General features: G+C 43.4%; 8 protein-coding genes across 9 annotated transcripts; 2 read left to right on the top strand and 6 right to left on the bottom strand.

Annotated features, from left to right (window-relative positions):
- Window positions 1-13,668: 13,668 nt before the first annotated feature.
- LOC116336343 (tripartite motif-containing protein 16-like) lies at window positions 13,669-16,431 on the bottom strand. The gene has a single exon (XM_031760191.2). It carries the CDS (start codon window positions 16,409-16,411, stop codon window positions 14,738-14,740), a length of 1,674 nt encoding a protein of 557 aa, XP_031616051.2. The 5' UTR covers window positions 16,412-16,431; the 3' UTR covers window positions 13,669-14,737.
- Window positions 16,432-31,131: 14,700 nt separating this feature from the next.
- On the bottom strand, window positions 31,132-33,658 carry LOC120438948 (tripartite motif-containing protein 16-like). The gene has a single exon (XM_039609550.1). It carries the CDS (start codon window positions 33,621-33,623, stop codon window positions 31,947-31,949), a length of 1,677 nt encoding a protein of 558 aa, XP_039465484.1. The 5' UTR covers window positions 33,624-33,658; the 3' UTR covers window positions 31,132-31,946.
- An 8,988-nt stretch (window positions 33,659-42,646) lies between these two features.
- On the top strand, window positions 42,647-43,087 carry LOC120438224 (vegetative cell wall protein gp1-like; the record flags this gene model as incomplete). The annotated part of the gene is made up of 1 exon (XM_039608659.1): window positions 42,647-43,087. A coding segment is annotated over one exon (441 nt), but the record flags the coding sequence as incomplete, so codon positions are not given.
- Window positions 43,088-49,653: 6,566 nt separating this feature from the next.
- LOC116333526 (tripartite motif-containing protein 16-like) lies at window positions 49,654-52,070 on the bottom strand. The gene has a single exon (XM_039609421.1). The coding sequence runs from the start codon at window positions 51,969-51,971 to the stop codon at window positions 50,376-50,378; it is 1,596 nt and encodes a 531-aa protein (XP_039465355.1). The 5' UTR covers window positions 51,972-52,070; the 3' UTR covers window positions 49,654-50,375.
- A 447-nt stretch (window positions 52,071-52,517) lies between these two features.
- anapc10 (anaphase promoting complex subunit 10) lies at window positions 52,518-56,509 on the bottom strand. The gene is made up of 6 exons (XM_031756776.2): window positions 56,359-56,509; window positions 55,708-55,823; window positions 55,370-55,460; window positions 55,074-55,194; window positions 54,897-54,950; window positions 52,518-53,023 (listed from the first exon to the last, which is right to left on the bottom strand). Exons 2-6 carry the CDS (start codon window positions 55,820-55,822, stop codon window positions 52,844-52,846), a joined length of 561 nt encoding a protein of 186 aa, XP_031612636.1. The 5' UTR covers window position 55,823; window positions 56,359-56,509; the 3' UTR covers window positions 52,518-52,843.
- A 20-nt stretch (window positions 56,510-56,529) lies between these two features.
- On the top strand, window positions 56,530-68,458 carry abce1 (ATP-binding cassette, sub-family E (OABP), member 1). The gene is made up of 19 exons (XM_031756775.2): window positions 56,530-56,680; window positions 57,761-57,902; window positions 57,986-58,071; window positions 58,192-58,289; window positions 59,881-59,998; window positions 60,640-60,777; window positions 60,866-60,935; window positions 61,332-61,428; window positions 61,551-61,640; window positions 61,714-61,835; window positions 61,962-62,086; window positions 63,424-63,520; window positions 63,960-64,019; window positions 64,092-64,150; window positions 64,431-64,541; window positions 64,982-65,124; window positions 65,576-65,698; window positions 65,782-65,893; window positions 68,061-68,458. Exons 2-19 carry the CDS (start codon window positions 57,800-57,802, stop codon window positions 68,106-68,108), a joined length of 1,800 nt encoding a protein of 599 aa, XP_031612635.1. The 5' UTR covers window positions 56,530-56,680; window positions 57,761-57,799; the 3' UTR covers window positions 68,109-68,458.
- Window positions 68,459-69,858: 1,400 nt separating this feature from the next.
- On the bottom strand, window positions 69,859-92,513 carry otud4 (OTU deubiquitinase 4). Its single transcript, XM_031756773.2, has 21 exons — window positions 92,108-92,513; window positions 91,631-91,714; window positions 88,322-88,372; window positions 88,192-88,238; window positions 86,211-86,283; window positions 85,855-85,936; window positions 83,782-83,944; window positions 83,393-83,444; window positions 83,215-83,311; window positions 80,988-81,052; window positions 80,784-80,884; window positions 80,599-80,699; window positions 80,354-80,519; window positions 79,972-80,104; window positions 78,639-78,710; window positions 75,864-76,542; window positions 74,390-75,061; window positions 73,769-73,809; window positions 72,680-73,346; window positions 72,496-72,572; window positions 69,859-71,955 (listed from the first exon to the last, which is right to left on the bottom strand). Exons 1-21 carry the CDS (start codon window positions 92,246-92,248, stop codon window positions 71,530-71,532), a joined length of 3,990 nt encoding a protein of 1,329 aa, XP_031612633.2. The 5' UTR covers window positions 92,249-92,513; the 3' UTR covers window positions 69,859-71,529.
- An 8,553-nt stretch (window positions 92,514-101,066) lies between these two features.
- On the bottom strand, window positions 101,067-120,245 carry LOC116333529 (zinc finger protein 827-like). 2 transcript variants are annotated; one of them, XM_031756777.2, is made up of 9 exons: window positions 119,998-120,245; window positions 117,935-118,404; window positions 114,253-114,438; window positions 111,902-112,582; window positions 110,781-110,841; window positions 110,618-110,691; window positions 106,339-106,393; window positions 103,309-103,494; window positions 101,067-102,673 (listed from the first exon to the last, which is right to left on the bottom strand). In XM_031756777.2, exons 2-9 carry the CDS (start codon window positions 118,131-118,133, stop codon window positions 101,992-101,994), a joined length of 2,124 nt encoding a protein of 707 aa, XP_031612637.2. In that variant the 5' UTR covers window positions 118,134-118,404; window positions 119,998-120,245; the 3' UTR covers window positions 101,067-101,991. The 2 variants fall into 2 exon arrangements, with proteins under 2 accessions (XP_031612637.2, XP_039464297.1); XM_039608363.1 differs by lacking the exon at window positions 119,998-120,245 and adding an exon at window positions 119,382-119,519 and having other exon boundaries at window positions 117,935-118,755.
- Between the last annotated feature and the right edge of the window lie 1,932 nt (window positions 120,246-122,177).

Here is a 122,177-nt window from a genome sequence, read left to right as displayed (position 1 = left end):
CAAGATGACATGACTGGCTGGGAAAACACAGAAGGTGGACAAACAAAGAAACTCAAATACAGGCAGAGACACACAACTAAGATCACTGAAAACCAAATAAAACCCCAAAACATGAACAATAATCAAGGAACATAATTACTAAGTGAAACACCAATACTGGGTCCCAGACACAGTGCCGTGACAGAGCTCCACTCTCCGAACAATAAACAAAACAATGTCCAACCCAACCCGGGCTGGTGGTGGGCAGTCCAGGAAGGAGGGCTCGAACAAAAACAGTCCAAAACAGAAGAGCTCAGGGGGACGACCCAGAGGTTGATTGCACAGGAGTGGAAAACTGAGCAAATCAGGAGGTCAACCTTAAGGCCGACGGCACAATAGTCCATAAAAGGGCAGTTCAGGCGGCCAATCCAGAGGTCGACAACACATAGGTCCAGGCAAGAGCAGGTCCGGATGAAAAGCGGTGGCAGTGAAGAAATGGATCTGGAGGCCGACCACGCGGGAAACAGTGGTGGCAGCACAGTTCAGGCCCATTGACTATCAAGGACTATAAAATAATTTGTGTGCCTTCTTATTTGGTGCAGAACACCTGATTGTTCTATGAATAGTTTTAAATGGTTATAAAGCCCTTGGTTGCATTTTTATGTAGATAATTGCATTTAACTTTGTTGTTTGCAAAACCTGTGCATAATTTTTTCAAATGTACAATTTCTATTTGCATTTCAAGTTATGAAAATGATTCACTAAACATGTTTCTGTTTTCTACAGTAAAAAATATAACTTTTTTCCACTCTGATTTAATGTTTTCTATTTGAATTTAGATGAGTTGTGCTAATACAGTATGTCAAAATGAAAAAATAACTATAAATTCAGACATGTGAGGTTGTTCTCAAAAGAATGATACCAAACGAGGCAAGGTGAACTGTTTTTAAAGGTGAAATATTGGGGTGAAATCAAAACCGATCAGGACCAGATGACCCTCGACCTCACGTCCCAAAAAAGGCATGTGAACGAGCAAAGAATCAGAATCAGAATACTTTAAAAATACTTCAAAGATGATTTGTAGTGAGAGACAAGTCAAGCGAGACAGGTCAAACACAGCTGATGCCATGATAAGTCTGAATGGACAAAATTGAAAGGTACAGAGGTGCAAGAAGCCGCAGATAGGAATGATACCAGGACTCTTTACTGCATCATCTGTGAACTGACAGGAGCTCAAAGTGGACATACTGTCCCTGTATGCGAGCAACCGAGCAAGACAAAACAGTGGGCCAAACATTTCAGCGGCACAGTGAATTATCCTGAACAAGACGAACTGCATGATGTGGGCGACTTGGAGCCAGTGGTAGACTTCACCATCAACATCGACCCGAACGCTGTCAGTGAAGTGAGGAAAGCGATGCACCTGCTCAAAAGAGGCAAAGCAGCTGGGCTGGATGAGATATCCCTTAGGCTATTGAAACATGGTGAACCCGCGCTAGAGACCACCCTCACAAACTACTCAATACCTGCTGAACATCGTCACAAGTGCCCAGTAATTGGATGACAGGCATCATCATTAAGCACCCGAAAAAGAAGTGATCTAGGTGACTGTAACAACTGGCGAGGAATCACACTGCTTTCATTTCCACAAAAAATTATTCAGTCTACTCCTCCTGAACCAAACAGTAGACAGTCAATGAAATCCTGCTTGAGGAGCAGGCCAGATTTTGAAGTGGGCGATCTTGGTGGAGCAAATCTTTAGTCTGCACAACATCATCAAACAGATGCACATTAACAGTTGGAATACCAACAGAAGTTCTTGGTCAACTTCATTGATTTCAAGAAGGTGTTTGATAGTGTACATTGACACTGGGGGCTTTGGGCTATCCTGCGGCACTATGGTATACCTCGGCTGTTTGTTGATGTATTCTGAAGTCTCTACCCTCAATCCCACTGTTGTGTAAAAATTGAAGATAGCTTCACTAAATGTACTACTCCTGCTTGCAATTGATTTCACCATCCAGGGATCAGTTGATCAAATGCTTCCTCCATCCTGTCATTACACCAAATTATTGTGCAAATGTTGTTTAAGTGCCATAAAGAAGTTGTTTTTCAATTAAACCCATGGATGGAATTGTGTCTCAGGGCTCTTTGGATGACTGAAATCAATCTCAGACACCCTATGATCTAGGGCTGCCACGATTAGTCGACTCGTCACTATTACGTTGACTATCAAAATCGTCGGCAACTAATTTAATAATCAACGCGTCATTTGAAGCTTTGTAGGATCCCAAAAGACGCAGGAATAAGTAGTAGGATTTAAGGGATTTAACAGACTGAAACAGAAGATGGCAGCACTGCATGTACAAGGATGCCAGCTGCTTCTTTCTGGGTCACAAAATAAACGTATAACAACGTATAATAAACGTATTCTCATGCAAGAATGTAGCTGTGTAAACTTCAAATATCTGCTCAGTTTATCAAGACACCACATATTTTCAAAAGCGCCCCGACGTTTTCGGAGACGTCTGTTACCCACCAGCTTGATAGCTAGCCGGGGTTCAAGGCTCACTACAGCCAGTGAGAACACTGGACTCCGGACAAATCATCTTCAAACCCACCGCTGTTTTTCACTACTCAGGTTAAACATGATATATAAGTCACTTAGATAACTTAAAAATGTCATTGTTTGGCTTTTTTAGTGTTTTATGTGTTCCTGAGTAAATTGGTTTGTCTGAGAATAAAGTTATAGTTTTACACAACTGAATAAACGTCAAGCAGACAACTGATTATCAGAAGTGTGAGATGCTCGAGACTAAACTCCGGTGTCCTGTTTTATTTTAGATAGCAAGGAGTTTATTAAACTTCACTTAAACAATCTGCACATTTCATTAAAATTTAATAAACTATCATCTTGTCTTTATTTTTAGTTAGCACATACCTTAAACACTTAAAGCTGTAAGCTAATGATAGTTAAATAAGAGCAGATGCATGCTGGTGCAATAAGCTGTACGTTTTACGTCCAATGGATGCATGATCTGATTAGTCGACTAATCGCAAAAATAATCAGTGACTAGTCGACTATCAAAATAATCATTTGTGGCAGCCCTACTATGTTCATTAGTTTGCCAGGTGAGCCCAATTAAAGAAAAAACTACTAAATGATTATGTATCACATTAATTCAATTCAATTTGTATTTATATAGTGCCAAATCACAACAAAAGTCGCCTCAAGGCACTTTATATTGCACAGTAGATTGAACAATAATTGACACAGAGAAAAATCCAACAATCATATGAACCCCGTTTGAGCAAGCACTTTGGCGACAGTGTGAAGGAAAAACTCCCTTTTAACAGGAAGAAACCTCCGGCAGAACCAGGCTCAGGGACGGGCGGCCATCTGCTGCGACTGGTTGGGGTGAGAGAAGGAAAACAGGATAAAGACATGCTGTGGAAGAGAGACAGATATGATTCGATGCAGAGAGGTCTATTAACACATAGTGAGTGAGAAATGTGACTGGAAAGGAAAAACTCACTGCATCATGGGAATCCCCGGCAGCCTACACCTATTGCAGCATAACTAAGGGAGGATTCAGGATCATGAACTATATGCTTTAGCAAAAAGGAAAGTTTTAAGCCTAATCTTAAAAGAAGAGACAGTGTGTGTCTCCCAAATCCAAACTGGAAGCTGGTTCCACAGAAGAGGGGCCTGAAAACTGAAGGCTCTCCCTCCCATGGTTTGGAGGAAGTAATTATTGAAGTTAACCCTCTGGGGTCCAGGGTATAAATGGTAATTGGCCTGTACTTGTATAGCTCTTTCCTCAGGACCCCAGAGCGCTTTACACATCAAGTCATCCACCCATTCACACACTGGTGATGGCAAGCTACATTGTAGCCACAGCCACCCTGGGGCGCACTAACCACCACCAGTAGGCAACGGGTGAAGTGTCTTGCCCAAGGACACAACGACCTAGACTGTACAAGCCAGGGCTCCAACTGGCAACTTTCCGATTACAAAGCGAACTCTCAACTCTTTAGCCACGATCGCCCGTATGATTGGCTGTTTTTGACTACTTTTGATTTTACCTCTATATTTCACCTTTAAAATATGTTTATCTTGCCTTGTTTGGTATCATTATTTTCAGCAACTCAAATATTGGGAATTTGAGTTATTTTTTCATTTTGGCATACTATATTAGCTCCATTGATCTAAATTCAGACAAAAAAATTCAAAATCCGACTAGAAAAAAGTTATATTTTCTACGGTAAAACCCACAAACATGTTTAACAAATCATTTTCATAACTTGAAATGCAAATAGAAATTGTACATTTTAAAAATTATGCACAAGTTTTGCAAACAACAAAGTTTTATGGTACTATTTACCTAAAAATGCAGCCAAGGCCTAAGTCATTTTTTATATAACCATTTAAATCTATTTACAGAACAATCAGGCGTGCTGCATCAAATAAGAAGGCACACAAATTATTTGTGCCAGTCCAAAAAATTGTTTGTGTTCAGCATAAGACAGAGGAGAATATCACAGGCCTAAACCTTGCAGGTCTGACAAAAGGAGGTGTATCAGTCCTGTTTTCCATGTGGAGACAGTGTTTACACTGGAATCTGCCTTTGGTGGCTTTTTTGGAGCAAATGTGACATTCAGCAGTATAACTGACACACAATACAAAACAATTACTACACAATAGGGCTGCACGATTTTGCATAAAATGAGAATCACGATTTTTTTGCTTAGAATTGAGATCACGATTCTCTCACGATTTTCTCTTCCAATATAAATATTTATTGCACTTATTAACTGCACATCAACTTCGTAACAGTTGAGACTGAACATAAAAACAATAAATAAACATAAAAACAATAAATGCCTCACATTTTGTGGTTGCCGCAAAATGTTGTACTGCTTGAAATTCCGTCTCCACCGTTGCTCGACACTGCGTGTATAGAGCAGGTAGTGCAACAACAGAAAAATAGTTGCGGGACGGCACTGTGTAGCGTTTGTCTAGGGTGTTGATCATTTTCCTAAATCCCTCGTTTTGCACAGTGTTGATGGGAGCCATATCTTTGGTCAGGTGATAAGTAATAGCCTCCGTAATTTCTTTGTGCCTGCGGGAGTTTTACGGGTATGGGGAAGCGCTGTATAAGGTTCCCGTTATAGATGTTTGGGTGGTTGACCGGGACGGATTTTCTCCTGTCACTTTCTCGTCATCCCTGACGTGGGGCGTTTATCAATATGCGTACTTGTGCGTACTTGCGTTCTCGTGTACTCGTGATACGTCATCAGTCGGAGACCAAGTACTGTTCCAATTGGCACGCATCAAGCCGAGAACACGAAAAAAGTCCCGGATGTGTTCTCGATCCGCCCGCTTTATCGAGCATGCATCGGTGTGGACTTGGGACAGCTATATGTCCCAGAATGCATTTCGTCCAAAACTCAACAGCGGACTCCCGGCACATCGTTTTCACCCCCCCCCCCCCCGCTCGCGGACTTCTCACTACTCAGGTTAAACAAACCCCAGCAGCTGTCTATAGTATTGAGTGTCCACTAGAATAGAAATAAAAGCGTTCTAACATCTCACCTGCTTGTTTTTATTAAGGTATGTACACGTATGTACATGTACACTATTTTTATTATTAGAGGTTTCACTAGTACGGTTAAAAATGATATATAAGTCACTTAGATCACTTCTAAATGTTAATGTTTGTTTTATTTCAGTGTTTTATTTGTTCCTGAGTAAACTGGTTTGGCTGTGATTAAAGTTAAGCTTGATAACATGTTACTCACAGTTACATTAAGAGGGGACGGCAGTAAAAACTCCGGACCTGTGACATCATCACGTACGCTGGTGTTCCGACTGTACAAATCACGAGTCCGTGCTCGCGTTCTCGGCGGGTACGTACTCCCGTGCGTTCTCGGCGAGTACGTACTCACCGAGAACGCGAGTACGTACTCGCGTACTTGGGCATTGATAAACGGCCGTGTTCTCCGTTGTTTTTTCCCTGCCAATTTGAGCATCACGGCACAGCTTCTGTATCACGTGGTATAAGGCTCCGCCCTTGTCATTTGTTGAGCAGGAAGAGTGAGCGCTTGTTTTCATGCAGATTACGTCCCGGATCAAAATGCGGTACAATCGTCGTCGTCTTTTTTTTTTCTTTTTCTTTTAAATCGTTGTCATTTGGAAATGAGATCGCACATAAGTATGAATTGAGATCGCGATTTTCTAACGATTAATGGTGCAGCCCTACTACACAACACACTAACTTTAGCCTTCAAACAAGCTAAACGTCACTAATGTCTCACATATGAAAACTCACTCCCTCTCTTTCTGTCACTCACCCGCTTTCCGTCACGGGTGTCACTCCTAAAACTTCCCCTTGCCCCTAAACAACGAAGTGTCACATGTTGCCATATCATTTTTTTGATTGGCCAACATGGTAAACTCTAACACCAATAGGGAAGAGGTGTTTTTTCCTTTACTTTTTTCACTCGCAAGCGGAGAGTGTAGCTGTGTCCCAAAACGTCGGCTGCATCCTTCGGAGGACCCGGGTTTCGCGGTATACGTGAGCCGGGTCCTCCGCAGACCAAGAAGGCCGGAAGTGCGAGGTTCTGAAATGGGACGGTCTAGCCTTCAGATTTGCGTCACCGCTGTCTTGGTGGAGTTTAATAAACTCGGCCGTCTGCTCCTTGCTATCTAAAATATAACAGGCATAAATTCTCAACCGTCTCACAGTTCTGTTTAATTAGTTTTCTGTTTGACGTTTATTCAGCTGTGTGAAAATCCCAGAGGAACCCACCTGATGGATTAATAAAGTTTTATTTAATCTAATAATCTAATAACTTTGATCTCAGCCAAACCGATTTACTCAGGAACAAATAAAACACCGAAAAAGACAAACAATTACATTTTTATGTTATCCAAGTGACTTATATATCATGTTTAACCTGAGTAGCGAAAGAGCGAGGGTCTGAAAACGATGAAGCCGGGAGTCCGCTGCTCTCGCCGGCTGGAGTGACCATTGAACCCCCCAGCTTGCTATCGAGCGGGTGGGTAACAGACGTCTCCGAAAACGTCGGCACACTTTTGCAAATATACGATGTCTTGATAAACCAAGCAGATATTTGTAATTTACACAGCTACTTTCTCGTCTGAAAATATGTTAAAAGTTTATTTTGCGACCCAGAAAGATTAATAAGACGAATTTTAAAACTTAGTAGCGGCCGCCATTGTTGGCAGCTGAAATTTGGCTGGGCCGCGCTATGAATTCTGGGATACGGTGGGCCAGGAAGGACACACCCGACCCATCCTTCAAATTCGGGGAAATGAAGGACGCATTTGTTGGCCGCATTTGAAGGAGTCGACGAATTGGGACAGCCTTTGTCGTCTGGCTGTGATGTAATCGGCATTCAAATTCAGCCTCCGGAGGATGCAGCCGACGTTTTGGGACACAGCTTGTTTGTTAGTGCTATCCATAGAAAACGCTGTTTTTACCATTCTTCACGCTGTAAACACTACTGTTTTGTTCTTAACTCTTACCTCTGGTTTTATTTGGCCCATCGACACAATTCAAAAACTGGTGTATAGTTTGAAGTCTGCACTTTCGACCAATGTTCCCTCTAAGCTGCGCACGTGCGCAATTGCGCACTGCTGGCACAGTCTCTGCGCACAGAAAATCTGCGTTGCGCACAAAAAATAAAATCTTGAAATTAAAATTAATACTTTAACAATTCTGTTTTGTGACTGGCTGCTCCCGTATGGGATTAGAACGATGGCACCTTATCCCATAGTCCAGCCAATAATGCGATTCACATTCGTATATAGCTAATCAACGTGGTTGACAGGCTGTGACAGCGTCCTGATGTGCCGACACCGGTGTTTTAGCTAGCAAAGCTAGTGAAGCCACATTAATGACAACGTGTACAAACATTGGAGACGTGAGCAGGACAGACGGAACAATTGATGGGAAAAGTGTGGACTTTATACCAGTTTTTAAATTGTGTTGATAGGCCACATAAAACCAGAGTTGTGATTAAAAAAAATGCAATGTTTGTTTTTCTTCCTGAATACTATCGTGTTTTATATTTACTGCGGCAAGAAACGGTAAAAACGGCATTTTATAAGAAAAAAGATTCAAAAGCACTCTCCGCCTGTGAGCAAAAACCAAACCCCCCGCTCCCCCTTTCCTATTCGTCCAAAAAAGTACCATCTCGACCAATCAAAAAATAATATGGCAACTTGGCATCTAGTTGTTAAGAAACGGGTGGAAGTTTTAGGAGTGACGGCGGTGCTTTGAGATGTGAGAGATTTGCGACGTTTAGCGCAAATCTTGTGTAGTTAGTGTGTTGTGTAGTCAATAGTTTTGTTGTGTGTGTCAGAACAATGAGACGACTGCTGAATGTTACAGGTGTTACAGGAGTGATACATCTCCTGTTGTCAGGCCTGCAGGTATCAGGCTGTTGTTCTCCTTTATCTCATAGTGGACAGAAATTATTTTTTGGAGTGGCGCAAATAATTTGTGTGGCATCAGCTTTGATGCAGAACAGCTGATTGTTCTGTAAATAGTTTGAAATGTTTATTTAAAAAACGCCTTGGCTGCATTAAAAAAAAAAATAGCTGCAAAAACTTAATTGCCCAGCATTGGTCATTATATACTATATTTTGCAGACAGAGTTACAGGACTCTCTCCCAGACCACAGAATCATAATACAAGTCAGAGCTTTATAAAAAAAAAAGAAAAAAAAGAAAGAAAGTTGTGTTTTCGAAATTGGAGTTCAAGTTATTTTTACTTCCAACAGTCTTAACATACTACACAGGCCAATGACTAGATTTTTTTTTACATTTTCATTGTAAGTGGGCTAAAGTAGTTAAAGTACTCTAACATAAATGTAAATGCTGTAATTTGATTTGATTTTAATAAACCATGTAACTTGGATGGATTCGATGCTGGCGTGACCACAGTGCACACGTCTAATGTCGCTCACAGTGGTCCAAGGGATCGCTCAGGGAGTTTGTGTGTTCGCTCAGACACATGAAAAATTAGAGGGAACATTGCTTTCGACCCAAGCTGAAATGGAGACTCTGAGTCGCTGCATCTTGTAGCTGTGTCGTCTTAAATTGGTCATGTGATTTTGACGCACTGGTGTGTCCGTCGACCCCAGAGGGTTAACTCAGAAGAGTCTAACTGAATATCAATGGTACTAAAAGTAGCTGTAGATAATATTACATCTGTGGGATGATTATTGGTATTTTTTTCTCTAATGATAAGAATTTTGTTTGTGAAGAAGTTCATGAAGTCATTACTAGTTAACGTTAAAGGGATTGTTGGCTCAGTAGAGCTCTGACTTTTTGTCAGCCTGGCTACAGTGCTGAAGAGAAACCTGGGGTTGTTCTTATTTTCTTCAATCAGTGATGAATAGTAAGATGTTCTGGCTTTGTGGAGGGCTTTCTTATAAAGCAGCAAACTATTTCTCCAGGCTAAATGATGATCCTCTAAATTTGTGACACGCCATTTCCTCTCCACCTTACGAGTAATCTGCTTTAGGCTACGGGTTTAAGAATTATACCACGGAGTCAGGTACTTCGGATTTGAGGCCTTAGTTTTCACAGGAGCTACAGTATCCAGAGTCATACGTAGTGAGGAGGTAAAATTATTAACAAGATAATCGACCTCTGTTGGAGTAGCGTTCAGATAGCTGCTCTGCTCTACGTTGGTACAGGGCATTGAAGATGATAACAGTGGGTGGATTATATTCTTAAACTTAGTTACAGCGCTTTCAGAAAGACATCTACTTTGATAAAGTCTACTCTCCACTGCTGTGTAATCAATTATTGTGTTATGATCCAATGTTGTCAGTGTTTGTTTTATGTGTGTCTCCTCCCACCAGAGGATGGCTGTGGGTTTTGTCCCCTTTTTCTCTTAGCAGGTGGACACCTGGGCGTGCCTGCTGAGTAGTTGGATGGAGTTTCTTCCTGTCCTCGGATTGGATAATTGGTTGATCACCTCCAGTATTTAACTACCGGATGACAGCCACCTGGACCCCCTCTCTACTAGCCTCCACCATCCAACAAAGAGCATGTGTTTTTGAGTCGTTATTTTATAGAGTGTCTTTTTTAAATCAGTTTCTATGCCATATGTTAAAACAAGATCTAGAGTGTGATTAAAGTGGTGGGTGGGTTCTTTTACATTTTGAGAGAAGCCAATTGAGTCTAATAACAGATTAAATGCCATGTTGATGCTGTCATTTTTAGCATCTACATGGATGTTAAAATCACCCAGAATAATTATTTTATCTTAGCTGAGAACTAAATCAGATAAAAAGCCTGAGAAATCAGAGAGAAACTCTGTGTAAGGCCCAGGTGGACGATAGATGATAACAATTAAGACTGGTTTCTGAGTTTTACAGCTGGGGTGGACGAGGCTAAGCATCAGGCTTTCAAATGAATTAAAAGTCTGTCTTGGTCTTGCGTTAATTAATAGGCTGGTGTGAAAAATTGCTGCCACACCGCCCCCTCGGCCTGTGCTTCGAGGTTTCTGGTAGTTAGAATGACTCGGGGGTGTTGATTCATTTAAACTAACATAATCATCCGGCTGCAACCAGGTTTCTGTAAGGCAGAGTAAATCGATTTGTTGATCAATTATTAAGTCATGTACTAACAGAGACTTGGAGGAGAGAGACCTAATATTTAATAATCCACATTTCATTGTTTTACTCTTTGGTTCAGATGTGGATACTGTATTGTTATTTCTTTGTGATTTATTTATCTTTGTTTATGTTTAAGTTGTTTGTTGCTTGTTTTTAGTTTGTTTTTTGTCTGTTTGGGAGCTGACACAGTCTCTATGGAGATGAGTTTTTGGGGCGGTAGCAGGAGGCGTGCAAGACTGCAACTCTGCTTCCTGGTCCCAACTCTGGATAGTCATATTTTAGGGGGTTTAATAAACTTGTCCATATTTCTAGAAATGAGAACTGCTCCGAGCCGGGGCTCGAACCGGCAACCTTCCGATTACAAGATGAACACACAACTCTTGAGCCACGATTGAGAGGAGACCATGCGGCTAAACATGTCACTCCTGGTCTGATTGGGGAAGGGACCAGAGAAAACTACAGAGTCTGACATTCTTTTGGCAAAGTTACACACCGATTCAATATTGATTTTAGTGACCTCCGATTAGCGTAACCGGGTGTCATTACTGCCGACGTGAATTATGATAAAGATGGATTCAAGACATAAGCTTCAAAGGTGTTTGGTGGGGGGGGGAGTCACAACAACAGTCTTGTTATCTAAGGAGAATTTTTGTTATTCCCATCAGCTTTTGCCTTGAGCCGATCAGGTGATCATTGATTAGTTTCATTATTGAAGTAGCAACAGGAGAGGGAGGGGGAGAGAATGAGGGTAGAAGAGGCAGCTGCATCGTAAAGACACTCCAGCTTTGTGTCTTTTTTCATTCTAGCTGAAGTACGGGACAAACTGTGTTCCTTTTCAGCTCAATACGTAATATTTTCTCTGAATACAGGACGTGTCTTTTTTTTATGGTATGGTTGGCAACTCTACTAACCTTATGAATAAAATAAAGTTCACAATCAGTAACATCATAACACCCATCCAGCAATATATAAACCCCATCATGCTAGCTAATACGCAGTACGAGTTCTTGTAACTGACTGTAAAAAGTCAGCACAATGAAAATAAACTCCACCTAAACTTAGTTTATATCTGACCCAGATAGACTGCAGGTCATAGCTTCTTACCTGAAGTTCAGTTCACCTGACACTCGGACCGGCGACCGCCTCAGGTCTCTCCTCCTCCTGCCTACCCTTCCCTCATCCACCTGCTGGCCTCTGTGGAAGCTCCGCCATAGCCACCACAAAACAACTGAGTTATTTTTACACACCGGCCAGCATCTGACCAATTCACCACCTTTCATTGTTTATACTGTCACCAAAAAAACATCGGCCCACAAAAACAAACCATCACCATCGGTCTCAAGCTTGGCAGGTATGGTATATTATAATTACCGGGATTGGAAAACTGGTATCAGGAGAATATGTGATTTGGAATTAGGCATAGCACAACTGTGACAGTGGTCATACAGTTTATCAGGTGAAAGGCTGTTTGATAACGATGGTAGGAAAAGAGTTAGACCTGTACTGGAGAGACAATAGGAGGGATTTTGAACTGGTCACACTATGGTGGTCTTACCTGAATCAATAAAAATCATCAGTAAACACAATCAGGAAGGACTCTCAGATAAGAGTTTATTTAAAAAGGAGCTTCAGAAGAGTTTATTTACTATGTTAGTGCAGGCAGCTAGAAACAATAGATGGGGGCTAATGAGAACACACACACACACACACACACACACATATATATATATATTAGAGATGGACCGATCCGATATTACGTATCGGTATCGGTCCGATACTGACGTAAATTACTGGATCGGATATCGGTGAGAAATTAAAAATGTAATCCGATACATTAAATATAAAAAAAAAACACCTCACAAAACTTGCAACACGGCGTAACTCGGCTCACAACCGTAGCACGTCGGAGCAGTGTGCATCACGTGATAGAGCGGCTGTGTGTATTTGTAGCCTCGCTACCAAACCAGCATTTCATCTCCGAGGAAGTTATCCCAGAGAGAAGTAAAGCAAGTGTGTAAGTTCATCTCTGAATGTTTGTAAAGCGTTCCCATGTTAAGCTTAACAACCGATATATGGAGCGACTGCCTCTCTCTCTCTCTCTCCCTCACCTTCCTGCGGTTACTTCAATCGTGAAACTGCTTAATGATCAGCTGATCGGCTTTTCTGTCGCGAGTCCCTCTCTCTTCTTTGTTTTTGGCCCACTTTGCACCAGAAAGAGGAAACCAGCGGCGGAACAACAGCAGCACCTTTAACCTTGATAAGCTATTGTTAGAATTTATTTAATATTACTTTCTACACCAGGATCCTTTTCTACGTAGCTGACGGCTGGTAACTGTGCAGGGGCGGATCTAGCAAAGTGTAGCCAGGGGGCCGATAGGGGCATTAACAGGAAAAGGGGCACAAAGACATACTTTTCTTTCTTATTCTCATTTAAAATGTCTAGCTTTTAATAAATAATTATCTGAATCTTACACCCAAAGTTTTAATCTGATGTAAAATGTATAGAAGTCCATTACTGTATATAGTAACTGTTAAGTCTAATATACCCTAGTAAGCTATAGTACTTTTTCCTTTGGGAAGATACCATCTGTGCAGTCTGCAATTCTGTTGAAGAAAGATGTTGAATCTATTTAATTATTCTTGAAAAATAATTTAATTCTGTGTATTTTTTTCACCCTGCATCAAATTAAAGTTGATTACATCGATTAAGCATCATGACGTGGAGGGTGGGGGGTGGTTCCCTATTTTTTTTTGCTGGGAGTTTGCAACCCTATTAGTTAGGTTGCTTAATATTTCTGCTAAGTACTCTTTAAAATACCAGAATAGGGAGGATGGAGTAGGTTTAAGTTTATTAGATTGATCAGTGTTGCTGAACTATAAAATATTTTGGGTGCAGTGTATTTTTTACATACAGGTATAACAGAATAGCTTTAGTGTTATTGTTTATTTAAACTTGAGTATGAACTTATACAAAATGCAGCAAGATATTAAAAAAACAGTTTTATTGATTAAAAAACACACTATATCGGATTCATATCGGTATCGGCAGATATCCAAATTTATGATATCGGTATCGGACATAAAAAAGTGGTATCGTGCCATCTCTAATATATATATATATATACATACATATATCTTATTTCCATGTTGTTAGGCTGCTCAGTAGAAAAGTCCACAAAAATATAGTAGATAACAGCTCAACACTATAATGCACACACAATGGAAAAGTGAAAAAAAAGCACCCAGTGACGGGTTCTGTATCAACATCATGCAACCAAACAGACAATATACACATCTTTAACTTAAAAAACGAAATTAAAACACATCGATAATGATCGACACATAAAAATGATTCTTTAACCAAAGCAGAGAGAGAAACAGAATCGGGAATCTAAAAAGCCTGAAGCAACAACGACAAATGAACAGCAATATGAAAGAAACCACAATCAATATACTGAGTCATCTGCACGAGTCAGAACAGGTTTGTGTGTGTTTGTTTCTCTGAGTTTATAGTTGAACATACGCAAAGCAGTCAGTTTGTACATTTGATCCCATGAAAAGTGTGTTCATTGGGAGACTTTAGAGACAGGCTCTGAGCTGATCACTCAATCAGATGGTGTAAAATGTAACTCAGTTTGTAACATGATCTGAGTTTAATGTTTTTTAGTTTACTAAAACAAAAAAGGGTGAGGTTCATTTAATAACATTATGATCTTCTGCAGAGTACAAATACTCTTAGTTTGAGCAGACTTTACTTCCTTGTATCACTTTGACATCATTCCACAATGTCTGTCAATTTCAAGAAGAGAGGAAACAACAGAACAACGGGCTCTGAGTGACAATGTTTGTGATTGTGTCCCTCGTTTCCACTGGAGCTAAGATCTATGGGCACTGTTGATATTGTTAAAATGAAACTTAAAAAACTGCCTGTGCTGGTTTGGTTTTATATAGTTTATGCTATTTTAATTTGGTCTAGACCTAATTCTGTATTGTAAAGCACTTTGTGAATTTTGTTCTTGAAAACCATGAGACAAATAAACCTTACCAAGAAACTGAAAAGTAAAACGGGCATTTTAACGAATTGTCCCAATTGTTCTGACTATTTCAGTTTAATGAACTCTGCAGTGTCTCCGTGATCAAAAAGACAAAGTCCAGCATAGAGCGGCTGAGTGAATGTGGTCTGGACTCTGTGGAGGAGAGTCATGGTTTCAGAGACACTGTAGAAAGACAGAATACCTGCTCTGTGATCCAGGTACACTCCTACTCTGGAGGACCGAGGACCTGAGAGGACAGTTTGGACTTTGTTGTGCCAAAATGTATAACTGTTTGTGTCACAACAAAATGACCAAGATTTGGCATTTAATCCAAATATACATTCATTGAGGCCGCCGTCTCTGCTGATATTCCTGTATGCGACTGCTACATCAACTCCTCTCCCTCTCCACTCCACCTCCCAGTAACAACGTCCAGTCAGACTCTCTCTACTCAGGACCCTCTCCCATTCAGAAAATCTGTCTGGATGATCAGAATAAGACTGCTGTTGTTTCATAAATGTTGCTTTTCTGTTCCCCTCAGATAATAAAAGCTGTCTGTTTGCTGTGTTTGGATCCAGTGTGATTTCATGTGAATATTTTAAGAATCCAGCTCTGGTCTTTGGCTCTGGTGGTGACAGTAAAACATCCTCTTCAGTGACTGTCAGTGAGATGTTTGTCCATTCCCATCTCAGAATGTCCTGTAGTTTATCTCTGGTCTCTGACACAGCTGCTGTCACATCCTCAAAGTACCTCAGAGGACGAATATTGATGCTGGATGAGTGTGTAGACTCACTGAGTGCTGACAGTGAGGGGTAGTTGTGTAGAAACTGGTTGTGATCCTCTGTGTGTGAGAGCTGCTCCAGCTCGCCGTCTTTCCTCTTCAGCTCAGCGATCTCCTGCTCCAGCTTCTCCTGAAGCTCTTTGACTCGACTCACTTCAGTTTCCTGCTGGGATCTGACCTGCTGCTTCACATCAGAGCTTCTTTTCGGGATGAGACGGATCAGCTCAGTGAACATCTTCTCACTGTCCTCCACTGCTTTATCAGCAGAGCCATTGATGGCCTCCACCTCCTGCTGAAGCAGCTTCACATCTTTCTCTCGCTCCTGGATTCTCTGCTGGATGTTTAGTCGTCTCACCTCGAGCTCCTTCTGCTTCTCAGTCCTTTCTGCTGCAGCTGGGACTGTTTCATGGCCTTTATGTTCATCCATTGTGCAGAGATAACAGATACTCTGCTGATCAGTACGACAGAAAATCTTCATCACCTCATCATGACGAGAGCAGATGTTCTCCTGGAGCTTCTTGGAGGGGGCCACCAGCTTGTGTCTCTTTAATAGCTCGACATCATAGTGAGGTTGGAGGTGTTTCTCACAGTAAGAGGCCAGACAGACTAAACAAGACTTGATGGCTTTCAGCTTCAACCCAGTGCAGACATCACAGGCCACATCTTCAGGTCCAGCATAGCAGTGATCAGCTGGAGCAGCTTGGAGTCCAGTCTTCTTCAGCTGCTCCACTAAATCTGCTAACATGATGTTTTTCTCCAGGACAGGCCTCGGTGTGAAAGTCTTCCTGCACTGAGGGCAGCTGTGGATTCCCTTCCTGTCCTCTTCATCAAAGTGGGTTTTAATACAATTCATGCAGTAGCTGTGTCCACAGGGAATAGTCACCGGATCCTTCAGTAGATCCAAACAGATGGAACATGAGAAGGCGTCCAAGTCCAGCTTAATCCTTTTTTGTTCCATTTCTCCTCTCAGTAACTATAGCTGAGTTTTCTTAGAGAGAATTGAAACTAGTCTGAACTGAAAAAAAAGCTTTTACACGTTTCTACATGTTGGTTACACCCATCTTTTAAACTGCAGATCTGAAGGGGAGGGAACAACGCAATGTGTGGACAGAGAGGAGTTGCAGTGTTTCAAGGCAAGATGCTAATAGATGGAGTGTTTCAACATTTTGTTTTTCTCATCCTGACATCCAGCTACCATGCACTGATTACCTTTGATTATTACTGATTATTGTTTCCAGCTGACCTCCTTTTCATTAGACATTGAAACAGATCACAAACATTGAATATAGGCAAATAGTTGGTATAAATTATGCAATAATTCTATAGTGTAACATTTCCTGCTAAACAATAAAGAAATACGTAGATTAATATGGAGGGGGAGGATGAGGATGGTAATGTATCATTCCATTTTTCTTCTTTTTTTTTTTTTTTTTTTTTTTTAACTGGGGGAAAGAAAGGGGAGAAAGAAAGAGGGAAAGAAAAACAGCGGGGAAGAGGGACGGGGAAAAAGGGCAAAAAACCAAAAACCAACAAAATAAGCAGACAAAAAAATACATATATTGATCATCTGGTTCACCTGTTGAGAAAGAAAGAGAAAGCAAGCAGAAGAAAACGAGGGTAATAAACAACATCACAATGATCTATGGGAATATGACAGTAAATACTAAATGTTAGACATTATTGTGCAGCACGTAAGATCGACAGCGCACAGTGTGCTTTGAGGTAAGAGCCAAAAAGGGTGTAGTTTGTGTGTGATCACCTGTGTGTACACCTGTGAGCATGAACAGCTTGTTTTTTTAAAAGGTTCCTTCATGTAATGATCTGCTAGAGGGTGTGGGGGCCACTGCCCCGTCCTCCAGGGCATGAAGCAGGTATGGAGGAGATCAAAACTCCAGACATCCAGAGGCCCCCAGAACACAAGAGACCAAGGAAGACCAACAGAGGGGCAGCCGCGTCACTATCCCAGAAAGAGCTGAGGAGAGTCCCAGATGAGGGGTCACTCAGCAGCCGCGAGCAGAAGCCGGGGGTTGCAGTGGCGTGCCCATGAGCTCCGCCGGCAGCCAGCTGTGCCTGAGTGACCGAGCCCGGGCCGAGAGGCCGAGGCACCCGCCTCCGGCGTGGCCCGAGCGAGCCCCAGGCTCCAGGCCCCGATAAGCAGCCGCCAAGGAGTGAGCCGGTGTGTACCTGGGCGCCCACCCCCGGACACAGAGAACCACCAACGCACCGATGTCTGAGGGCGTCCACCACCGGCAGGGGAAGTGGTGGGGGGAGATAGGCCTCCAAACCTTGGAGGGCCTGAGATGTCCCCAGAGAGGTGGCGTCTGATACCCAACCTGACATATAGACACAGACATACAGGCACACACAGATACAAACATCCATTCCCACCCTCATGCTCTCATAGGCAATTATTCCACACTCAACCAACGCGAGACAGACATAAAGAGACGCTGTACACACAATCACTCTCCCCAAGCGTACTCTAAGAACCGGGTCCGGTACCCTTGCCCCTGGAGGGGAAACTGCACCCAGACCCAGGTGGTGTTACCCTTTTCCCTGCGGTGGGGAGAAGCAGACCGCCCGACTCCGCAGCAGCAGGGAGGCCCCACATTCCAGACCCCAGTCGGACGGCCAACTCCTCCTCCTAGCCCCCGCTCCAGCAGGCCGCAGAGAACGGGGGTGTGTGAAGACTCAAACCTCCCTCCACCCGCTTATATGTAGTGTTGATGTATGTGTGTTCTAAGGTGCATTTAAAACCCAGGAGGGCATGGAGCTACCTGCCAGAGCAGCAAGTAGGCGCATAGCCCCTCCTGCTAGCCCTCAATGTCTCACGTGTATTTAAAATTGAGAGGTGGGCAACGGCGCCAGGGGTGAGGTGTACACCCTGATGGTAATTTGGATTCTGTGTGGCGTGCCCACCCCAAGATCCTATATGTATGTGTAATGAGAGTGTGAGTAATGTGAATATCTAAGTTGTGGGATAAAATTGAGGCAGAGGCAGCCAGAAGGGGACAGAGGGGGGATGCCTCCCTGCACCCTGGTGACACACCCCACCCCAAGGCCCTGCATGTGTGGGTGACTGTGGTGGAGCGAGAAGAGGAGGCAGCTGGAGATGGGGAGGGAAGGAAGGTATGGGCAAGTGACCCCTCCCTGGGGCCAGCTCCCCCGCTGACCCCAGTAGGCACCCCCATACTCTGCAACCCGCCAGGGAAAGGGGGGCCCAGGCCCATCCGGACCGGGGCCCAGTGCAGCAGCGCCGCCCAGCCCCACAGAGCCCGGGACAGTCCACCCGACCCCACCACAGAGAAAACTACACCCACCCCATCATCCACTCATCTTCCAGACTACACAAGACAATAGACGCCCAGGCTGAGAGCTTCCTCCACCTCTCCTGTATCTCCCCCTCCTGCAGAGAGAGTTCCCGAAGAGAGGAAAGCTCCTGCAAGATGTGACAACCTCCCCCACCAGTTGAAGAGCCCCCCAGGTGGCTCGATGCACCGGCGGCACCCTGCGCCAGGGCTGGGCCCCCATACACCCACCCGCCCACAACCCCGGCAACACACCAACCAGGACCCAGGCCCCTGAGGCCCGGCCAGGGCCCCAGCCCAGAGACGGAACGCCCCCAGAACCTCACGCCCATCCCGGACCCACCCAGGGGCAGCCAGGCTACCAGGTCAGTAACCCACGTCCGTCAGCACAGACCCTCCCCTAGCCCCACTGCACGCAGCCACGAGGAACCGTCACCCAAGAGCCAACAGAGCCCTTAATTGGCCATGACCGCTACCCCGGGTTGAGCCCCCCAAGGAAGATGCTCCTGGGGAACCCCCCGATGCCCTAAGCCTCTCCCTACCCCCACACCTATCACAACAGTGAAGGTGGGACCAAACTATGGCCCCCCACCCCCACTAGGTGATGGAGCTGATCAAAGGAGCCCAGAGCAATTGATCTGATGTGGTGGCAGAGGCTGTATCAAGACTAATGTAATCTAATAGATAATTTCTATATTGGTTAAAATTAAGATTATTTTTATTTTTCCAGTTCATGAGGACTGTTTTCTTGGCTATGCATAGTGCAGTGAAAACCATATGGGCTATATTCTTTTCCGTAGTGACATTATCTAAGCTGCCCAACAAACACACTAAAGGCGAAGTTGGAATGTTACATTTCAGACACTTTGATAAGTCTTCACATATCTCGCGCCAAAACTTCTGAACTGGTGGACAGAACCAAAGAGCGTGGATATAATTGTCCGGTGAATTGGTTTGGCAGTGTGAGCAGTTGTTGGTAGACGTAAAGCCCATCTTGAACATCCGATGACCTGTATAGTGCATTTTTCTTCTACACGAAATCAATCAATTCAGTATCATTTATGTAAACCACTTAAATACAGTCCCGATCAAACATTTCTGATGAATTTATTAAATGAATGAAATGCGACAGTATGGAATAAAAGTCATAATATATTAAATGAAAAGCTCAATATGGTGCCATTTTGTGTTTTAAATGTGTAATATTATTTCAATTTAATTTTTAATTCAATTTTGTTTATACAGCGTCAAATCACAATAACAGTCAACCTTACAACATGCATAGAAAAACCCAACAATCATATGATAACTATTAGCAACCCCTTTTTGCAACAGTGGGAGGGAAAACTCCCTTTAACAAGAAGAAACCTTTATCAGAACCAGAGATATTGGTAAAGAATAAAGTTATGTTGAAACCAAGCACACCATTGTTTTTCTTTTGACATTACCAATAAGTTTGATGTGTCACATGGCCCTCTCCCTATTGAAAAAACAAAAGTTGTATCCAAGATGGCCGACTTCTAAATGGCCACCATGGTCACCACCCATCTTGAGGAGTTTGCCCCCTCACATATACTAATGTGCCACAAACAGGACTTTAATATCACCAGCCATTCCCATTTTATTATGGTGTATCCATATAAATGGCCCACCCTATATAATCTTCATATGCTTCATCCGAAGCACACTTTCCGTGTACTCTACCTAATTTATAGCCAAAGTATTCACTCACTGTCTCTGCCTCTTTTTTAACTAGCTTATCTTAGCTTGTAGCCAACTCGTTAGCACCATGGCTACTTCACCTGTCCCTCCTGCACTTTCTTGCTCATTGTGTCCGATGTTTAGTTTAGCCTGGAGCAATAGTTTGCTGCTTTATAGGAAAGCCCTCCGCAAAGCCAGAACATCTTACTATTCGTCATTGATTGAAAAAAATAAGAACAACCTCAGGTTTCTCTTCAGCACTGTAGCCAGGCTGACAAAAAGTCAGAGCTCTACTGAGCCAAAGATCCCTTTAATGTTAACTAGTAATGACTTCATGAACTTCTTCATGAAGTCATTACTCTAGCAGTGATCAGCTGGAGCAGCTTGGAGTCCAGTCTTCTTCAGCTGCTCCACTAAAGCTGCTAACATGATGTTTTTCTCCAGGACAGGCCTCGGTGTGAAAGTCTTCCTGCACTGAGGGCAGCTGTGGATTCCCTTCCTGTCCTCTTCATCCCAGAAACTTTTAATACAGTTCATACAGTAGCTGTGTCCACAGGTTGTAGACACAGCTACTGTGTCTACAACAGTAGACACAGTAGTTGGAATGGTAATCTGAACCAGGTCAGAGAGATGTGAAGGCGGGAGTTGATGCATAGCTTTGAATGTATACAAAAGTATCTTGAAATCTATATTTGAAATATTGTATTGTGTGGTATTTAACCGGAAGTCACTGAAGCTGCTGCAGAGCAGCGGTGATATGGTGCATAGAAGGGGTCCTGGTGATAATACGGGCAGCAGAGATCAGAGAAAATTGGAAGAGAACCATGAATTTAGTTAGGCTAAACAGAGGGTGAGGGAGGACGGGGGGAGAGCAGAATCAGGTATAGTAGACAGATAAGTCTGAGTGTCATCAGCATACCAGTGAAACTGAATATTGTATTTACGGGTAATGTGTCCAAGCGGAAGAAGGTAGATAATGAAAAGAAGGGGCCCCAGGACAGATCCCTGGGACACGCCAGCGACCAGAGGAAAGGGCTGAGAAGTAAAGGAATTGAGTCAAATAAACTGAGTGTGATCAGACAAGTCTGATTTAAACCAGGCAAGTGGGATATGGGAGAGACCGATTAAGTGAGAAATAGTATCAAAAGCAGCATTCAGATCAAGATGAATTAGAATGGAGAGTAAACCAGTAATCTTAGATAAATAGTTTTGTGAACAAAAACCACCAGGTCATTCAGTGTTCCCTTAGTGCTAAGGTATAAGAGATGTTGGTGTATCTCCAAGAAGTTGATTCTGTTCATCTGGACGTAGCGTTTTGTGGGAGAAATGCTTTGTCACTCATCCAAGTGACTTCTTCAGTCTCAGCTGATCGCAGGTTTCCCCAATCTTATAAACAGTACATTTGCATAATGCTAGAAATGGCCCACTGAAGGAACAATGGACAGGGAGGTCAGTTCCTTAATCTTAATTATGCAAATTCTCATGACCACTGACCAAAACCCACTGACCAAAGACCACTGATCAATGGCCATGAGTACCATTCACAGAGAGTTGAGGAATGGCTGCAATCACAGCATTGTAAGATGGTGAAAGATGTACCCTTAGGCCCCCTCCTCGATTCAGAGATGGTCTTTCCCTTTTCACGTAAACGGCCTCCTTGACTCCATGCTCAAACCAGCGTTCCTCCCTGTCCAGGATGTGTACATGTAGAATAGCATATGTAAGCAAGTATATTTCTCCTTTTTTATCAAGAAGCAAAGACAAAAAGGAAAAGAAAAAAGAAACAGGGCAGGGTTTGGTGGTTGAATCATCCGTCCCCACCAATGCCAAAACCAAATCTATGCTCTTGCTATGGAGATTTGGTTTGATTGATACATTCCTTATAATGCAAAACATGGTTATTAAACATTTCCTTGTGGGTAGTGAGACCAGTTTTCTTATGGAGACATTCAGGCCGTCGACCTTTTGCTTTCAGGCACCTAAGTTCAGATGTAAATCAGGGTGCTGAGTGGGAAAATGATACAGATCTGGTTTTTAGTATAGCAACAGGGTGAGCAGTTTATTAAAATGCAAATAACCCGATAAGGCAGTAGAAAGGGTATCAGGGTTAATTTTGTTAATATTCCTGAAAGAGATGGAGCAATGGTTTTTGATTATAGAAAATGTCATTTTGATATTGAAAGAGAGAAGCAAATGGTTAGAAATTGGTAGTTCATCAGCTTTGCAGTTGGAAGGAGCAGGTCAAGAGCAGCAAACTAGGTCCAAGGTATGGCCCTTAGTAGGGCTGGACCATATCATACCATTCACGGTAATACCGGTGTAATTTTGGGCAACGATAGGAAAATGAAATATCGCGATAGAATATGGGTAAAACGTGCATGCGCAGTGCCTTTGTTTACATACGCAGATGGCGGCGACGCAGAATGAGAAGAGTGAAAGCAGATCGTTGAATGAAACGGATGAACCAGAATTGGTCTTTAAAAATGCTACAACTTCAGTGGTGTGTTATAATCCCGTGTGCCTTATGTATGAATTCTTTTTGTGTTACTGACCTCGAAACGATTTTATGTGGTACACGGCCCTCGACTTTGCTAAGCTGCGAACTGCACCACTTGATGGATTGTCGGAGCATTACGGTCATCGTAGGCAGGCGCTTCGCGGAGTATTACGTACTGTGCTTCAACATAATATTACTGTGTTGTGTGTGTATAACGTCTTTTTAAGTTTTGTGGATATTGTGGATTTGTTTTGTTTTTTGCACTAATAAAGTTGAGGAGTTGTAAAGTATTTTCTCTAGTGCCAATTATATCGTCAGTTATATCATTATCGCAAATTTTCAAATGTACATCGTGATAAATATTTTTGGTCATATTGCCCTGCTCTAGCCCTTAGTATCAGTAGGAAAGTTTATATGTTGTTTAAAACCAAAACTATCAAGGTAGGATGGGAAGTCTTTGGTGATAGGATGATCACTGTTATACATATGAATATTAAAGTCTCCCAGAAGTATGATATTAGGGGAAACAGTAGCTATGTGAGTCAGCAGATCAACAAAGTCCCTTATGAAGACACGCTTATGAAGAGACTTTGGAGGGCGGTAAATAACAGTTGAAACAGGTCCTGAGAGTTGACAAACATTGGATTTAAAGGGACTGTAGACAGGTACAGACAACGGCGTGACTTTCCAGTTCTTACGACAGATTACAGCGAGACCTCCACCACAAGGTTGGCAGGTGTAAACAAACCCCAGGGGAGTGGAGTCGTTGAGCTGCGAAAAATCATTGAGCCGTTGCCATGTCTCAGTCAAACAGAAGGAGTCAAACTTATGGTCAGTGAGGAGATCCTGAACGAGATGACCCTTGTTCATAAGTGAGTGGATGTTAAAGAGGTCTGACATCCGCTGAGTAGCAGCAGCAAGTCGCGCCAGCGTTCACTCAACCAGAAAACAAGGGTTGTCTCCCCCCCCCCCCTCCTTGGTCTCAGAAATAGTTCATAACTTCCTTTCAACTCATTTATGTCACCTTCATGTTTCCCTCTCACCACATATCCAAACAGATATAATGAGCAGCAGCTTTTACAGCTGTGGCTCCAGCAAAAATCAGCTAATACTAGAAAGTAATATTAAATAAATTCTAACAACAGCTTATGAAACTTACCATAAAAACGAAAAATCACCATCGTCCCACCAGGTATTTAAGTGGTGGGCCAATGGCCAGTACAGCTATGGAAACGAGGAAACGTGTGGACGGAGAGGAGGTGCTGTGTTTCAGTGAGCAGAAGGACGATTATTAGGTCTGCCTTATCCTTTAAGTCACCATTAGGTAACCATGTAAAGACTTCAGCAAATCTGGAGAGAAGTACTGCCTTACAGGCAAAATCTTTTGTCCACAACCCGCAAGTTAAATAATATAGCTTTTATATAATATTTGCAGAGCTGCTTTTATCAAAGCTCTCCAACAAATAATGCTGCTATGGATAATGTGTCTGTGATGCATGTTAATAAAAGTTATTGATGAAAGCAAGGCTGGATGTTAGGACACCTGTTCCTGTTCAGATACTGACAGCTCTTTTTGTCTGTCCCATTTGGTTCTTTAGCCGTCAGAATAGTTGTCTGACGACCAACAAGGATACCCAATGGATTTATTTTGCCAAATGGATCATCATGGCATTGCCGTATTGGTCCATTTGATCGACCTTTGTTTTTATTATTTATTTTATTTTATTTTAGTTGTTACAGACGGGACAGACATGAGTGGGGGATAGGAAAAGGAGAAAGAAAGAGAGGAAGGAAAAGAAAAACAGAAGGTAAGAGGGACAGTGAGAAAGGGAAAAAAATCTCCTGGATCACCTGTTTAGAGAGAAAGTATAGAAAACAAGCAAAAAAACAAAGCAACATACTAAACACAACACCATCGCATTAATCTAGCTAAGTGTAAACAGCAGTAAATACTAAATATTGAATGTTATTGTGTAGCACGCAGGACAGACAGCGCACAATGTGCTTTGAAGTAGCAGCCAAGAAAGGTGTAGTTTAAGTCTACGAACAGTAAACACCCGTGTGCACACCTGTGTGGATCAGCGCGCTTGTAGTCAAATGGTTTCCCCATGTAATGGTCTGCTAGAGGGTATAGAGGGCCATAGCTCCGTCCCCCAGGGCATGGCGCAGGCATGGAGGAGATCCAGGCCCCAGACATCCAGAGGCCCAGAGTGCGAGAGCCCAAGGAGTACCACCGGAGGGGCATCCGTGCCACCCTCATGGGAAGGGCTGAGGAGAGCCCCAGACAAGGGGTCACTCAGTAGCCACCGAGCAGAAGCCAGAGGGGGCTGCACTGGCGTGCCCGCCAGCTCTGCCGGCAGCCAGCTCTGCCAGAGTGACCCTGAGGGCATCAGTCACCGGCAGGGAGTGTGGTAAGGAGAGATAGGCCTCCACACTTTGGAGGGCCTGGGAGTTCCCAGAGAGGTGGAGTCTAAGACCCGACCTGACATATAGACACAGGCAAACAGGCACACACAGACACAAACATGCATTCCCACCCTTATGCACACATATACAAACACTCAGCACTCACCGAACGTAAGGATTGATATAAATGGACATGTACACACAATCACACTCCCCTAACATACTCTATACCCCAGGTCCAGGTACCCTTGCCCCCAGATGGGGAAACGGCACCCAGACCCAACAGATGTTACCCTTTCCCCCGGGGTGGAGGCAAGCAGACCACCCCAGTCAGCAGCAGGGAGGCCAATCGGACAGCCAACACCTCTTCCCAGCCCCCCCACCCCGATGGCTAGTAGAGAATAGGAGTGTGTGAAGACCCCATATCTCCCTCCTCCCGCTCATGTGTAGTGTTGCTGTGTGTTGCTCTAAAGTGCATTTAAAACAAGGGAGGGCATGGTGGTGCTGTCAGAGAGCAGCAGGTGTTAGCAGCCCCACAGGACCCTGTGTCTCCAGGGTGCAGGGGAGGCACCCTGGAGACACACCCGTACCCCAAGGCCCTACCTGTGTGGGTGGGTGTGGTGGAGCGGGGAGAGGGGAGAGGGAGGCAGCCGGGGATGGGGAGGAAAAGAAGGGAGGGGAAGATGCCCCTCCCTAGGGCCAGCTCCCCCGCTGACCCCAGTAGGCACCCCCGTCCTCTGGTACCCACCAAGGCAGGGGAGCCCAGGCCCATCCAGACCGGGGCCTACGGCAGCAGCACCGCCAAGCCCCACAGGACCTGGGGCAGCCCACCCTACCCCACCGCAGAGGAAGCTGTACCCACCCCAACATTCAATCATCTCCCAGACTACACAAGACAACAGACACCCAGGTTAGGTTTATTCTCCACCTCTCCTATGTCTCTCCCCCACCTGCAGAGTGGACTCCTGCAAGGATGGAACAACCTCCCTGCCAGTTGAAGAGCCCCCCCAGTTAGGCCAATGCACCAGAGGCACCCTGCGCCAGGGCTGAGCCCCCATGCACCCACCCGCCCACAACCCCGGCGACACATCGACGAGGACCGAAGCCCCCAAAGCCCAGCCAAAGCCCCAGCATGGAGGCGAAGCACCCCCGAACCCGAACGCCTGTCCCGGATCCACCCAGGGGCAGCCAGGCCACCAGGCCAGTAACCTACATCCGCCAGCACAGACCATCCTCCAGCCCCGCTGCACCCAGCCACGAGGAGAACACCCTCTAAAAGCGACCAGAGCCACTAACCAGGTTATGAACACAACCCCCTGGTTAAGCCCTCCAGGGATAACGTCTCTAGGGGTCTACCAGGCGCCCTAAGCCAACCTCCACATCAACCACAATAGCTAAGGTGGGACCAAACCACGACCCCCCCCCCCCCGCTAGGTGATGGAGCCGATCAAAGGAGCCCAGAGGGATTGATCTAATGTGGTGGCAGAGGCTGTATCGAGACTAATGTGATCTATTACATGGTTTCTATATTGGCAAGAATTAAGATTATTTTTATTTTTCCAGTTCATGAGGACCGTTTTCTTATGATGCATAGGGCAGTAAAAACCATGTGGACTGTATTAGATTCTGTAGTGACATCATCCAATTTTCCCAACAAGCATACTAAAGGGGAGGTTGGAATTTTACATTTCAGACACTTTGATAAGTCTTCACATATCTCGCGCCAAAACTTCTGCACTGGTGGACAGAACCAAAGAGCGTGGTTGTAATTGTCTGGTGTATTGCCTTGACAGTGTGAGCAGTTGTTGGAAGATGTAAAGCCCATCTTGAACATCCGATGACCTGTATAGTGCACTCTATGTAGTATTTTGTATTGTATTAATTGCAGACAGGGATTTTTAATCAATTTAAAGGTTTTTAAGCATACCTGAGACCAGAAGTTTTGGTCTAAGCTGACTGATAAATCTGCTTCCCACTTTGCAATAGGAAGGGATATTGATTCATCTATTTTAGAAAGTGTTTTGTATATTTTAGATAATAATTTGGGGGATTTAAGAGTAAGAAAATGTACCGCACTTGGTGGTGTTTGTAATTCAACTTGACTGAGGTTAAATTTCTTTTTCACTATGGATTTAATTTGTTGATATTCTAAAAATTTTCTTTTTTTGTTAATCCCATATTGTGTAACTAGTCTTTTAAAATGGAATAAATTCTGTTCCCTCTAATATATGTTCTAAGTATTTAATTCCTTTACCACTCCATTCTGGAAAATTAATCACATTATTGTTTTGTAAAATGTCAGGGTTATTCCAGATAGGTGTACGTTTGCATGGGATTAATGAAGACCCTGTTATTTTTAGAAACTCCCACCATGCTGTCAGAGAAAAGCTGATGTTGATGCTTTTAAAGCATTCATGTCTTTTGATGTTTGAGCTGATAAATGGTAGGTCTGAAATCTCTAGATCATTGCATAGCGCCTTTTCAACATCTAGCCAGGGCTCATCTAAGAAGGTATGTTTTAACCATTCTGAGATGAACTGAAGCCTGTTGGCTAAGAAGTATTGTTGAAAATTAGGCAGATCTAATCCTCCTTTATCCTTGGTTCTTTGTAGCGTTTTTAAGCTGATACGCGGGGGTTTATCTTTCCAAAGGAATTTAGAACTATATGAATCCAGAGATCTGAACCAATCTTGTGATGGTTTGTTAAGGATCATTAAAAATAAGTAATTTATTTTTGGCAAGACCATTATTTTTATAGTGGCAACCCTTCCCATGAGTGATATGGGTAGAGATTTCCATCTAGACAGATCGCCTTCTACTTTCTTTAGAAGTGGGATATGGTTTAATTTACTTAAGTCTGAAAGCTTAGGAGAAACATTAATACCCAAATATTTAATATTTCCAGATTGTAGTGGGGCAGAAGAAGAATTATGGAAGGAGCAATTAATGGGAAGAGCTGTAGATTTTGGCAAGTTAATTGAATAATCTGAAACTCTTGAAAACCAGTTTATTAGAGTAATTACCTCAGAAAGGTTGGTTTGTGAGTTTTGCAGAAAAAGCAACACATCATCTGCATAGAGACTGATTTTATGTTCTACGTTCTTACATTTTATGCCCTTAATTGTAGTAGCCTGTCTAAATGCTGCTGCTAGTGGTTCGATAAAAATTGCAAAAAGTGAAGGGGAGAGTGGGCATCCCTGCCTGGTGCCCCTCAGGAGACAGAAGTTGGAGGATGTCTGGTCATTTGTTCTGATATGAGCTGTTGGGGAATTGTATAATATTCTTATCCAGTTTATGAAAGAGTTTCCAAAACCAAATTTGTGTAAAGTTGCAAATAAAAAGTTCCAGTTAACTCTGTCAAATGCTTTTTCTGCATCTAGAGATAATATTATGGTTTCAATGTTTTTACTGCATGAGTAGTCTATTAAATTAAGTAATCTACGAGTGTTTGTTGATGAGTGCCTACCTTTTATGAAACCAGTTTGGTCAGGATGAATTAAAAGGGGGGTTATTTTGTCTAATCTCTTTGAGAGAGCTTTGGAGATTATTTTGAGGTCTACATTTATAAGAGATATTGGACGATAGCTTGAGGGAAATAAAGGGTCCTTGCCTGGTTTTAGCAGGAGACTAATGTTGGCAGAATTCATATTTGGTGGTAGTCTGCGATTTTCCTTGATTTCCTGCAACATTCCGTGGAATACTGGTGCCAAAATTGTCCAGAATTCTACAAAGAATTCTGCAGGGAAGCCGTCTGGACCTGGAGCCTTATTATTGGGCATACTTATCAGGGCTTCCTGGAGTTCACGTGGCATCAGTGGTGAATCCAGTGCCATTGCTTGACTGTCTAGTAATTTTGGAAGAGTTACGTTGTCAAGAAACTGATCAATTTCATTTTTACACGGGTTTATTTGTGGTGAATATAAAGTTTCATAGAAATCCCTAAAAATGTTGTTTATTCTTCCAGGGTCATATACTGTGTTCCTGACTGTGTTCCTGACAGCTCTGAGGTGACTGCTTTTGTACATTCATAACAAAAATAAGAATAATGCACAAAAACCTGACAAGTTAAGATGAAAAACACTCATTTGTTTTGGTCCATATGTAGCATCTGCAAGATGGCTTGCAAAGAGATGGTGGCTCTCTAGGCCATCAGCACAAAAGCTGCTCAGTTTTTGTGTGTATAGAAATGTTTTGATAAGTACTGCTGTAATTAATTAATACTGCCAGAACTGCAGTAAAAGCAAGATGAAAACAGTCAGGGTGAAGTTAATTTTCACTGAAGCAAATCGCCATAGAAAATAGATGAAAATGCATTCAGCACCATAAAGGTTAATGCATGCACACACAATGACAGCTCTCTCACACAAAGAAATTTTGCAAATGATATTAAAGCTGCAGTAAATTTAAGAAAATTCTCAACCTTTTAAAAGAATTTCCAATATTAAGAAATTTGGTGGCAGTACAGTTACAGGAATCATTCAAGTTAACGACACCTGTACCAAACTGAGCCTGTCAAACTCGACAGATGAAAGCAGGTTGGAAAGCTTGTGTAGGACATCATTCGAGGATTCAGGAGGCCAGTAGATACTAACACACCAGCCTGGATTTTCACAAATTTTATTTTAGAGAATAAAAAATCAAACAGGGAGTAACACCTGTTTAAATTACATTTAAAACAACTGCTATTCCCCACCACAGCCTGAGGACCCCTGGGCATTCAAGAATTTATAATCAGCAGCCCTATGGTTTGAGCCAAGTGTCCGTAACACAGAAGATTTCTAATTTCTTGTAATTACAGGGATTGGAAAACTGTGGTATTGGGATATGATTTGGAATTAGGCATAGCATGGATGTGACAACAAATGCATTGCATGGTAGGAAAACAGTTAGACCTGTACTGGAGAGACAATAGGTGGGATTTTGAACTGGTCCCACTATGGTGGTCTTACATAAATGAGTAAAATCATCAGTAAACACAATCAGGAAGGACTCTCAGATAAGAGTTTATTTAAAAAGAAGCTTCAGAAGAGTTTAATTACTATGTTAGTGCAGGCAGCTAGAAACAATAGATGGGGGCTAATGAGAACACAGAGTGGAGGTCAGAGCTGCTGAGTAGTTGCTGGTTTGAGTCCCTCAGGTTGAGGAACTTAGTGTTCACCCTCTATAACCTCTGTATACCTTATTTCCATGTTGTTAGGCTGCTCAGTAGAAAAGTCCACAAAAACATAGTAGATAACAGGTCAACACTATAATGCACACACAATGGAAAAGTGAAGAAAAGCACCCAGTGACGGGTTCTGTATCAACATCATGCAACCAGACAGACAATATGCAAATCAGGGGAAATTAAAACACGTCGATACTGAAAAATGATTCTTTAACCAAAGCAGAGAGAGAAACAGAGAATCGGGAATCTAAAAAGCCTGAAGCAACAACGACAAATGAACAGCAATATGAAAGAAACCACTGTTCTGACTATCCATGAGTCAGAACAGGTGTGTGTGTGTGTGTGTGTGTTTCTCTGAGTTTATAGTTGAACACAGCAGTCAGTTTCTTCGTTTGATCCCATGAAAAGTGTGTTCATTGAGAGACTTCAGAGAGAGGCTCTAAGCTGATCATTCGGTTAGATGTTAGAAAATGTACTCGTGTTTTCTGAGCTGAATTTTCATCCAGTGGCTGAAAAAAAGAAATGAAATGAAAATGAAATGAAAAGTAGCTTAGCAACAGGCTTCTGTGACTGGAAGTCATGTGTAGCAGACAAAATCCTCCACAAACAAATTTTTATTTCAGCGTAAATCAAAAAAAAACATCAAGAGGACCTTTTTAATACAAGCCTCATATCACATTAAAGTTGTTCCATAACACGCTGTCCAGGGCTGTAATTTACCCCAAATTACCGTAAAGCGTACATATTCATGGTACTCATTTACAGCCACACCTGACTTAATTAAATCCTTATAACTGAACATTAAAACACACTTCAGAAAAAAGTCTGTTATACCACACATGATGTAAAAATACAAGAGTAATGAGTTACATAACCACACCAACATCGATAAAATACACAAAAATACACAAAATTAAATAAAAATTTTCTCAAAGAAAATGCATCCGTTCAGAATATGTAATGTAACAAACTCCACAAAGCAGGATTTACATTTAATAACATTATGATCTTCTGCAGAGTACAAATACGCTCTGGTTAGGCAGAATTTACTTTCTGGTGTCACTTTGACGTCATTCTACAATGTCTGACAATTTCATTTAGTACAATAAGAAATGTAAGAAAGGAAACAACCATGAGCTCTAAGTGACAATGAGTGGTACTGTGTACCTCGCTTCTACTAGAGCTAAAATCTGTGGACACTGTTGATATTGTTAAAAAGAAACTTAAAAATTCCCTTTCCTGGTTTGGTTTTATATAGTTTCATCTGTTTATGCTATTTTAATTTGGTCTTTACCTATTTCTGTATTGTAAAGCACTTTGTGAATTTTGTTCTTGACATGAGATAAATAAATCTTACCAAGAAACTGGAAAGTCAGACACATATTTTAACCAATTGTCCAATACTGACTTCTGACTATTTCACTTTAATGAACGCTGCAGTGTCTCCATGATCTAAAAGCCGAACTCCAGCATAGAGCGGCTGAGTGAATGTGGTCTGGACTCTGTGGAGGAGAGTCATGGTTTCAGAGACGCTGTAGAAAGACAGAATACCTGCTCTGTGATCCAGGTACACTCCTACTCTGGAGGACTGAGGACCTGAGAGGTCAGTGTGGACATTGTTGTGCCAAAGAACATAGCTGTTTGTCTCACAACATAATGACCAAGATTTGTCATTTCCACCAAATGCACACTCATATGAGCTCCCTGCTCTGCTGATATTCCTGTATGCGACTGCTACATCAACTCCTCTCCCTCTCCACTCCACCTCCCAGTAACAACGTCCAGTCAGACTCTCTCTACTCAGGACCCTCTCCCCTTCAGAAAATCTGTCCTGATGATCAGAATAAGACTGTTTTTGTTTCATAAATGTTGCTTTTTTGTTCCTCTCCGATAATAACAGACGTCTGTGTGCTGTGTTTGGATCCAGTGTAATTTGACGTGAATATTTTAAGAATCCAGCTCTGGTCTTTGGCTCTGGTGGTGACAGTAAAACATCCACTTCAGTGACTGTCAGTGAGATGTTTGTCCATTCCTCTCTCAGAATGTCCTGTAGTTTATCTCTGGTCTCTGACACAGCTGCTGTCACATCCTCAAAGTACCTCAGAGGACGAATATTGATGCTGGATGAGTGTGTAGACTCACTGAGTGCTGACAGTGAGGGGTAGTTGTGTAGAAACTGGTTGTGATCCTCTGTGTGTGAGAGCTGCTCCAGCTCGCCGTCTTTCCTCTTCAGCTCAGCGATCTCCTGCTCCAGCTTCTCCTGAAGCTCTTTGACTCGACTCACTTCAGTTTCCTGCTGGGATCTGACCTGCTGCTTCACATCAGAGCTTCTTTTCTGGATGAGACGGATCAGCTCAGTGAACATCTTCTCACTGTCCTCCACTGCTTTATCAGCAGAGCCATTGATGGCCTCCACCTCCTGTTGAAGCAGCTTCACATCTTTCTCTCGCTCCTGGATTCTCTGCTGGATGTTTAGTCGTCTCACCTCGAGCTCCTTCTGCTTCTCAGTCCTTTCTGCTGCAGCTGGGACTGTTTCATGGCCTTTATGTTCATCCATTGTGCAGAGATAACAGACACTCTGCTGATCAGTACGACAGAAAATCTTCATCACCTCATCATGACGAGAGCAGATGTTCTCCTGGAGCTTCTTGGAGGGGGCCACCAGCTTGTGTTTCTGTAATGGAGCTGCATCATAGTGAGGTTGGAGGTGTTTCTCACAGTAAGAGGCCGGACAAGATAAACAGGACTTGATGGCTTTCAGCTTCCTCCCAGTGCAGACATCACAGGCCACATCTTCAGGTCCAGCATAGCAGTGATCAGCTGGAGCAGCTTGGAGTCCAGTCTTCTTCAGCTGCTCCACTAAAGCTGCCAACATGATGTTTTTCTCCAGGACAGGCCTCGGTATGAAGGTTTTGTGGCATTGAGGGCAGCTGTGAATTTTCTTCTTCTCATCCTCTTTATTAAAGTGGGTTTCGATACAGTTCATGCAGTAGCTGTGTCCACAGGGAATAGTCACCGGATCCTTCAGTAAATCCAAGCAGATTGAACATGAGAAGGCGTCCAAGTCCAGCTTAATCCTTTTTTGTTCCATTTCACCTCTCAGTAACTATGGCTGTGTGACTTTTTCTTAGCGAGAAATGAAAGTCGTCTGAACGGGAAAAAAAGCTTTCACACGTCACCACATGTTGGTTACACCCATCTTAAAATGGCAGGTGTGTGTGTGTGTGTGTGTGTTGGGGGGGTGGGTGCAATGAAGCGTGTGGACTGAGAGGAGGTGCTGTGTTTCAAGACAGGAAGCTAAAAATGTATTGAATTAAAATGTTGAATGACACCTCAATTATTTGGATTGAAACTCAAAATATATAAATGAAAAGCTCATTATGGCGCCATTATGTGTTTTAAATGTGTAATATTAATTAAATGTAATTTTTAATTCAATTTTGTTTATATAGTGCCAAATCACATCAACAGTCGCCTCAAGGGACTTTATGTTGTAAGGGCCTACAATAATACAGAGAAAAATCCAACAAGCATGTGACCCCCTTTGAGCAAGCACTTTGGCGACGGTGGGAAAAACTCACTTTTAAAATGAAGAAACCTCTAGCTAAACCAGACAGGTGGCCATCTGCCTCGGTCGGTTGGGGGTGAGTTGAGGAAGACAGGACAAACTTCACGCTGTAAAAGAAAGCCGGAGATTAATAATAACAAATAGCTAAATGCAGAGAGTTGTATAAACACAATGAGTGAAAAAGGTGACTAAAGGAGAAACACTCTACCTACTGAGCTAACACTGCCCCCCCCTCTTTTTTTTAATGTTACCCTTTGACTAAAGGAGTCAATAGATCTGAACCCTCAGGGTCACCTGATCTAGCCCTAAGTATATGCTTTAGCAAAACAGAACGTTTTAAGCCTAATCTTATAAGTAGAGATAGTGTCTGTCTCCTGAATCCAAACTGGAAGCTGGTTCCACAGAAGAGGGGCCTCATTCTACTTTTAAATACTCTAGGAACAACAAGTAGGCCTGCAGTGCGAGAGTGAAGTGCTCTAATAGGGTGACATGGTACTACAAGGTCATTAAGATAAGATGGGGCCTGATTATTTAAGACCTTGTATGTGAGGAGCAGGATTTTGAATTCAATTCAGGATTCAATGAAGGGAAGCAAACACTGCAAGTATAAAAAACTGTAACTCAACACCTGGAGCTAAACCAACAACTAGATTACAGCAACATTCGCAATAAAACATGGTAACATTTGTTCCATCTACCAACCAGTGAAACCATAGAACTACCAACAGCTATATATGGTAACTATGTCAACCGAAGAAACTGCAGCATCTTGACAACTTCTTCATCTCAACTTCTTCAGCTAAGCAAACAAGGTAAACTACAGCAACATCTGCAGTAAGACATGGCAAATTCTAATACTGAGCTACTGACCGAGACAAGAGCATCAGCTGCTAGTAAATTTGGCAACATCTTCAACTAAATTAGTGTCAACCACACATCACCAAAGCAATGCAACCACTTCAACTAAGCAAACGTCCAGCTACAGTATCACCTATAACACAAGGACACTAATCTAAGTAAATGAATGAATGAAACTTCAGCAACATTCACTATATGGCATGACAACTTCTGCAACTAAATAAATGACTATAAAATAGCAACATCCGCTACAAGTGTTGAGCCTGCAACTACCACTACAACTACAACAATGTCCGCTATAAGACATGGCAACTACTATAATAAAATCAAAGCCTAAAACTACAGCAACACCTATTACTGGGCATGGGAAGTTTTGCAACCAAATTTCCATTTGAAACCAAAATGGCATCTGGTAGAAGATAAAGAAAGAACTGAAACCACAACATCTGCAGAAAAGCATGAAACATTCGGTAACAAACCAGTGAAGGAGACTGTAGCGACATCTGCTATTAATCATGGCAACTTCTGCAACTCAGCTACTCCAACTATAACAACATTTGCTATAAGACACAACAACTACTACAACTAAATTATAGAGTAAAATTGCAGCCATGCCAGCAGCAAAGAGTGACAACTACTGTAGCTAAATGTCACGATCAGTGTGGCAGACCGTGGGAAGTGGAGAATGAGGACCCAGATGCAGGACTCTGAATAATGAGCAGTGCGTTTATTTACAGTGATGTAAACAGTTCACACAAACCCCCGTGCTCTCCCCTGACTCCCATGCTGTGTCTTCTTCCCAATTTCCTCGTGCTCTGCGCTCCTGTGTGTCAGCACTCCCAGTGCTTGCTGCTCTTAGGCTTCCCACACTCCTCCTGGGGGGGAACAATAGATCCAGCCATCAAGACACACAGCCCCTGCGGGCATACACTAACTTTTACTTGCTCTCAAGACACTGACATGGAGTCTCACGCAATCATCCCGCGTCGGTGGAGGCTTCACCACACCATTAAGTAGCTCCCTCCTCCGACGCTGATCCGCTGCAGGTGCGTGGCATCCTCCTCGGGCGTGACCAGCCATCCTCAGGCCTGACTGTGCCTGTAGCCCAGCGTCCTGGCTACAGCCACACACACACACACACCTCCCTATACATACACATGGAGAAAAAAAAAACAGACAGCAGAACAGTGCACACACATCTTCACAAAATATAAAAAGGTCCACAACTGCTCAAGGACCCTGGGTTGCTCAAGCCCAGGTCCCTGACACTAAACAAACCTAATGTCATGGTCCTGGGTCATTTTGACCCAGTGTTCTTAGTTTTCTTGTGTTTTGCATTTTGTTCATTATTTTCTCCATGGTTCCTAGGTTATTAAGTTAGTTTATTTGATTTACCCTCGTGTATTTACCCCCCGTGTCCCCTTCCTTGTATCTATGAGTTTTATGACACCTAAAACCACAGCGACATGTGCAATGAAGCCAAATTTTACAATTAATAATTTCAATTACAGTAACATCTCCTACTACTGTTGACACTGCAACTACAACCAAACAAATCTATCTATGATTAGACATGGCAACTACTGTAAACATAAAAGTCCTGAATATAACAGTCGTCTGTTGGAAACGTTCGTACAAGCATGCAATGAAAGTCTCTCCTCCAACTCCTTAGCCAGATGGGAAATGCACAAATGAGGGATTATCCCCAACAAGGTATTTTTATTTGTTTGTTTTTGCTAAACACATCAATAATGGCCAACAAATCAAATGTGTGTGTAGTATTTGTGTTAAATGCTTATGAATTTTGCCAAACTCCTTTAACAAAAAAAAAATTGCATTTCAATCTCCTGCCTATGTGTTTGTGTGCTTGTGCGCTGCGTGGTGACATAGACACGTGCATGTGTGCTCCAGTCACAGCTCCTTTCAGCATGGCCGGAGGTAAGTCACTGTCACGTTGCTCTCAGCAAATGAAAGTTTCCTAAGGCCATAAGCTGTAATCTGAATATGACTGAAATGCCACGTTTTGGCGTTTGATGTCAAACTCGTTCGGTGTAAGTCTTGTAAAGGGCTGAGTTCGCTAATCAAAGTTTTTAATGAGGGTACAGCAGCAACGCTCACATGCTAAGTTAGCCTGGTCGCTAGTGGCAGGTGAAAGAAATCACTGCTGTGTTTTGTTAACAGCATTTACTGTGTTTTTTGTTTTTTTTTCAGGAGAGGCGTGCTAGCATGCGCGCAATGTTATTAATTTTTTCCTTTTTAGTTTTTTTTTGAGAGCTTAAGTTGATATTTTAAAATATTTCATTGTATTTGATTAATTATAGTATTATAGTAGTATTATAGTAAAAGGAGCTGCAATGCACAGCTCCTTTTAGCATGGCCGGAGGAGAGGTGTCCTAGCAAGGGCGCAACGCACACAGATCACAGCTCTGTATTTCTATATGTTGTAGATTGCAGAAGTTGCTGCAATTTACAGTAAACAGCCCAGAGAGACAGCGTTGTCTCCTGCCTCCAGAACACAACGCATCGACAGACGCAGCACACACAAACGGGTTACATTTGCTTAACCAAAGCAGAGAAAGAGAATCAAGATATGTCCAAAAGCGGCTAAACAGGAAGGACACAGATATATACTCTTCTGCATGAGTCAGATCAAGTTTTAGTATGCGTGTGTGTTGGTTTCACTTGTTGCTCTGAGTTCATGGTTGAACACCTTTGCACTCTCTGACAAAAACATAGGTTTCTTCCCCTGCGTAAACACTGAGAGACTTTGGAGGCGGGCTGTAGGCTACTCACCCAATCACATGTCAGAAAACGTACTCGTGCTTTATGTGCTGCTTTTTCCAAATATACCAAGTCTAGTCTAGCTGTAGTTCACTGCTGTGTGTGAATGTGTAGGTTAAAAAAAAAAACTGAAACAACTTGTTATTTAAGTTTGAAAAAAAAAAATTAAAAAAAACTTTTCTACAACTCTCATATCTCAGAAACCTCCTCAAAGATGATACAACCTGCATGTCATGACTCCTTGTCAGACGTGTGGACTCAAGTCATTCATTTTATGCCTTCAGACTTGACTTGAAAAAATTTTCTAAGACTTGTCAATCAATCAATCAATCAATCAATCTTTATTTATAAAGCACTTTTCATACAAAAAAAAAACTGTAGCACAAAGTGCTTTACATGGTTAAAAGCAGCCCACCCCACCCCACCCTCCCACTCACTCCCCACACTCTCATTAACATAAACGGTCATGGATACACACATTCCCCCCCCCACACACACACACACACACGCACACACACACACACACTTAAAGAGTAAAATTGGGCTGGGTACGCATTAGCCAAGTGAGGAAACACTATCACAGGGAGCTGTCTGCACCGGGAGCCGGTCACAGACCGCAGCCTCCAGGCTGGGCACACAGCAGGAGGGAGACAAGGAAGCCCCCCAGCCAGGCTGAGAGGATCCACAGAGCCCTAGCAGCCACGGTCGATCACAGCCCCGGTGCAGAGAGCCCCCTCCGAGGAAACACTGGAGATATGACCTAATAAGAATATAAACAGGATAAAAAGATAAAATAAATAAGAGTGGGATACAATATAAATATAAGTATAAACAGAGTAAGAAGATAAAAAATGAATAAGAATAAAATCAATAAATATTAGGTAAAAACTAAATTAATAATATAAATAGAATAACAGGATAGAATAAATAAGCATAAAATAAATAAACGTTAGTTAAAAGCTAAATTAAAAAGGTGGGTCTTGAGCCTGTTTTTAAAAACATGAACGTTCTCTGCGGCCCTGAGCTCCTCCGGCAGGCTGTTCCACAGTCGAGGACCATACCACTGAAAAGCTGCCTCTCCGTGAGTATGTGTCCTGACTTTAGGGACAATCAAAAGGCCAGTACCAGAGGACCTCAGGGTCCGCGAGGGTTCATATGGTAAAAGCAGATCTGAAAGATAAGAAGGCCCAAGACCATTAAGACATTTAAAAACCAATAAAAGAACTTTAAAATCGATCCTGAAACACACGGGGAGCCAATGCAGCTATTGTAAAACCGATGTAATGTGGGCCCGCCCTCTGGTCTTCGTCAGCACACGAACTGCAGAGTTTTGTAAAAGTTGTAAAGGTGAAATATTCTTTTTGGGGATCAAAGGCTGCGCTTAGATCCAGTAGCACCAGGACTGAGAGCTTTTGGGAGTCCCAGTTACATCTAAGATCATTTAAAACCTTTAGGAGAGCAGTCTCTGTGCTGTGGTTCACCCTGAATCCAGACTGAAATATCTCTAGGATCTGTTTATGTCATGATCCTGGGTCCTTTTGACCCAGCGTTTTGTGTTTTCTATTATTGTGATTTTGGTTCTGTCCTTCCTCTGTGTAGTGTTTATTCAGTTCTGCCCATGTGTTCCTGTGTTTAGTCCGCGTTTCTTAGTCTGTGTCCTTGCTTGTGTAGTTCCTGTTTTATTGTGAAGGTCTGTGTCTGACGTCAGTGTGTTCAGTTTACTTTTCCCCTGTCTCGTCAGGTCGGATTACTCCCAGCTGTGCCCTCCTTTTGTGTCTCATTCCCTCGTTATCCTTCTGTGTATTTAAACCTCGTGTCTGCCTCTGTTAGTTGCTGTTTCGTCTGTGTTGGTTCCCCTAGATGTCCCTCGTCTCTCCATATGTGTTTCCTCGGACCTCCTGCATCTTCGTTTCTGGTTTGCTTTGTTAGTTTTCCCCAGTTTAGGTTACCGGTTAGTGTCACTTGCCATTCCTGTTTATTTGCCTTTCTGTTAATAAATTCTTACTTGCACTTGAGCTGCTGCTGCCCGGTCCTAATTAACTCCCACACGGCTTGCACCTGCAAACCGTGACAGCACGAAACAGCCAACATGGACCCAGCAGCTTGCGACCCTTCGGAGGAGCTGAAGGATGACATCATTTTCTCCGTTGAGAACCTTCTCAGCCTGTGGTTGGAACATCCCCCGGAGGAGCTTCGTCGCGCTGTGGAAACTCGCCTACAGCGGCTCTTCTCTGGTCTTCCGTGGCTGTTTGGCTCGCTCTCTCCGACCATTCAGGCCTTCCTTCAGCGCACACCTCACCTGCTCTCTGCCACTCCTGCCTCGCCGCCCGACTCGCCGAATGTGATCTTGCCTGGCCCGTCGGAGCCGTCGGCGGGGAGGAAATGTCGATCGCGCCGCCGGCGCGCCACCCCACAGCCGGACATCCGGACTTTTAATTCGCCGGTTGTGGAGAGTGAGGGCTCTTTTTCGGACTATGTGACTGTTCATTCTGGGGCTGTCTTCTGTGCGGCAGATGATTTTGAGAACAGCTCATCGCCTGCTCAGCAGCCGCTCTCTGCTCAGTTTCCTGGTGTCACTCCACCGCTGCTTTCAGAAGCCAGGCCCTGCAGGAGGAGCAAGCAGCGGCGAAGGAAGGATTATGTGGTGGAGGACACTGGGCTTACTCCGCTACAATCCTTTGCTTTGTTTTTGGGACTTCCACGTTCGGAGCTACACAAACTTCCCACCTCCTCGTCCCAGCCTCGCTCCGCCACGGCTGCCCAGCCTCCAGTGGCTCACTTAGCTGCCCAGCCTCCAGTGGCTCACTTAGCTGCCCAGCCTCCAGTGGCTCACTTAGCTGCCCAGCCTCCAGTGGCTCACTTAGCTGCCCAGCCTCCAGTGGCTCACTTAGCTGCCCAGCCTCCAGTGGCTCACTTAGCTGCCCAGCCTCCAGTGGCTCACTTAGCTGCCCAGCCTCCAGTGGCTCACTTAGCTGCCCAGCCTCCAGTGGCTCACTTAGCTGCCCAGCCTCCAGTGGCTCACTTAGCTGCCCAGCCTCCAGTGGCTCACTTAGCTGCCCAGCCTCCAGTGGCTCACTTAGCTGCCCAGCCTCCAGTGGCTCACTTAGCTGCCCAGCCTCCAGTGGCTCACGTAGCTGCCCAGCCTCCAGTAGCCCAGCTCCCAGGGTCATCTGCTCACTCACACTCAGTTCAGTTTCCAGTGCCCCCAGCGTCACCTGCTCACTCACACTCAGTTCAGTTTCCAGTGCCCCCAGCGTCACCTGTAGTTCAGTTTCCAGTGCCCCCAGCGTCACCTGTAGTTCAGTCTCCCGTGCCCCCAGCGTCACCTGTAGTTCAGTCTCCCGTGCCCCCAGCGTCACCTGTAGTTCAGTCTCCAGTGCCCCAGCGTCACCTGTAGTTCAGTCTCCCGTGCCCCAGCGTCACCTGTAGTTCAGTTTCCCGTGCCCCAGCGTCACCGGTAGTTCAGTCTCCAGTGCCCCAGCGTCACCTGTAGTTCAGTCTCCAGTGCCCCAGCGTCACCTGTAGTTCAGTCTCCAGTGCTCTCAGCTTCACCCTCAGTCCAGGCCCCAGTGCCGCCTGTAGTCCAGGCCCCAGTGCCGCCTGTAGTCCAGGCCCCAGTGCCGCCTGTAGTCCAGGCCCCAGTGCCGCCTGTAGTCCAGGCCCCAGTGCCGCCTGTAGTCCAGGCCCCAGTGCCGCCTGTGCCCCCCGTAGCTCAGGCCCCTGTGCCCCCCGTAGCTCCAGTCTCACACTCTCGCTTTAGGCAGGGAGAAGGTCTTAGTTCCACCCAGGGAGATTCTTGCTCTTTAGCTGCTTCAGGCGAAGTTATGCACTCCAGGGCTTCCCCAGAAGCTAGGTTTCACCCCCCAGCTATTACTGGACCCCTGAAGATTAAGCAGCCCTCAGAGAACTCCTCCATGTTAGTGTTGCCTGGGCAAAGCCAGTGCTCCATGCAGTGCCAGCTGCCTTTATGTCGGCTAGTGGACTCTTTGCCTCGTGTCTCCGCTGGAGGGTCCGAAGGACCGCTCCGGCCATCGTCTCGTGTCTCCGCTGGAGGGTCCGAGGGACCGCTCCGGCCTTCGTCTCTAGTCTCCGCTGGAGGGTCCGAGGGACCGCTCCGGCCTTCGTCTCTAGTCTCCGCTGGAGGGTCCGAGGGACCGCTCCGGCCTTCGTCTCTAGTCTCCGCTGGAGGGTCCGAGGGACCGCTCCGGCCTTCGTCTCTAGTCTCCGCTGGAGGGTCCGAGGGACCGCTCCGGCCTTCGTCTCTAGTCTCCGCTGGAGGGTCCGAGGGACCGCTCCGGCCTTCGTCTCTAGTCTCCGCTGGAGGGTCCGAGGGACCGCTCCGGCCTTCGTCTCGTGTCTCCGCTGGAGGGTCCGAGGGACCGCTCCGGCCTTCGTCTCTAGTCTCCGCTGGAGGGTCCGAGGGACCGCTCCGGCCTTCGTCATCAGTCTTCCCTGGAGGATCCAAGGGACCCGTCCAGCCTGCAGCGCCTCCGGCTTCCACGCCGCCTGCTGCAGCGCCTCCGGCTTCCACGCCGCCTGCTGCAGCGCCTCCGGCTTCCACGCCGCCTGCTGCAGCGCCTCCGGCTTCCACGCCGCCTGCTGCAGCGCCTCCGGCTTCCACGCCGCCTGCTGCAGCGCCTCCCCCCACGCCGCCTGCTGCAGCGCCTCCGTCCCCACGCCGCCTGCTGCAGCGCCTCCGTCCCAGCTTCCACGCCGCCTGCTGCAGCGCCTCCGTCCCGGCTTCCACGCCGCCTGCTGCAGCGCCTCCGTCCCGGCTTCCGCCGCCTGCTGCAGCGCCTCCGTCCCGGCTTCCACGCCGCCTGCTGCAGCGCCTCCGTCCCAGCTTCCGCCGCCTGCTGCAGCGCCTCCGTCCCGGCTTCCACGCCGCCTGCTGCAGCGCCTCCCCCCCGGCTTCCACGCCGCCAGCTGCAGCGCCTCCGTCCCCGGCTTCCACGCCGCCGCCAGCTGCAGCCTCTGCGTCCACGCCAGCTGCAGCGCCTCCGTCTCCGGCTTCCACGCCGCCGCCAGCTGCAGCCTCTGCGTCCACGCCAGCTGCAGCGCCTCCGTCTCCGGCTTCCACGCCGCCGCCAGCTGCAGCGCCTCCGTCTCCGGCTTCCACGCCGCCGCCAGCTGCAGCGCCTCCGTCTCCGGCTTCCACGCCGCCGCCAGCTGCAGCGCCTCCGTCTCCGGCTTCCACGCCGCCGCCAGCTGCAGCGCCTCCGTCTCCGGCTTCCACGCCGCCGCCAGCTGCAGCTTCACCATCCACGCCAGCGGCAGCCTCACCATCTACGCCGCCAGCTGCAGCGCCTTCGTCTCCGGCTTCCTCGCCGTCACCTGCGGCCTCTTCGTCTCCGGCTTCCTCGCCGTCACCTGCGGCCTCATCGTCTCCGGCTTCCTCGCCGTCACCTGCGGCCTCATCTGCCACGCCTGCAGCACCCTCCGAGTCTTCAGCGTCGCCTGGTCCAGCCTCCGAGTCTTCAGCGTCGCCTGGTCCAGCCTCCGAGTCTTCAGCGTCGCCTGGTCCAGCCTCCGAGTCTTCAGCGTCGCCTGGTCCAGCCTCCGAGTCTTCAGCGTCGCCTGGTCCAGCCTCCGAGTCTTCAGCGTCGCCTGGTCCAGCCTCCGAGTCTTCAGCGTCGCCTGGTCCAGCCTCCGAGTCTTCAGCGTCGCCTGGTCCAGCCTCCGAGTCTTCAGCGTCGCCTGGTCCTACCCTGTCGGGGTCTGCAGCTGACTGGCCACTTTCCAGGCCACTGGCCAGGCGACATCGCCGTCGTGGGCGGCCCCCGGACCGCCTTCGCCTGAGTCGCCGCCATTGCCTCCCTCACGGCCGGCCCCCTGAACTGTGCCCGCGTCGGCGCCGCTGCCGTCCTCACGGCCGGCCCCCTGAACTGTCCGGGCTCCTGGGTTGTCGGCCCCCGGGCCGGCCCCCTGACCTGGGTCCACATCGCCACCGTGGCCTTCCGCACGGTCGGCCCCCGGAACTGTTGGGACTTCTGTGCGGTCGGCCCCCTGGCCGGCCCCCTGAACTCTTCTGTTTTGGACTCTGTTTTTTGGGGCTCCAGTGTGCGTTTTTTGTTGTTGTTTTTTGGTGGTGGCTCGTGTTGTGGTTTTTGTCCCTCTTGTGCACTGGTTTTGTTTTGCCCCGAGCCCTCCGTCCTGGGCCCCCACCGCCCGCCCTGGTCGGGTTTTCTGTTTTGCTGGCTGTTTTTGTTTTCTTGTTGGGCTGTCTGGGGCCAGCCTTTGAGGGTACTGTCATGATCCTGGGTCCTTTTGACCCAGCGTTTTGTGTTTTCTATTATTGTGATTTTGGTTCTGTCCTTCCTCTGTGTAGTGTTTATTCAGTTCTGCCCATGTGTTCCTGTGTTTAGTCCGCGTTTCTTAGTCTGTGTCCTTGCTTGTGTAGTTCCTGTTTTATTGTGAAGGTCTGTGTCTGACGTCAGTGTGTTCAGTTTACTTTTCCCCTGTCTCGTCAGGTCGGATTACTCCCAGCTGTGCCCTCCTTTTGTGTCTCATTCCCTCGTTATCCTTCTGTGTATTTAAACCTCGTGTCTGCCTCTGTTAGTTGCTGTTTCGTCTGTGTTGGTTCCCCTAGATGTCCCTGCGTCTCTCCATATGTGTTTCCTCGGACCTCCCTGCATCTTCGTTTCTGGTTTGCTTTGTTAGTTTTCCCCAGTTTAGGTTACCGGTTAGTGTCACTTGCCATTCCTGTTTATTTGCCTTTCTGTTAATAAATTCTTACTTGCACTTGAGCTGCTGCTGCCCGGTCCTAATTAACTCCCACACGGCTTGCACCTGCAAACCGTGACAGTTTATCATTCAGAAAATCATTAATCTGAGTAAAAACAAGTTTTTCTAAAATTTTACTTAAAAATGGTAAGTTGGATACAGGTCTGTAGTTATTAAAATCATTACAATCCAAATTGCTCTTCTTCAGAAGGGGCCTCACCACCGCCGTTTTAAAGGCAGCAGGGAAGACACCCAATTGAAGAGAGCAATTCATCATGTATAAAAGCTCAGCTTCAAAAAATCCATAAAGTGTTTTAAAAAGTGAAGAGGGGATTGGATCTAAAAGACATGTGGTGGGTCTCACTGTGGAGAAAACTTTCCTAAGGTTCTCAGCATTAACAGGACAAAGCTGTCCAGTGTCTCCTCAGGTACAATCGAGCCCTCAGATGTGTTTAAAATCATAACACGAGAAGATAAAATATCACATCTGATGGTGTTGATTTTTCCCTTGAAGTGCTCTGCAAACTGCTCGCAGAGTGAGTCTGTGGGGGCTCTTTGGGAGCTGTTAAAATCAGGGTTAAATAAGTGATCTATGGTGGAGAAGAGGACCTTGGGATTATTTTTGTTATTACTGATTATTTTGGTGAAGTATGAATTTCTTGAATTCCTTAGTGTATTATTGTAAATTTTAAGTTGCTCGCAAAGTATTTGATGGTTGATTGCATTTTTATTTTTCCTCCATCTCCTTTCTGCTGCCCTGCAATTTCTTTTGAGTTTTTTGACTTCTTCGTTTCTCCAGGGTGATACACGTTTTACGTTAATCTTTTTGGTGGTGAGTGGAGCAACGGAGTCAAGGCTTTTCTTTAGTTTGAGGTTAAAATGATTAAAAATAAAATCACAGGGTGCAGGCAGAATCACAGGGGGGCATTCGTCTAAAACCCTGGTAAAATTTACAGCCACTTCAGAGGTTAGATAGCGCCTCCTCACAGTTCGCACCGAGGTCTCCCGCTGAATAAAACTGGTGATGTTAAAAAACACACAGTAGTGGTCAGAGACAGCCAAGTCAACAACAGAGGACACACTGGTGGACAGCCCATGGGTGATGACCAGGTCCAGAGTGTGTCCTCTGTTGTGAGTCGGCTGCGTGACGTGTTGGGTAAAATCCATACAATGAAGAATGTTTAAGAATTCTTTTGATGTAGGGTCAGAAGGATTGTATATGTGCAGGTTAAAATCACCGGTTAAAATGATCATGTTATATTTTGAGTGTATGTTTGTTAAAAATTCTGAGAATTCCTTGATAAAAGCAGCACTGTCTTTAGGTGGTCTATAAATTGTGACAGATAAAACTGGAGGGCTGCTAAAAACAATAGCGTGGAATTCGAAAGTGGTAAAATGATCAAATAAAATTTGTTTGGTGGTGAGTGTGTTGTTAGTTAAAGATGCAGTCCCACCACCTCTCTTACCACTTCTAATAGAAAAAGAGAAATTAAAATTTGGTGGGGAGGCCTCAGTGAGAACAACTGGTGCATCCGAACCCAGCCATGTTTCAGTTAAAAATAAACAATCAAGTTTATTATCTAAAATTAAATCATTAATAATAAAAGACTTATTCAACAGACAGCGGACATTTAAAAGTGCCATACTAATTGAGACTGGTGGATTTTTGACAGTAGAGTTCAATGAATGCTGGGATTTTTGAAGAGGCCGGAGGTTATTAATGTTTTTGGAGTTACTGGATTTATGATAATTGTGTTGCTCTCTGTTTGTGATTATGAGGGGTATTGTGTTGACTGTGGGAGAGAGAGGTCCGAGTCCAGAGTTTTGTGTATTACTGTTAAAAGTGGAACAAATGTAGGAGCTGGGACCAGGGGGACATCAGTCAGTGGCGGACAGATCAGCGGGTAGTGTCGGTTTGGGGTAATGACAGGGCCATGTGCAGGAGTGCTGTACGCCAAATACCAAATTGGCGGACAGCAAACGGCGTCCCCAGGCGTTGAGGTGGAGTCCGTCTGCCCCAAAAAAGATGTCTCCTCTCCCAGAACGCATCAAAATTGTTAATAAAACCCACACCGTGGGAGCACGACTTGGACTTTTACACCAGTGACTTGGGACTTGAATTGAACTTGAACCTGTTTACTTGAAAAGACTTGATATTTTACCCCAAATCTAAAATTGAACACGCATATTATATGAAAGGTGTGCACCATTAATTAATACCACACTCCATAAATATCTGTGCATGAGCTGTAGCACAGCCCATCATATTAACCAGATTTGTTTTTAAAAATAAAAAAAACCCCCAAAAAACGCTCAAGCCAAAAGTGCTCCCAAAAGTAATTTCTTTTTATGTCGTAGTTTATGTATCCGAAATGCAATATGCAAGAATGCAAAATGCTTTATGCAAAACATGCATAATGCATTTTGTGCTGTGAATGAGATGGTGGACATCTTGAAGCCTTTCGGAGAAGCAACAGATTTGACACAAGGTGAGAAAATAGTCACAGTCAGTGCTGTTGTTCCATCTGTGCTGACCCTCAATCACCACCATGAGAAACCGAACCCTCAAGTCTGTTTCCTGAATGGTCTGGTCAGGAGTCTCCAAGCATCTTTAAACAAAAGGTTTGTGTGGTGACTAGAGCAGAAGATGGGATATATATATATATATATATATATATATATATATATATATATATATATATATATATATATATATATATATATATATATATATATATATATATATATATATATATATATATATATATATATATATATATATATATATATATATATATGTATGTATGTATGTATGTATGTATAGATATATATATATATATATATATATATATATATTATCCTGGAATGCCTAGAAATATATAGGATCAACAGGACCCTGAGAGCCTTCATCAGGAACTCAATGGGGATGTGGCGGACAACATTGGAGGCCAACCTCAAGCCCATAGCACAAGTCACCATCAGGTGTGGGATCTACCAAGGAGATGTTTTTTCCCCATTGGTGTTCTTCATAGTCTGAACCCCATCAGTGAGATCATTGACAAGACTGGCTACGGATACCGACTACGAAACGGAGCGGTTGTCAGCCACCTCCTGTACATGGATGACATCAAGCTGTATGCCAAGAGTGAACGAGACATCGATTCACTGATACACACAACCAGGATATACAGCAGTGACATCGGGATGTCATTCGGGCTGGAGAAGTGTAGTTGGATGATAACAAAGAGAGGAAGGGTCGTCAGAACTGAGGGGATCGAACTACCAGAGGGCAACATTGCAGTCATAGAGGACAGTTACAAGTACCTGGGGATCCCGCAGGCAAATGGAAACCAGGAAGAGGCAGCTAGGAAAGCTGCAACCACCAAGTAGCTGCAGAGGGTCAGGCAAGTCCTGAGGAGTCAGCTGAACGGTAAGAACAAGATCCGGGCTATCAACACCTACGCCCTGCCCGTGATCAGGTACCCTGCTGGGGTAATAGGCTGGCCAAAGGAGGAGATAGAAGCCACTGACATAAAGACAAGAAAGCTCCTTACCATGCATGGAGGGTTTCACCCCAAGTCCAGCACCCTGAGGCTGTACGCTAAGCAGAAGGAAGGAGGCCGGGGACTAGTGAGTGTCAGCACCACAGTCCAGGATGAGACAAGAAACATCCACGAATACATCACGAAGATTGCCCCAACTGACAGCGTGCTCAGTGAATACCTCAGGCAGCAGAAACCCAAGAAAGAGGAGGAACCATCATGGAAGGACAGGCCCCTGCATGGTATGTACCACCGGCAGATAAAGGAGGTGGCTGATAAAGAAGAAATCCTACCAGTGGCTGGACAAAGCTGGACTGAAAGACAGCACAGAGGCACTAATCATGGCAGCACAAGAACAAGCTCTGAGTACAAGATCCATAGAGGCTGGGGTCTATCACACCAGGCAAGACCCCAGGTGCAGGCTGTGTAAAGATGCCCCAGAGACAATCCAGCACATAACAGCAGGGTGCAAGATGCTAGCAGGCAAGACATACATGTAACGCCATAACCGAGTGGCCGACATAGTGTACAGGAACATCTGTGCCGAGTATAACCTGGAAGTAGCCCAACGGGCTATATGATAACCCGACGGGCGGGGCTGAGATAGATTTTAGTCGCCCTACTAGAGATATCGCTAGCTGCGGGACGTCGGGCTAGCGATTTTGTGAGCCCTGAACACCTACAGGAAAGCATGGATAATTCTGTAACGAATGAAGGAGGCTGCAGCGATATCTGCTATTAGTCATGGCAATGTCTGCAAGTCTGCTACTCCAAGTACTACAACATCTGCTATATGACACAAGAACTACTGCAACTAAATTTAGAACTAAAACTACAGCCACACCAGCAGCAAAGAGTGACTGTAACTAAACTAAACAAGCCTAAAACCACAGCAACTTCTGCAACTAACTTAATAATTTCAAATATAGTAACATCTGCTACTACTATTGACACTGGAACTACAACCAAACAAATCTATCTATGATAAGATACAGCAACTACTGTAACCATAAAAGTCCTGGATATAACAGTTGTGTGGCGAAAAAAAAAATCATACAAGCACGCAGTGACAGTCTCTCCTTCAACTTCTGCAGCCAGAGGAAATTTGTAAATGAGGGACAATCTCCAACAACAAATTTTTGTTTGTTTGTTTTTGCTAAACACGTCACTCATGACCAACGAATCAAACCTGTTTGCTTAACCAAAGCAGAGAAAGAGAATCAGGGTACGTCCAAAAGCAGCTAAACAGGAAGGACACAGAAAGATACTGAATCATCTGCATGAGTCAGATCAGGGTTTAGAGTGTATGTGTGTGTGTGTGTGTGTGTGTGTGTGTGTGTGTTTCACTTGTTGTGCTGAGTTCATGGTTGAACACCTTTGTACTCTCTGACAAACACATCAGTTTTCTCATCTGCGTAATCACTGGGAGACTTTGGAGGCGGGCTGTAGGCTGCTCACCCGATCACATGTCAGAAACACTACATTGGGGCTTCTGCTGGTTTTTCCAACATGTTCTCATCCCAAAACGTAACATACTACGCTATGAGACAAATTGTTGGTATGTTACGCTTTCGGCCACTCAACACGTCACTATATTATGCGTTCGGAAACAGGAGAGAACATGAGAACCGTTTGGACTGAATCTACACATGTACATTTATTTTACTTTTTTTTTTTTTTATCATGAATCGGTTTGGAAAACACTTGCGGTTAAGGTTAGGGATAAGAACACAGAAAACAGACCAGCAGAATATCTGAGTTATAGCCACACCTGATATATAAAAAAAAGAAATACCAGTAATGAGTTACATACGCCACAGCAGCAGATGATTCGAATCAAGATTTTCTTTTTAATATTTCTTCAAATAACCAAATAACTCCTCTGTGTTAAAACACAAAAATCAAGAACAACAAAAAGAAAGAAAATCAGCACGTATCAGTTCAAACATGTAACAAACTTCACACAGGAGGGTTTCCATTAAGCAAGTCTTCAGACTGAGTCTCTATAAAATCCACATCTTCTCTAGTAGAATACGTGTGACTTTGTGTGCTGGAAGGACTGAAATTAAAAGTCTTATTCAGAGTGTAACATTTCATCTGTGAGCTTAAACAATACTATTCATAATAAAACAATTATATTTATAATACTAGTGTCTTCTTGATATAAAAACTGAAGTTCATTAATGTTTGTTCATTTTTATTAGATTTTATGATCTTCTCCATACAAGCTAATTCGAAATTGTTTTCGGTCTAGCAGAATTTACTTTCTGATGCCACTATGACCTCTTTTCAAAATCTCCATCACTGTTGACAACAATGATGGAGACCAAAGAAACCGGAACTAGCTGTCCCTCAGTGACTTCTGTCTATTTCAGTTTAATATCTCTGCAGTGTCTCCATGATCAATAAAAAGACAAAGTCCAGCATAGAGCGGCTGAGTGAATGTGGTCTGGACTCTGTGGAGGAGAGTCATGGTTTCAGAGACGCTGTAGAAAGACAGAATACCTGCTCTGTGATCCAGGTACACTCCTACTCTGGAGGACCGAGGACCTGAGAGGGCAGTGTGGACTTTGTTGTGCAAAAATTTGCAACTTTTTCTGTCACAGCTCAATAACCAAGACTTGTCATTAAAGCCAAATCCACATTCATCTGACTCTCCTGCTCTGCTGATATTCTTGTATGCGACTGCTGCATCAACTCCACCACCTCTCCACTCCACCTCCCAGTAACAACGTCCAGTCAGACTCTCTCTACTCAGGACTTGATAATAATCAGTGAATCTGTCTGGATGATTAGAGTAAGTCTGTTTTTGTCTCATTAATGTCACTTTTCTGTTCCCTTCAGATAATAACAATTCTCTGTGCACTGTGTTTGGATCCAGTGTGATTTCACATGAATATTTTAAGAATCCAGCTCTGGTCTTTGGCTCTGTTGGTGACAGTAAAACATCCTCTTCAGTGACTGTCAGAGAGATGTTTGTCCATTCCTCTCTCAGAATGTCCTGTAGTTTATCTCTGGTCTCTGACACAGCTGCTGTCACATCCTCAAAGTACCTCAGAGGACGAATATTGATGCTGGATGAGTGTGTAGACTCACTGAGTGCTGACAGTGAGGGGTAGTTGTGTAGAAACTGGTTGTGATCCTCTGTGTGTGAGAGCTGCTCCAGCTCGCCGTCTTTCCTCTTCAGCTCAGCGATCTCCTGCTCCAGCTTCTCCTGAAGCTCTTTGACTCGACTCACTTCAGTTTCCTGCTGGGATCTGACCTGCTGCTTCACATCAGAGCTTCTTTTCTGGATGAGACGGATCAGCTCAGTGAACATCTTCTCACTGTCCTCCACTGCTTTATCAGCAGAGCCATTGATGGCCTCCACCTCCTGTTGAAGCAGCTTCACATCTTTCTCTCGCTCCTGGATTCTCTGCTGGATGTTTAGTCGTCTCACCTCGAGCTCCTTCTGCTTCTCAGTCCTTTCTGCTGCAGCTGGGACTGTTTCATGGCCTTTATGAAGAGAGCAGATGTTGTCCTGGAGCTTCTTGGAGGGGGCCACCAGCTTGTGTTTCTTTAATGGAGCTGCATCATAGTGAGGTTGGAGGTGTTTCTCACAGTAAGAGGCTGGACAAGATAAACAGGACTTGATGGCTTTCAGCTTCCTCCCAGTGCAGACATCACAGGCCACATCTTCAGGTCCAGCATAGCAGTGATCAGCTGGAGCAGCTTGGAGTCCAGTCTTCTTCAGTAACTCCATCAACTCTGCTAACATGGTGTTTTTCTCCAGGACAGGCCTCAGTGTGAAAGTCTTCCTGCACTGAGGGCAGCTGTGGATTCCCTTCTTGTCCTCTTCATCAAAGTGGGTTTCGATACAGTTCATGCAGTAGCTGTGTCCACAGGGAATAGTCACAGTATCCTTCAGTAGATCCAAACAGATCCAACAAGAGAACATTTCTCGATCCAGCTGATCTTTCTGCGCCATTTCTCCTTCTCAGTAAGAGTGACTCTGTGAGTTTCTGTTACATAGTGGTGAAACTATTCCAGAAAATATGTGGACAGACTGGAGCTGCTGTGCTTCAGGTAGAAGAGGGAGGAGTTAACAGACTTTAACTTTTACCAGGAAGAACAGTTTGAAGTAGACACTGTTTAGTAACTTTAAACAACATAGGTCTGTTCGTAGTTTGCATTTTTATCCGTTACCTCCTAATCAGTTAAAAATCTGTAAATACATAATCAGCAAATGCAAACAACACTTGCAAATAAATATATATTCAGCACCCAATGAGACCACAGCAATATGTACAACAACTGCAACTCCTGCAAATGAGTCAGCCTCTGAAACTGCAGGAATTATAAAACTGTATCTACAGTAATGGCTAAAACTAAACATGGCAAGTATCTCAACGTATTACCGTTTTCAAACCTCATTTTCTTCAAGTAAAGCAACAACATCTGCGACTAAACCAAGAAGCATAAGACTGAGCACAGCTACAGCATAAAGTTTGTTTTCTACAAGAACACAGTCACATTCTGGATTTTTGAAACATTTATTTTTACCTTTTTATTAACAATCCACATCAGGAAACAATGTGTAGGCACAAAAGTTGTTTTTTTTTTTTTATTATACTGCGAGAGACAAAAAGGTTAAATTTAGGAACCAAATTCATATCAAAGCATTCACTCTGTGTGGAAACTCATTGCTAAAGCATGTAAACCAACACTGACTGGCTCAATGACTCTGACTGAACATCTTTAAATATTCAACATTGGCAGCTTCACTGGTGTTCCTCTCATTGATAATTATCTGCAGCAGCTCCAGATATAAGTCTGTCAGGTTCCTGGGTCACGTCCAGATCACCTGATGGTCCGGTACATCATAAAGTCGACCGTGGTGCATCGTGGGAACTTGCCGATCGAGCTCTCCTCCACAGGCGTGTAAACTTTGATCTGCCTCATGTGCGTGTCTCTCCCGTTCTGGTGGTTGGCCAGCACGGCGATCTGGATCATGAACGTGCTGATGGGCTCGTTTGTGCGCTGAAAAATACACACACACGCACGCACGCACGCACGCACACACAGAGTGACCGAGCATCAAGCCACTTCTTTAAAGACACTTATAATCTGCCAATTTTAACTACAACTTTCACCACCGGGAGGCAGCGTTTTACCAGCAGGTGCTGTTCTGTTTAAGTTCAATGTTTCTGTTTTAGGTGCTCCCATAGAGAAGAATGTGCTGCTTAAATAAACATTACAACAGCGGTCCCCAACCTTTTTTGTGCCACGGACCGGTTTATGTCCAGCAATATTTTCACGGACTGGCCTTTAAGGTGTCGCGGATAAATACAACAACAACAACAACAAAAAAAAAAGCAGTACCAGTACCCCCCCCAAAAAAGAAGATTTATTCATAACACATGGGAAAAGACCCAGGGAAACCGATGAAAACCGATAGAAACGTTGAAAACCATAAATTTCACACCTGAGTCTCAACTCTCATGGCCCAGTACCAGTCCGTGGCCCAGGGGTTGGCGACTGCTACATTCATTAGACTGACTCACTGCTCCATCTTGTGGTACAAACTGGTATTACATAACAACGACACATACTTTTCTTTTACATTCTGTTAATGTCGTAGTGACATTTTAAACATTTTTAACCGTATTTAAACACATGAATTTACAAAAACCTATCTCTAGCTCCCCTGAGATTAAAAAACAAAACAAAAAAACCCCCAAAACACTCAAGTATATGTTCACTGTCCAATCATAAGAGCTGTAGTTTACTGCACTTGGTGGCATGTAAAGACCCCCACAAGTCTTAGGTGGAGAAGCGCTGCCTTATTTTTCTCCATTACATCTATTATGCAGGAACAGTGCTTCACAAATTTATCAGACCACTGCCCAGTGTAAGGTTTATGCCACCCTAAATGAACAGTATTTTTAATTATCAAATTTACTTTTTATGTTTCTGTAATGGTTAAGTCACCAATGTGTACAAGCAGAAGCACCCAGTGCTCATAAAATGATCATTTTTAATGCTAACAAATAATTTTTGCTGTTATCCATGAATTTTTTAATTTACTGTTTTACTAAAAACAAAGAATAAAAGTGTAAAGCACAATATTATTTTTGAATCAAGATTCCAAATTACATTTATTTGCTTGCATTTATTAACATAAAAACTTTGTTATAGTGGTCGAATGTTATGTCTGAGTGCCGGCTCACGTTTTGTTTGTTTGTTTGTTTACACATTTTTACTGAACTTCTTTGTTCTCTTGATTTTAAGATAACTCTTATTGTCATTGCACATTCACACTTAGTACAAAAGTACAATGAAATTGGAAAACTGTCCCCTGTCAGCACTAAACACAACACAATAAACTTTAAAGTGGATAAAAAGTGCAAAGAAGGTATGAATAATAAATTACAGCCTACTTCTACAACCTGCACCTCCCTTGAATGCCAACTACACATCGGCTCAGCACAGACAATGAAGGCAGTGATTAAATGGTTCAGTACTGTTGTTTCCTTCTATAGAAACACTGAAATCTGTACACTTCCTAATCAGTAGGTGTAGTAGTTAACTGCACAGCGACTTTAGTTCCCTGACTTTGGCCATTATGGGAAAAAGTGCAAAATAAGGGCACAAATGTCTCTCTCCGTCTTTCAGTCACTGTGGCTGGGTGTCAGTATTTGCATCTACACGTTTATACAGACGGCAAGCCTGCAAATGTTCCACAGTGAGTAAATGACTGGATTCTGTCCCCTGATCGAAGGCTTTACATTCAGTTACACCCTGTCGACCAGAGACAATCAGAAATGCAAACAGAGACCACAGAACAGGATGTTACAGAGTCCTGTTTTGGTAAAATGCAGCATTTAAAGGTTGGAAAAAAATTAATTCTTACCGGATTCATGAGAGAGATGTGAATCCATCCACTGGGCTCCACCATCTCTAGCTGCTGCAGAGGGGAAGACAAGGAAGAGGAGGGTCTGAGCGCTTTTGAAACCTCTGGATGAAATTTATTAACCAGATTATTTTTTATTAATTATTCATTTTTTGAGATATATACACAAAGCTTTACCCTGATTTCTTGAAGATTGTGAAAGTTATTGCCAACTCGCACCGAGATCTTACTCGGGGTGTAGCTCTCGTCTGACTTGTAATCAGCATAAATGCACAACATCTTCACTGTTGTCCTCCTCCTTTACTCCACAGGTCACATATTAAAGAAAGTGAATTAATGACAAAGCAAAAGAGTAAGGTTCTGTCAGCAGCAGCACACACACAAATAAAATGAACAACACCTTCCAGTTAAAGATAATGTACATTTTCCAGGTTTACTTTAATTTCTCTTGTAGAGAAGTTGGAAAATGCTACCTAAACTGTATGTTGACCAGGTGAGGCTGCGACCCATCCGACTGCCAGTAGGTCTCCAGGTTGTCATCCCTCAGCTGATCCACTCCAAAACCTGGACACATAGAGGCCAAACACATCAAACTAGAATTGATCCCAACGACCTCTGAAATTGATCCAAACTAGGCAATTGTGCAGTAAGGCAAACTGCTTACTACGCTGTGAAAATGTGGATATGCATATGAACACCTCCAAAGAGAAAAATAACACAATTTCTGAGATTGTGTCCACTTCCTAAAGACGTTTACAGTCATCTGTACACACAGCAGACTGTATGCATGGGGGGCTGAGGGAGTAGTTACCAGGTTTACAGGAAGAGAGGGACCACACCGCCTGGGAGCCGATCTCCCGAACCGTCCCGGTCCGCTCCAGCTGCTTCGGGTCAGCTCCAGGTGGTGTCTTGCTCGGTGTCGCCATACTTTAAAACAAAAAACACAAGTTCAGCACACTCTGATGGAAAATCTGACGCGTTTTTCTCAAAAGGTTCATGGAGACCAGTAACCTAAGACCAAAGTCTATTCATGTTTTCGATATTTTAAGGTTTATTCACACTTAGTAAATACAACTTAATCAACGAAGCCAATATAACTGTATTTTACTAATAAGCTGACCATTAGGTAAAGTTCGGCTTATAAATATCACTACTGGTACCATCTGTTTTAACTAGATTTTAACCAGACGCAAACCTTTATGCATATTTTAAACATTTCGAGCTCTATTTCCATTTAATAGAAAATACAGAAAATGTAAGTCCTGTTTAGGAGTAAGGGGACCTTTTGGTAAACTTCGTCGTATAAATGACAAAGCTAGCGCGTCCATTTCAGCTAAAAAGTGACTTATTTGGGGGTTATTTATGACACTAGCTAGTCGCCAGCAGCTGACATTTCTCAACTCTAAACGCTCTCAAAACCACTAAAACTCGATCTACGCCACAGTTATTGAAGCCGACTCACAGACGCGTTAGTACAGGTCTCCGGGGTGTCGTATCAGTGGATCAGACATGCGGCTGCACATCCAAAATAGTTTAAATCCGTTTCTATTTACACACTTCGAATCTCCCACTTTTTTGCGCCTCAGCGTCGCTTCTTATACACGTCAGCGCTGAGCAAACAGTCGCATGCTATCTGCGACTCCCGCCATCTTTCCTGCCGGCTTCCAGCCCGTGAGAGGAACACGTTGCTGGAAAAAAACAGAAGTTTCACCCCGGAGTTTTTGTCTCTAAACGTGTCTTCTCTTCTAATCCCTTCTTAACCGGGTAGCTGGAGCCGGATAAGGGTGAGTTTGTGTACTAATCGCCCTGGATTTTATTGCTTTTGACGTTTTTATTGCCACAGAAACGAGCAGATGTCGGGCTGCTGGGCCTCCGCTACTAATATCGTGAAGCTAGCCGTTAGCATTCTCCAGTGAACATCCTAAACTTCGCTTCCACCGGACTAGCGCCTCTTTAAAACTGGTCCGTTATCCAGTGTAATTGTATGGTTAAGGCTTGTTGGGAGTCTGATGGTGTGGGTTCCCCCGGTTGCTCGTATTGCTGAGACACGGGCCCTGAAAATATTACGTTTTCTTTTTAACGACAGGATCATGCGCCAAACTCCATTCGTAAATCTCCCAAGTTATGATGTTTCACATCACTCACCGTAGCAGACAGTCATGAGATTATAATTCCAAGACATTTTTAAAGTGTTTATGAGTAGTTTATTAATTCGGCATATGTATACACCACAGATCAGCACGTTATTGGAGGAGAAATCCCTAGCTTGATGCTCGTCGCCACCGCCCGTCATGCTACATTAAAGCTAGAATACAGCTAGTTAAAATAATTAATATTGTGAGTTAAATTAATGCAGAACTAAAAAGAAAGTTGGGCACAGATTGTTTAAATGAGTTGAAGTGGGTATTTTCCAGACATATGCGTACAGACGTGAAGCAACAATGAAAGGGCAGAATTTTAAATGGACCCTGGTGTGGCTCGCTCTTTCTTTTCAAAAGACTGCAAAGCTCAAATGGGCCGGACTCCTGGGGGCCTAGATACGCACACACCAGACCAGGATCAGAATTAAAGACAGCAGGTATTAAATGCAGCCAGAGGTTTAGCCAGGAGATCTGCAGCACTCTATTGTTGGATAAAACGAGCGTTTGTTCAGAATTGAATGTGTTGTTTCAGCAGAGTTAACATTGTGCATGGGGACGCAGGTTTGACCCCGACTGCTGCACTCACATTTAGAGACTTTTTGGATGGTTTTGGGGAGCTGCATGCTAATCATGACTCAGTTAATAAATTGTTCCTGTTTCTCTTTGTACGTTTAATCATATTTTCTCAAAACCAGCTCCTCAGATATCGATTTGTTTCTCCAGCTCCACAGGTGCTAAGGTCCATCATTCCCTCCCTCAATCATGGCGGATAAGAACACCAGGATCGCCATCGTCAACCATGACAAATGCAAACCTAAGAAATGCCGTCAGGAGTGCAAAAAGAGCTGCCCGGTCGTCCGTATGGGTGAGTGTGGAGATGATCGCACCGACGGCACAAACTAGAGTTAAAGAGAAATGTGTCTAAACGTAAACTGTGTGTGTCTGCAGGTAAACTGTGTATTGAGGTGACTCCACAGAGTAAGATAGTGTGGATCTCGGAGTCTCTGTGCATAGGTTGTGGCATCTGCATCAAGGTAATCTTAGCGCCTGAATATCTAGCAGGAAATGATCCTTTCAGACTGCTTTTAGCCACAACGTTTAAACTATTAGGAGTGTGTTTTTGAAGTTTGTTTCGTGACTTTTTCTCCTTGCAGAAATGTCCATTTGGAGCACTGTCGATCGTCAACCTTCCCAGCAACCTGGAGAAGGAAACCACACACAGATACTGCGCCAACTCCTTCAAACTGCACCGGTACGGCAATAAACCTCTCCAGTCTGTTTACCTTCTCCTCACAGCTGAGCAGCGTTTCCGCTGACATGTTACAAAAACCTCGGGAAACAGGTCGAAATTAAATTCCAGCTTAGCTGTTATTCTTGGATCGTTCCTTTAGTTCTGATCACCTCCGCCGTGTGCTATGATTTTAATTTTAGTTATTACTGGTTAATAGATTTGTGCCTCCAGCTTTCAGTTTTCGTTTGGAGGGTCCACAGATTCTTAGCCTGAAGGCTGCACATCAGGTCAGGTGTGGTTTTGCAGCACTGTCCAACACGGACTTCTGTTGGAACATCTCGAGGGATCTGAGGAGAAAAAAGTTTTTTTGTTCACACAAATCAAAAAAATCTCCCTGAGACTTTACTACCCCATGGAGATGAAATCAAAAGTGAAGATCGCTCTTTTGATTTCCTGGAGGAGATTTAGGATCTGTGAAAGGGGATCGAGCTCCACGGTGATGATCTCAACAGTAAACAGAAGTTTACGTCCACTCGGGTCTACAACCCTGTGAGTGTTCTCCTCACTTGATGCCCTCTGGGTGGAAACTGGACTCCTCAACTGAGAACCTGCTACTGCTCATAGCCGGAGAGCCAGCTCTCAGCAGCAGTGATGATCCTCTACATGAAGTTTGTGTCAGACTGAAACAAGTTGATGCTCATTCTCTGTACAACAAGAGGACCTTTAAAAAGTGAGAGGTTGACCTTGGAGGGGAGAACGTGGCTGTAGCCACACAAATAATAAAAGTAATGTTTCAACTGTTAATGATTTTTATACTTAAAACTTTAAATAAAAGCAATAATCAGCTGCCTCTCCACTGAGGTCCTAACCCAGGGCTGTGATGGTGCTGTTTGAGTCGGTACGACCACCGTACTCTGACTATACTCTGTTGCAGACACGAACAGCTGGAGAGCCGCTGTCCATGTAGTCATTCCTGAGAATTTGCTGCGCTGTCATGTAAATTCTCCGCTGACGAGTCTGCGTGGTCACTGAAACAGAGCGGCATTCGAACGTCCGCACGGACCCTTGTCTTAACCGTCTGATGATGACATTTACGTCATTTTACGTAAGCGGACTCTAACGGGCTCATGGAGCTGGACAGAGTAATTCCTGATTCAAGAGAGGCAGCTGAATGATATCGAGAATTGTCACTTCATAACAGGAAGCACAGCTCTAGTTCAATACCAGCAGTTGAACTTTCAAAAAGCATGGAAAGTGATCTATCAGTCTTTAAGTCTCTACATACACAAACATACCCAGGTAGCCCATCTATGTAAAGAAACACCGCTAAGACTTTGGGTTTAAGTAAGAGCTTATTATTATTATTATTATTATTGCTCAGCAATGAAGTCGTTTTAGAGCCAAAAATCTGGAGTTGGATTTCTTCATAGCAGCAAAGAAAAAACCTCACAAACCAAAGCAGCAACATCTGAAAGGAAAGCTGACACTAAATGATGAAATTATTTGATTATTAGCTTATGTTGAAGTCTGTTATGGTGGGTCAAGATGTTTATAGTGTGTGTGTGTGTGTGTGTGTGTGTGTGTGTGTGTGTGTGTGTGTGTGTGGGTGCAGGCTGCCTATCCCCCGGCCCGGTGAGGTTTTGGGGCTGGTGGGGACCAACGGTATCGGCAAGTCCACAGCTCTGAAAATCCTGGCCGGAAAACAGAAACCAAACCTGGGGAAGTTCGATGTGAGTGTTCGCACATGACACACACGCACACACACTCACAGGCCGGCAGTCATGTTGCTGCTGGCCTGAGGAGATAATGTTTGGGTGGAGTTGCCATTTTTGGTTTGCTGGCCATTGGTTTAGCAACAGGAAAAGATTAAGGTGTGCCTCCACCGACCGGTCGGGTAACTTTATCAGGAAATGCTCTCCTAACTCCTAATGATGGTTGAAATCTTTAGCCAGTGCCAAAAGGAAATTCTTGATTAGGTTCTAAAGGTCCATTTAAAAACAAAACCCCTCCCTTGTAATTCACTTTGACTCATTTACTCATGTTGTTCAGCTCATTCATTGTAAACCCACGACTTACTGATACTTACTGCAGTTTTTCTTGAATTTTTGTAATTTTGTTACATGTGCAGGTTAGACATGTGCTGGACAACACACCAAGTTATGGTTACATGGACTCTGTCAGCCCAGCTTTGCATGATTCACATTCAAAGTAATGCTTCGTTTTCTTATACTAGGCCTCAGTGCAGACACTCAGTTCATCATCCTGGATCTGATACAGACCCCGGAGTTTTTCACCCTCAGGGATCATTTCCACACATTGGCCTCATTATCGGAAGCTTTGTGTTTTAATGATCCGTACTTTGAAATCCCAGAATCCTCCAGACTGGCAGGAGATCCTGACCTACTTCAGAGGGTCCGAGCTGCAGAACTACTTCACCAAAATCCTGGAGGACGACCTGCGGGCCATCGTGAAGCCGCAGTACGTCGACCAGATCCCAAAGACCGTCAAGGTTCCCGACTTTTCCTTGAATATATTGTTCCTGTTGGCATGGGCGTTTGCTCTGAGGGCCGGTTGTAATTGTTCGTCTCCACCTGCAGGGGTCAGTAGGGGCTATCCTGAGCAGGAAAGATGACACAGACACACAGGACCTCGTCTGCGAACAGCTTGGTACACACACACACTCTCCCTTAATTACAAGCTGAAGAACCTTCATGTGGAAGCGTTTACACCCCGACTGTAAACAGTTTAGTGCCATTATGAACAAACACAGTCGTGTGTTAGTATTTTTAGGTTGATACACACTGTTTACTCTTGTGAGGACCATGTGACACATCACAGGACCTTTCATTGGAACAGACTTATTTAATGGGTCATATTTAAAGGAAGTTTGTCTTCGTGTGGAGCTGATAAACCATCTTGTGTGCAGAAACTATTCCTATTCTTAAAATAATCCCACAAAAGCAGCGCTTAATCCCAGGGATCTTCCCCCTGTTTTGGATTGTTTTCTTTTCTAATGCTGCGTATAAACAACATTTCTAATTGCGTCTCCATGTTTGTCTGCAGATCTGAGTCACCTGCGGGAGAGGAACGTGGAGGATCTGTCCGGAGGAGAGCTGCAGAGGTTCGCCTGTGCTGTTGTCTGCATCCAGAGGGCTGACATGTGAGGAAACTGCCCGAAAGTTTATTTATTTAATATTTAACAAACGTATTGTTTTGTCTGTGAGCTGAGATCCGAGCTCGCAGACTGACCGCCGTCCTCTTGTTTCTGCTCCTCTGCTGCAGTTTCATGTTTGACGAGCCGTCCAGTTACCTGGATGTTAAACAGAGGCTGAAGGCCGCCATCACCATCCGCTCGCTCATCACCCCCGACAGGTTTGTCACTTCAGAGCTTCAGTTTGGTCCCTGGAGGTGCACCGCCGCTCTTAAACGTAATGTTGCGTTGCAGGTACATCATCGTGGTGGAGCACGATCTGAGCGTGCTGGACTACCTGTCGGACTTCATCTGCTGTCTGTACGGAGTCCCGAGCGCCTACGGAGTCGTTACCATGCCCTTCAGTGTCAGAGAGGGTAAAAACATTATTGCACCACATCTCTGTAAAAGTGTGAAGAAATGAGTGGTGGTATTTGTCCTTAATATCACCGTCGCTAAATGGACCCAAAGCATGTCCTGATCTTCCTGCATCCTTCCTCCAGGTATCAACATCTTCCTGGACGGTTACGTCCCCACGGAGAATCTCAGGTTTCGCGAGACGTCGCTGGTATTCAAGGTGGCCGAGACGGCCAATGAGGAGGAGGTCAAGAGACTCAGGCACTACCAGGTCAGTTTATGTGCCTAATCTCTGAATCATTGCTCATTTGCTCCAGCTCGTTGTTTTCTTTTTGTTTTTCCTCCCCTACCACTTTCTTTTCCTGTCATGTTTTTCTTTTCAAAATAAAAGCTTTGTCACACAGGGGCTATAACTGCTTCATCTGCCGATTCCTTTTCTTTTCTGAGCTTTTTCAGTCTTGTGGGTTTAGAAATGTCGTCATTAACCCTTTAAAGCCGGTTGGAGCAGGCACGCTCCGATTTGCGTAACTATTTTTAAATCCCGGTAGCACTGCAACCACGTAAGCTAGCGCAATAATTTTTTTTGCATATGAAACCGGAGGAGTTGTACTTACATTATGCCATCAGCTTGTCCTAGGTCACAGTTTCCTTCCACATATGGCTTTGCAAAAACTCCATAAAAAGCACTTGCAGCAACAAAACGAAATTTCCCCTTGTGGGACTAATAAAGGTATATCAAATCAAAAAACATAATATTCCAGAAACACGCTTTGCCGATCCGATCAGCTGTTTGTAACACTTCCTACGTCCATCAGCGCGAACTTTCACATGTCCGCCGTGACCTGCCCGAAACCGGAAGTGACGCCATTTTGCGGAAATGTAGTTTTTTACCATCAGGGCCTTATGAGCCTATACTGGTGTTTTTAAAAGTTATGTTTGACTTTATGACTTTCTGTGTCGTTTCTGGGATGCTTAGAACTCAAATTGCACTGCTGGAAATAGTTTATTTTGATGCAGATGCTGGTTTTTTGCAAATTTGCATTATAATATTTATTTTCGTTTTTCCTGCAGTATATAAAAATCGGTGTATTTCAAAAATAAAACTATGAAGACACTTAAAATAAATTTCCTGTGATGGGAAACTAGTTTGTGCAACTTTTTTGTATTTACAGTTTTGAGGGATAAGCCTCTTAAATTTCTCTAACTAGAAATATATGTTAAAAAAACAAAAACGATTTTCAATTTTTTTGTAGTTTATTGCACTTTTTTGCAATTTATGTAATTACTATGCACTTAATGCATACATATTATTAAAATTTGGGCTATAATGGTTGTATTGATGTATATCAACTTGAAATGCTCCCAAAAATGGAACTACAGCATGTAAAAATATAATATAAGCTCTGGCGGACTTGGTTCTATGGTAGGTCTTAAAGGGTTAAAGCCCACCACAGGACCAAGTCCGTTCATTATTGAGATACACTAATTTTTATAAACTGCAAGAAAAATGAAAATAAATATTATTGTGCACAATTTGCAAAAAAGCAGCATAGGAAAATGAGCTGAGTCGCTTCTTTGTTGAATGTTTGATTGTTTGCTGTTGTTCAGTATCCGGACATGTCGAAGACGATGGGCGAGTTCACGCTGGACATCAAAGGAGGAGAGTTTACAGACTCTGAGATCATGGTGATGCTGGGAGAGAACGGTGAGCCGCGCTGAGGGTTTTAGTCTAAATCGGTCAACGTTTAAAAACTTTTTTAAAATTGAACCTTTCAGATGTTTCATTTAGAAGCAGCTTCGGAGGCCGTCACATATTTTATCATTTCCAAGCCGATTTTTAAAAATCTAAATTAACGGGTCTGAACCTGTAATGTTTCTTAGTCACTTATTTAATTTTGGAGAAGAAAAGTTGAAAAATATAAAAAATCTCGTAGCTTAGACGAAGCTCATTTAAAATGGCACTAAAGAAGGAGATTAATGAAAATATTAATTTATTATATATGAATATAATAAAAATATGGATCATTTTGTTTCCTCTGACTGTTTCTCTCTAACATCAGAACAACTGCATTTCTCACAGAAATGAAAAAGTTGACATGTGCACGTCTGAAAGTGTGTGTGTGTGTGTGTATGTGTGTTTCCAGGCACAGGGAAGACAACCTTCATCAGGATGTTGGCCGGTGGGCTCAGACCTGACGGAGGAGGTGAGTGTCTCTCTCTCAGATGAAGCCGGATTAAACCGGACATACGCACTGACCCGGAGCTCTGTCTTTCAGGCGAGGTTCCCATTCTGAACGTCAGCTACAAGCCTCAGACCATCAGCCCCAAGTTCAAGGTCAGCTCTCTTTTTCTAACCGCGGCCCCATTACAGGATCATCCGTCTGTTTCACTGCTTTTCAGCCTGCTGATTGATTTTAGTCAGCAAACTGTGAATTTACAGAAATCCAGGGTTCAAAGTCCAAAGACGTTTAAATAAAGTTGAAGCAGACTTTTACCATTGCTCATATCATGAAAAACAAACTAAAATTTGAAACATCAGATTAAACGTTTCAAGTCTGTCTGCAGCGACCAAGGTCAGGTTTTCTGATGGAGTCGAGTGTGTTTTACGTTTTCAGGGCAGCGTCCGAGCTCTGCTGCACGAGAAGATCAGAGACGCCTACACGCACCCGCAGTTTATCACCGACGTCATGAAGCCGATGCAGATCGAGAGCATCATTGACCAGGATGTAAGAGAGACACACACATTCTCGTTTGGATATCTTAGTGAGGACATCTAATTAACATAATGCCGCTTACCCTAACCATCAGCCTAACTGTAACCCTGACACTAAAACCACATTTTGAGTCTCAAAAATGCCCTCAAACTCGTGAGGACAGGCTCTTAGTCCTAATAAGTGACTACAAGTAGAGTAACATTGCAATTTTTGATCCCCGCAAAGATGTCTAAACGGGTACACACAAACACACTAACCTGATCTTTATCCTGGATAAGGCGCTGATCCATCTTTTTCTATTTTATTTTGTTACTTGTGTGTCATCAGCCTCGATTTAAATGTAATTAAAATAAAATGTAAGGAGACTTTTTGAGCGACTGGTGGGTAGAAAGCGTTTTCTAATGAGATACGACGAGGACGGGATGATGAAGCTGCCTCTGCTCCGCCCACAGGTACAGAACCTGTCCGGAGGTGAGCTGCAGAGAGTCGCCCTCACGCTCTGTTTGGGAAAACCGGCCGACGTGTACCTCATTGATGAGCCCTCCGCCTACCTGGACTCCGAGCAGCGATTGATGGCCGCCAGAGTCATCAAGAGGTATGAGCTCCTCTCCTTGCTCCTCTTTCAGCTCCGCCCCCCTCCTCCTGTTTATCCTCAAACACAAGTGTTAAAGAATCCGCAGCGAGCAGCTTAAAACTCAGGATTTCTTTTCAATTTTTTACTTTGATACAAAGTCAGACGAGAGCGCATCTCAATAATCAGATTTCAGGTAATCTCCTCGTTTCAGCGTCATTCTTGGACCCTGTGAGTAGCTTTGCATGATTTACAGCTTGACAGTATTTTTGTGTTCTTTGTTATTTGATTGGTTAATCTTTGCAGCGGTGGAAGATGGTAAGAAGTGTCTGTCATGTCTCAAAATATGTAATTAAGGAGGAAAACGTCCACATTTGATGACCTGAAGCGGTCTAATTAGAAGGCCTCGTTGTTGATTGCAGTCGCGTGTCTCTGCCAGTGTGTGGTGCTGTTGTGACACGTCTTTTATTCGCAGGTACATCCTCCACGCCAAGAAGACAGCATTCGTGGTGGAGCACGACTTCATCATGGCGACCTACCTGGCCGACAGAGTCATCGTGTTTGACGGGATTCCCTCCAAGAAGACTTCGGCCAACACGTAAGATGAGTCGCAGAGTCTGAGCTGCTTCGTCAGCTCGTCGACCGCCGCCACGGTAATGGGATGTTTGTTTGTTTTTTCAGGCCTCAGAGTCTGCTGGCTGGGATGAACCGCTTCCTGTCACTGCTGGAGATCACATTCAGGAGAGATCCAAACAACTTCAGGCCGAGGATCAACAAACTCAACTCCATCAAGGTAACGCCGCGACCCGACCTCCATGTTTGTTTGAACCTTTATTTAAACACACTGACCGTCACACATGGACAGATTCTTGACATGAAAACACTGTGCTGAGCTAATAACATAAAAAAGTAACTTTAATGACACATTAACACTTTATTTTTCACCACACCTCAAACGTATGTGTAGTAGAATCATCGAACGAGGTTTAATTGAAACAAAAGCTTATTTTTAAAGGTTTTTCCAACAACAGCAGAGAGGATTAGAGACGTTGTAGTTGGGTCTGATGTTCACTTCTGTCTGTGAGCTTCTTCAGGCATGGTTTTTGAGTCTGTGTGAATGATCAGAGTATAAACGAGTGTCTGTGATGACACAGACGGGTGGCACATAAGATTTCTCGGTCAAAAATTTTATGTAACAGATAAAATGTGATGAAATTATGAACAGGTCGCCATTACCACGGTCACGGCGAGACTTGTGGGACACAAACAAATAAAACCTGTAACGGCCTCATTAGGGCCTGTTTATACTCGCCACACAACAAAAGTGACATCTTGTCCACCTGGATGTCGTTTCAGCCAGTCGTGCACTTCCTGATTTTTGTAACCTGTCGCAGGTGCCGCTGCAGCCGGTTTGCCGATGCGGGTTTACGACCACGACTGTTTTTATCTGCATTTTAGTGACGTCAGTGCAGACGCTCACAGATCATACTGAAGGACAGCAGTGTGAGGCTTCTCCTCCTCCTCCTCCTCAGCAGTGATGAGGAGGTTTTGTGTGAGTGGTGACACATGACAAGTCCTCGCCCGTCAACGCCATTACAAATGATACAAAGCTATGGTGACATCACCGTGACCTGCGCCCTGCTTGACAGGTGTCAGGGATGCACAGAGCTCCACACAGGAGAGTCCAGCTGTGATTGGTGCTGTGCTTCAGCCGGGCTGAATGCAAGTCTGAGAGTCTTACATGACAAAGATACAGTGGATAGATCCACAAACTCTATTTATTTTGATTTACGACATTCCTGACTGAACCCAAAGGACATTTCTTTAAAGCTGAATCTAACAAATAAAACCATTTGCTGAAAAAATAAAACCTAGAATAAACGTGTAAACCAGTACATTAAAGAGGACAAGCAACAAAACCATCTTCTTTTAGAGCTCCATGTTTTTATTTCTTGGAGACTGTTAGCTTTGCAGGTCAAAATAATCCTCTTTTATCTTGGTCACACATGCCCATGCTGCAGTGTGATTTGCTGTGTTTTAGTCCATTGTTGCCAGGTAACATGATGACATCATATGTCATGCATAGCAAGTTTTACATCAACAAGTTTTGTTGAAATTAAACCGATGCGATGCTGTTATTAAGTGTTGCAGGTGCATAAATACTCCAAATGGGTCATTTTAGCCCACTGGAAGGTGGTTGCTAGGCAACAAGATGACATAATATGTGATAAAGATGAAGCTGCGTACACGCTGGAAGCGACAGGGCGACCAGAGACCATAAAGTCAGTGACTTTCGACGAAATAACAGCTGGTGACACGAGGGGGGTGGGAACCAAAATAGACTTGACTCAACTTACAGGCGAACCAATAAGAGTGAAGACCGACATACGACCTGGTAGTAAAAGTGTTGTAGGGTTACCTAGGCAACTAGACCCTGGAATGTTCCCAGATGATCGGTTGTCGGCTTCAAGGTGACGTGCGATGTGCTGCCAGCGTGAACGCAGCTGAAGAACCTCGTGTACCCGCCTCTTGGTCGCGAGTTTGCAGATATTGAGCACTTTTAGCTCCGCCCCTTCAAGCAAACTTTGACCTGACGGCTCTAATCCTGAGGTCCCTCGACCCGCTCAGAGGCATTTAGTATTTTCTCTGAATCTGTTCAAACCCGAGGAAGCATCACAGCGCTCCTCCAGTTTCACTGAAGACGACTCTTCTACCGTTACATGTGGTCATTTTAGTAGCACACGAGCTTATGAGCTTAAAGTATCTGAGCTGCAGTCATCCACTCAGCTTGGGGCTTATTAGAGATAATAATTAGAAAATGTAGCCCTCCCAGTATTACATATGCTGCTGCACTACATGAAAAACTTTATGTAGAGAGGTAGACAGAAAAATAGAAACAGCTTTAACTGTGATGTCAGTGAGGAATCAAAGAGTCTGACCTCTGCCTCATCTCTCTGCAGGACACGGAACAGAAGAAGAGCGGGAACTATTTCTTCCTGGACGACTAAGACAGCGTCCCACCTGACCAACGGCGACTTCCCGGACGCTTCTCTGCGCCCGCGCACGCTCGAGCGTTATAACCTCGACATTTCATGGCCGACCTGCCAAACAGCAGACACATATTAAAACTTTAAATAAAAAAAAAAAAAAAACATTTAAGAAAAACAAAGAAACATCAGCCTGTATGTACCGGGCTGCGTTCAATAGCCAGCAATGTTGTGAAGTGTTTAAAAATAAAGTGCGTTGTGTGTGTGCGTGCGTCAGCCTGAACGCGCTTGGCTGAATTCAGAGGCAGCGAGAACATTTTAACACCCGTACATTTGCAATCAGAATAAACTGATGCTTCCTGAACCAGGAATGCTCCGTGTGTGTCTTTGTTGGTAAGCACCTCACAGACTCGAGGCTAACGCAACTCAATTCAGTTTTATTCACAAAAAAGATAAAGACCCTACAATAATACAGAGGAAACCCCAACAATCATATGACCACAAACGCTTTGTGACACTGGGAAGGAAAAACTCCCTTTTAACAGGAAGAGCTCCAGCAGAACCAGGCTTGGGGAGGGACAGCCATCTGCTGCAACCGTCTGGGGGTAAGGGGAGGAACAGAGAGAGAGTGACAACCATTCAGACTCTGCTTGACACCTACAAGCGATTTAGATTCACCAGTTAACCAAACCAGTCACTGCAAGTCTTTAGACTGGGAGGAAACTGAAGTACCCAGACACATGCCCCAGGATTTGAACCTTCTTGGTGTGAGGCAGCAGTGTAACCACTGTGCAGACACCTAGGAGCTGAAATATGGTTTAAAAGCATTTTCGGGAACTCTACACCCTTCAGAGCAGAGGTGATCAATCAATTCTACAAAGGGGCCACATGAGAAACTGGGATTGTTGTGGAGGGCCTCACCAATGAGCTGGACTGTTTTTTTTCCGATAGTTGCAATTTACAGACGTTCCCTAAACACATCATGTTTTAGTCATGGAGAAAGGGCAGCTATAAATAAACACCGAGTGTATGCCTGTTACCAGTTATCATTTCCTGAGCCCACTAGTTATGTCATGTTGCTGCACATGGTGTGCAGAGACATGTTTGTTTCATGTAAACTGGATGACGTTATGATACATATCATCCTGCTTCCACTGGGTGGCGTTGTAACTGTGACCTATTATTGGCATGTGGATGTCTCCAGAGCAGAGATTGAACAATGTGTGGGGGTATTTCAGCTTTGATTGTGACGGCATGCAGTCAGTGGCCTCAGGGTGGATTCAAAGCAGGCCTCTGTTAGCCTTGTGGCCGACAGAGAAAAGGAAATGGTAATGTTTGTGGTGACTTCCTACTTGACTTATCACTGTCACAAGAATTTCAGAAAACTTGGCATTGAGTTTGGGTCACTGAGATTTTTAGTATGAAACTCCTACGTTCCCTTGTTCTCCAGTTATTGTTTTCACAAACTTGGGTGTTCACATCTCCCGCCTGCCCAACAGCGACATTGAGCTAAGCTTTTCAAAACAAGGTGGTTAATCAGAGATTTCATTGAATTACATCATTAAAAACTGCACATTGTACTTATGTTCTTTGTCTAATAATAAAGTTTGATGACCTGAATCAGTTCTTCACAGCACTGCAGGCGATGATCAAAACCCATGAAACCTCTGTGATCACCCCCCTTCCCCAATATTTTTATAAAGAGGTTTGTTGTGCATTGCAATAGTTACTATGATATGCTAATAATATGCTAAAAGATTCTGAAACTTTATTCACCCAAAAACCAACCAACAGCTCCAGAGGCAGCATCTGAGCCAAAGGTTTATTTATTCAACCACATAGAAAATCAAATCCAAACAGCACGTTTTTGTTCTGTACAGCAGTGTTTCTCCGAGCACAGAGAAGTAAACGCAGCAAACATAAGGCACTGGATCTGAGGTTAGACGACCAGAAACCAGCAGACAGACCTGAAAGAAAAATGTCCATGCACAACTCACAGTGACCAACAGCCTGATGGGCGCTAACAGCAGCAGCAGTTCTTACACTCCTTTCCAGCTCGCTCCCCTTGGCTTTTTGCTTCTCCCCCCCGCACTGATCCACTGAGCTCCCAGCATTTATAACGACATAAAAAACAAACAAGACAAATTTATCTTTGACTCATCAGAGGAAGACTTCTGCAAATAATTTTAGAGAGAGGAGCAGACGGAGCGCTTTGTGTCTGTGCTTACCTTAGCATAGAGACATGGGCACAAACAGCTAGCCGAGCACGCCCATTTAAAGCTTGTTAGTGTGTGCAAAAAGTGAATCTGGGGTTTGATGGGCTCACCTGTGCTAAGCTAGCTAGCTGTGTGTAAAAACTGCAGTGGGAAAAAATTTGGTTTAACTTATATGATGTCATTTATATACAAAAATGCTAACTTTCTCCCAACAGTCATGACTTTTCCCACTGCTTTGTGCTCAACTAACTAGCTTGATGTAAAAATGGGAGTGGAAAGAATTTTTTTTAAAAAACATATGGTTTTAAGAGAGTTACTAAAAGATTGGATAGGAAATAGGAAAATGCTACTTTATACCTCAAGGTTTTTTTGCTAAGCTGTGCTAAATAACTATATGTACAAGTGAAAGAGTATGGTTTTATGCAAGTTTTTTTAAATGTATCATATAGAAAATTATACTTTACAGTCATGACTGATTTCCCGCTGCTTAGTGCTAAGCTAACTAGCTTGATATAAAATATAAGTTTAGCTGTTTAACGCTAGTTAACATTAAACTGTGATAATAGAAATAGAGGGGAGAGTATGGTTTGAGTTACTAAAATGTATTAATATAGCAATGGTAATTTATGCCTTACTGATCCTTTTTCACCATTTTATTTATGAAATGATTATTGTTCTATGCCAGTGTCATTACATTGTTTTTTTAATGTAGCAAAATGCTACTCAGTCTTCGCTGATTTTCCGTTGCTTTATGCTAAGCTAAGCTAAACTGCCACAGACATGAAAGCGTTTCCTCTCAGGCAAGAAAGCTAATAAACATATTTCCCAAAATCTCAAACACACAACCAGTAAAGAAACCCATACATTCATCATGTCAACACAGTGGGTAACTTTTTTTAAATCATTCACAATCCTCGTAAACAAACTTAGAGCTCGACATTCATTGAATCCATTCGTCTGAGTGATAAGAAATAGTGCTAACATGCTATGCTAATGCACTTAAAAGAAAAGAGGAGGATAGTGTTTATGTTTTGATACAAAGCAATAAGCTTGTTGATTTAGAGGCAGCAAAACACAAATGGAGTTATAGATTTTCCAACTCGGGTCCAGACTGCATTTCCATGGCTGCCAGTCTACACCAATCAGATCTCCAGAAAAAAGCAAAAGAAAGAAAGAAAAAAAAAAAAAAATCACCACCTGTGTCCTCTTCTCTCATTGGCTCAGAGCTAATACCTTTTCTCGCGAGCCCATCCCATGTGGGCAGGGTTAGACTGAATATAGTTAAACCCCACCCCCATATCTCTCTCCTGTCTACTCCTGTACACCTCCCTGGTTGGATCGTAGCCACCCCTTCCTCTGCCTCCTCTCCCTCCCCTTCCTCTGTAGGGCCTCCTCTGCCCTCTGTAGTTTGGCACCAGCACTTTAAACGCCTCCACCTCCTCCCAGTCATCCTCCGTGCTGCAGCCCACAGAATGATTGTCCGCCATGGTGACAGGCTTCATGTAGCCGCTCCTCTGGCTCTGTTCATACACGTTGGTGGCGTGGACCGGTTTCCGGGGACGGTATTGTGACGGAGAGCCGGGGCTGCTGCTGCTGCCTTTCATGGCTCCCATGGAGACGTCCTTAATGTGCGGGTCAGAAAGCAGAGCAACCTGAGAGTGAGACAGAAGGAGGTCCTGTTACAAGAGGATATGATGCAGCACGCCTTTCAAAATAAAACACCTAGTAATAAAAAGCTACCAGGACGCTCTGGAACGTCAGACTTTCTAAATAAAAGCCACAAGGTAGAGAAATTTAACTGGTTTCTTTAAACGCTCAGATTTACATACTAAGAGCCAGTTAGTTAGCAGGATGTTAAAGGATGGGTTTTAGTGTTTTTGTATTTTCAAAATAAAAGCATACAATTTCTTAAGATCTCATTGAGATGATTTGATGTTGTAACAATTTTTAAAACAAATCACTTTGTTATGAAAAGCTACCAGGGAGTTCAGACATGTGACACTTTTCACATTATGGAAACTGTCAGATTTCCATAATGAAAGCCAACACCTGCTTACAGGAATTTGAAGGATGCCTTTCAGTGATCTTTTACAGATAAAAGCCACTTCTAACTACTTATTAGATATCAGTTTAAAAATCAAAACCCGAAGTTAATTTGATTAGGTTATCAAGTGGCTCTGAAATATACGTACTATGGGCATGTCGTTAAGTGGCGGATCCACCAGGAGCACCGCTCGTGTCAAACTCTCTCCCGGATCTCTCTTGAAGCCTATCAGGAAAACAAAATGAATTAAAAAAATTTTTCCACCTGACAGTTAAAAGAAAGCTATAACAGCTTGAAATGCAAGGACTTCATCCCCCAGAATTCCTGCTTACCATAATTGGATGGGACCATCACTGATCGGTTACTGTTGGTAGTGGGAACGTTAGGCACAGCGGCGCTCTCCAGAGGACTGGAGATGTGGATGTTCCCGTGGCCAGGCATCGTGTCCCCGTTGGTCGGCTGAAGCTGGTGCTGCTGCATCGCCCCCTGGCTCACCTGGAGCTCCTGGTGGGTGGATGCAGTTTGGTATGCCAGAGAGGAGGGGCTGTACGGACCCATGGCTGTGGGGTACACCGGGACCCCTGCGCCCTGATTTGGGTGGTAACCCTGAGATGAAGGGGAGGGACCCGGGTATGGCGGAGGTGGGGAAAGATACCCAACTGAGTAGCTTGGGTTTCGTGGAGGCATCTGTTGCCATGGCATCCTGGGGGGTTGTGGCTGGGTGATGGGGTACCTGGCCTGGTTGAAGGAGGGTTCAGCCGGACGGGGGGGCTCATCGAGCACAGCCTGATTGTCATACTGAGAGGGCACCGGTGCTACAGTGGGAGGGTACTGGTGAGGCGGGTAACCCTCCTGTGGGTTGCTGGAGGTGTTGGAGGGGGTGTTAGAGGGAAGGCACTGTGGGGACGGGGAACGGGAAGATGGCTTGGGCTGCATGGCATGGGCCTGCTGCAGGGGGACGAGGTACAGGTATGGTGGGTATATGGGCATAGAGTAGGCCTGTAGAGGAAGAGAGCAGAGGCAGGACTCAATATCAGCCCCCCATTATTTTACTTTGTTTAACATTCATCAAAAATAACTTTTAGCTCTTAAAAAAGTTTTATTATTTTAATAAAACTAAAGTACATCTTGTAGTGCTTGGCATTATTTTTACATAATTTACCACATTAAAATCTGTGTAAACAATACCTGTTGCTAGGCAACCGGGCATTCCGCATCAGAAGTCATTGTTTACGTGGTTGTATTTTTTTGTTTTATTCCAAATGTTCCCAAAATACAGCACACAATGAATCAATTTGTTAACAGAAAATGTGAGATGATGGGCTTTTATTTTAACACAACCCTCCATCCTCTTCTCCAAACCTGGTCTGTGTCTTGTGGGTGTGCGTTTGTGTGTCTGTTGGTCCAGGCTTACGTCTTACCTTAACCCCCAAGTTAAAGAAAAACCTCAAGATGTTGACGTCTGAGGAGAAAAAAAAAAAAAACACACAAAATCCTGATCAGATATCTCGTTCATGGTGTTGCTCACTGTACTGATACATCACAGCTTCTACTTTTACCGCATGAAAACATTGACCATTAAACTACAAAACTAATCTCTAGTCTATTTTAGCTGCTTCGTCTCACAGGGAAGCACCAGCATGTTTTTTGATGTCTAACCCTGCCTGTATGGTGGCCTTCGTGCACATCTGTGATCAGAACAGAGTATTTTCTTTGCCTAAATGGTGCAAAAAGAGTTTTTGTGGAAGGACAGGTGTTTCCCACTGAGGGAGTCCGTACAGGACATGCAGTGCTGATTATATTAGGACGTGGATATTTTCTCATGTTTTCAAATCTGCTGAAACACTTTTGTCATGCCTCATTTTTTTTCATTATTTTGTTTTAGTTTGACAGTCAGCACCGTCTTTGAATATACAGTTGCGAGTCTCAGAGTACAACACAGGCATGGCTCTGACGGCTGATCTGATTATTCAGTTTTGATTATTCAGTTTAACCAGTTGACGTGGTTATTTATAATTTTAGGACTCTTTGGTGTGGCTCACCAGTGGGCAGGTCGTCCCCGGACTTGTTGGAAGAAAGGTTTGGAGTCGCAGCTATCTCGCCTCTCTCTCCCTGGGGGAATCCAGGATAAAGGAGGTCCTGGTAGAGCTGGGACATCTGCTGCAGGGGGACGGGTCCGGGGAGGGGCTGAGGAGGAGGAGCAGTATGAGGGGGGTGAGGTGGGGATGGCTTCTCGGAGGCAAGTGGAGTTTGAGACTCGGGTGCAGACTGGAGCTGTTGTGGTGGGGCTTCGGTTTGAGTCTGGGGAACAATGGTGGAGGCAGAGAGAGAAAGGGAGGGATGTGGGACTTGGGAGGGGTGAGGAGCCTGGGAGGGGTGAGGAGCCTGGGCGGGGGGGTGGGGAAGGGAGGCCTGGGGGTAGGAAGCCACAGGAGTGGGATAAGAGGTCTGAATGTGGGGCTGGAGGTCAGTCTGAGGCAGGACAGGTGCCTCTGTGCTGGACTGCGGCTGATCCTGGGGCTCGTTCAGCATCATGGGTGGGCCCAGGATTTGTGGTAGAGAAGCCTGACTTTCAGTCTGGATTTGGGGTAAAGAAGACTCTGTTTGTTCCTCAGCTGAGGGCACAGAGACCTGGGTCTGGACCTCAGGTGGAGGAATTTGACTTTGGAAAGCTTGAGATGCCATCAGAGGGCCTCCAGATTTTGGTAAAGAATCTGAAAGAAAGAGAGAAGACATGAAGACGAGGGTAAATTACTGATGTGCCAGTTGCAGATAATTTACCAATTATCTGCCTAGAAAAAATACAAAACAGTCAAAATTAAGCACAAACTAAGGGGTGAGATCAAATATCTTTCATTAAAACTTCAAATATATTTGTTATCTGTTAATCACATTACTACTTTCAGTTTATGTTTATTAAAATCTCACTGAAAACTGAAAAGCAATCCTCAAGTCAAAAAAGCTACAGTTCCTACAGGCTACAGGCTGAGTGAGTCCAGGCCTACATTAAAATGCCCAACAGCAGAAATAAACCTGTTACAGCACAGTACAAAAATCCAATTCAGCTTCTTTGGATCATTTCACCCTTCAGAACAACTCTACCTGTATTTTCTTCTTTCATCCTTCACCTGCTGGAGTTTCATAAAGGCTTAAAGTTGAGAATTATAAGGGGCGTGGCCACTTTCGCTGTTAGCTGGGTGGGTACTAGCCCCAAAAAGCCTAGTCACAATGACTATAGCCATCGTTTAAATTGTTTACTACCAAACACCCAGAGCCGGGAAACACCTGGGCAACCCTAAAAATACTGGAATGGTAATAAACAAAGCTCTTATTTTGAAAGGCACATATGATTCAAAAGGATTTTAACCCCAAAATAAACTTAAAAATAGTTTTTACTGGTTTAAACTGAAAATCTGTTACTCAGGGTCAGTCTGGGAATATCTGTGTATTTACTTCTGTGGACAGCCTGCAGTCTAAACTGTGACACGAGGCTGAAACTGTGAACAGATTTCTTACTTGTGGTTGGAGGTGGAGCAGGTGGAGCCTCCCGGACTTCAGCTGAAGGATGAATTAGGGAGGAGGAGGAGGGTGGAGTCTGAGAGCGGAGGAGAGAAGTGATAGGTGGAGAGGAGCGGGCGGCAGGGAAGCCTGGTGCAGCTGTGGGTGGGGAAGCGATAGGAGTGATGAAAGTGGGAGGAGGAACTGAGGAGGAAGGAGGAGGAGAGGCGGTTTGCTTAGGAGGAAGAAGAGATGCAGGGGGGGGTTTAGAGGATGAGGAGGAGGTGGGTGAAGCTGCGGGGAGAACGGGGGTGCTGTAGGAGAAGGCGGATGATGGGACAGAGGGAGGCAGCGGTGCTTCGCTTTTTGGAGAAGGTTTAGCAGTCGGGGCAGCAGCAGGAGGAGGAGGAGAGCCTGACGCAGCAGTGGCTGAGGCGTAGGAAGGTGTGTTTGTTTTAGCGGCCGGAGCTGCAGAAGTGAGTGGCAGGCTGACAGAGGGGCTTGCGTTTGGCGTCAAGGCCTTGACAAAATTCAGCCCCGAGGGGGTGGAGTCAGAAGGCTTAGCAGCAGGAAGGGCGGGGCTGGTCATGGTGTCAGGTGTAGTGGTTGTAGAGGTTGCTGTAAGAGGCGGGGTGGAGGATTTGGGTTTGTCCCCGGCAGAAGGAGAGGGAGCTCTGACGTCTTCAACGGGGCTCTTCTGTAAAAGGACAGAGCAGCAGCGATCAGACTCCAGGTTTTAAAATCCGGACGGTCCCTGAAGGTCTCAGGTAACACTTCAACGAGCAAATGCACAGAAAAAACACCCGCTCAGCTTCTGGGGTCAGGTGGAAACTTCAGATTTGATAGATCATATATGGAGTGACCACATTCTTCATAGTGGTATGAACAGGTATGAACCAAACTAGGCATTTTCTAATTTTCAGAGGTTTTTTTTATTGATTTAAAAATCACCTCATGGTCTCACTCTGACAGCCCCCCCTCACTATTTCCACAGGAGTTAATCACACTTCATTCACTGATCATCAGCGAGTCGAGCACCTCTATAAAAACAGAAGTTTTGTCAGTTTGCTGGTCTGCAGCATTCAGGTGTGTGATAACACAATGCTGTAAACTTCCCATGAGAAGTCCCAGCAAATTCACCCTGAGGTCAGACTGTACAATGCAAAAAAACTCTACCTGCATGCTAAAGGTTAAAGTTGATGACAGTACAATCAGAAAAAGGCTGAAGAATCATCTCTTGTTGGAATGATTGTTGTCTCTCTTAAAGAGCATGGCAGCACAGCTTATGTTACATCTGAACAAACCACAAGACCTCCTCTTTAAGTGTTCTTGTGTAAATGCAGGACCCTGTATCAGCTGTCCGACACACAAACCTGGCCGAAACTCTGTCATGCAACAGGACGATGATCCAAAACACCAAAGCCAAAATACAACCAAACAGCTAAAAAAAGAAAGTAACCATGAAGTCCAGACCTCAGCCTGACTCAAGTGCTGTGGTGAAAACTTAAAAGAGTATTGCATAAATTACCGTCAAACCTTAAATGACTAGAAGGAACGTTGTAAAGAAAAGCAGGTCCTCCTCCACAGTGATGTGAGAGAATGACAGTCTCAAAGAAAGTCTGTCCTACAAGCTCCTGAATGCTGTGCTGTACGAAGGACTGCAAACGCCTCACGAGCTGACAGCGTGTGATTACTTATTTTAATTTATTTTCTTTATTTTAACTTATATTTTGTATTTATCTTCTGTTTTATTGTTTATGGTTTCTAAGTATTTTAATTTTTTTTCAGCAATCTAATTTTCTTACAAAGCCTCCCGATAAGCTTTTTAATTTGATTTTCTTTATTAGCATTTCATCTCATTTTCTAATTGTTCTCAATTTAATTTCATGTACTCTAATTCTATTTGCAGGCTTTTCAATTTTAATTTAATTTCTTTGATGTTTTGTGTTTTTAATTTGAATTTCATGTCACTGCTGATTATTTTGTTTCATCACTTTTTCTTCTGTCAGTCGTCTGTGTGAAAGGTGCTTTACAAAAAAAGTTTGCATCAGTGTATCACTGAGCCTCGGCACCAGGACGCTTTTAAACCTTTTCTTAAATGAAGACACAAACGTTCGCCCGCTGCTCCCATTAACAGTCATATACGCACTAACTGAGCAGGCTAAATCATTCACAGCTGAATGTGAACAATGTCACATAGCATGCGGTGCCTTCTTGCGCTGGTGATTAATGTTAGGGTGTTTTCACACCTCTGCGGTGTTTAGTCTGTTTAAATCAAGCTCTGGTTAGATTTCCCCTTTTTATGGGGCTGTGCAGATGTGAACACTGTACAGAGAGTACCACCTCCAAAGTACAGTTCAAAACGAACAGAGCGGTTCGTTTATGGTGTGAACGCGATCCAACGCCGATCCAAACCAACTGTTACTGTAAGCTTGAGCTAAAGCACGCCCTGTAGCCTTGTGTTCTTTTCTATTCTCTGCTGGAAGGTCCTACAGATGTGCAGCGGTCTGTGCGGGATACCAACTATGGGAAATGAATGTGAATTCTCCATTTTCTCACACAGCATCTTCTTCCTGTATTTACTTGCTCCCACACCAGAAGCATTAGGCCAATGTAGTGATGCATTCTGGTCCACTTGGACTTTGCGTGAATTTTTCTCTGTGTGCAAACCAACTAAACCGCGAGGGAAAAGCTGCAAGTTTACAAACTCATCAGCTGATTCGGACCAGAGGAAATGGCCCTAAGAGTGTTTCTGCATCATAACATCTCTCCCCGTTTGTGGTCTGAACTCACCGTCTTGTTCCTCTGAGATCGTTTCTTCTCTCCTTTCCTCTTCCCTCCCTCTCCCTGCGTCCCCGGCTGAGACTGAGGGGAGAAGAACAAACATTAGAAACATTAAAAATGCAAACCTAAAAACATCTGCTGAACAAGAAACAGAGTGAGCATGAAGAATTAAATCCAAACTCTCATCCTTCCCGGAGCATCATGTATCAGCCTCTGAGGAACTCGGAGGAACATTTTCAGATTTCGTCACTGATACAGAGCCAATAGCAGCTCTGATTTACCGGCTTTTACGTTTCCTAACAGCGAGCCTGGAGCTCATTAAACATTTTTACCATATGGACTGCTTGCTGTGGGTTTTCTCTGTATCCCATAAATGCACTATTCCCCACATCAGTCCACATCAATACTCCATCAAAGAAACACAACACTGAGGAAAATGAAGGAAAGGAAACGAAGCAGTGAAACAGTGAAAATAGTGTCTGTAAATGTGAGTAACACTCCTGTCTGGCAGTCAGAGGTGAGCAAAGTAGAAAATAAACATAAAATCCTCAGTAAACTACGACATGATTTGGCGCCTGCATGCTCCACGACAGGTCAGAATCCATGTCGGCTTCTGTTTCTCCAGCTTACAGATGAGTTTCCACGTATTCTGTTGACCTTGCTTCTGTAGGAGACTTTGATTTGTTCCGCTTTGAATGCCTGTTGAAGTTTTCAGTAACCACCAGCGGCCATGTTTAGCAACACGCTGCATCAGCGCAAACAAAAACAAGATACTGCTGGTATTTACAAAGAGAGCACAGTGACACGATCACGTGTAAGAGGCACTGACCCCGTTTCATATGCATGTCTGGGTGTGCTTTTCTCTGTATGCTCCTCTTGTTGGTGTTTTTAATATTATTCACATGTGTAACACAGCACAGCCAGAGCTGCCAGGCGGGGAGGAGCAGAAGCAGTGAAGAAGGGAAAAAAAACAGGAGAAAAATAAAATAAAAGTGTGGAGGAGAATAATGAAATCACATATGCGACACACAGTTTGTGGCTAACTCTACTATTTAATGTAATAAAAGCAAAGAAAGAAAAAAGTCTCATGTCTCATCTTTTTGTTCTCGATATTAAAATGAACCGTCCGCGTCTGTGTTCAGCTGTAAAACTGAACACACCTCTCTGCGCTGTCTGGGAATCATCAGTGAATCTGGCCCCAGATGTTTAAACATCAGCTTGCCTTTTTCAAACGGTTAACTGATCAAACGTTTGGACCCAAGTAAAACCGGGCCGGCCCAGCCTCAGCAGGACGTTCAGGTTAATCTGGACCTATCATGAAATCAGCCTCATGTGAACTCACGCCGAGTGCGGGGAAGCTGTGCTCGTCTCTGAGCTGGATCTCCACCAACGCCACGTTTCTCTCCTCCTCCTCTTTGGCCAATCGTTGCTCCTCTGTCAGACCGAACGCCACCTCCGCTGCGCCCACGGACTTCCTGTAGAAAGACGCAGAAGAACTTTATTTAATCCAAAAAGCAACAACAGCAGCGTAAAATGAAAAGAACCGCAAAAAAAGAAATAATAATCGAGCTCAAAAACAGTCAATGATAAATTCAAAATGATAATTATGCTTTATATAAACCATAGAGGAAGATTATGAAGGAGGGGTATTCAGTGATCGTGTCATTGTGTGATCCAGCACTGATGTATACAAACAGAGATGACACACACGTCCACACACTGACCTGCTGGTTTTGGCCCCGCCCTGCTCCTCTACGGTGGCCTGCGGGGGCCAGGAGTGCTGCTTCACCATGCGGCCACCTGAGCCCGGCGCCGCTGCCTGAGAACCAGAGGACGATGATGGCCCGATGGACTTCCCCCTTCCTCGGCCTTTTCCCCGCTCCTCCCACTCTGAAGGAGAAAGAGAGTTTGCACAGACTGCACTCATGCAATAAACCTATAACATACGTGTGCGCGCACGCATGTTCACCTCCTCCATGCCCGTTGCTGAGCCTCTTGTCACGGTTGCCCACTTTGCTCCACCCGCTGTCATCACTGGGAGGGCGGACACTCCACAAAGGCACCACCTGCCTTCAAACACACATAACAAGACTCGTCACGTCTGTGCAACCTCCATGACACTGAGCGTGTGCACGCGCTGTTAGTGTGACCTACTTCCTGCCCAGATCTTCTATGTAAACGGTCACTGGCTGGTTATTGGCCGGCACCTCCTTGATGACGGCGCTGTAGAGCCGATTGGTTCCCTCGAGACGAACCTGCAGGTGACGCACAAACAGCGTGAAAAATACACTCGAGGAGGATCGATCCAACACATGCACGCGCACGCACGCACGCACGCACACACACACACACACACACCTGGCAGCGGTCTCCTACAGTGAACTGCATCCCAGCAGCGATGCAGTAATCCATCTTCTGCTGGGCTAAAAGAAAAGAAGAAAATAAAACATGAAACATTCACGTTTTCCTTTTGTTAAAAAAATGATTTTCTGATCACTTTGAGTCCAAAAAGTGTTCAAAGTTCCCCTTCAGATCTTTTATCCCCAGCCTGACGTCTGTTTTCAATCTTCCTACAAAATCCAAAAACACGGCTGACTGTCACACTTTCAGCTTCTGCACCACCTGCTACACCACCACCGTTTTGCATATTTAAACACACAGGTTATCACATCCAGCTGCTGCTGCTGCCAGCAACAGCTGTGTCCAGCTAAGTGGAGCAGCGGTCCTCCGCTTTAACGATCAGTCTGAGCACAGACGTCCCGTCTCATCGACAACCCGGGACGGCGCTCAGAGCCAGTACCAGTCATTCTCTTAGTAGACATTAAAATTGTACATCGCCTTAACACTTCTGACCTCATCAGGATTCATGCCTTGTTCTCGCGTTATTGCATTCACAAACTCAGGTGTCCACCCCACCTGCAGGCCCACTGGGGTTATGACTATACCCGATCAGTTACGACCGAGGCGTAAAAATGTAGTCAACATCGAGCCCCGACGTGCTGTGAGGAAGTTTGAACTCTTGTTGGCAAAGAAATACTTTCAGAGAGCTGGCTGACGCGTACTTGTTGCCAAATGCAGCGCTCTGATTGGTCAGATCTGTTTATTCGTGTGTGAAAAAAGATTTAAAAAATGGTTTGAAAAAATAAACGCCTCAAATCTGTCCAGTGAAGTGACGCAGTCAGTGTGAACAGCTGTAGTTAAGATCAGGCGAGTCTGAAAATGATTTTAACACATGAAACATTCACCCTAATTTTACATGTTCGGCATGTGAAGGAGTTTAGTTTATATTATATAATCACTGATGTACAGAGGACGCAATCCAAAAGTCAGTAGAGGATTATCAAAGCAACCTCCAGTGAATGACAGCTTTTATAAACCGTGTCAGCATAACTGACGCTTCACAGCAGGTTTATAGCCTCAGGTGTTTTCCCGTCTTTTGGAATTCTCAGGAATCTTGAACATCCCAACAGAATTCCATTGCTGTGCAGAGAGTTAAATACAAAGTCCATAACTGAAAGTTGTCCCAAATGCGCAACTCTGTAATAAAGTGTCCACATTGAACATTACAGTCTGACGACCAGTGGGCACTTTGAAGTAGCCCCGAAAGAAAACCAAGCCCACCTTATGAATTAGAAGATGACATCATCTTAATGCAAATCTCAATAGTGAGTTTGCATTGCTATTTAAGTCTGAGTTAGTTTAATGAATGTAAAACTGTCTCCTTTGAGTCTATATTTATACGTAATGTGTTTGATTGTGACCTCTGCAGCTGACAGGGTTTCCCAGCATTTATCCAGCACCACAGTAACACCTGAGAAACCTGAAACACTTCCTGCAGACAGCTTTCTGTGGTTTCAGTGGGAGCTTGCGACACGCTTAGCAGCACTCACTCAGGTGTGATGCACCAGCACAGGTACACATCATGCACTCCCAGCATATTTCTAACAGCGGCGTCCCTGCAACACCACAGGAACCAGTGTCTGTCGGCTTCTCTCCTCTCTCTGCTCACATCGGTTTGCTTTCAGCTCAGCCAAATTCCCAACTAAGCTATCCTCGTGTTTGCTTTTGTCAGACCACTGTAGGAAATAGTACCACCAACATGGTCCGTCATAACCAATGCAAACCTGCCTTTACTTTTAAGCAATCTTCCGCTCTGCTTCTCTTCAGTCACCCCTCCAAGGAGCCGGACGTTCTTATAATTTATTAAAGTGTTCTTGACCCATCCGTGACCATCAGACTCCTGACTGCTGCTTACAGCTGTCACAGTGCTAATGTGCAATAATGCTGCATACCCCCCAGCCCACGCACATGTGGAAACACAAGAATGTGTATTTACTTTTTACTTAGTTTTTAAACTCATGTTGCACTAGTTATTTTTATCTTGTGAAAATGTTCATCTCAACAAACATGTTTCATCATAACGTTGACCTTGTGTGAACTTGCACACGACAAAACGGATACTGAAGCAGGTCGTTTCTTTGGACATCGCCCTTGGATCATCTGACTACTTTCAGACGCATGCTTTGTTTGTTTGTTAACCTTGTGTATGTGTGTGTGTGGTTGTGTCTGTCTCTGGGTGTGTCACCTCTCTTGGACTTGTGCCAGACATCGTACTCGACATTTCTGAGCAATGTCGGGTTCAAAGATCGCCTCACCCTCTGAGGCAGCCCACGCCCACGGCCCTGTTACAGACACACACACACAATTCAGTGACAGTACTACACTGTGTGGTTGTCATAAAACATGTGTTTTATGAATGTTACCCTGTAGCTTTGGTTGTGCTTTGTGGAAGTAGAGCTGGTTCCATTTTCCACCCTGAGCCATAAAAACAGACATCATGAGATTATTAAAGCCTTAAAGTTTTACTGTGTTTGATAAAAGGAGCTGAGAACACTTACAAAGGAAATAAAGTGTCAATATGTCCAAATAAGTAGGTAATCAGTTTTTAGTATATAAAAGTAAATCAATAACAATGAGGAAATTAAGTAAACAAAAAAAGCAGCCTGTGAATTCACTGCCAGTAAATAAAAATGAAGTTTGAGTGCTTGTTTACTAAAAATCAGGCACAAGGTGCTGGATTTTGACTCATTTCTCTTCACAGTAAAAATTATCATGCAAGTTAATAAACCGTTGCTTGATGCCAGTTTCCTACCACAGCGCCTCGTCTACATCCAGGTCGGAGTCGTCGCTGCTGGCGCAGGCGGGCATGCAGTCGTCGCTCAGGAGGTCGGCGGGTCGGCTGCTCCGCTGACAGGAACCCAAATAGCTGCGGTCCACCTTAAACACGCCTTCGTACAGCAGCTCGTACAGGACGGCTGCAGGAGAATCACACAGAGACTCAGGCTGGGGGTTTTCTGGGGTTTACTGCCGTGTTTGTGCGAATCACAGGAGGTCTAATTATAGACTGAAGTCTAACTTTTGATAAGAGGTGAGACAGAAATTCAATATTTGAACTAAAAAAAACCCCAAAACAAACAGAGTCAATGGGTAACCCACACTCTGTGGGCTCTTTCAGTTTCATTAAACTGTAATCACTGACTTACTGTCGCTCTTTATAGGCTGCATTTAAGTGGATGGATTGATTATGATGAACAATCACATAATAATAAAAGACTGTCATGTTGGGCGAGCCTCTACTTTGACTGCCACCTTTTTAACAAAGCATCAGACCCCTACTGTGGGCCTATTTGAAGAATAGCCTGTAGTCCCTTTTCCACTGGCGTCTACTTGGCTTCACTCTACTTTGTTTCAGTCGTTTTCTATTACAACTGAGCGAAACCTCAATGTAGGCAAAGTCGTTATAGCAAGGCAGCCCGAAAGCCCCACAAGCTCTTTGTACGCGACACAAACACAACAATGGAGGGTTGGTATACCTGCTGCTCAGTCCACGTGGCAATTAGGTGGTATTATCCGGTACCTACTCAGCCAGGGTTTCAAATGTGCCGAGTCAATCCGAAGATGTGACGTCAAAAGATGGAATGTCAGGAAGGCCAGGAAGTGAAAACACCAATGAGCCATGAGCCTTCACAAGAATTTTTGAAACCCAACCATGAGGAAAACGGCTGCACCACAACATCGTGGTCCAGCGACAAGGTGGGTTTTAGCAGCAGGTGTACCATCACCCTGATGACCTCCATTGTTGCGTTGTGTTTCTGTCGTACACAAATGACGTCAGGGGAGTTTCGGGCTGCCATGTTGAACTATTTTTGATCTGGTACTCAATGAGACACGCTTGTAATCGAGTAGAGTTGAGACGAGCTGGGTGGATGTGGGCCATGACCCCACTCTACAAGGTTTCACAACTTTTAGAGATATCATGTTCACAGACAGAACGCTACATAAAAAACGTGACCTTCACGGCAGAGGTAACAAATACGTTTGATAGATGATCCCGAGGTGAAGATTTAAGGGGGAAAGTGGTACGAGGGCTCAGGCAGTAAAGCATCTACCAACCAGAAGGTCGAAAGATCAATCTGTTCCTTTGGTCTGGTCCAAGTATCCTGAACTCCCACGTTCTGACTGTGTTGTAATGTTAGATGAAGTGCTGCATGAACGTGTGTCTGTGACAGGGTGAGTGAAGTGAATCAAGTTTGTAGTTTAGAAAGTGTTCTGAGTGAGCAGACACCTGCTTGCTGCTCACAGACTGAGTTTAACTTCTGTGTTTATGCTGCAAAGTGTCAGTTTTGTCGGGTCGCTGGACTTCAGAAACCCAGATTTACACTACAGGAAACACTACAAGCTTACGTTACATCAAGTTAACTGCCAGTAATTAGACGACAGCTACTGTTAGAGATGTCAAACAGAGACATCAGTGTTAAACGCTGGACACACAGCAGCATGAATCTGAGAGGCTTTCCAGGCTCTCCTGTGATTGTTCACCCTTAGCAGAGTTAAGACAAAACCAGTTTGTGCACCGTGGTTAATGACTCACGCTGCTCCTCTTGCACACTGACTAAGGGAAGTGTTATGAAGATTTGAGCTCAAAGGGTTTCCTCGGTGTGCCACAGCCTTACACTGACTACGTGGTGTTTGGTTTATAATTTGATCTCTGTTCTCTCATTTTCTCTGCCGTGTGCCCACATTTTGATTTATGTTCTCATCTGTTTGTTATGAATTCACTGAGACTTCTCTTCAGTGATGATTATCCTCCCTGAGAGGATCTGCAGGATCAGTTAAACTCTTTTCTGGTCTTGTTTTACAAACAAATGCAATCACAGACACTCACACTGGCAGAGCGCGGTGTTCTTGATCCGGCTGATGGGATAAACGCTGTCATAGTGATTCCCGTTCAGGAAGCACAGCTGTACCTGAAAGATGCAAACAAACGTTTCAGCTTCAGTAAATAAATGAGTGGAAATTGAAGCGAGAAGAGCCTGAAAGGCTTCGGGATCTTTTTTTTTTTCTTTCTGTTTTAAAATGTCCGGTAAAGACAAAATAACAAGCTGTGTCATTTGAAGAATCGTTGTTATCATCTCAAAGCTTCCGCCTGACAGCTTGTTGTATTTTCTGGAAGTTTTCCTCCGACAGGAAATGCAAATGGTGTCTCTAACTAAACGCTCGGCCCGAACGCGTCCATCTCACCTTGTCCTTGAAGTTGTTGCCTGTGATGTTGACGGCTGGCTTGCCGGGCTCCTGGAAGATCAGAAAATCCCTCCTGCAGGAAGAGATCAAAAGAGAAGGAGAGAGAGAGGAGAGGGGGATGAAACGAGATGACGAAGCTTTGGTGACTCATCGTTTTCACCATCTGATGCTAAACTCGGGGGCAGGGACGCAGATTCCTCCGACTGTAAATGAGGACGAGCTTCCACACGTTTGGACCCAGAGAGTCAAAGCTGTCACATCTCGGATGATTTCACCACCACCTTGGGATGCTGCTACATATCTGACTGAGATGAGCATTCCCGACGGGCTGCCCTTTAAAGCCTAACTCAGGGTTTAAGTGTTGCCGTGTCGACAGACTGATGGTCGCTCCCGACCTGTTAAGACCCCCCCGAGCCTCATTCACAAACATTTCACAAGCAGATCATCGTCAAACTCTGTGAACGTCTCAGACTGTGCGTCCAAACAAAAGATGAAGGTCTGGGTGTCTTAAAAAACTTAAATGCACATCTTTAAACTAAATAAAAATAAATGTTATTTGTCTCATTACGTGCAGTTTCCCAAAACAGCTGGCAGCGCTGCTCCTCAGCCTCCTTTTAGATGCTCGTGTCATTTGAAAGTGAAAATCTTTGGTGACTTCCTTCAGTTATCGCAAGATTTTCAGAAAACTTGACCCTTGACCTTAAGGTCGAGGTCACCGAGATACAAACTTGTCCAAGACTTGTCATGGCAACAATACCCCGTCAGTCTTTTACAGCTAAGGGGTAAAAGCCCAAATATAAGCCATCTATTCTCTTCTGCTCACTTGCAAATGCCATATTATCAAAAACACCTCACAGAGCATTGGTCCTCTGTTCAAAACCTGCACCAATGAAACTAGAGGAAGGAAGCTCTGAGCAGCACACACTCAAAAAGACTAGAGTTTGAAACCTGGATGCTGACAGAGGTGATTTTAGCTTCTAAAAACAAAACAAAACATAAATGCCTCATAAATTAGTGACTATTGTTAGTATGTGAATAAAATATCCAAGTATCACATTTGCACTGGCCACTATATTAGATACACCTTGTTCGTGCCATGTTGGACCCCTGTTTGCCTTAATTCTTCGTGGCAGAGGTTTAAAAGGCTGCTGGAAACATTCCTCAGAGATTTGGCTTCATATTGACATGACAGCATCACACAGTTACTGCAGAGTTTTCAGCTGCGTGTGTAAATCTCTGCTTCTACCACATCCTAAAGGTCCTCTGTTGGATGTCTGGTGACGGTGGAGGCCAGTAAGTATAATAAACTGGTTCAAGAAACCAGTACTATCTGAATGTTGGAGGAGAAACTGAGACTCATCAGGCCAGACAATCATCTACTGACCAATTTTGTTCAGCTTGTGTGAATTTCAGCCTTCCTGTTCTTAGCTGGGAGGAGTGACACCCAGTGTGGGCCTCTGCTGCTTCATGGTTTAATGTGTTGTGCATTCAGAGATGCTCTTCTGCATACCTTGGTTGGAATATGAGTGCTTATTTGGGTTACTGTTGCCTTCCTATCAGCATTCTCCTCTTAAATCTGACATAAACAAGGCGTTCCCTGCATATTCTGTCAGTTTTTGAATTATTCTCTGTAAACCACAGAGATGGTTGTCGGGGAAAATCCCAGCAGATCAGCAGCTTCTGAACTGCTCAGACGAACAACCACGCTACGCTCAAAGTCACTTAAATCACCTTTCTTCCTCATTCTGATGGTCAGACTGAACTTCCACAGGTGGTCTTCACCATTTCTCCACACATAAATAGACAGAGCTGCTTTCATGCGATTGGCTGATAAGACATTTGTCTTGAAGTGGCCAGAGAGCGTAAAGCTTTATTATCCACAGTGAATACACATGAATCTCAAACACTGTGCGAAATCCCACTAGGCTTTCTGTCGAGTTAAAGTGCAGCTCTCTGTTCAGAGACCTCTGATCTCACTCACTTGTACATGGCGGCCAGCGCGTTGATCTCCACCTCTCCCACCCATTGCTGGAAAACAGAGAAAACTTTATGAGCTTTCATATTAAAATGGCCCAGCATGTGAGAACAATAAGAGTGTGTGGTGTTTTTACCTGTGGATCCTGAAGCTTGCACAGGTAGTCCTCAAAGTCACCTTCAATAAACTGCAACACAAAGACAACAGTGACTTTTTTAGGCAATTTTTTTCCCTCAGCTTTCGCAGTTATAAAAAAACATGATGTCTGAGGCTGAAAACGAAGCCAAAATAAATCCGCCACTTCCTCTAAAGGATACGCAAGTCTGTCCCCACAGACTCCAGTGTTACCATGTTTAACTCTGCAGCAGAAATAAACATGTTTACAGTCGACCAGACCACACAAAACTTAAAACACCACAGTCAGAGGTAACTGTATTTAGCCGTTTAGCCAATGACATGCTGTCGAAAGATATTTTTAAAAATGAATTAAAAAAAAAAAAAAAAAAAACTATCAGACTGTACTGCCTCCATGAAGATATTTAAGAAGTAAACAAGTGAAAACAAACAAACACACACAAGAAATAAGTTTTTTGATGAAAAGGGACCTAAAACATTTCCACTCCTTCAGGAAGTGAAGACAGCAACATGACAGGTGGAGCTTTAATGCTGTTGATCCACCTCTACGCCCCATTCTGACACCAGCTCACAGCTCTTGCTCTGCCAGCTGCCCAAAAGGCACCCTGGGAAATGTAGTAAAGCCCTGCAGCAGAGCAAGTTCATCACCACTATTAAAAAAAAAAAAAAAACACACCAGGAGCAGCTTTTGCTTTCATTTCCTCCTCATGTGTCACTCAGGGAGTGAAAACCTGCAGAGTCACTCGACCGTGATCTGTGATTCACAGAAGAGTAAATCAACTCCTCGACAGCAGTTTGAGGGTCCAAAAACAGCCAAAACTCTGCTCTCAGACAGGAAACGTTTGAACCTTTTCTGTCTCACCTTTGGTGTGAACTCACTAACTTTCAGTTCTCAGCTGTTGAAAACAAAAACATGACATTTAAAAAAAAATAAAACCTGGCAGTTTATATTATTTATCAACTAAACTAAGCACCGATTAGTGTGAAAAATAACCAGCAGGATCATGATTACCTACAGCTCTGTTTTCATGCATTAAAACAAGACCGAAAGCTCGAGCTTTCACACGTTTTCTTCTATAAATAGAGAAGCTGCGGCTCGTGTGAGAGCTAAAATGAGCCTCGTTTCTCAATGTTAGGCCACAGGGTGACGTCATTATAGAGAATAAAGCTAAACTAAACAAACAAAAAGAAAAAAAAGCTTTAAAATTCTCTTAACTTCAATTTTTATTCATGTTTTTACTTGTCTTACTTTCCGGACTGATGATTTACCTCGACTGCGCTTGAATAAAAGCTCGGTCCGGCTCTTTAAGAGGAAAAACTAACCCTAAAAATACCAGAAATATTAATGTTTTGGTCAGCATGGTCACATTTGTCAACACAAACAGTGTCGGGAGGCTTCGGTACATCTGCTTATTGAGACTCGAGACGCATTTGTTTTGATTTATTATGAAGTCCCTGACAACCACCAGCCACACCATCATGAAGATAAATTACAACTGAACATCTCTGAACAGGTGAAAAAACCTTATTAACTAAACTTAGATACATTAAAACGATGTAAGGACCTCTCAGTAACAATAACAGGTGAAGAACGCAAACACATGCTCAGCAAAAATTACTTCTAAATATAATACAAGTTCAAATTCTCAGTGCTGAGCAAACATGGTGTAAGCACCTGTTACATCGATATTTATTATTCATGTAATTTATTAGTTAGAAGTCTCAGACCTCACAGAGGGGATGTTTACACCTCCCAGGATTAATTATAACACACAGGTGGGACAAAACTAAGTCACCTGATTGAAGTATATATATATAATGTTTAACAATCACCTTTGTTTGAATGCTGTGTGTAATCAGTATGAACGAGTCACCATCTGAACTTATACTCACTGGCCACTTCATTAGGTACACCTGTGCACCTGCCTGTTCACATAATTATCTAGTCAGCCGGTCACATGACAGCAGCTCAGTGCATTTAGGCATGTACACATGGTGAAGATGACCTGCTGAAGTCTGAGCCCAAAAATGGAGAAGAAAGTGAAATCAAGTGACTTTGAATGCAGCATGGTTGTTGGTCTCAGTATTTCAGAAGCTGCTGATCTGCTGGGATTTTTCAGCACAACCATCTCTGTGGTTTCAAGGTCCGAAAAAAACAAAAACAAAAACCAAAGACAGAAAATATCCAGTAAGCGGTAGGTCTCTTGGTAAAATGCTTCGATGATGTCAGAGAAGAATGGACAGCCTGCTTCACGTTGATAGGTAGGGAACAGCAACTCGAATGACACCGGGTGTCACTCCTGTCAGCTAAGAGCAGGAAACTGAGGCTACAGTTAACACAGGCTCACCAAAAATGGTAAACAGGACTGGAAAAATATCACCGGATCTAATTTGAGTCTTAAAATCCTACTGCAACATCTAGATAGTGGGGTCAGAATATTTTCTCAACACATTTCCTCCACAGATCTCAATCCAGTAGAGCACCTTTGTGATGCGGTTGAGCAGGAAATCAGCAGCAGCTGCGTGATGCTATCATATCAACATGAACCAAAATCTCTGAGGAATTTTTCCTGCTTCTTGTTGAATCTGTGCCACAAAGTATTAAAGCAGGTCTGACAGCAAAAGGGGATCCAACCCTGTACTACCAAGGTGTACCAAATAAAGCAGCCGCTAAGTGTATACATGGGTAAATGTACAGATAAAGAACTGAATTGTACGTAATGTACAAAAATATACAAAGTATCCAACCTATACGATATACTGACTCTAAATTCTGTGGTTTTTGATGTCTTTTCATAGGTATGAGTGCAGTTATTGAAGTGTTACCCTTTGCCTTTCACTTTAGTTTCCAGGGTATTTGCATGTTTCAGTTTAGTTGGACTAGTTTCAGTGTTCGTTGTAGTCGTTTTTTATTATCGTGGGGTTGGTGTCATTTTCCAGGGGCAGATTTAATAAGTTTACAAAAGATAGTACAATGAAAATAGAACATCTCATGACACATGGGCATCCCAGTGTCAATAAACATCAACGCCAAAACCACCCGATGACTACTGGGTTGACAGATTTGCTTAAACCAATAATCCTGTTTATTATTTCCCTTTAGTTACTTTTCAAACCAGACAGTGTGGTTTCAGTTTCTTTTTAATAAAATGTTCTCTTCCTTTCTATGAATTCAGTAAATGAAAAAATAAAATATCAAACAAATTCTTCCCTAGCAGCTAGTTTTCCCACAAAGCTGCACTCTAGCTGGAAAAGTAAAAACACTTTGCTCTCCCACGATGTTGTTTTATTTTGGTGCCACTGTACATACCGCCTCATAGGTGTCTCTGTTCTGCTTCAGAAACTCCACACACTTCGCCCTGACTTTAGTATGAAGGCTTTGGCAATGCAGCACCTACACAAGAGGGGTCAAAAGTGAACACAAACAGACATACTCAATATAAATATTCTCACATATATTGTGGAATTATTACATTTACAAATCGTTAAGAAGTTGTAAACAGCTGACCTTTGCAGTCAGAAGCCTAGTAGAGACACTTTTGCGTATACACGCCGGAAGTGCGATTTAAAAAAAGCCGCAATTAAATTTTTTTCATGATTTAAAGTTTATTTATTTGTAAATGTAGTTCTGAGTCTAAGCTGAAACCAGAGTTTGTGGGCATAACTTTAGTTCGGCTAACATTAGGACACCGCAGCAGCACACCAAACAGACCAAGCCCAGCTTCTCACCTGTGCTAAGCTAAAAACTTACTAAACGTTAGCATTTTTTGCAGTTTTCCTGCTTTACCTGCTCGGCGACAGCCCGAAACAAACAGGACCCGTCTTTGGCTATCTTCTTTCGATGCAAACCGATCGATTTCAAGTAGTCATCCATTAATTTCTCGATACCCCTCTCGTCAATACTCTGCATGCTTCCGCCGCCGTCCATGCTAGCTGGGGGCTAGCCGCTAAAGATACCTGCGTGTTTTGCACGTCAAGCGGGGCGAAACTTTGCGCTAAAAGTTGTCAATATCGCCACCAAAGAGAGTTACATAACGACATCTACTAGCTAAAATGAGTTAGCGTCAGCGGTGACAGCGTCCAGTTTCGTTTTCCTGGAAGCCCGGTTCATCCCGCTGACAGAATCCCAGCTTCAGAAAGTGAAAGTCAACTTTAGCTCGCACGGTTAGCACGCAGGCTAACAGCTAATAACACGCCCCCTTCACTGTCAAACTCGAACGGAACAGTTTCTACAAAGTAAAAGCCTCCATTTGTCAATAACACTCGATTTATTCATCGTGAAATTAGCTCAAAGACTCCTCAGTGTAAAAAATATGTTACTGAAGTGATGAATTTAGTAATAGTACATTATTTAATAATAGTACATCAGTAGAACGCAATAAAAAGTTCTGTTCACAGTTTTTCTGACATAATTCATCATAAAACAAAGACTTCCGACAGTTGCTATCAAAATAAAAGCAAACTTTGAACCTCAGGATACGTTTAAGGAGACATAAAAATAATTAATAAAATAAACAAACAAAAATAACAATAAAAATGAAATTAAAATGGAAAAAAATAATAATAGTAATAATACTTTTAATTAAATTATTAAAATATAAATATACATAAAACCTCTTCTTTATAAATTCAAAGGGAAACAGCCTGATTTTCCTTTAAATCCTGTAATTTTTTTCCACTACATAGCAAACATTTGGATCTTTCAGAGTCACGTTTTCTTTTATCACTGGAGTAAGTTCAGGTTACTTTATTTCTATGCACAAGTAGATCTGGTCTCAAGCACTGAGTCATCCATCCTTACGTGCATTCACTGACTGTATGCAAGATTGCAGAATGAAGAACACACAAAGCCTTTAAATTGTCTTGCTTATAATTTAATTAAACTTTGATGAATGAGGCGATAAAATTACATCATTTCCCAAAAAACGTGAAGGTATTTTTTTTATGTAATTTCTGAACTGAGACCTTTAACGGCTGGGTATGATCATGACAAAGTTTTTAGAACCTTTATTTAATTTATTTTTTTTAAAGACAGAAATATAAAAGCCTAAAATTATTTAATTCCAAATTCTTCTTATAAAAAAAGGAAGCTATTGGCAAAAAATAAATAAATAAACAAAATACTCATATGAAAATTATTTATTTAATCTTGTTTGATTAAAATTAAAATATCGTTTTTCAAAACCTGTATTTTACTTTATACACCCATTTCATTGTCTTGTGTTTAGCTTTCTCCAGGGCGTTTTACAATCATATTTTATTTATGTATTTTTATTAAACATATATTTAATAAAATTTTGTCTTACTGAATATTTGTGAATTGTTCTTTTTATTGTGTTTTTACTTATTTATTATTTTATTTTTGCAACACAGAATCTTATCAAGTTTTATTAAAACCAAAGCATCTTATTTTCTCTATTAACTAAAACAAGGTTGTTAAAATAAAAATAAAGTGGAAAAAGAGGCAGTTTAAATTTACAAACAGCGGCATCTTTCATTATAGAAAATAAAATCAAGAATTTAAAGATTCAAACAAGAAGATTTTGTGAACTGAACCAAACATAAAATGTGCAGATCTCAGCAGCTCAGCGTAGTCTTAATAAAGTATATAGAAATAGCAGGAAGCGCCTCAGTCACTTGACAATTTCTTTTCTCTCTCTCAGTCCTTTCGAGTCCCTCTTTCACTTTTCCAACCCTCAGCGGTTCTTCATCTCTTCCTGTGACTCGCTGCAGTATCGATTTTCACTCCAGTAGAGCGCTCGGAGAGAGGCTGCATGTTGACTGGCACTCTGTTCATGACTGTGCCTGCAGATCTCCCTTCCAGCCCAAGGATGCCTCTTATTTAGGCATGCATTCATTTAAGATCCCTGTTAACAATAAGCATTCTAGTTAACGCTGATGACAGTGCATGCTGTAGATGCTCAACTCCACCAGTCAGCGGGGGGGGGCACCACATCTCCAACCGCTTGAACTTAGCAGGAATCCCGGTTAGTACATTACACCCTTGCATATTTACCGTTAGGAGTCTATCCCATCAATCACCGGGTTAGAGGCAGTACAAACTGGGCAAGTCTAACACAGAAATACAGACAACCATTCACACTCACATTCACACCTATGGGCAATCTAGAATCACCACTAACATGTCTTTGGACTGTGGGAAGAAGCCAGAGTACCCGGAGAGAACCCACGCAAACATGGGGAGAACATGCAAACTCCACACAGAAAGGCCACATGGTCAAGTGGAACTCACAACCTTCGTGCTGTGAGGCAAAAGTACTTTTGAAAATATACATTTTTGAAAATGGTCCATCAACCCACTTTCAAGCCTTTTTGTTTCCACACTGAAATGTTCAAACTTTGCACCATAAAACTTTCATGCAAAGAAAAAGGAGATGGTTGAGCAGAAAACTAGCTGGTTTGAAACCACAGCCAAGGCTTTAGTACCAAAAACAGCAGTTCAGTTCACCTAACAGCCACTTGAGGCTGCCTGGAACAGTGAGTCACTCCCCACTGACTCTCATGTTAAGATGTGTAACTTTAGAGCAGAATAAACATGTTTACAGCCTGACATGAAGAACAGTTTTGGTCTCAGTGGATACTTCATAAAACTGTGCAGGTGATTCATATTTTTATAGCACTTCTAATGCATTGTGTGACTAATATTATGGCTTGTCAGAGAGCAGAGTCTTTATCTGTGATATTTCCTGAATGTCTTTATGTTATTTTCATGTGTTTTCTCAACATATTTCAGACAGACATTAATTAAGTTAAAGGCAACTACAATAACCTTTGAAAAAATGTAAAATTTCTTTTTGTATTTGCACAATTTAACTCTATATTTCACCAGCAGGGTGCAGCATTTCAACGCCGTGCTGCTTTTTAAAAACTTTTTATCAACCCCAAAATATGGGAAATGTACTTGTTTCAGCAGCATAAGGGTTGTCTTTCACTATTACATGAAAAAAAAACATTAGCAACTGAACAAACAGAATATCTGAGCCTATAATGACAGCGACACATCCTGTAACCTTAAAGCTGGCTATTTATGATATTTAATATGTTAAGTTTGCATTTTTTGATGCACTATCAACGTGTTTTTGTTGCATTTATGAAGTTATAGAAGTGAAATAAAGTAAATTGCTTACTTTTAATTTAATTTTAATTTTAAATACTAACACAACAATGGTAAACTGAAGGAAAAATAAACATCTGTTTGCATGTTTAAGCAGACGACTTGTCCATCAGGCCAGAATCTGTGTCCGCCGTCTATGCTTTCACTTCACCTTTGACCCCTGATGTTGTGATACATGAAAGGTACAGCCTGGCCTTGGCTCAGCTTCAGCTGATATCTCTACGGCCCAACCACAGACACCTCGGAGTTATTTCTACACATTCTGCTGACAGATTTAGTCCATTTAAAAGATCTCAAGTCATTTTAAAAACATTCATTAGCACTGTGCCTTTAAATGATTATTCAGTGCTAGTATTCGTCCACATGTGAACATTTTCTGCCTCTGTGAAAGTGTGAGGCGTCCTTGGCAGCCTGACTGCACCTCTAACTGACACGCTTCTCCTCCTCCTCTTCTTCCTCTCCTCTAATGCCATTTACTCAAATCTAATAATGACCTCTGTGTGAGTGCGGCCTTCACGCTTCTCCGCGATTCGCCGAGGCCAGAGCGGCTCCCGGCCAATAGAGGGGCCGCCCGCTTGCCGCTATGGAGACCTACAACATGCCAGGTAACCGTGGCAACCAGTGAGGAGGGGACAGGACCTGTGGCGATTGACACTTATCCTCCCACTCGCCTGGTGAGTGTGGTGTGTGACCTTCATCCCTGTGAAAACTCTGCCTCTCCCTCTCTGCGGAGCCAATCTGACAGAGTTTATATTTCAGCTTCATGAAATTTTATTTATTTATTTTTAATTTGATCCAGGCGCCACGCTGAATCCCTGCTCCAGTTAACAGGTTCGGCTTCCTCTGTAACATGATCTTCCTCTCACGTGAGGAAGGAAGACACGAGGGCAGAGGCGAGTCAGATGAAATTAAGCTTCATTGATCATGGCAGCAGCAAACGGTGGCAGGATGGGGCAGAGAGAAAGGAAAAAAAGAGGCAAAGATGAGCTCAGGGTGTCGTTGTATTTTACGCTGCTTTGTGTGAAATTTAACTGTTGAAGCAGACCCAATCTGCTCGCTGAGTGATGAGGTATCGACCCCGTTTCTGGGTCCAAGCGTCCCCTGATGAGGTTCCTGCCTTCTTGACGTGCTGCAGTGCTTTACAAACACATTATGTAACCCTAATGTAGGTGAATGTTCCTCACTGAGAAGCGCTGGTGAACGTGATCTTGGGCCTGACTTCCCTTCAACAAGCTGCCGGATCAGAGCTCGATTATAAAGGACACCTGTTGGCCTTCATTCACTCCCTAAAGGTTTGAGGGAAGAGAGCCCAACATGTACGCATGGCATCTGTAATGTGAGCTGGTCACACAGAAACATAGATGTTTCACTGCTTCCTTTATCTTTCCGGATACACTGCATTACTGTGGAGGTCAGTGAGTGCAGTGACTCATTGTCATGTTCGAGAAACCGCTTTTAAATGATTTGCCACATGGTGTGTTACCCTGCTGGCAGCAGCCATCAGAAGATGGGTACACTGTGGCCATAAAGGAACAGACACAGTCAGCAACAATAGCCAGATAGGCTGTGGTGTTTAAATGATGCTCAGTTTGCGCTAAGGAGCACAAGGTGTATCCAGAAAACTGGTGATTATATTACATTACCAGTCTGAACTGTTAATACCAGACAGGATGGATCCATGATTTTATGGCGTTTACATCAAATTTTAACCAAATGCTAAAGCAGAAACTGAGACTCAGACCAGGCAACACTTTTGCAGTCTTCTATTGTTCAATTTTGGTGAGCCAATATGAACTTTAGCCTCACTTTCCTGCTCTTACGTTGCAGGAGAGGGACCTGTTGTGGTCTTCTGCTACTGTATCCCATCTGCTTCATGTTTGACATGTTGTGCCCAAAGCGACTTCCATCATGGTTCTATTATAAAAACACGAACAGACACAAATGGAGGCTACAATCCTGACTGCTCATTGCTGCCTCTGCTACCTGTTGAAGTTCTGGCTCTGGCTGCTAGACTGAAGTCTGCATGCACTAAAGTTTGTCATCACTCTGGGTTGTTTGCTAACTTTGTGTTAGCATGCTGTCTGTGGTGATGTTTGCAAAGAGCCAAAGTTGTGTTAGCAGCATAATGTGATTGTTTCTGTCCTGGGTGCAGTTTTGCATTTCACCATCACGCTCTCGTCCTTTCGTGCAATGAAAATAAAGGTAATGTCGATATCTCTGCTGCAGACCGGCCCACAATTTTCCTCCTCCCACACATGAAGTGAAATCACCTCAATGTAGCTCAAGTGTGCAGTTGTTTTTTCTTTCCATCCACCCAACCTGCAGATAAATGAAGAACCTTAACACAAGTAACAACATCACTGCAAACATATTATTGAATTTCGTTCAGTAATACACCACATTACTGAAAAATGTAGTGATCACAGTAGCCACTGTGCTTCTGCACACCTTGGTTGTAATGCATGATTCTCTTACTTACCTTGTCTTCAAATCAGCTCAAAGCAGTCTGGCCATTTACCCCTGACTGACAATCACTTTTGTGAGTTTAATTGTTTCCCGCAATGATAAATGGCATGGTGAGTGCTTCCACCAGGTCATAAAATAATTCAAACTGTGGAAAATATAATAAAAACATCATGTGCAATGAAATTTGGCTCTGATTTGGAGTATAAAGAAGTCATTGTGTGCCCAGACTTTCTACAGGAAAGTCTTAATTTTTAAGCAAAATGTTATTATTTTATGAATAAAATAAGCTTTCCGTGTCATAACTGATAAAAATCAAAGATAAGATTTTGATTGAATCCTGGAATCTGCAAGACATTTCACCCACTGTGAGGCCGCTGTGGCTATGCTATAATCAAAGTAGGGAAAGATAGAACGGACAATCACCAAATAATCATAGTGGGCATTATTCTTCCTTTAAAAAGAATTTTTAAATTAGCTTAGGTTGTGTCGTGTGTTTGGTGATACAACTTTGGGTTTTCAATGCCGTTCCCTGCATCTGCAGGAAAGAAAGATGCTCCGTCTTTAAAGTTTAATAAATAATACTCATTAAAAAAACATATTTTTGACACTTTATTGAGCAGCTAACCCTGCCCCATACCAGTCATGGATCAGCTGTTAGTACTGGATAATTTAACAAAAACTGGATCCCCTGGACTGAAGCTGCAGAGTAATTATTTGGCTGTGGGTTTCGACTTTTCCTTCAGCGACATTACAAAACAAACCAACAGTTAAAGTGTTTAAAAAAGGCTAAAGTGTTCTAAACTGACGTTTCTTCTGTCTACATATAGTGCAACCTTAAATTAAGACATTTCAGACTCGCAGGAGCCCCATGTAGTCATGTAAACACAAATACATTATCAATATACAACACAAATATTAGAAGTATCATCACTGTCCTCCAGAAACCACGAATAACCCCAAAAATCCTCCAATATTGAAGTGGAAGCAGCAGACTGAAGGATGGTAACTTTAAATAATTCATGCAACCAGTCAAATAAAATAAAGTGTTCTCATCAAATGTGAGTATTTGTGAGCTTTCTGCAGTAATAAAATCCGAAAGTCAGACAAAACAAGTGAAGATGGTCTCTCAGAAAATATAGACTTTACGATTAGATTGACTAAGACAATTAGCAGCAGATTATAAAAGTATACTTCGGCTGCAACGGTTCAAAATGCTTTCACTCACAGTTGTAGATGACCTCAGAGAGTAAAACACCAATGATTTAAACCTTGTGTGGTCCTCTAAACTGGTCTGTTGGAAATAGCTCCTCATTTGTTGGCTGGATGGATTTGCATGGAGCATTAGACTTGATGCAAACATGCTGATGACTTTAACTAAATTCAGGATAAAATAATAATAATAATAAAGCTAGCAACATTTTCATCAGCTCAGCTAGATGCTCTGTTTAATGTTAAATGGCAAATGTTAGCATGTTTACACAATAAGCTGAGGACTGTTAGCTTTGCTGTGTGTTTTCTGCTATCTATTAAATAATAACAAGCTAACAAGCTGAATTTATGACAATTCCCACTAGCTTCAGCTAAACCTATAATATCAGCCATTGCTTTAATTTGTGTTAATTAGCAATAAAAACTAATGAAATTTCCATCTGCCTCAGTTGCCATGAGCATTTTTTTTTGTTTTCATTAGCCAGTGTTAGCATGCTAATACCCTAAAGTAATGTCACATTCCAGTTAATTCAGAACTGTGGAGTGAAGTCATCAAGGAGTTAGTGTGTTTCAGTACTAAAGTCAGAAAAGCATGACAAACAGGATTTGTTTTGCTTCTTAGCAAAGCAGAGTCATTCATGTCATCACTAGCAACACAGCACAATGTTTGGTCTTTGTGCTTAAAAATGTAGCTGCAGCACGTTCACGGACAGAGCGTGCTCACTGCTCTGTGTTTGGCTTATTTAGCAAGTCAGCAGTGGCACAGATTGAAAGTATTACAGTTTCACTGCTATTTCCATTCACTGCCACCATTTTTGATTGTTATATAGGGGTTTCTCCCACTTTATCAGCTGGAACTCCAAGTTGAGGGGGTGTTTGAGATGAACATTCCAACAGGGAATTCTGAAAGTTCGACTTAATCTGGAATGCACCATAATTATATTCTCATCAGCTTCAGTGGAAATTACCATGTTAGCACCCTAAAGTAATGTCATTTCAAACCTCCTCAGGAATATTGCGTGTGATTAGTACTAACTTAGAAAGATACTAAAATGCTACAGATATCCCTTTCGGCCTATACAAAACAGAAAGGTTACCACGAAACACAAAAAACTAAAGACATTCTCAATCCCAGTAGCATCAATAGCTTATTTTTATGGTGAATCCAGTTAACTCAGAAGTCGGTTGTCAATGCTGGGAGTGATGTCACTTGTCATTTGAATGTATTCCAGTAATAAAGTCAAAAAAGCAAGTGATACCAGGACTAGTTTTGCTTCTAAGCAAAGTAGAGCCATTCGTGCATCACTATTAACACGGTGCAACGGTTGTGTTGTCGCACAAAACGCCCCTGCAACACATTTGAGGCTAGAGTCAGTCACAGATACAACAACAGTGGTGGAACGAATTAAAGTTTTACAGTTTTATTACTATTTCCATTCGGAGCCACCATTTGGGATTGAGAAGTTGGAGTTGGTGGGGCTGGTCTGACTTTTCTGTTGGAAATCCAACTTGAGAGAGCGGTTCAATTCCAACTGGGAACTTGGAAATTCCGACTTCAACTGGAATGCATCACTCGTGCAAATTAGCATGATAAACTGATAATATCCCATCAGCCTAAGTGGTGATTTCTTTTAGTGCAAATTAGCAAAGATTAGCATGTTCACATGCCACAGCAAGATATGGCCAACATTATCCATGCTAAAAATCAGCACAAGGCATTCCCATCAGCCTCACTTGTATATTGTGTTTAGTGCTAAACAGCATGTTAAACTAACACCCTTCTCATCAATTTAAGCGGCAATATTTGTTGTGATAATTTGCAAATATTAGCGCAGTAACAATCTAAGTTAAAGACATATATATATATATATATATATATATATATATATAAAACCCTTAGCTGAACTGCATCTTTTTAGTATTAAATCGCCATCATTATCATGCTAAAAAGCTAGACTAAAGACATTTATACCAAGTAAAGAAAAAAGTCTCAGCAGCAATAAGCAAATAATACAACAATAAAACTAAAGACATTCCCATTAGCCTCAGCGGTTAATTAGCAAAAATTAACATATTAGCATACCAAACTAAGGACATTCTCAGTAATAACAGCAGTTTGTTCTCGCTGCCGCTAATTAGCAAAAGTTAGCATGTTCAAATAACAAAATAAGAACATAGAATACAATTAGCATTATACCTGCTATATTAGCATTGTACTGTGGACCTGTTAGCATGCTGAACTCAAAGTAAACAGTTACATAAACCTTCATATAGATATAGGCTTAAAGAGCTGCTAGAAATGCTGTCAACTCTTATTTTCTTCCTTTAATCATGTTCTTTTGAAGTCACCTGCTTTTTTAAAAAAATGTGTTTTTTAAACACATTGTGTTTTAAAAGAAAAACAAACTATCTCACCCTCAACATTATTTCATCATCTCAATAAATGATCCTGACTTCACAGCATCTCGTGTTTCTGATTAGAACAATTTATAATAAAATGAGACTTTTTAAGTTCAAGGTTTCTGGAGGACAAGAGAGACAGGCAATAAATATGTCACACGGTTAAATAGCTAAGAGTTCAGTGATTATATGACGGGCTAAAGCAGGCAGGAATGCAGCAAAAATCACGAGCATGATGCAAAAGTTGAATAAATTCAAAAACGTTCCTTATCGGTGTGTTTTCAGTGCTGTTTGACATTCTCATACATAGTGCTGAGTGACAGTACCTTGGATACATTACAGAGCTTTACATCCATCGCTTTAAGAGTCCAGAGGATGGATAGAAGAGAAAAGGAAGAAGAGGAAGAGGAGAAATTAGAAGAGAAGGAGAGGAAGAGAGGAGGACCAAAAGCAGGGAGGCTTTACAAAGAAGTTGTCAGGCCGAGGTAACCAAGAAAAGAGTGTTTGGTAGAGAAAGATGAAGAGGAAGAGGAGGAAGATGAAGGAGAACGCTGTTTCAGAGAGATGAGGGTCGTGATCGGGAGGAGAGGAGACAAATCCCTCCATCCGGCACGGTCGGACAGCGATGGGTGAAGAAGAAGAGGAGGAGGAGGAACAGAGGAGGAGGATGCAGCGGTGTGAGCGCTTGGCGGTGTGTGCAGCCGCTGGACGTGCTTGTTCGAGCGCTGATTGTCTGCATGCACATATGACCGGTGCGTGTGCACGTCGGCGGGCGTGTCCGCCGCGCCCCCGTTGAAGAAGTGCGCAGCGTGTTTGACCTTGCAATGCAGGCGCAGACTGTCTCGCCGCTTGGCGCTGTAGGGGCAGAGGTCACAGGTGAACGGTCGCTCCCCCGTGTGAACGCGCACGTGCTCCACCAGCTTGTTGGCTGTCCGGGTCAGGTGGCCGCACCGGTCGCAGCGGTACTGGTTGCCCTGGCGATGACCCTGGAAGTGAACCAGCAGCTCCTGTTGCCCTGGAAACGACCTCTGGCAGATGCGGCAGCGATGCTCTGAGGTGCTTGTCTCCGGCTGGGTTGCCGTGGCAACTGCCGGAGCACCGCTGCTGGAGGTGGAAGCTGTAGCAGGGAGGGTAACAGGGCATCTGGGAGTCAGGAAAGGTAGAGGGAGGAGTTAATGACCCACACATTACACGAGGATGCTGACAGAAAGCACACTCACCTGCATGTAACAGTTAGGGACCATCAACAAATTACTTTGAATCCATTCAATGAATAATTTAAATGTATCAATAAAAGCTCTACCTGTGTGTCTTCACAATCTTACTGGTTAGTTCAGTTCACTTCTTCATATCAGAGTTTATACTCTGTTTCCACAGTAACTGAATGGAAAAAAGATTAGAAACTGATTCTCCTCAGCCTCGACTTTCACCTCAAAGCTTTTATTTTACGTTTAAAGTACATTTTATAAGATGTTTTTTGCACTTATTTAATAATTCATACACAGAAAACTTTTTGCAAGGTCATATTAATGCCTCAAAGGAGTACTGTCAGGCTGCAGACATGATTATTTTTACTATTGATACCATAGTTTGTTTGTAAAAAGATTGTCCAAAAGATGAAATATCATTATCGTCACTTGTCATATAAGATTTGGGGTTGTTTCGCTTAAAAACAATGAAAAATCAAAGTAAATTTTAATCTAACGATGTAATCATGTGCTGACACGTGGATGTGTGGTCATGTATCCGGGAGGGTTGTTAGGGATCCCTACACCTACCTCACTTCTACTGCGTCGCCCTGAATGTGCGTGCCGACGTGAGCCCTCATCTCTGCCTCCTGATTGGTCGAGTGGTCGCACACGCAGCAGTGCAGCGAGAAGGATCTGTGCTCCCATTGGCGGTGTTCGGTCATGTGACTCTGGAAAAGGGCCTGTCCCTCGGTCTCAAAGCCGCACACGTGACACCTGGAAGGCGAGGACACGACAAAAGCTTGTAACACATAAATGATGGTAACAGATATTTGTCTATGAATCTCCAAGCGGTCAAAGCGGGACCCACTGCGGGAGAGGACAGCAGCCAATCAGGTGCAGGTTTAGTTTTTTCTAGCGTGCTCTTTGAACTTGTCTAAACTGGAACGGTTGGTGCTTTATATTCTTCTTCACTGTCCATTTTTAAGTCACCTCTTAAAACCCACCTCTTCATTGGTTATGGATGGTAGCGGTCCCCAACCTTTTTTGTGCCACGGACCGGCTTAATGTCAGACAATATTTTCACGGACCGGCCTTTAAGGTGTCGCAGACAAATACAACAAAATAAAATGATACGCCCAAGACAAAAACTGTGGAATTTTGTAAATGTAATAATAAACGCAAATTCACTGTGTAATTGTGTAACTTTATTAGCAGCGTCCTCCTGAAATGCGCCAACAACATTCAGAGTAACATCCTCCTCTCTGCCCCTTAATGCTCTGTGGTCGCTATGGTAACGCGTAAACATTTCTTTCAAAGTAAGACAACAACTACAACGCGGGAAAAGAATTGAAGTTGTAATTATGCTTGTAATGTACTTTTGTTTTAAAATATATATGTATTATTATTAGTTTATTTATTTTTGTATTTTATTTTATTATATTTTTGCATTTTTATTCCGTCTTTAATCTCAAGCACTTTGTTCAGCTGTTGTTTAAAGTGTTTTATGGATAAAGCTGGTTTGGCTTTATATACAAGCTTCAGATCTTAGAGGGTTTAGGAAGTGAGACATAACACCAGGAAAAGATTTCATTTCTCACTGTTAGCATGAAGAGAAGGTGGAACACATGCCAGCTGGAGATAAACGAGGTTCACTATGATTTGGTTATGTAACAATGAGTGATTAGCTTGATTAGAGGACACAGGTAGACAAATATCAGGTGAACAGTATTAACAGTTACCTGGTTCTTCAATTCTTTAAACAAACTCACAGAATGGAGCCACAAAGAAACGCTTTCACTACAAGCGGCGACAACTTCTGCCTGACCTCGTTTGTTTTTCCGTGTCCTCTTAAAACCCACCTCTTCATCGCTGTTTCAGTGTTTCATATGTGGAATTACTTCTGGGAGACAGGTGCTCCTGGTTTTGGAAGTTTTATGATGGTTCTCTATGAGAGAGGCGTTCAAAACCACAAGTCCCGTCACAAAAAGAGTAACGGGAGGACAAAAGTGTTTGGGCCTGAAACGGGATGGGAAACTCTCCAGGCTGACACCTCACAGTGGATGGTGTCTTTAAGGTAGAAAGCTGAGAGAAAAACGACATTTTTCATTAAACGTAAACTGCAACTGTGAAAAAATGACCAAAAAACCCATCCGGGACGTCAAAGTGCTGATTCAGTCCACCACCATGAAGCATGGCTGAGAGCTGGCGCTCTGAAGTACGCTCGGGTTTAACTCTGTCAGATGATTTCTCATAAAAGTGCGGTAGTTCACAAGTTTTGTAAAAACGATGCAATAAATCGCTCCCAAAAGTCGCAGCATGCTACTCCTGATCGAGTCACACATCCTGATGTAAGAGTTCATGCAAAACTGTGGACCAAGATTCACAGCTCAAAATCACAACAGAAGAAGAAGAAGAAGAAGCAGGATGCCGAGAACAATAGCATTCAATGCTTTTCACACTCTCGGTAACGGTTTTGTTAGTTTATAATGAAGCCATTTTTATATTAAAAGCATCTTTTTGAGTTGTTAGTGTGAGTGTAAGGTTTATTTTGTAGATGGAGTCAGCCCACTCTCACCAAAAACACTTTTATAGGCATTTTTTTATTAGAATTTGGATTTCTTCAAATTGCAATTTCAATTTTAAGTGCCAAATCACAACAACAGGTGCTTTATTTTGTGAAGTAAAGGCAATATAAAAGGACTCAATTAGTTTAATACACTATAAATAGTATGTGTGTTAGCCTGCTTTCAGTATACAGAGGGTACTTCATTCTCGAGTCACTTTCTGATCAAAGCCTTATTGCACACCACCAGCACGTACACTCACTAAGAAGTATTTGTGTCGTTTTACACACTCGAGTTCCTGCAGATCACAGACACACTCCATTTTAATCCACCATAATTTTCTCCATGAAAATTGCCTCCAAGATGCCGTGGTTGTCTCCAAAATGGAGCCGAGCATGGATAAAAACTTTAAAAATTCAGTGCTTTGAAATCTTTGTACTAATTTCTTTCTGCTAATGAAAAAAAAATAAATCTCCCAGCGGTTTGTTACACACTTCCAGAAAGTTGATGTTCAAAGACGCCTTCGCTGGCAGAATACACTGAGATGGAGAACCCAGCAGAGCTTCAGCTACACAGGAAGATAAGCGGGGACTTCAGTCTCTCCACAAGGCCAGAAAACAACAGCTCGAAAGCTTTACTGCTGGATAAAACGCTGTGACATTTAGGATCAGCGCTCACAGAGCTATAAACAAGAGTGAGTCCCAAAACAGGCTGAAACTCAAAGATTAGAGATAGCTATATAGAGTCAGCGAGGGAGTGCACCATCTTAAAGGAGGTCCTCACAGATATAGGAGTAAAGGTGTGTGTGTGTGTGTGTGTGTGTGTGTGTGTGTGTGTGTGCGCTTGTTTAAGCATCTTTGTGAGGACCAAAACATGCCACTATACCTGTGGGGACCAAGTGTCTGTCTTAACAAATTTCAAGTGTTTTTGAGCTCAAATTTGGTTTTAGAGTGAGGTTACAATTAGGGTATAGTCATAGTAAGGGGCTAGGTAAAGCGTTATGTCAATTCAATGTCCTCACTAAGACGTGAAAACGTGTGTGTGTGTGTGTTACCTGAAAAAGTAAGAGCAACCTGTGGTTTGGTGTCTGCTGAGGCTGGTTTGGGTTTCTGTGAGGAAAAAGAAGAGCGTTCGTTTATTATTCTGCATGATTTTTGCTTTTTATACACAGCAGAGCTTCTTAATGATGAGCCCCTCTGGAAGCTATTATTGCTAAACCTCTGTGTGACTGTAGCCTGTGTCAGCGCACTTCACCACCATCTTTATTATTATAGACCCAAAGGGCACTCCAGTAGCAGCATGCATCCATAACGCAGACAAAGGCAGCATGCAGTCATTAAAAAGTAATAATAATAGCAATAATAATAATAATAATGATACAGAGACAATGCAGGCAAACTGAACACACACATTCAGTGAGAGTGTTTACTGAGAGCTGTCAGTGGAGGAGATCAAAAGTGTTTGTGGTGGCTGAGAGCCAGCCAGGCAGAACACAGAGGGTGATAATCAGATCCAGATAACGTCACGAGCTCAGACTTCATTTTTGGTCGAGCCCCTTAATGAGTTCAAGTTTTAAACTTTTGTTATGATGGTCATAAAAAAAGTTTAAAAACAAAAAACCCCTCAGAGGTTGCAGTTCCTCAAATGGCCACTTGAGGCTGCCTCAATTCCCATAGATTCATGTTAGAAATAAACACGTTTATTGCATCATAAGAAAAAATGCTTCTTATTAAGGCTTAAACTTAAATACGCCCACCTGATCTCATGCAAGCAGCTAGCTGTCTGCAATGACTTGTGATTTTTATAAATTGTTAGCCAATGAGCACACAGTTTAATGGTTTCATAATCTTGCATTTTGGTATGACAGGATTTACCCAAAAAACTTCATCTTCTATTAAACCACTCAAAATAAGAGAAAAGCTTTGACAGAGGTCCGATCAGAGAACCAGTTTTGAAACCACAGCTATCGCCATCTGCTGGCCTCCAGGCAGAATGCAGGTTTATTTTTCCGAGCCCAGAGCTACGTCTATCCTTTTAAACAGTCACTGCTTCACCCCCACTAACTTAAATAACTAAACTAGATTTCTGGTTTCTAAATGGAGTTATCTGACAAATAATACGGCCAGCTCTGTGGTTACTTGTAACCAGTGGTTACTTGGAGACTTTTTTTTTTGTAAAATTCTAGTATTTTTTGTCTGGATTTTAGCACTAATGAGCAGGGAATATAAACCGAGCTAAAAGGATTAGCAAACATCTAAGTAATCCTGGCTCTTGGTGACGCCAAAACGCCAAACTCAAGGCTTCAAAACAGGTCCACAAACCAGCATGTGAGAGAATTAGCTATGATGATCCTTAAAATCCAGTCTGTCTAACAGAGAAACCATGAACATGTGGTCTACAGTTGGACAAAAGAATTTCTCAGTAGTTTATAGCTTACTCCAATCGACGGAGCTACCTTCATATTTTTAAAATACTGGAAGACTAGTGCCATCACAGCTCCACATCTCAGTCATTAGAAGTTGAAGTTGTTACAGACTCTTAGATAAACTTTATCATTCTCCACCTCTGAAGTAGAAATTCAGGTAAACAAGCTTTTGCACAAAACAGTGTTTTTACATCTGGACTCAAGATTTCAATTAAAATGAAAATAAAAATCTGTTACTAATGTACTGATACACAAATAAAAGCATGAACACTTTTTATCCTGATATGCAATCAAAGGTGTCACCACCTAATCCCAAAATAAACACCTTTCATCGTTAAACTTCATCGCTTTTGATTTGAATGGTGAATAATTGACCGTCAGCTCATTATCAGCATCTCCAATTCAAATACTCACAAAATCTGACTTCAAATATAAAATCTGGTGATGGTCTCTATAACCAATCAATAATATTCACATAGTCTGTCAGAAACACTGAATAAGTGCATATCAAACACATAAAGTTTCCCCTTGTTTCATTAATCTTTAATAGAAACAACAGTGACCATCACTTAAAAGTGACACTTTATATTTGGAAGCTTTGTTTTTAGAGTCATGCCTCAGACTCTCTGACTAGGGAAGGTATTTAGAGTCAGACTAACGCATTAAAAATTCATAACATCACTGGGCTTATCTGTAAATGCTGAAGTGTGCGCTGTTAAAAAGGCAGCTGCAGGTTTGGGAGCTCACATCCTTGTACCTGACATCCTTCCTGCTGCGCCAGTGTTCATTGTAAATTTAGCTGGATCACTATTTCAGCCGTCAGCTCCTTTAATCCTTCCACTCTGACTGACAGTGTCAGTTTCCATCACTGCAAATTACCCCGAGACTGGCAGGCAAACACATCAATGACAACAACCCATAACGCCGTGACTCATTAATAAAAAAAGAAAAACACCTCCAGGAGACGGTTAATAATCAAAGAGCTATGCCTCCTCGAGCTGCAGAGCATCCTCGCAGAGTTTCTGTATTTTCATGTAAACACTGTGACACTCATGCAAATCTTAACCTGTGTATGCGAACCAGGTTATTATGTCAGTGTGATTAATTAACAGAAAACTACAAAATAAAGTCAAAAAACATGTATTCTTAAATTATGTAATGAAACTTGTTTTAGTGCCTTAAATTTACCCGGTAGTTGTAGTGCCTAACTTAACCAAGCTGTGTTTTCAATAGCTAAGCCTGACCAAGATGCATGTTTTCAATTTTCTATGTCAGATATCCAAATAAAGAGAGAGTTTACATCAGGGGTCTCGAACTCCAGGCCTCGAGGGCCGGTGTCCTGCAGGTTTTAGACATCACCCTGGGTCTACACACGTGAATCAAATGATTAGTTCATTATCAGGACTCTGGAGAACTTCCTGACATGTTCAGGAGGTAATTTAGACATTTAAATCAGCTGTGTTGGATCAAGGACACATCTAAAACCTGCAGGACACCGGCCCTCGAGGCCTGGAGTTCGAGACCCCTGACCTAGACTAAAGCCTTGATCATAATTTCGCCATCCGTAAGTCCGCTACGGGACTCCAGTTCCACTGGAGCCAAGTTTTTGTGACTGCGTGGACTCATCTGTGGATAATTTGCATTACAATGCACCAACTACACCAGCAGCCTTCAAGCAGACTTCAGAGGTAAAACAGGAATGACTGCCGCTCTGGCGTGTCTCCTGGTTTTTGTGTCTGCATGTGGTAGGACTTGACTTAAGCGGCCAAAGAAGTGCAGGAGACAGATGCTGTCCAGTGTAGCAAGTGATTTATTCACCATTTTGTGACCCAAACAATATTTACAAAAATAAATAAGAAAATCAACTCCATAATTAACTCAGTTCAAATAAACATAACTGAACTTAAATCAACAGAAATTAAGGTCAAACTGCACACAGCTGCACTGACCTGAACCTCAAACTCTCAAACACCTGAGTTCTTCTGCTTAAATAGTCGACTTAACCAAACAATGGGCGTTTCTCAATATGCGTACTTGTGCGTACTTGCGTTCTCGTGTACTCGTGATACGTCATCAGTCGGAGACCGAGTACTGTTCCAATTCGAAGTACGCATCAAGCCGAGAACGCGAAAAAGTCCCGGATGTGTTCTCGCTCCGCCCGTTTTATCGAGCATGCATCGGTGTGGACTTGGTACAGCTAAATATCCCAGAATGCATTTCGTCCAAAACTCAACAGCGGACTCCTGGCACAACGTTTTCAACCACCACCACCACCCCATGAACCCAGAAGCTATAAAGCAGGAAGTAAAACTACATTTCCTCCTTTTGTTTCTGGAAGACAGGTAGGTGAGGTAAGTTTAAACAATACAAATTAACAGTTGAAGTAAATAACATGCTAACTTAACAAACTTGTAGGAATTGATTTAAACCAAGATGTTATATTATATAATCTGTAAAAGTGCAAAACATAAACAAACCCGGGATAGTAGATGTTTGCCTATTGCAGACTACATATGAAATATGGTTAAATCAAAACAAGAATGTTAGCTAAGAATATGGACAAATGGTGTTCTCACCCACTTTGTCACACTGCATCAGGAGTGGGGTATAATCAAGGTTGAAACTTTTCTCGGCCTCTACGAATAGTGAGACCTTGCTAACAGAGATGCTAACCTCAAAAAATCGATTACACTGTGCATACAAATGTAAAACTCTGTTTCTTCACAGCTCTAAAAGTAAGACTGTTTCGCCTTGTTTCTGATCCCTCTCTCAGCTGAGCCTGCAGAAGTCATCTGCAGCATTTAGAAGCCTGAATGGTATGCATATGCTGCAGTGCATGGATAAAAATGTCTGGGCTTGTTGTTAAATGCTGTTGGAAATGAAATGTGAAAAAATGAAAGTGCATTACCAAGTGGAGGTGTTTGGGAGCTGATCACTGCTGGGGAAGAGTGGTGCTGGTCCTCGTTGCCCTTCAAAACAGGACTACACAGAGAGTAACACGCACACACCATCATGACTGAGGTCAGAGGTCGAAGTATGCCGCTGATTGATGGATGGAAGTGTGCACTTACCTGCTTCTGATGGGTGGAGTCATCCTGTCCACCAGCTGACTGTTGGATTTACCGACCCTCTCTGCAGACAAGAGACAGAAAAAGAAACGCATTTGAGTAAAAACCGAAAAAACTGATGCAACCTGTGTGTTTGGCTAAAACCCAAACAGTGGACAATGTGCATTTTTCTCTCTGCAGCTACCTCCACCTCTGAGGCTGCACGTCTCTGATTCGCAGGGGTTCTTATCTCTTGTTTCCTAAAGTCTGGGTCTGTTCTCTCTGCACCAGCCCGTTGGCTCACACAGCTGCTTATTCCTGTTTAAAGGAAGTCAGCTGATGCCATGTGCTCTCTTACAGGCAATCATCGGGTTTTTCACTATATTACTGTAAGGTCCTGACCTTTGTGTGAAGCGCCCTGAGATTATTGAAGCGAATAATAGACAATGTTAACTTGGTCCTTTCCAGGGTCAAATCTTTAAATAAAAGAGCTAAATTGTTAAATTAATTGATAAATAGTGTATATATAAAGTACTTTTTTGGGAGGGGGAAAAAAAAAAATACTGATGGCTGCCAGTGGTGTCCCTCAGCCAGTGCTACCCCTGGCACACCCACCCAGTAGGGTGACGACAATATCTGAGGTTAAAAGTAACATTTCCGAACACAAAGTCGACATTTTTTGAGTAAAAGCTCGGACGTTCTCTGAGGTTAAACTTGCAAATTTACCAGAAAAAACCTCCAAAGACCTGCACAAAACTGAGCATATAAATATTTGCAGGGACAAAAAACTAATATCTCTGAAATTTGACTCTCAAATATTCAAGAAAGATTGTGTTTTTCTGTTTGTTTGTTTGTTTGTTTGTTTTTTACAGCTTTATGTATTCTCAGATTTGATGTTTCGGCGTCAAGGAGCAACTCTGACCAGTAAAAACATGACAATCAACTTTAAGGCTAGTCTACGATAATCTTAAGATATTGTGTTAAGTAAAACTAACAGAAAGTAGTTGCCTTAATTATGACTAAACTAAGTGGCCTAATAATAAAAAGACTGATAAACTGGAAGGCTATTAAAGACAAATGTTGATGTTCTAAAGTGTGAATCATTTAAAGCTCCTCTGGTTGAGGATGAAAAACTGTTTGGTTACCTGACAGTTGGTGCAGCAGCGTCGACGCCAGGTTCACTGACATGTCCTGCCACAGCACTGCTCTGAGGCACTGGTCAGCCATCTTGGCTCCAGAGGTAAATTGGTCTTCCATTTTGGCTCCAAAGAAGAGCTGCTCCTCCGTCTTCACCCCGGAGAAAACCTGGTTCTCCATCTTGGCCCCTGAAGCAAACTGGTCCTCCGTTTTGACTCCAGAGAGAAACTTGTTGGTTACCTTGACTCCAGAGAAAGGCCGCTCGGCAAACTTCGCTTTAAAGAGAAGCTGGTCCTCAATCTTGGCTCCAGTTAGAAGGTGGTCCGACATCTTGGGTCCAGAGACATTCTCCATGTTCACTTGAAAGTGAAACTGTTTGGCTCCAGAGACTGCACTGTCTGCCATTGCGGAACCAGGTGGGCATCCTTCAGCACAGAACTTGCCTTCTATATTAAGGCCAAAGAGACACCGGTCCGCCATTTTGGCTCTGGGGTGCAACTCCTCAGCCACTTTGTTCCCGGTGAGGCCCCGATCTTCTGTTTTAACACTGAAGATGTGGTGATTGACCATTTTTGGGACAGGCGGAGTAACTTCTTCTGTTACTACTTGACTCTGAGCTACTGTGTCGACTTCCATTGGCTCTTCTTCTTCTTTGAGCCTCACCACATGGCCATTCACTTCCTGACGCTCTGTAATTGGGAAGAAATAATAATAAATGATTAGAAGCAGTGTGTGAAAGTTCATTTAAAGCTAAAGAAGGTAACATGTTTTGACCTCAACTAACAAAAAACCCCAAAACAAACAAACAAAAAAACCAGGTCTCGGACCGGTACCGGTCCGTGAGTCATTTGGTACCGGGCCGCGAGAGTTGAGGCTCAGGTGTGAAATGTATGGTTTTCAGGGTTTTTATCGGTTTTCAGCGTTATTTTGTTATCGTTTTTATCGTTAACTCGGTTTTCCTGGGTCTTTTCACATGTGTTATGAATAAATCTTCTTTTTTTCGGTACCGGTACTAGTTTTATTTTGTTGTATTTATCCGCGACACCTTAAAGGCCGGTCCGTGAAAATATTGTCGGGCATAAACTGGTCCGTGAGGCAAAAAAGGTTGGGGACTGCTGACTTACAGTACTGTGCAAAAGTGTTGAAGCACCACTCTTTTCTCCATATATTTGCCTCGAAGTCAGACTTTCTTATATTTTGTGGTGTTGAACAGTAGTGTTCCAGGCTGCCTGAAGGTCTTTCAAAGTGTTTTTTTGTACATTGGTTGTGTTTACACTCATTTTCTATCCAGTCCTTGTTCCTTACCATTTTCAGAAGCATTTTTTGTTTTGTTTTTTTGTTCAGCCACTTAACTCTGACCTGTGAATCATTCAAGCACCTAACTCGAAGGATGAACCAGTGCTGTGCCTATACTAAACAGACAATGTGGCAAATAACCATTTTTAATAAGTATCTTTAGGCACTTTGCTACCAGCAGCCTGTTGCAAGAACACACAATGATTTGTTCCCATTTTTAATTGAATCTATGAAAAATCGTAAAGACAACACAGTTTGGCAGGCATAACAGAGAACCTTTGCACAAACAAGATCATTCCCAAAGAGTTTTGAGCTAAAACCTTGGCATGTCTAGACATGGTGTGCAGTGTATCCTTAAATAAATCTGGGAAATCTGGAAAAGAAAAGAAATGGCAGGCTTATCTGAAAGTCATGTCCTTAAGAAACAGCAAAGACCTGACACAGGACTCGAGAGATGCACTTGGACCTTCAGTCGATTGATCTACTGTTCACTGAAGCACCATCAGAAATGGTCTGTGTCAACGTGGATCTCAAGAAGACATTTTTGAGAAACAGAGAAAAGCTGAGGCATGCCAAACTACATAAGAACTGTACTGAAAATCAGTGGCACTGTGTGTAATGAAATCATTAATCAAAATTTTACAGCTTCATGTGTCAGCATGACAACAATCCCAAAACACTGCCAATGCAGTCAAAGCATACTTGAATAAAAAACACAATATGGAATATTCTCAGTCATGGATTGGCCTCCTTAGAGCTCAGACCAGAACAAAAAGAAGAAACGTCCAAAGGAGAGCTTTGAATGTCCTGGAGAACTATTCCTGAAGACTACTTCAAGAAATGATAAGAAAACTGCCTAAAAGAGTTTAAAGAGTAACTGTGGTCATACCACAGTTCTTAGAATTGTACAAACTCTGTTACTGACTTATACTGTATAGCTGTGTATGTTTGCTCATGTTCCAGTAACTCACTGCATCCATTTCCCTACAAAACATAAGGACTGGCTCAAGACACAGTTTTACACAGTGCTGTATCTCTCATCACTGTTTTGGCGAACACGTACCCGCTAGCTTCCGGAGCAGATCTGAAGCTAGCGTGTCCGTAGCGGCATTGCCGTCAGGCGTGTGCGTGAGGGACGGTGGCTCGGGACTCGCCCCGGGGCTGTCCGGCGAGAGAGCGACGCCTGGCTCATCCTGCTGCTCCGCTTCCTCTCGGCTCCCAGGATGCATCTGGGCCTTCTGGGTGGCCTCTGGAGAGAGAGGGAGTGATTTGATTCAAGTTAACTGTAAACAGATTACAGTAGAGGTCAAATTGCAGCCTGATAACCGCACTCAAGCCTTCATGAGAGCGCACAGGCTCCTGCAACACATGCCCGAAAGTACGCGGACACCTACACGCTCACGTCTCTTCATTTCCCGCAAATAAAACCTGCAGCAGGAATTCACTGCAATGGGAGTTAAACCCAAAGTAATAGTATTCAGAACCGGAGAGTGACATATTACCCTGTTTTAAAGTCCTAATATTGGATGCTTGTTTTTTTATTGATTTTAAAAATCTTGTACTTCATGTTCTTGCTGCCGCCCACTTGCTTCAGATCTGTGAATGACGATGGTCTCTGAGGTCTTCTGGGCTTTCAGTTGCTCCAAAGAGCACGACAAAAACCGGAGGTGAAGCAGCTTCTGGTGTTTACGCCTCAGTCTGCCTAAGGAGAGCCGTGAAAGAAACTTAAAACCTGACTGTTTATTCTGCTTATGTTGCCTCTTACTGATTTTATTTGTCTTTATTACTGTCATTATCATTATTCTTTTTCCAGCATTTTCATTTCCAGAGTTCCTTGGTGTTGGCTTTTAGCCATCGCTCCTTGGATGTTGAATGCTACCGTTCTGTCAAGGCCAAAATGTTTTCCTCTGCCTCACAGCTGTTTTATTTTTTTGTATTAAATTAAATAAAATAACGGCAAAATCATCTTCATTATTTTAGTTCTATGATTTCAGAAGTACAACATGACATGCTGTTATTGTATTAAAAAGGCAAAGTCAAAGTACCAAATAATCATAAAAAGCCTGCAGGGTACTCACATGTGGTAAAAGAATATAATTATTTGCACCTATTAGTGATGCTGATGGGCTAATTTATACCTTACAGGCTGTGCCACCACTGTTATAAGGCTCAGATATGGTCTGCGGCTGAATACTGATTTTTTTTAGGTCAAACATCCTTTTTTAATAACAAAGTTTTCTGATCTCTGAAGTGACTCTACATCAGTATGCTTTCTGATTGGTGTATTTGAGTATGCACCAATAGCCTTAGCAGACCTTGAAAACTCAGGGCGAGACAGCCTCGTCCTTCTTTTTATTTTTCATTTTAAATCTGAACTGAGTGGAAGATAGTGGAAAACACATTCAGTCTCAGATGGAGGCACAGTATACTGCTTTGTACTGAAAATGACTGAAACATCCTGTGGAATAACCCATGTATTATATCCATAATTACATGTGTTTCATGGATGTGGAGAAGGCATCCAACTGTGCCCCTCGTCATTTCCCGGGTGAACTGCCCAATCCCAGTGATGTAGACACTGAATACAGTGTGAAAGGGAAGATTGATTGAATTAGGCTTCAACTCTCACGTATGGCCACAAGCTGTGTGGAGTGACCAACAGAATGAGCTATCTGCATGGGGAGTCTGGGCACTCCCTTAAAGAGAGGGTGAGGAGCTCAGTCATTTGGGAGCTCCTCCACATCGACATCTGACCAGGATGCCTCCTGGGTGCCTTAAGGGTGAGGTGTTTCAGGTATGTCTATAGAGAGGGGACACACAGCTGTCTAGGAAACCCTGGAGATTCTCCACTAAATTCCCAAAAGCTTTTGCTCGACTTCCTTCACACACACATGAACTTGAGTCACATCCGTTCTTAATCCACAGGGTTTAACATGAAGTCAGCCAACTCTTTGTAGGTATCACAGCTTCAAGTCTTCTGGGAAAGCTTTCCACAAGGTTTAGGAGTGTTTATGGGAATTTCTGACCTTTTTTCCAGAAGCGTTTCTGCGAGGTTAGACACTGATGTTCGAACAAGAAGACCTGACTCACAGTCTGCGCTCTAATTCATCCCAAAGGCGTTCTGTCATGTTGAGAGCAGGGCTCAGTGCAGGCCAGTCAAGTTCTTCCAAAACCAAACCCAGTCATCCATGTTTTTATGGACCTTGCTTTGTGCACTGGTATGCAGTCATGTTGGAACAGGAAGGGGTCATCCCCAAAAGTGTTCCCACAAAATTGGGAGCATTAAATTTTCCAATATGCCTTGGTGTGCTAAAGCATTAAGAATTCCTTTCACTGGAAATAAGGGTTCAACTCATTAGACATGTACCGTTCTCCTGGCAACCGCCAAACCCAGACTCGTCTGTCGGATTGCCAGACGGAGAAGCGTGGTTCGTCACCACAGGGAACATGTCTCAGCTGCTCTCTGCGCACTCTTCTTGAGCTTATCTGATGGTCACGTGAAGTTTGGAGGTCAGTAGTGATACCTTCTGCAGAAAGTTGGTGATCTCTGGGCATTAGGCACCTCAGCACATTTCCACTCCCAAAGCGTAACATATTACAGTATGTGACAAATCGTAGGTATGTTACGCTTTCTGCCACCCAACATGTTCCTGTGTTATGCGTTCGGAAAAAGGAGGAAACATGAGAACCATTTGGACTCAATTTGCACATGTACATTTATTTCACTTTAATCTCTTTGGAAAACACTATCTAACGCCATTAAGGTTGCGGTTAAGGTTAGGCATAAGGTTATGTTTAGGGTTAGGATTAAGAATAGGGTTAGGGTTAGGGCTGGAATACACAGCTGGAACGTCAGTTATGGCCGGGAGCGTCATTCTATTGGATTTCATCCACAACCCGGCGGGTATCATAGGAATGCGGAAGGTTACCTTTCACGTTCCCATGGAACGCCTCGGGACTTGACAAGTTGTCAGTATGTTACACGTTAGGAATGAGAAAGGGCTGCTCATTACCACCCTGGATTTCACTGAGCTCCTGAGAGCGACCCATTCTTTCACAAATGTTTGTAGAAACAATCTCCATGCCTAGGTGCTTGTGTTTATACACCTGTGGCCATGGTAGTGACTGGAACACCTGAATTCAATGATTTGGATGTGGGATTGAACATATTTGGTGATTTAGTGTATGAGCTGGTTTGGCTTGTGAACACGTCTGTGTCCCACCAGAACAGGTGGAGTTGGTGGCCGGGAAGAAGGAGGTAGGTTTACTTATTAAGCTTGTCATTGTATTATGTTTAGATTTTTCTTTATTAAGCCTTTCACTTTGGGATAAACACCATGCAAGTTATCATATATATTCTTTTATTTTTGGCCATTCTTTGCCTTCCTTAGGTAAGACAGTGTAGGGAGTGACAGGAACGTGGACGACACACAGGAAATGGGCTTGTTGTTAATTTATTCTTGTATTACTGTATTATTCTTGTGTAATAAATTATTGTTTCACTCCACCCACGCAACTCCATTTCCCACGACAGGACAGTAGAAAGATCTGTCCACATACTTTTGCAGTGTTTGTGAGCACAAATTAGCATCCACAAAATGACATAAACAAGATGATATTCTAGACATTAGGGGTGGAGCTAACCATCCTTTTCATTATTACATAATCTGCAAATCAATTGATTGATTAGTCATTAGGCGGCAGCTCTAGAGCCCACTGTGCATGTGTGTGTGTGTGTGTGTTACCTGACAGCCTGATGAGGAGGTCAGACGCCATCTTGGTGCTGACATCGGGGCTGAAAAGAGAGGTGGCTGCTGGGAAGGGGCTCGAACCTGCGGCTTGTGCGTCATCAACTGTGTGTGTCTTTGTGTGTGTGTTTGCAGGGTGTGCGTGTCGTTTGGCTGCATCAGAGTGAGGCTGCAACACACTCGACCCACGCTTCATTTTCTTTTTCCGCGTGTGTGTGAAAAAAATAAGAAGGAGAGAGAAAGAGAGACACAAAGAGAGAGACAGTGAAAAAGGGAGTCAAAACTCAGAAGAGAGGAGGGCAAGAGAGGAGGAAGAGGAGGAAGAGGAGGAGGAGGAGGAGGAAGGCAGTGGTGCTAAAATAAGACGAGTGTGTTCTTCAACATATGGACGTGAGCAGAGCATCGTAGAGAGAGGAAACGAGGGAGGATTTGATCTTCAGAGCGAGCTGTTGCTGGCTCTCGTTGACCTGAAAGAGAGAGGAGGGGAGACGAATGGAGGGGAACGGGTGAGAGAGGGGGAGGAAGAGGAAGCAGCGAGGATGAAGGGCGAGAGAGGACAGGGGAGAGGAAGATAAAGGGAGGAGGAGGAGAAGAAAAAAACGGAACAAAGTGAATCTGTGAATTAATAAATTATTGAATGGATAAGGCACAATAATAAGGGGATAAATCATCATCTGTTATCACCATAGTAACGGACCCTGCCTCGTCACCTCCTGCCCTGACCTTCCTGCCGAAAAAAATAATCGTCAATTGTGATCAGTGATCGTCAATAACTACTCCACCCGCCACCGGCTGTTAGCCCTGGTCACTCTTTGGCCCTGAAGGGAAAGAAATTAACATATCAGACTGCATCCTAGGGAAGTACTTTAATTTGAAGGTTAACAATAAACAGATAAACAAATAAAAAAGTAAATAATAAATTAAAAAATGTAATAAATAAAAAATAGCAATCTATTAGCCTCCACTGTAGGAATGTAATTTAAATAAAGAGCAATGAAAAAGTAAAATAAATTATTTAAAAATGAACATGCCTGTGTCTGTAGGAATTTCAATGAAAAAAAAGAACCCATCAGGCTCTCTGGAAGAACATACTAATTTAAATCTTAAAATTAAATGAACATGATTGTTGTTGAAATAACTATTTTGAACAATGAATCATATATTTTATTTTAAAAATGTCAAAAAACCCCTGAAAATTTTATCCACAAATCAAAATATTTTAGCGTCATAATGCTTCAAAACCACATCAAAATAACTGAAATAATTAATAATTCTTATTTTTACAGCAATTATATAATATTAGTAATTTTAAAAATCCAATTCAATTCACAGCTTCATTTTTTTTTGTATTTAGGTCCTTGTTAATTAAAAAAATTGCACTAAATAATTTTTATTAATAAATTAAATGTAGCTGGCAGGCTCTTCATTGCCTCGGTTCACTCACTACCCCCGTCGACCCCGTTTCGCTCTGCCTCCTGCCTCCGTCTCTAAGCGACACCGCGCGGGCTGCTGCTGCCGCCGCATCCGGCAGGGGAGCGACAATCACCGGGCACCAGTTTCTCCACAACACCCCCTCCCCTTCCCCTCACGTCCCCCTCGGTGTCGGTCGGTCGGTCGGAGTCAGAGCCCCCGGAGCCCCGCTGTTAGCTAGTTACCTCCCTCCTCCTCCTCCTCTTGTACTCCCCCCCCCCCCGCAACATGGCTGAACGGCACTCCGACTCCCCGCCACACCGAGTCAGAAAGTCATCACGCCATTTAGAGCCGCCTAACTGCCAATTTAGACATTTTTAACGGTTTTCCCTCGCGCTGCCTTCAGTTATGGGGAACAAGGGCAGGTGTCAAGAGTCCAACGGCCCCCCCACACACACCTCCTCCCTCCCTCCTCCCTCTCCTATCGCTCTCCTGCAACATGGCTGAACGGTAACCCGACCTCACGAGACCTCAAAAGTCATTTTCACGGGTCAGTTGCCATCGATACCCAGGCACGGCTAGCACCAATCCGCCCCGGGACACCACGGTTCTCTCTCAGCTTCCCATCTCCTCTTCCCTCCGTGACTTACCGGCACCAGGGGGGGCAGGTGGTGGTGGTGGTGCAGTCCGGGGCATAGCCTATATATAGACTGAAGATCTGCTCCATGTTAAATTCCCTCTCCTCTTTCCCGTGGTCACATCATCCCCCCCGCGGTTTCCTCATCCAGAGATGTGAAAGTTAAAATTACAAAATGACAACAGCGAGGAGACGATCCGTCTGTTCCCCGAGCCCGAGGATGACGGGTCGGTCACCGAGCAGGGCAGATGGAGGTTTCCGCCTCCTCCTCCTGCTCTCTCTCTCCCTCTCTCTTTCTGTGTGTGTGTGTCTGTGTGTGAGGGAGATGCAGCGTGTGTCTGCACAGGGCACATAACATGTTAACAGCCTCCATCAGCACGAACCATGAGGAGAAACCTGCATCTTGGAGGACATGATCCTTCAGCTGCTCCACTGTCTCACTGAATACTGATCTAACAGACCTGTTTCCACATACTGCATCAGGTTGGCTGCATGCAGTATTAGCAGTAACTTTTTCCCAGCTCAGATTACACACCGATAGCTAAACTGCTGGCCCCAATACCAATAGTGCTAATGTTTGCAAAGGAAGATGAACTTTTAGGTTGTTATTTCAACATTTTGGGTTTCAGATTATTATTTAAAATGTTTTAGTTTTCATTTATTATCTCAACATTTCAAGATATTAGTTAGGTGTGTCCGAATTTAGACGTATAGTAATTTGGATTTTTTTTTCCTTTTACATACCTAACCTACAATTTTGGCAAGTCTACGTGGCCATAACTGTTTAGCCACATGTTTTTGCAGTAACCTAACTACTAACCACGTGACATTAACTTATGCACCATTTTGGACCTGTGACACTGGGCTGCCATAGACCACCGCTGGTTGCTAGGGAAAAAATTTGCAATCCCTGACTGGTTGGTGAGTGGTTGATGCCAGTTGGTGTGAAACTGACTGCTAAAGCTCCAGAGTGGTCAGTGACCCTTCTGGAAACTGCTGGTCACGAGGAAAAAAGCTGACTGCTTTGGTCGGAAGCAGATCGCTGCTGGTGCTTGTAGTTTGCATGGAAGACCTGTCTGCAAACACTTGGCAACTCCTCTCCGAGTGGTGGTGAAACTGTGAAGTGTGTGATACAGGCAAGAAAGTAAAACCATTTGCTTACAGTGTGTTGGCTATAGCGCCAGGCACAACATTTACTTTGAAGATGTACCACCTCCAGTTTTTGTTTGTTTAAGATAAGATTAGCTAAGATAAGATATTTATTGTCACTGTTACCAGAACAATGAAACACAGTTTGGCATCTCTCCATTTGCAGCTGTAGGTTTTTACATTCAACATTTTTGGATAGGAGAATGAGATGAATAATTATAAAAATGTTTAAGAGGTAATGCACACACTATGTACAGAAAATGTATATATATATATATATATATATATATATATATATATATATATATATATATATATATATATATATATATATATCTACAGGTACAGTGTAAGGAGTAGGATCAGTGCAGTATAAGGTGCAATGTGATTGGTGTTATTGCACATTGAGTAAGGGGTAGGGATGCTGGTTGCTACTGTACAGTTACATAAATAGAGGTAGGAATGTTGGTTGTATTATACTGTAATGAGTACTGTTTATAGATAAATACAGTGCAAGTGTCCATGAGTGTTAACAGCACAGTTAACCTTCAGTCAGGGTAGAGGTAGGGCATGTTGGGACATACTGTTGGTAGAAGCTACTATTGAGTCTGTTTGTCTTTGACCTGATCAACCTGTTGCGTTTACCAAAGGGAGGGGGGGTGTCCAGGGTGTGAGGGGTCTTTGATGATGATGCTGGCTTTCTGCTGAAGTCTGCCAGTATAAATGTCTCTGAGGGGGGTTAGTGAAATGCCAATTGTCCGCTCTGATGCATTCACCACCCGCTGCAGTTTTCTCTTGTCCTCCACAGTACAGCAGTTGAACCAGAGTGTGGAGCAGTAGGTCAGAAGGCTCTCAATGGTGGAGCGGTAGACGTTAATTAGCAGTCTCTGGGGTAATTGGGCCTAATGCAGCTTCCTGAGGAAGTACATCCTTTGTTGTGCTTTTCCTACCTGGTGGGAAATGTTTGTGGACCAGGTAAGGTTGGTCGAGATGTGGACTCCGAGGAACGTAAAGCTTTCTACCCTTTCTACTTCCTCAGGTGGA

The sequence above is a fragment of the Oreochromis aureus genome, linkage group 3 (genome assembly GCF_013358895.1).
Source record: "Oreochromis aureus strain Israel breed Guangdong linkage group 3, ZZ_aureus, whole genome shotgun sequence".
In the NCBI taxonomy this organism is placed as follows: domain Eukaryota; kingdom Metazoa; phylum Chordata; class Actinopteri; order Cichliformes; family Cichlidae; genus Oreochromis; species Oreochromis aureus.
The sequence above is the reverse complement of the archived record's forward strand: the minus strand, read 5'-3'. Positions and strand labels throughout refer to the sequence as shown.

Bases quoted from the DNA above. Each gene is read 5' to 3' on its own strand.
- anapc10 (XM_031756776.2), bottom strand. From the start codon at position 55,822: ATGGCGACACCGAGCAAGACACCACCTGGAGCTGACCCGAAGCAGCTG. The intron at 55,195-55,369 runs GTAGCATTTTCC...TGTGGAGTAAAG, and splicing joins CTGGTCAACATACAGTTTAG to GAGGAGGACAACAGTGAAGA. The intron at 54,951-55,073 runs GTAAAGCTTTGT...TCCCCTCTGCAG, and splicing joins ACAATCTTCAAGAAATCAGG to CAGCTAGAGATGGTGGAGCC.
- abce1 (XM_031756775.2), top strand. From the start codon at position 57,800: ATGGCGGATAAGAACACCAGGATCGCCATCGTCAACCATGACAAATGC. The intron at 60,778-60,865 runs GTTCCCGACTTT...CTCCACCTGCAG, and splicing joins AGATCCCAAAGACCGTCAAG to GGGTCAGTAGGGGCTATCCT. The intron at 61,836-61,961 runs GTAAAAACATTA...TCCTTCCTCCAG, and splicing joins GCCCTTCAGTGTCAGAGAGG to GTATCAACATCTTCCTGGAC.
- otud4 (XM_031756773.2), bottom strand. From the start codon at position 92,248: ATGGACGGCGGCGGAAGCATGCAGAGTATTGACGAGAGGGGTATCGAG. The intron at 81,053-83,214 runs GTGACACACCCA...CTTTTCTTTTAG, and splicing joins CTGGCACAAGTCCAAGAGAG to CCCAGCAGAAGATGGATTAC. The intron at 80,520-80,598 runs GTGAACATGCGT...TTTCTCCTTCAG, and splicing joins CAGCAACGGGCATGGAGGAG to AGTGGGAGGAGCGGGGAAAA.
- LOC116336343 (XM_031760191.2), bottom strand. From the start codon at position 16,411: ATGGAACAAAAAAGGATTAAGCTGGACTTGGACGCCTTCTCATGTTCC.
- LOC116333529 (XM_031756777.2), bottom strand. From the start codon at position 118,133: ATGAAGCGTGGGTCGAGTGTGTTGCAGCCTCACTCTGATGCAGCCAAA. The intron at 112,583-114,252 runs GTACGTGTTCGC...TCCCAATTACAG, and splicing joins TCTGCTCCGGAAGCTAGCGG to AGCGTCAGGAAGTGAATGGC. The intron at 110,692-110,780 runs GTAAGTGCACAC...CTCTCTGTGTAG, and splicing joins ACTCCACCCATCAGAAGCAG to TCCTGTTTTGAAGGGCAACG.
- LOC120438948 (XM_039609550.1), bottom strand. From the start codon at position 33,623: ATGGAACAAAAAAGGATTAAGCTGGACTTGGACGCCTTCTCATGTTCA.
- LOC116333526 (XM_039609421.1), bottom strand. From the start codon at position 51,971: ATGGCGCAGAAAGATCAGCTGGATCGAGAAATGTTCTCTTGTTGGATC.